Consider the following 144,179-nt stretch of genomic DNA (forward strand, 5'->3'; position numbering starts at 1 on the left):
GCCCCCAGAGCCAGGCTGTTGTCTGGAGGCGGTCCCTCCGTGGAGGTCCTGAAAGGTCTGTCTTGATTTTTCTGTGTTTGTCCTACTTCAGCCATTGCTTTTGTGATAAAGAGGCAGAGAACTTTCTAGTGATGTACTTAGTCACTGTTTATACTTATCCTTCTTGCATCTCTAACTTTGGTGTAATTTTAAGAAGCTAGCTACTGCCTCAGATTTATCATTAAAAAACCCTAAACTCCAAAACCGCTCCATGGCGGGGCAGTGTAGAGGTTGCAAGAGGGCCGCCTTCCTCTCCACTTCTCCCTCTCTCTGTAAGGGCTGAAGATAATCTATGCTCTATGTGCTGTGGCTCTCCACCTACAACAGCAAAACACGCTCACAGCTGAAAGCTGAACCCCAAAACAAAATTCTGCCCAAGCCTAGAATAAACTGAAAAAAAAATGCAGATAACAGAGAGCCCAAAGACGTTTTGTATCATGCTTTCTCACTATTAAGAAAGCACTTATTGTGAGAGACTCTCATAAAGGGAAAAACGCCAAATAATCTTTTTCAATGCTTTTTTTCATTGAAAAAGTATCTAAAAGAAAGAGAAAGCTCTTCCCTTCTTTCTTTTTTTTTTTTCTCCTTTTCTTTGTGGTGGTATACATTTTGGTCTGATCTGAAAGTAGTGAAGGGCAAGAACAGAAGGAAAAAAAACTTTTGATTTTAGGTCTCCAAAGTTCAGTGACTACGCTAGAAGACAACTCAGGAGCCTAAGAGAATATCACAGAAAGAGAAAATTGGCCACAACCAACATGTAAAACCCCACACAGACTTCTGTAACATCAAGAAATTCTGAAATAGAATTTGATTCCACTCTGCTTCCTCCTGCTGCTCTGCCTGTTGAACTGACTGTTACTGAGAAAACTGTCTATACCAAAATTATGATACCCCCTCACTTCCAAATTAAATGCCAGGCCTGAATGCTGTATGTTGATATTTCATATTTTAGGAGAGGAAAACATAAATTTTAGTGACAAAGCACATACAGACAAGAAAATCTTGGGGAATAGATTATAAACACATGAGAGATGGGCCAAGTTTTAGATACTATAGTGCCACCCAGAATTATACCAGTGTGTGAGAACAGGCCTTATGGTTTCTCTGCTGGAGGAATTAGGGATGATGTGTATGAGAGTTCAGTAAATAATTGCAGCAAGAGCAATAGCACACAACTCCTATTCACTTTCCTGTTTAGTGACCAAAGATTAGTAGAACAACTCTTGTTCATTCTTGTTTTTAGGGCTGATATTTTAACTAGACAACACTGCTCATTCTGCAAAACGATAAGAGACCCCAGGCATTTCTCTGTCTGATTTTTGGTTTTGAACATCCACTTAAGAGACTGCACAGAGCTCCTTCAAACAGCTTTGAAGCTGGACCATGGCCTTAGTCCTTTAAAACTACAATTACTTGTAATGTTTGACTTATTTTGTGTTTGGTTTGGTATATGATAGATGATATTCTTAAAAAAAAAAACAAAAAGAGAACTTTGATATCTTTGGTATCTAGCTAACTCGTGAACATACAGAGCAGCCACAGCTGTGGTGCAGCAGAAGGGCAAGACCTAAGGGTTCAGGTAGAAACATTCATGGCTCAGGTAGATTTATCACAGGTTTATCTAAAACATATTTCAGTTAATGAGTGCAGGCAATTAAAAACTAAAATCATTTAACTCCCTGAGGCAATGGTTGAATCACATGCCGGTCAAGCAATCTCACTGTTTTTGGGAAGTCTGGGAGAATAGCATAGATCAGAGGTTCTGGATCATTTGGATTTACAGTTCTCTGCAGTTACCTGTTCAGTGCTGAGCTTACAAAAACCTCAGTTGGGGAACAGAGGGCAGTCTTTCACAAGTCATTTGTTCCTCAAGTATATGAAATACATATATTTTAAGTGCCTCAGGATTTGTTGCTGGTCATTACACAGATAATTATCTGCAAGGATTTTCATTTGGGCTTCAGCCTCTTACAATAGTTGATAATTAAGTCAGTGACAAGCCTACAACACCATTTACTCCTTAAGGCCCTTTGTTATGACTACTTTACTTCAGTCATTATAACTAACTGGATTCTCTTTTGAATTAGAAAAATAGAGTGAATTTTATTCAGGCTTACTTACCTGAATAAGCTTCAGGTAAATTTTAGCTTACTTTAAACTCTGCTCATTCAGGTAGCTGGCCTGGTTATCTGTTGCTGAAAGGAGACCCCCTGCTTTCTTGGCTCTTTCTCTGGCTGAGTACTCTTGCTGCTTCCCTTGTGCTGACACCTTGCAAGTACTGCTGAAGCTACCCCATTGGGAAGAAAAAGGATAGTTTTTCTTCAGTTTCATCACTAGATGATCAGGCAGTGTCAGTAAAAGGGAAGCAAAGGAAACCTGCAAGAGCAGTTATCTCATAGCTTGGCTCTGTTGCACTATCTTCTAGGAGATGTTATTTTCTTATATCCTTATCGTGAAAGTGATGTAGGAGATTTTCCCAGATTCCCTCACTACACCTATCTGAGTATGCTAGAATCACATCATACCTGAGGTAGGGAGAGACCTCTGGAGATTGTAGGTTATCAGGTTAGTGAAATGTGATTTCCATTTCACAAATCCATGTTGGCTGCTCCCAACCAACATTTTGTCTTTAATGCATTTGGAAATGGTTTCCAGGCTTCATCACTCAGGCAGGGACCGAGGTGAAGCTAACCAGCCTGTTCCCCATATCCTCCTTGTTGTTCTGCCTGAAGGCAGAAGTGACATTGGCTTTTTTTCTAGTCTCCAGGAACCTCCCCTGGTCACTATGACCTTACAAAGACTGTTGAGGCAGTGAGATGTCCCTGGCTGTGAGGGTCTGTCCTGCTGCCCCTGGGACCAGTTTTGTGTTCAGTTTTGGGCGTCCCAATACAAGAGAGACATGCACCTACTGGAGTGAGTCCAGCGAAGGGCTACTAAGATAATGAAGGCGCTGCAGCATTTCTCATATGAGGAAAGGCTGAGAGAGCTGAGACTGTTCAGCTTGGAGAAGAGAAGACTTAGAAGGGATCTAATCAATCTATATAAGTATCTGAAGGGAGGGTATAAAGAGGACGGAGCCAGACTCTCTTCTGTGGTGCCTAGTGATAGGATGAGAAGCAATGGGCACAACCTGAAACACAGGAAGGTCTGTCTGAACATGAGGGAAAACTTATTTCCTGTGAGGCTGACCGATCACTGGAATAAATTGCCCAGAGAAGTGGTGGAGTCTCCAACCTGGAGCATGTGCTCTGGGTGACCCTGTTGAGCAGGGCAGTTGGACCAGATAGTCTGCAGAGGTGCCTTCCAGCCTCAACCATTCTGTGATTTTGTGATTCTGTGATTCGGTGCCTCTGCTGCTACCAGTCCCCAGGAGCCCCAGGGAGCCCCAGCTCTCAAGGCACTCTGAAACTAAAGAAAGCATTGAGTCCCTCAGCCCTTTCCATGTCCTTTCCCACTATCTGAAGAAGGCCTCATTTATTTCTTCCTAATCAGGCAGCCTATAGCAGACAGCCACCACAATGTCATCCATATAAGTTTATTAATCCTAACCCATAAGCTCTCAGGTGACTCATCATCCATCCTCAGGCAGAGCTCCATGCATCTTTGCTGCCTTCTCACATAAAGGGCAACTTGCCCACATTGCCATCCTGGCCTGCCCTTCCTAAAGCGCCTGTACCCATCCGCAGCAGCACTCCAGTTGTGTGAGCTATTCCAGCAAGTATCCATGATCCTAAAGACGTCTTAGCCCTGGAACTGCATGCAATCCTTCCTATTTGTTCCCCATGCTGCATGAATTAGCACACAGGCACTTTAGAAAGGCACATACCTGTGCTCATTTCCCAGAAAATGTATGAGAACTTTCCCCTCTATGCCATGTTCTTGGTAATCCCTTATTCATGTACATACACTTGAGGCGATCCCCCTTCAGCTCTGTTTTGCTGATTACAAGGTGTCTCTTGTCCACATCACCCTGCACCCTTTGCTTGCCAATCTGGTCCACCCCTTCACTGTGGGTCATCATCTTCCTCCCCTGTCCTCACCAGGTTGCCTAGCCTGTTGACAAAGGTGCTTTTACACCACTTGGTGAGGTGGCTCATGCCTCTTTCTAGCAGACCTCAGTCTTCAAAAAGGTTCTAAAACCCTGTTATTGACACCATCTGCATAACCAGTTATTGACCCGCAGGATCTGTCCACTCCTCCTCAAGCCCTTGCATCTCACCAGCAGGATCAAGGACACACCACCCAAGCCTCTACGCCCCCTGCCCTTAGCCTCCACCTCAGAGGTAGGTAGTCACTCTTGATACACCCCAGCTCTTCCCAGCCATACAGTTGCTCACTACACAGAAGTAGATACCAGCTAGATAGTAGATACCAGTCTGTCCAGGGGACAAGCCTTAGCACACCTCCACATGTTTCCAAGATCTGAGCCCTTAGCAAGCAGCAAACCTGTCCAGGCAGAAGGTCAGGTTGGCAGACTGGGGCCTCTGTCCCCATAGCAGAGATTCTCCCACTACTATCACTCACTGCTTCCTCCTGGTGCTGCTGAGTGGCTCAGTGTCAGCTGGCTCAGAGCTTCCAGTCCCTTCTGTAAGCAGGGCAGAAGTAGCTGTTAGATGTGAATGGCTTGAAGAAGGTCTGTAGGAACTCTTAAGAATTCCCACTTTGTAGCCTTGGAAGCCTTGCTGATGTCCCATGAGTCCTTGATATTTATCTCTTTTTCAAATTGAAAATGCTACTAAGGAGTTTGGATTTTGACTTATCTGATCAAAAATTATTTTTGTTAATTTCATTTTAAAATGTTTTAGGGACAGGACATGGTATCAGCTTGGGAAGTTTTATTCTTAAAGTGAAAAGACATGAGAAGCTGTAACCAGATCCTGTGTATATAAGACTAAATTTATTCTTGGTGTATGTGGGTATTCAATAGTGGGAATCCCTAGGGAGCACTAGGAATGGAGTTCTTACCCAGGAGGGTTGCTACAACTCTAGATAAGCATGAATTCCATTTCATAGTGAGGGTCTCCAGGTAGCCAGTATAATACAGCTGGGTAGGTAAAGTGTTTTTTGTCCTTCAAAAGAGATTTAATTCCCTTTCCTCCCCTTTTGATGAGGATAAAAGCAACAGTTTTCATCGAAGAAACAAAAAAGGAAAGCCAGCTAACAGTTTTGTTGATTCACATCCAGATCGGGAAACAGACACTGTCTGAGACAATGCATAGTACCCGAAAAACAGTTTATACAAGTAACGTGTAAAAACCTACAATAACATTAGATGCAGAATAATATCCACCCGCCACTCTGTTCCAGTATGATTCTGGCTTGCTTTAGGCCTTGAACCATCCCCACAGCAGCAGAAGAACCTGACTGTTAGGCATGCAGTTATTCTAAAGGAACAATGAATGCTCTTTTCCATGAGAAACTAAGGCCTGAGAAACGTTCCCTCGTGGGGTTTTTTTGCTTGTTGGTTTTGAAACAATTAATACAAACACTTGGAATCACAGAATAATTTAGTTTGGGAGGGAACGCTGGAAGCATCTGTTCCAAACCCTGCTTAAAGCAGACCCAGTTAGTTCCTGTTGCTCATGGGCCTTTTAAACATTGATTAGCCAGGAGTGGAGATTTCACAGCCTCTTTGGGCAGTCTATTCCAGTGTTTGACAACCCTCACTGTGAAAAAGTTTCTCCTAGTATCTAGTCAGATACTAGGAAAATGTTCCACCATATGCCTGTTGCTTTTTTGCCCTTCCCCATACGGTTTCTGGCTGTGTCTCCCTGTGCCCTCCCCACTGCTGTTAAAGATAGCAATAAGATCTTCCCTTGATTTTCTCTTCCTGAGGCTGAACAAACCCATTTCTTGGCCTCTCCTGGCATGTCCTGTGCTGCATCCAACTGCCCAGCTTGGTGGGCTCTGCTGGCTTCATTCCAGTATATCCACATCTTTATTCCTAAGGGGAGCCCAAAACTCGATACAGCCGTCCAAATATAGTCTCTCAAGGGCCAGCTAGATGCCTTCAAGAACTTACTTTTCTTGGCTTGTTGGCTACACTCTTGCTACTACTTGAAGCAATGTATGCAATTGCCCTGCAGATTTTTGGAGCTACTGTTTGTCAGCTTTTAAATGTGCATCTTTCTTAACATATATTCCTCATTTTCTTTTGCTAACTTTTTTGAAAGATCAAAGTTCAAAAATATTGGACATCGGCCAGCTAGAGATTGTCTCCTGCTAGTCAAAGTTCAATCCTGTTGGTGTTTATTGTTGACCGGAGGAACAAATAAAAATACAGAGTAGAAGCTTAATACATTGAGATCTTGATAATGATGACTCAAATGTACTCTGAGACACACTTTTTTTAATGCTCCAAGAATGAATACCTCTCTGCTCTCTTAGAGCATTGGAACAGGTTGCCCCAGAGAGGTAGTGGAGTCTCCTTCCCTGGAGATATTCCAAACCCGTCTAGATGTGATCCTGGGAAATATGCTCTAGAGGTCCCTGCTTGAGCAGGGAGTTTGGACTAGATGATCTCCAGAGGTCCCTTCCAACCTAAACGATTCTGTGATTCTGTGATTCTGTCAGCCAAGCACCTTTTTTTGTACTAGTAATAAATTTGAAACTAAACCTGTGATATGTAGCATGAATCGTTTTAATCAAAATGAAATGAAGCACAATTTTAAAATATTTTTTGACTGTTTTTTTAATCATGCTGCTCCTCAGTTAGATGTGGTATGTTGTGGTATGTTTGCGCACTATACAGAATCTGCATGCTGGCCCTTGACCTTGAACACACCACTGAAGTTCAGAGTAACTTCAATGAATACAGCGGTTTCACTTGACGTTTACTATCATGTGCTGTCATGGATGTGGGTTTTCAGCACTAAAAAGAAGGTATGCCAACGTGTATTATATTCTTTTTTGTATCTCTAATAATGTACTTTAATATTTTCTGCTTTCACAACAATGAGCAAACGTGTTATTTCCTCTTAAACAGTGAGACAGAACAACATGCACAGAACTATTTAATCTTCTTTGAGATGGTATGAATTACGACTGTCCAGTTTCACATGCATGATAATGTCTACTTGAAACTCTGTGCATTCAGTTTTACTTCCCCACTACTTAAGATTGAGTTTCCTATTCACTTGTTAAGTTGCTTAAGTTTCACACTGCTAAAAGCGACCTTGGATATGGATCCAGCACAATTTGATATACCTATCTGTCAACAACTGAGCCCCTCACAGGGCTTTTCCATCAAATTGAATAATTTAAATCTTGAGTAGCTTTTCTGTGAAAAGGCTACTTAGAGTCGGATTTTCCTCCCACTTCCCACAATAGTTCTAGCTATGTCATTTGGAAATACATCTGTATTTCCAAATACAGCAAACAGCCAACCAGTCAAAACAAAGCGTATTCACTGTGAAAGTACAGATCGCTTGTACAGAACACTTTTCCTGGTATTTAAAACAGAAGGGGAGAAAGATACTCCAAGTCTTCATTTTTCAGCTAAACATTTCTGGTTTAAATTATTAGAAGTATTATTGTGCCAGGCAGCAACCAAAGAAAATTAATGCTGGCACATGAAGCACTAGTGACACTAAGATGTTAGTGGAGTTACTGGTCAGTAACATTTTACCTCTTATCCCTTCTGTCAAAGAGTATGTGATCTTGGAGCATGAGATTTTCTGTGAAAAAAAAAATATATATATATATATAAAATTTTGAGTCTTAAATATCTGAATTTAAAATTCATTCTACAGAATCTTCTCTTTATAAAGTAAAGAGAAAGTAAATATCTGTCATGTAAACATACTTGTTTGGCATCCCACCTCAGATTAAATGAAGTTGCTTTTGCTGCAATACAGAGGGCAAAGGTTAGGCATCGTAAAGGAGATTTAAATATCTTGTGCTGCAGCAGTTGCAGCATAAGTATTGTTTTAAGCAGCTATCATGGCTGCTATTGACAATTTAGTTCTGAGAAAATGGGGCCTTGGCTGTCTGCAAAAAAGTGATTTTGACCTTGCTCATCCCTTCTGCTGAGAATTTGACAGAAGGAGTAGTCCTTATATTTCTCTGATATCTTACCCTGTGCTCAGGGATTCACTAGGAACCAGTGAGGTGAGTTCGAAATGAAAACTTTCACTATAACCACAGTCTTTAAGAGAGAATCCCCTTCCACATTATTCATTTGTATTTTTGAGCAGTGCTCCAGGTATAGTTGTCCTTTCATTTTTTCCCTATAGAGTTTCAGATTTCCTTTGTTTCCAATGTACCTGTTTTTGCTGCTTTCCAGTCACTGTCACGTTAAAGGCGTGGTTATGATTTTCTTGACAGCTCCGGCTTGAGATAACCCTTCATTTATTGTGCAGAAATAGAAAGCACACTCAAATCTGCAGTCATTGCAAGCAGGCTCTTCAAACATAGCTCTGCTGTTCATGTAACCAGTGTACAAGCATCAGGCTCCAGAGACTGATTTGTCAAGTTACCCAGTTCAGCAATACGTGTGATCTTGAAACCTCAGGAATTTTTTTTTTGCTTTCTTTTTCTTTTCCTTTTTTCTTCCTTCCTTCCTTCCTTCTTTTCTTTCTTTCTCTCTATCTTTCTCTCTCTCTCTCTTTCTTCCTTTCTTCCTTTCTTTCTTCTTCTTCTTCTTTTTTTTTTTTTCTGTGAGGTTTCTGGTGGTACAACTTCTCAGAGACAAACTTTTTCAAATAGCATTTTTCAAAGCTTATGGCCAAATCCTTAACGAGAGCCTCTTCTATTTCAGTAAGATGCTCAAATTGCAGACTAAAATGTTATTAGAAGCACTGTTTTGGGGAGGGTGGGTAGCAGCTGTCAGGCTGACAAGTTGATTCACCCAGGCTAGGTCCCTTTAGCAGCTGCTCTAGGAAATATGGTTGACATTGTCGGATTTTGGCCTTTATTTTGAGATCTGCTTCTATTTGCCTTTTTCTGAACCTCCAAATTCATACTCCTACACTCAAACCGAATTTACTTATTGCCATTTCATCAAGTGCACAAGGACTTCATCTCTGAGATCCACCAAGCAGAGTTCACACTCAGGCTATATCTGCAAAGCTGAGACAGTGAAAGAAAAATACTAGACATTTTGCCATTAATAGTTTCTAATTCTGCACTGGGAGGCATAGCATCCTCTTGACTTAGAAAATATTCTGGGGAATAATTTCATGTACTGAAAAGAAAGGCTTTCTATTTTTCAGGTTGAAACACAGAACTTAATACCACAAAACTATCAAGGCTTTAAAAATGCTAATGTTTCCTTTCCTCTTTTTGTCCCCTTTTCTATTCATAAAATGAATCCTCCTCTCTTTCACTTTTTCATTTTCATTAATGCAAAAAAATTCTTACTCCTCCGATATTTTTTGAATCTCCAAGAACACAATGGAAAAACACTATGAGGCAACAGACCACCTGCATGACCATGTAGCTTTCTAAAACTAAAAAAAAAAAAAAGCATCTTAATAAAATTGTCTGATTTTTTTTTTTGCCATTTTACTATTTTTACAAAGTTGAGAAAATAGTGCTTTTTGTCAAACTCTCCCAATTCTTCTACTTTAAAAGAGAAATTCAGGTATAGCTCTGCTAGGTAACTGGACAAGATATTATCAAAGCCTTTTAAAAATTAACTACTTGCAGACATTTTATTTATAAACAAGAGAAAAAGGTTATTATTTTCAATGTGTTTCAAAACTAGCCACTTGGTAGGTTATTTTCCTCTTTTCCTTTGTTGCACTTAATCTTTAGGAGATATCTTCTGTTATAGCTGAGTTGTAACGAATTAGCTTAAAAAAAAGATGATTCAGAAAGTGTTAAGGACACTGTAGATGAGAGGATAAAGCACACCCAGCCTGTTCATTTTGTCTAGGAAGGTTAGACTATAAATAGCTGTCGTCTGCCCTCCAGTACACACATTCAATTTCCATTGAAGTCAGCTGCACGGAAATCAATGGGAACTCTGTGTGTATATATCAGAGCAGATTTTTTTGTCCCACTAAATTCTTTGTACTTTAGTATAGCAAGATCCAGAGATTATAAGAAATCTAAAGTGTTAAGAATGACATAATCTATAAATCCATCTGATCCTGCTGTGTACATTTGATTGTACTAGCACGTTCATAACACATCGGGACACATTTAAAATAGACATACCTACAAATATGTACAGCATATTTCACCTTTATTATCTGTGTTATACTTCATAGCACAAAACAGAGGATGAAATGTCTTTTAGAGTTTCCGCTATTTCTTTCTGCTATGATTATTCTTTGTATTTCTGAAATCTTGCACGTATATTGGAGTGCATTACTTCTCTCGCTTGGCTTGTATTCTTAGTCCCTCAGACTTTGATGGGGAGTTTTATTTGCACAGTAACACAAGATTCAGCCTTGTTTAGATATGTTAGAATGCCTGGAAAATAACTCTGAAGAAGAGACAAGAGACAGAGCACTAGCAAACATATTAAAATATGCTTGCTATATTTTTGTCTGCCTTCTTCATGTCAGCCTTCAGAGCACAGAAAAGTTTCATTTGAGGCTCCTTTTGGCAGAAAATGAGCAGAATAAGCCAAGAGTGTGGATTTTGGGGGAGCACATAATTTAAATCGGAATGGATCACTACGCAATTTGGGAATCTCTGCATATTTTTGGTTTATGCACTCTGTTTGTGATTATGGATGCTATCTATGAATATACAGCTAAATCTGTTTACTGTTAAAGCCACAGGCTGTTCTTCACCTTCATTTGGCATTTTTACCCCTTTTTACCCCCGACTGAGAGGTCTGCTGGCTAGGCTACCAATAAACGGTCATTATATGGAGGTGATCTCTCTCCAGACACAAGCACCTATTTAGACTGGTAACTTCCTCATACTATGGAAAACTTGTTTATCTAGAGAGAGATCTACTACATCCTATGGCAGCTGATTAAGAGCATCTATCCTTCTAAAGGAGGAGTAGAAAGGCAGGCATTTCTTTGTATCCTAAGGTGCTGGGAAAGGTAATTCAGAAGTTTTTGGCAGGGAGAGGGGGAGATGAAAAGACCTCTGTAGTAGAAGGAGCACAATTTAGGAGCGCATCTGACCAAGGCTGGGGAAGAGAGACCTTCCTGTCCCTGCAGACACCCAAGGAAAATGAGGAGCATTGTGTTTAAGCAACAGTTCTGCTCTTTCATGTCTTGATAAAGGCAACGAAAATGCCCGTCAGTATATTTAAGTGCCTGTTTGCTTGTACCTTCCCCTTCACTCCTCACCATTTATGCTTTCAGTGATATTTTGAGGGAGAAAGTGTGTTTGCAGCTCAAGAAACATGTGGAGAGTCTGGACTGTATTCTGAATTGGATAGGCAGAGTGATTTCAGGAGTGAATCGTGAATCTTAGAAGAGATATTTGGCAGAAGATACACTGTCCAACATCAGGATGCAGGAAAAAAAAGACTTTGTTAAGGCTCCAGAAACTTCGAATATCACGAAATCTGGTGGCCAAGTCCTCTTACAAATATCTGGTGGCAGGCCAAACTCTGCCCCAGGAATAACATTCAGGTAAATGTTCTGCAAATGCATCTGAGCTCAGAAGAGAAAATGACTGCCTACCGCTAAAACAATGGTTCTAGGATTACTGCTGTCTCAGTGCTTCTCGAGTTACATGCATGTGAATGGAAGAGATAACGGAAGGAAAACACCGAACAAAAAATTCAGATGAAAAACATATGACATGGGATGGTGACTGTAGCTTCTGCAGCTGCTTGAAGAAGTCTAATAACGGAGAAAGAAGGAAAGCTGCTTATAAAGAAGGCTTCCTTTTCTGTGGGCTGCTTCCAATTTTGCGTACTTTTGGACAAGGAGAGAGGCACTCAGGAACTTTTCTAAAGCAGAGTTCTTTCTCTGTGTTAGTCTGGATGGAGCAGCATTACTCTCCACTGTTTTAAAGTTAGTCAGTAGGAGTGCAATGTATTCAAGGCGCACAAACTAAACATAAGCATGGCAGAGTTTGTAGGGACAAGGACTGTTTTTACTTAGGTCTAATTATTTAGTAAGAAATAACTGATCATAAGTTTTTGTGCCCAGAATCTTGCCTGTTTTTTCTTTTTTTTGCAACTTTATTGGTGGATATGAAAGATTTTACATTTCTTTGCAGGTCTCACTTCACTTTTATGAGAGCTGAAACACCGCTGCTAAAAGAGAAACTACAGAAGTTCACTGTAACCAACCTAATCTTGGACAGAAGCACCTCCTTTTTCAAGTAGCAGCCAAATCTTCAGGACAGTGCCAGCTCAGTATTTCTCCTAGCATGTAAGACCAGGACATTTGTGTGTATGACATGCTATACCTAAATGGTGAACAAATCTGTGAAGAATTCAGAAATATCATTTAGCTTGCTAGAAAATACAGCCCATATTTACTCTTTTCTTCACAGCCTTATTTACAGTACACTGGGACTTTTGAGTGAAGGAATGGCAAACAGTTAATAAAACATTTGATGGGTATTAATTACTTTCCACTTAATTACCTGCCATGTGGATCTTGTTGAGCTATTGATTACTGGCAAACATACATCCCACTGGGGATAGTGTGATTTAACTTCATCCAAGGAGTCAATTAGCCCAAGTAACACTGGGAGAGCTGGTGCTCTGCCTCAGTAACAGGGGTTTCTTGCCAGGAATGGTAGATAAGCTATTTATTTGTTCATTAAAACACAGTACTACTGTCAACAGGAGGCACTTACCAGGTGTTATTGAGATTGGTAAAATGTCACTCTGTTTCATCAAAGATTAGCTGTAGCTTGTAGCTGCAAAGTGGGCAGAAAGACCCTCTCTTGTTTGAGAGAAAAGGTGAACAGATGAGGTTGAGATGTTAACCCATCTATGAGAACTTCAGTTAAAAAATTTCCTTCTGTTCTCTCATGCGCAAAATTTCTTTCGGAGTATGGTTCATTTGGATAGTGCAGGACAACATTCATTCTTTGAATTATGGTGTGTTGTATTCAGTTAGCATCACCAGGAGTGAAACACATGGCATGAACTCCAGGTCACCAAAACTAAATAATTAACTGTTCTTCAGTGAGGATGATCTTCCTGGGTGACAAGAATTGCCTGCTGTCTTCGCATGAATTAATCTGAGATGGCTGACAAGGATGGCTTGCTGTCTTCCCATGAAATAATCTAAGAATGAAAATACCATTTTTGTTTTTTCCATTCCTTTCTTGAGATTTGTATTTTAGATACAACAAACTGTTATTCTTATTGATTGTTCTGCTAGTAAGTAACTGAAGAAATAGTAAACCCTCTTGGCTGGAAACCAAAGCCACAGGGTGGGGGAGAACACGGAAGATAATATGGGTAGACAGTCAAGCTTATTTAAGGTGTTTGTAGACCTTATATCGATTTGTCTAAATAAAAAAAACTTGGATATTGTAGCAAGAAGATGCCTTGAAAAATTCCTTTTATTTTTAATGTGAAAGGTTGATTAAAATACACTTAGAGATGGTGACATACAATATACTTGAAAGATGGGATGAATTGTATTAGCAATGGGTTAAAAAGTCATTCTAAATGTGAATCTTGTAGGAAAATTGAACAAATGGACTGACTGACCACAAGTAATGACTTGGTTAGATTAGTTTAGATCGACACAAAAAAGTAAACCAAGTAAACCAATTGAAAGATGGAGGTTTTTTGTACTGCATTAAATCGAGATGAGTCAATAGAATGACTTATGAGATGATTTATTTGACAGTGACCTACAGAAGAACTTGTCTTTTTCAGACCCATGGAAGAAATTACGGGAAGAAGAATTCAAGGTCTTTCATCTCCCATAAATGAATGATGTGATTTACCTAGGCTATATTTCATGCTATCTTAAAAATATTACGTTCATTTTGCTTTTACAGTTCCTTTTATAAGAGCAGAAACGAACTTTTAAATAGCACTTCAATAACTTTTAAATAGCACTTCAATAACTTTTAAATAACACTTCAATAACTTAAATAACACTTCAACTAAAACTGAAAAACTGTTAGAGGTGTGCCCTGAGTTCACCTTCACAAACTCAGTTTTTCATGTGTATTCTATAAGAGAGGATCACTATATTTTGAGACAACAACAATACTGTCATTGCAATGTAAAGAAACTGGGTAATGTCAACAGATATTTGACTTGGCATCTAAACTAAATTTTCTTTTAAGATTGGATCAAGTAAAAAATTGAAAAATAGAAAAAAAAAACTTAACCAGCTTTCCAAAGGTTTTGATTCCTTAAAAGTTAAATACATCTTATGAAGACAATATACATTATTAAGCAACTTGGTTCATTAAAATTTTACTTACTTACAATTGTAATCGGGGAAAATAGCTTTATGGTAATAGAAAGAGGGGGAAATTTACAAATGACATTGAAATCACTATTTCGACCTAGGTTTCCACTTTCTAACCTTATGAATCAAACCCAGAAAAAATTGGGTTTTTTAAGTTTGTTTCCCAAGTTATGCTTATAGACCTTTGCAATGTAGTATTAAGGTTCTATAAAACTACCTATGACTAATTAAGTTACATTAAAATGTGTATCGAATACTGTGACACAGATTTTTTAACAGCAGCCTTCTTGGTGTAAAAATGTGATTTATATGAGGGATTATTTTTTTCCTGCAGATTCTCTTTTTCCTTCAAAAATAATGTCATGGATATGTGGCCTATGTGTGAAATAGTATGCTTAGTATTTAAAGATTTCTTTAATGCCAAAATGAATCAGCAACTTAAATTAAGAATGAGAAAAGGAGTAAAAAATTCTCCTTCAGCATCTAATTAGCCAATTGGAAACATTACTAAAAATTTCAGATGCAGTGACTTTCAGGATCAAGACAGTGAACTCATCTGGCCAGGCCTAGATGTCTAAGTGGGCATCTTAATGTCGAAGGGCTCTGACTAGGTAAAATATTAATTTATGATTTGCAGGTATTCATTAAGAGCTTATATAAAAACAGGGATGAATTCTATTGCTGCTATATTTGCATGAGTAAATCTTTTAGAACTTTGCTTATAATATGTTATGACATTGAAGAATGTTCTTGCAAGTTAGGTTATTACAATGCACTGATGTGTAACTTTGTTTATGTCAGTAGTAAAATTTTGGATTGTTGTGAGAGGAAGAGGATCAGGCTCCAAATCACTGCTAATGAGAAACATGCTTTATAACACTATTCAACATGTACAATTGGCCTTTGGAGAGTTTGCGCACCTTTTATGTACGTACAGGTGTATATGTATTTTTATGCATGCACATCTCATTTTCTGTTTAAAGTAATTGGAGTACGTTAGGATGACTTAACTTTACACATGGCTGTAATGCAATTACTTGTGGATGGTATACTATAAAGATAATGTGACTGTTTGATCCAGGCTAAATGACAAAGGCTCATTTATTGCAAGAAATTCCAGCACAGAAAAAGCTTATTTTAGAATACCTGCTTGGGCTGTGCTTTCTGCTCCAGCGCATCTACATATATATATATATATATTTTTTTGTTATTTTCTCATTTTCCACTACATATATGAAATTCATTTATAGCATTCACTCCAGCAAACCACAAAAAGCACAGCTCAAAAGATATATATGGCCAATAAAACATCAGATTAATTGCTATAAATGTCTCTGGCATATTCAAGGCATGAGGACAAGGGAGGAAGTATTTAACATTCCCATTTTTATGTAATTTTTTGATGTAGAATACAAGTCACTGTGTTGAGCCATGAAGCGCTGGCAAAGTGCAAAGGAACACAGGTGAGCAGCAGGGGATGGGGCAGAAATTGCTGTAAGACATTCTTGTCTCTCCCTGTATCAGGTTTCTGTGGTGGGAAATTAGTAAGATAAAATGTAAGCAATTGACCCATTTTAGATGGCAGTGGAGTGTGTGTGTATATTGTGGAGGAATTATTTAGTGGAGTGTTGTGCTTTAATGTGGTTAATGGTAGTACAAAAGGGGAAAGGGACCTTGTTTTTCAGCTTATGCTGTAAACAAGGTTTCAGAGGAAATTCTTTGAAGTACAGAGATCTAAGCTGGGCCGGTTTTGAATCCCCCCTGAGGACTACAGAGGAACAGTAGGTATCTGATAATGTTTGCATTTTGAGTAAATCTTCCTGGGCATCAAACACAGTGTTGACAAACAAGATAAAAAGTGGATTATTTAAAAGTGGTGCTTAAGATAAATAGGATATTCGTACGATTTGTGCCATTGAAGTTTTTACTGTCTCTCTCCAGACTCGGAAAAAAGAATTTAAGAGAGCTGAGGATGAGCTTTTCAAAGGAGCTCTGCTCTGCTCTGCTCATATTCTGACACCAAACTCCACGGCTGTATTTTCAAAGAAACTAGGAGCCAGGCCACAGTGAAATCTGGAGGGATATTGCTGATATCACTGAGGCAACGATTTCATCCCAAGAATGCCACTCTTTTGGGGAAAACTGCCTATAAGAAGCATGGTGACACCCTCTGACTCTTCAGTATTTCCACATATATGGCCTAAATGCTGAACTTTCTACCAATAACCTTGATGCCCACCTTTGCTGGTTTGGGTCTGTCTGTGTTTAAATATGCAGAGAAATATGTGAGCTGCACTGCTGCTCTACAAAAAGTCAAGATGGCACGCCAAGGTGTAAGCAGTGATGACAGAACACAGTAGGGAGCACTATAGCTTAAATATAGTGTCTCACTGCTTCCGAAAGGGTAGTGCTATGAATAAGCTTAACTTGCGTTACGCTATGATAAGCCCATTGTCTTTCTGTGTTTAAGTACTGTTTTATTTTTTTTTCAGTACTAAAATGTTAGGTTTGATTACAGTTATTATATGGCTGGTGAAATATTATTAAGGATACATTTGGATTCACTCCAGATGTAAGTTTATATTGCTATTCATATCTAATGAAGGAGTAACATTTACTTTCTGTACTGTTAATACTTGATCTCCAAATCCGGCCTATTTTTGATACAACTAAGAAATTTTTATTATACCTTCCATAAACCCTTCTTGAGAGGAAATTTAGATACTGTACTATTTGGATACTATTTTTGACTTGTTATCTCAGTAGCATTACTGGAGACCTGAGAAGCTGAAAGTTAGTTAGCTGAAAGACGGCTGATGAAAACTTTGAAAACTCTCCAGAGGATAGCTTTACAACGTCACTCATATCAGTAAGCACTGACTTAAGTCGTAACTGCTGATAAAGAGATCACGGTCCTAATTTTGTGCATTGTTTCAGTAAAGCAGGTTTTATTGACATCTGTGGGCTGCTTATGTTCACAAAATGAGGCTGTGAATCATATGAGTGTATTCTTAACTTCTGCTGATTTCAATGAAACACAGGGTCCCATGTGAAAGAAAACAAGAGCTTGGGTTCTCTAGACAGAAATCCTCATCATACTGAAGCCAATACATAAGGGCTTGTTGCAGCGTGCAGGAACTGGAAGGGCTTTAGATCTAGCTTTAGGGCTTGCCCTTCCTCATGAGCAGTATGGCAGAAGAGCTCAGGAAATGAGGTGATCTGGGACAGCAAGGTGGAAGATAGCTCTGAGGACTGACTGGGACAGGGCCTATGCTTACCACTCATGGTTAATTACCTTGAGTTTCCTGAGAAGAAGGTGGGCTAACGTATAAAAAGTTGCCATAAAAACATGTTTTGGCACCTGATCGGAAAACATTGATGCTCATCGATTTTGACCTTGTGGTCTGGGCTGCCCATTTGAAAGTAATTATTGTTTTCTTATTATTATCGCTCCAAGTAGTAGTAGTAACTTTCTTATTATTATCACTCCAGATGCAGCTAAGAAGTCCAAGAGAAGTCTGTGCCACCCAAAATATGACTTCTAAAACCAGCATTAGGAAATGCAAGCTTCTGCACAAGGCTCCCAAAGCTTCCAGGTAGCTTTCCCCCAACACCTAAAACACATAAGCCTCAAACTCTCAACAGCATAACTGAATTTTCAGCTTTTGACTTGCAATGACAACTGGCCGTGGTCTTGGCAGTCCTTCTTCCTTCCTCAGGTGGTAACTTTGGAAAAACCTCGATCTGGACATTTGTTGAAGGAGCTGAGTAACATTTCAAGACTCTTGAAAGGTAAATGAAGGAAAGGAGAAAAGGAGGAAAAGGAAAGTGATGGGACAGGAAGGGACAGGAAGGGAAGGAAAGCAAATACCTTCCACTCATCCTTGGATGGTTTGAGACTTTTGGTTATATCAACATAAAAGGTAAATATCCTGAATCTCAGAGTGCCAGAAAAAATACATTTTTTCATTATGTATCAGGCTGACCTATTGCAGTATCTGTGAAATGGTTTCTACTTTTAAAGAAGGGTTTTCTTCAAGTGCATGACCGGGGTCTTGTGTGACCATACCTACAGAGGCAGAAAACTCCCTGTAACACTACTGACAAAGCTTCAGCTGCACATGCACTGGCAATCTGGAGAGTGGAGACAAAAGGACCGAGTCAAATGGGTAGAGTGCTATAGAGCTAGAAAAAGGCACACTGCCTTTCAGATTTCTCTCTCTTCAGATCTTTCAACAAGCACTGAGATAGTAAATGCAAATTTATCCTGTCATTTTGTTCTTTTTCGAACGCTATGCTCACCTATATTCGACCATGATTCGTAACTCCTAATGGGATTTATAGCCCCATGTGAACTATATCCAGCAGTCCTTTGAGGACACAGTCTTGCAACATATTGGCCTAAATATTGGATAAGGGTTACTACTTTTCCATCACTATTGGAAAAGACCAAGTACGCCCATCAGCCAACACGGTCCTGGCCCTAGCAATCTGTACTATCTCATCTGCAGAAAAGGCAGCAAAAACACCTCCTGGGCTAGTAATGCAAACTGTCTGTAATAGCTTAGCATGAGTTACTGCTCTAGATGCCCCCAAAGGCCTCAAAGAACGGTAGGCTTAGAATTTCAGCTCTGTGAACTCATTTTTAGGATGTTAAAAGGCTTCCTGCATCAGGAGCTATTTCTCCTTTATTCTGGACTTTTCAAAGATGTTTACTATATAATTTCATTATTTACATGTAGAGGCAACAGATCCTTTGCAAGAACTTGGTAGTGAAAGCATCAAAATCCCTGCTTAAGGAAAATCTCTTCCAATCTTTTACAGTTCTTTTAAGGAACGTACAGGCAGATAAAAGAATTCTGTGTGCTCTTAGGAGGTACTGAAGAATTCCTTTCTTGGTTGCAAACTGTACTTCTTCCACATGGCCAAGTCCTGCTAAAGTCATTCGTTTTCAAATGGTGTGTTGCTATCTGCATCCTGGGCAACTGCACCCTGTGGCTTTTATCAGCCTGGGAAGACACATCAGAAAGAAGTGATCATGTTCCTCTACTCTTTTTGGTCTGGTGTCTGGAAATACCAGATCTTAGGACTTGAACCAGGGTGTAGCTGAATCATGGTCCCAGAAGACGGTAGGGGCTTCTAGTGGCTTTGGGACTGCTTCACTATTTCTTCTTTGCTCTCTCTTTCCTTTTCTGTTTTTGAGAATTTTCTCCTTGGATCAGTTTACAGCTATTGCCTTGACCTTCATAATTAGAACCTGGTGAGTAAATACCCTTCTCATATATGGTATCTGGTGGAGAAATAAAGTCCTTGGAACAACCTTTAACAGTAACAGAAATATCTGAATATGTTTGGAAATTATTCAAAATATAACTGGGACATTTTGGAATGGATCAGAGAGGGTAAACTGTGCTCTGTTGCGAAAAACAGGGGACAAAAATCCCCTCAGTGTTTTCAGGTTGGCCATTTGAAAAAAACCTAACTAAAAAGTTAGAATTTTTATTAAGAAGAATATTGTTATTGGGTTTTCCTGAAATCATACTGAAAATATAGTGCACTTTCAACAAGTAGTGAAATTGCTCTCAACAAAATTCCTCAGAAGTGTTTTCGCATATTGAAAACAAGTTCTGCCAAAGACAACTGTGATAAAATCAAGTATTTAAGATTTATAGTTTGGGAATTTGAAACTGATTCAAAAATATATAATGAAATGAAACATATTTTTATCACTTTCAATTAAAATACTGTTTATATGGAATAGAAGAAATTTTAAAATTCTAGAGAGTAACTGTTAACAGCTTGCCAAGGCTTTTACCTTAAAAGTATATAAGGATCAGAATTAGGGTAAATGATGATGTGATGTTCTATTTTTTATTTTGTTAGCTTGACTTTGAAATGACTGGCATGTTTCATCAAGGCTTAGCCACTATACAGACTTTCCCTACACAAATGCCTTTTAACACATTATATATAGTACATTTGTTTATACTCAGTGCTTTATGATAAAATATTTCAGAAAAGTTTCAGAGTTTATGCTTTTAATTGGTTCCCATTTTTATGTCTTTCTGCCTGCCAAAAGCAGACTGCGTGACTACTATGAGCTGAGCTGTCTTCACTGCAGAGGGCAAGAAAATTATAACCAAGATGCTTCAAAATGTTCTGAGGAAATTTTCTCTGAGTCGCTATGCCTGCTAAATATATCAGATGTGTACAATTAAAAATATATATATATGAAAAGCCTCCTTTGGAAAGGAGGTGCTGCCAGACTGTTTCCACTGGAGCCGTTCTGGCTATGGCTTCCACACAAACTCTCCTTCAAATTACACACGAGAATGAAAACCTAAAGAAAGCATCAGTCTCTTGGCAGGAATTTGCCTGTCGCTTGCAGGAGGACGGTGGTCCCTGCTACCTGGGAAAATGCGCTGTAGCCACTCACCAAGGACCAGCCTGGTTGGTCACACTGCGTCATGGAGACTTCCAAAAGGCTGCTGTGGGTCTGGCACTTTGGACAATTGCTCTGCGATTGTCCAAAACTCTACACTTTTTGTAGGGCAGTGGTGTGCCATGCTGCAGGAGAGATGTGGGGAAAAGGCCAGCCTTTCTCCAGTAACCATTTTACACATCTGCTCCTGGCAAAGATATGCTGATTTATACCAGCCAAAGATCTGTCCCACAGTGTATAAATCATATCTGTCTAGACAGACACAGGCAGACACAGAAATGAAAAATACTGTGCCTTGGAAGATAGTAGAAATAAAATACAGTCTTTGATAAAAACAGCCTGTGGTTTAAAACAAAGACAAGTGCTATTAATAGGTAGATGTTCTTTGCTCTAAATAGTGGGTCAACAGGACACAGTGTATTTGCAAGAAATATACAATTCCCACTTGTGACTGTAAACACTGTGGGGTCCCCATCTCTATGGACAAAAACCAAAGTTTGTTAGCATACAGATGTGCGTTACCTTTTAAAATCCCTGCAGTATCTTCCTACCTGCTGTGCTTAATTTCAGATTCAAGTGCTATCATTAAGAAGACGAAGAAAAAAAAAAAAACTGTTTTCTCCTTTATCTGTGCCCTACATTGCATCGTTTTTTCCTCAGATATTTTCCTGGGGCCACAGCTCCTCAGTGTTTTTGGAATATCTGATCTTTAGGCCACCAGTCCCCCCACTTTTCTTCTGCAAATTTTCAACATATCTGTCTGACATGTAAAATAGCAATTTAAAAAATTTTTTTCTTACAAACAACTTTCTCACAAGCCTTTCTTGCCAACATTCTTTAAGAAAAAATCTCTACTGTAGAGTTTGTATTTAGAATAGTAAAAAAACTCTGCTACAATCGGGGAAGCCATCAGCTCCCTTCAAAGACTGGTTGCACTAAGCCTAATTCTCATTTTGATTTATTTGACTTTGGATATAACGATATTAAATTAGCAAAGACAAGCAATGAACAAAACCCTGGAGATGAATTAGCCATTGTATCCGGTCCATTAATCTCTTCTTCAATTCTTGAGAATTGTGGCTCACCCAGACCCAGAGATCAAATAAAATGCCTAATTGGGAAAATCCTAAACAAGAGTATCCTGGGGAGCTTGAATTTATTTGTCAACTGTTCAAACAACTATGTTGTTTATACGTCTTTAAAACCCTGATAGTTTTCCACTGCTATATCTTAATCCTGATACTTTAAACACAGGAGGGCGATTGAGAATTGTTTTCAATTAACTGGAATAGGGAGAGACACTTATTCTAAAAACAGTTAGTTGTGTTGTGAACATTCTGCCAAACATGCTGAGAATTTTAGATCTAAACATCAGGTTTGAGGGATGCTCTGAAAACTCTTCCAGGGTAGTTATAAACAGAGCTAAACAGAGCTATATTCTGTTCTTTCAGTAATGTTTGGATTAAGCACTCTAGTTCTATAAAAGAATGATCTTTTTTTTAAAAAATTATGACGAGAACATTGTTAAAGGGAATGTAATAAGGGATAAATATTGGAGTCTTTTCTGCTTACGTTTAATCCGGAAGTGATTTCTAGTTTTTCTGGATCAGTAAGACATGTACTTGCAGCAGAAATGCAGAAGGCAATTAAAAAACCCATACATGGTAGTGAGTCTGATAACATCTCATATTCCATTAGGTACTAAAACAGTGAATAATCATTAGTCACCTAACATAAAAAAAGATTTGCAGACGACAGTGTGACTCGTCAGTAGTCCACCTCTAATCTCCCTTTTGGGACAAAAGCTGTGGAAAAATCTATGATCAGGAAACACAGGATTAGGATTTTTTTTTCTTACTCTTAAGTTTTTTGGTCCTGACCATGAGTTTAGATTTGATGTGGTGCAGAGATCACAAGTAGTACATGAATTGCTGCCTCTTTCTTGCTACAGAAGATTTCCTGTTCTCAGTTACAGTAACAGCGATCATGAGATTACATTAATTTGCTTACAGGGTGTGTGGAATAGCTCCCGAGTGACTGCATTACACGTCCTGACAGTATCCAGAAGGCTGTCATTGGCAATTGTTTCCCTAACCTTAAGGTGCTTTTTCTTAGGTTGCCACTGGGAGAGGTCTGTGTATGTCACCCCTCTCGTTTAAGTCTATGAAGCTTCTAGAAAGGTTACTTTTGCAATAAGGCTGCAGGGAACTGAGTACAATAATGGCAATCTTTACTACAGGAAAGAGGAAAATCTCTCAGGGATGACATCAGTGTAGCCGGGGATCGATTAAATGACCTCTTGAGGCCTCTTCCTCCATCTATATTCTTTTACGATCTTTGTTTCCATCAAGTATCAGTGGAGCGATGAAATAAAAAATCTAATAGTAATTTTCCAGAAAGGAAAAGGGACAGTTGTTCCACATAAGAATGATAAAATACATTTTGTTTACAAAATTCACCTGTGTTTGTTTTACACGACTAAGAACTAACAGCTTCTTGATGAAGGAGAATCGAAGGGAGAAATTCAGGTGGGTTAGTGGTACAAAAATCTTGTCCTGAAAAGGTCATAGTATATCTATGTTCTTTTCTTCACCCTGATATGGAGGAGTTGATAGTCCTGAAAGCTTCCTTCAAAGTGTGAACAAGCAACTAAAATTTTACTTTTATATTTTTTCAGTTATTTATTTGTATTCGTGTGACACTGAGTTTATTTTTGTCTTCAGAAACAAAAGTGTGCTTTTGCTCAGCACATGCTACAGATAGGATTTCCTCATGTCTGATCTGAACTGTTCTAATGCCCCGTTGCATATGGTCAAAAAGAATAGCTTTTGACAATCAAGTAGACTGGAATCTTGAATGTCTGAATAACTTTTGATATTCTGACATTTTGGGGATAATTATAGGAAGTCAGATGTTGCTTGCTAACAGTAAAAGAGTGTCGTTCTCAGAAAACTTATTTCCTCTATGTGATCATTCAGTTGCTATGATCTGTGTGCTTGCTTCGTTATTATCGCTGCTAAATACAATGCTTGCATTTTAATTCCAAATTTTCGAGTTAAATATCAACACAGTTCATATTCTTGTGCATATACAAAGTAATGCTCTCTTTTTCTCTGCGACTGGCAGATTTTTTTGTTGGTTTGTAAGTTTCTTGCATTTGCCTGTGGTTTCATTTCCTCACTTGTAATAAAGGTATAGATCTGTTTCCTCCTACCTTATCTTCATAATTAGCTGGACAGGCACGCCTTTGATGAGTTTTAGATCTTCTACTGAATCATTCACAGAAAGACGTATTTGATGTAATTTTTAATGACTTGCCATTATTTATCTATTTGACCTTAAAAGATTTTTTTTTTCCATTTCCAAACACCCCGTCCTCAAATTACGCAGTGATGTTGCTTATCTTACTAGTGCAAATTGTCTCATTCCTTTCAATTTTGATTTTTCATTTTTCAACCCTTTTTATCTCTTAGTCTCTCACTTTCTCTCATGGCTTCAGAGACTGCTGTTAATCTCACACAAATAATTTTAGTCAAAGATTATTCTTCTGAGCTATGAGGTTGGCAAGGACAGATGGGATGCTGATCAATCGAAAACATCAGGCTCTACCAACTCCTCCTCCTTGCTAGACTGTTTTCTTTCTGTTGCTTGCACTGTTCCTGAGGAACTCTGTCTATGCTCAGTTTTATCTTTCTCCCACTTGTGAATACTCCATTTCCTTGTCAAAACATTTCCAGTTCATTATGCTCCATGAATGGATGACCTCAGTCTAGTATATAGTATTTTGTCCTTCATTTACCTTATGTATGAGTCACTGGAGCCCTCCTAGGGATGAGACCAGACTTCATTTCAAACAGTTCATTTCTGCTTCTCCCACTAGTCATAACCAGTTTTGTCAAGTATCTACGGCAAAGTTCGTTTCTGAAACGCATTTTGATCATAATGTGGGAAAGATTATTTGCAACAATTCAGTGCTTCTGCTTGGAAAGTTGCTAACTACTGGCTGTTCACCTCCTCTGTAAGAGGTTAGCATTTCCCTCATAGATAGTTACTTATGATTCTTCCTATGTTTTATCCACTTTCGGTAATCAAGGGCTGAATAAGCATCGAACTAAAGCACCGTCTTTCTCTATAGATAGTCCATCCTTGAATATTACGAGGCATCGTGGCAGGCAGCATGGAGAAAAAGCTTACACCTCTGCTATCCATGTGATACCTGTGCTGTGGATAATTAGTTGAATTCGGTCACTACCCGTGTCAATCTGGCACCCTTCAGGATCAGTGAAATTCTCATTAAAATATTCTTTTTGCTGACAAACCTGGCACCGGCAGACTTTGTTGAGTAATTAGCTCAGATTCTCAACACCGGTCCATAATGTTGGGCATAATCAACTGGTCAGGTTACCTGTCAGAAGCAGGTAATTTTCTCTTACCCTTGTGATGCAGTCACTGGAGAGGCTTACCAAACTTGCTCATCTCCAAATGTAACATGGCACAACATCTGTGATCTACAGAGAGGAGAGCCATTGTGCTGCTATGTGAGAGGAATACCTATTACGTGAAGCTGCAGTAGAAATCCACGACCTTTCTGCAAAGGGAATATGAAATATTAGTGCAATATAGGGCCAACTTTTTCTTCCTTGAAGATGAATCACAACATCAACCTTCCGCTACCGGAAGGTTATATCATACCACAGAGTAGCCAAGCAACTAACCAAAGTTAGATTTAAAAAGGACCGCTTAGCTGTTGGAATTCACAGAATATGCTGCCATAGGCAGATGTGGAAATAACAGCAGCAAATCAAAGATCTGTGATATATTGTGTATGTAGTGAGCCTGAATAGTTATTAACATGGTAGCTGTCCCAATGACTGTTTGGCAAAGGAAATAGATTTGGTTTTGACCACTGAATGATAAGCAGAATACGGTTGTTAGCAGTCGGATAGAAAATAAATGCTGTCCACCAATCCAACGATCTCTGTAGCACAAGGCATCTAACATTTTAGGCCTCCTCAGATTTCTTTCTCAGAAGACTAAATGAATTCCTTGATTATATTCCTGAGTGATGCTAACCAAATGCCATTTTTGAATTTGAATCTGATTAGGGAGTAAATCAGGCCTTTCTGCTCAGATTTGAATGAAAGCTGCTTCATAATCACTCTACTAAAGACAGTTCCAGAAAGAGCATTGATAGATCATTATGCTTTCTTTGTAGCCACTACAGTTGAGGAAAAACTGAACTGCAGTCCTGGGAAAACATGCTTCTCCTCCTTGCACAAAGCAAGGTAAAAAAGGGGAAAACTGGGAAAATGTGCCCTTAAAACAGGGAAACCATCTGAAGCAGATAGTTGACAAAAACTTTGTCTCCAAGTGATTTCTCAGTATCCTGTCAAAGTCCGTCCTGTACTGGTAGGAAATGGAAGCATTAAAAACAAAGAACCGAACCTAAAACTCCTCAAAAGAGGAATGGTGTAGCCAAGAGCTTCACCAGCGTCAAAACTGTGGAAATTGGAAGATGATTAGAAGATGTTGAAACGACATTTCATGCTCTACCTGTAAGCTAGTGGACCTTGTGAAAAGGATGACATTCAGAGTAATGTTTTTGCAGTGGCTAGTTTTGAAGCAGTTGCTGTGCTTAGTAGTTTTCAGTTAGTTCAGTCAGGCGTAGCTAACCATAATATCTTAAAAAAAAAGCTGAGTAACTTAGTCGGAAGTATTAAATAGATCATGACAGATCTGAAACTAAATTTTAATTCACTTTTATAGTTGCTATGAACTTTTTCAATTTTTAGAATTACAAGTTTGTGACTTGATTAAGGAACAAAACCTACAGTGCACACGAAGATCCTTAATTAACTAGAGGCAAAGCACCTACACTTTGCCAAGCCAGTTAGAAAAGAAGTTCACTGGAGATAGATGGTCTGCTGATACTGAAGAGCTGACGGAAAACCCGAAAATACACTAGGAACGGAGACATGTGGCAAACAGCACACAGAACACTTCCTACCCCAGTGAGAAAACAACTAGTATTTTAAGACCATAGTTAACAACCTTAACTGACCAAATCCAGTTTACTTTTTCCCTGCTCTGCCTCCCTAGCTCCACCCAGGTCTCATTCCCATCCTAATACAATTTCAGCTTTTAACTGACAATATTGAAGGGGAAGAGGAAGATTAAAATTTTAGGTCATTAGTTACTGCTATTGCTATCCTCCATTTTACAGTGCTAGTTCTGTTCTCCTATATTCCTTATATGTCTGCAGTGATATAGAGAAAAATTCCTTAATTTTCCTACCCTCCGAATCTATATTAATTAAAAAGAAAAAAAGATTTATCAGATTTTAGGACAAAATTCTTTAAAGTGGTTAACTATAACTGAGCATTATCATAGTAGTCACCATTTTGAAGGTATTAGAAACATTCTAATCTTGAATAGTCCTTGAGTGCACCTTGGAAAATTCAATTCTTTACCTTTATCTGACTCCCCTTCCCAATTTAGGCTTACTAGTCACAAATATAAAATATGTATTCAAACTAACTACATATTTCTACTGCTACCACCCCTGACAAAGCAGGAATTAATTGGGTCTGTTATAAATGACAGTGCAGATATATAATTTGTCTTTCTAGAAGGAAAAGTATCTTAGGGTTCATCACAGGTGAATAACATAGATCAGTGTCAATAATTATGATTACACCTAAGAGCACAAAGCTATCTCTTTCTTCTGCATCTCCGATTATTTGTGAGCATATCAAGAAATAGTATTTATCCAGACAGGTAAAGATGCCCAGCAAAATATGTCTTGTGAAGACCTTATTTTCAAAAAAATACACAACAAAGCGATAGAGGGAATGTATTTTTTCCTGGTATTCATGTAGGCATGTTCTTGTGGATTTGAAAATAGCATTTATAGAGAAGATCAAATAAATAGGGCATGGTACAGCAGTTATTGTTGAATTTTCTTTTCTTTTCTTTTCTTTTTTTTTTTCAACTTATGTTAAATCTCTGCTCTGAAAATTGAACAGAAAATTTGGTATGATTTTTTTTTTCCTTTCCTAATTTTTATTTAGGTGAATGGTGAGTATGCAGTACGTGGTATGACAGAAGAACAAGTGCAGCGTAACCCACAAAGATAAAGAATTTCTAAGATATCAGTATTTTTAGTCTCTATTTCCTGGAGTTGATAAGCATTTGATATTACTTTACAATAAAATGAATCATAAAATTGAGCATTGTGCTGATGGATTTACAAGTCTTCAGGTACCACTTTTGACTACTTTTTGGTATGAAAAGTATACAGCACTGACCATCTGTCTAAAAATTATGTTCTGCCATCCAGTGGAAATATTTTTTTGAGGGGGGGGGTGAACATGGAGATGGGATGGGATGTGGTTTAGGCTTAAGGATCTAATCTTGCTAGGTCTCATTTCAAAATTTGCTGTCCTGGTGCAAATGAAGAAGTGATCAAAATCTGGCTGCATCAGAATAACAAATCACTGCTGCAACTGGTACTTGCCATATGTATATAAATTTGCCTGCTGAGCAAGTCTAAACAAGTGCACATTTTAGAATAACAATTTGTGGGATGAATTTAGATACACGACAAATCTAGACTTACCTAGACATTTTCCTAGAGTTTCCAGACTAGTCTGTAACTAATACAAATTCATACAAAGATGTCAAGATAAAATATGATTGCATTAAGTAATCTAGCTTATGTGAACTTTTTGACATAGTGTTTCATTTTTGTCCTATTTTGCTTGTTACTCAGTTCTATAGGTTACATATTGTTTGAATTATGGTTACTGCATTATGGAAAAAGGAAAGAGTATGATATTTTATGTGATCTAGGGCATCCTTTGTACTACTAAAAAGCAATTCAAACTCTTGTGTTCACACTAGTAGGTGCCCAAGCAGGAAGTCACTCTTAAGTGGACCAAGCCTATGATTTTGCCATGCCTCAGAGAAAGGTGACAATGTCTTAGCTTTATATAAATAATAATTTACCTGCCACTGTAATGGGAACCATAGAGGGTCTATTACAAGCACTAGATTTGATTTCTGTCTGTTTTAAAGAAAATATGGACTCAATCTATCCAGATCTCAAGAAGATCAGTTCCAGTTTGAGATTCAAATCTGACTCTCAGTGTTTTATCTCATTTCTAGGCTGAAGTGGTTAACTCCTAGTGAGTCCTTCACCAATATGAAATATTTCTTTTACAGTCTATCTTAATTCTCATTTATATTCTACAAGGATGCAGGCGAGCAGAATGAACTTTGGATCACTGAATAATAGCAGATTGGTAACTACAAGTGCAAGTTATTAAATCTAATGGAAGAGCTATTCAGGCTGCTAGATGTGATAACTGAGATGTCAGGGGAGAATCACCTCAAGATAGTCAGGCTTTGGTGTAACTGCTGCAGAACTCAAAATCTGAAGTTTCATGATAATACTTGTGTTTTTCCTTGAATTCTTGGATAAAAAGCTCCTCTTCAGATTTACATTTACAACAATTTACTCCTCCACACACCCCTTTCAAACATGAAACATTAAACTATGTTAATACAGAAAGAGTTTATAGATCATTGTTTAATAATATTAAGAGAGATGAAGAAATTGACAATTTTCAATAAGAGGAGCAATACAAGGAGACCTTGCTCTTACTTAGTTCTCTGCTGTTACCGGGAATATTCCAATAGTGAGTGAAGTGCAAAAAGTTAAATGTTAATCTCTTTTTATATAATTGTACAGCTTTTACTTGAACTCTCAAGCTGCACATAAACCGACTTTCTGGTGCAGTACCCTGAAGACGTGGTACCTCAGTTTTCCATACCTATGACCTGCTGGCATACCCCATTGGTCCTATCCACCCCATATGCTTTCCTTTCCTCTCCTCTAAAACCAAGATGTGTGATGTTGCCCTGCTGTGGAGCCAGGACACGGTCAGAGCACAAAGTCCAGGAGTTTTGGCAATCTTTTTTTGGGGGCCATCCATTTAGATGTAGCCTCAATTTTCAAAGGCATTCCAAATTCTTTTTGTGGCACTCATTTCCTACATAAATTAAAGTTTTACAGTGAGATTTATAAATGTAATAAGATCTCACAATAGCTACAGTTTAATGAGTAGAATACAACAGCATTATCTTCAGAGAGTCTCTTGTTTTGGTGGAGACAAAGGAAAAAACATGTCAGAAAGTAATCTGATCTCTAAAATGTGCGTATGTATCTCTTTCTCTTTTAATTGGGTTCTTTCCACTTTTCCCATTGTCTAACTGTACTTGCTCTTATTAATTATGTCTTATATGTGCAGATCTCATGGAGATGGGCCATGGAATGATCCATCCATGAAGGGAGATCCAAGCGTTAAAGATCTCTCATATTTCCTCTTACTAAATTGTACGGGAAGTCAGGATTAAATATTAAATAATGATGCACATTTGGTTGTTGATCCTGTGTTCACAGCATAGGTAGCATGTGTGTTAGCCGCTGCTGCTACTGAAGGACAGGCACGAGAGATACAGTTTAGGAATATGTGAGCCTGGTTCAAGGTTATCCATTTGACACCAAGAAAGAAAAAAAGGAGTTCCATGGGTAAATATTAAATGACTTCATCTTGCAGTCCTGATCCTTTATTTTTAATACTTAGTGGAAATGCAACAGCAAAGTGGGAACTAGTTACTTTGTTGGGGAAAGCCACCACTCTCGGCTTTCTTTTTACATTTCTTGCCTACTGTTCTTATCTCAGTGTTTTATTTCTCCACATAAGACAGATATCAGCGCACAGGGAAAGCTGGATAAGATTAGCAACAAATTTTTCTCAGATCTTTAGCTATATTTTGCATTCTTCTGTCAATAAAATTTGCTAGTTCTGTTGCTGTATTGTCCTGTCAAAAACTGAAGCATATCCAAGACCTAACAGAGTCTCATGCTCTTTTTGTGCGAACAAACGCAAGTATTTCCTGAGGCAAAGAAAACGGCCATTCTGGAAGAGTTGGGACCGCTATCCTTCAGTTATGACAAACACATTTGGTACAGACCTGTGTAAGGACACCTAACCGAATCGCATCAGGACTGTATTACACTCTTGACAAATATTGCTCAGACATTACCTAGCAAACATTAAATAACACTCCTGATGCTTTGTTATTTTTCCTCGCATACGTTTCTCCTCTGTATCTCTGTTCATCCATGCGCTTCATAGATTGCAACAGGACAAATACAAAAGGCGATACGTTACCTTGCATAAAGACATGCCTAAGATATACATATATGCAGCCTAATGAAAAAAACCACACATTAAAAAAACCATACTGTTTGTCACAGTGTACATATTTTAATGAGAGAAGTTGCACAAAACAGGTTACATCTTAATGAAGGAAACTGAACTGCTAAATGTTCTGAGAGATCTCTGCATAGTCCCTTGGCAGGGCAGAATAGCCCACCGGTCTCACTAACAGCAGCTACTTCAACCCAGATCTATGATTGTGCCTGGGAAAGAAGTACTGCATAAACGTTGCAGACCTCTGCATCTCGTCTAAGTTATTTGAACTTCTGCAGTGCCGGTCTGACTGTCAGTCACAACTTGAGTTAGTTTTGAAATAAAAGTAAGCCAGTAATTACAACTATACTTGTGTTACATAAAGAGGGTGAGTTTTAATGTATAAGATTTGATTCTCCCTTCAAGACTAATGTTTCACTGGGAAAGCTGTCCAGGTAAGTTGTAAGACTGTGGAGAACTGTGACCGTGAGGGTGCTGTGGGGGCCAGGGGCTCTCAAGGTATGATGTGGATTGTACAGAACTCTTCACAAGGCACTTACAGACCAACCCTTACACAGATTTACCATAATAATACTGTATAGTCCACTTAACTTGTCCTCTGGTAAGAATCATATTGTCTTAATCGGAAATAGTGGCCAAAACATGTTTAGAGCAATTCTTTCAGTGCCTCCACGAATCAGTTAAATGGCTCAACTACTCTGTTTAAATGGTGCACCTGTATTGCCTTAAGAGCTCTTTACAATACTTTGCAAATGGTACATTCTAAAATATACTTCCCACAGGGTGTCCTTTGCTCACTTCAAGATGTGTGCTCTTTATGGTTGCTAAATGAGATCTTACCTTAATGTAGTTTAACCCAGCTCCTCCATTTGTCACCTGTTTCTTCCGTCTCCCCCAAATATAACAAAATTCAGTGATTTAGCGCTTACCACATTGTTTATTTTTAAATCAAGAATTACATAAGTCAGAAAACCTACTTAGTTGCTTCATGGACACAGTTGTTTTCAGTACATTCTGTCAATTGAGAGGATTTAAGAAGAGATAATATGGTGGTTGTAGACACAGATTCATCTTAAATCTGTGGCAAGTGAAAAGATTTCATTCTGATTACTTTCAGCTTATATACAAAGCAAGAAGATTCACTGAGAACGACTCCCCTGTGAAAATGATGCTGGAGTTCTGAACCTCTGTTTTATGAGGCAAGTTCTTCAATTTTTGCACTGCTTACTTGTGCTCTTCCATCTTCTCTGACAACTGTTTCTCAGTAAGAAAGGATCCACTTCCACTTGGCTATTGTCTTTCTAAGTCCAGAAAGAAAAGACAACAGAACATTATTCATCCCAAAACATTAAAAACAGCATTTCTTAAAACTAAATGTATTTCAGTTAAAATATTTGCACTTTCAAAACTTATTAATCAATGCAAGTGAATAAAACTAACTTTTTCCCGGGTGGTAGAAAATTTACACTTTTTTAGCTCTTAGAAGTCCAGCTTACACTTACTAATGTACTTTCTATAATCTTCAGACCTTGTTCATAATAATACTAAAAATAAATGATTGAAGGGCTATTTTATTTATTTTCCTTTAACACCTTTAAAGATAAACCGGTTTATGACACAAAGCTTCCCTTCCCTTCCTCTACAAAAAGTTAGCAAAAAAAAAAATCATAAAGGTGGTAATACTGCGTGGAAAGCCTTGGATATCTAAGTAATATTTTGGAAACTGGAATACAACAGAAAAACCCTGAGTACAATGATTTGATGGTACTTTCAAATCCTTTGAACATGTTATGAATACATGAGTAGGGCATAAAACAGGTCATATTCACTGTGATTCACGGTTCTTTTCCAAGGTTTTCCAAAGCATATATGTTTACTCTCAAATCTGCAGGGCACTCCCTTGAAGAAATGAACATTGTGCCCCAAAGCAGTAAGGCAGACAACAGCAGGGAAAAGTTCTTACTAGAGCTGGCAGCTCAAAGCGATGAGCACCCCGAGGGTCTAAAAAGTGCTCAGCTACCTTTGCGAGGTTAATAAGGACCTGCTGAACCATTCGCTCTCCAAAGTGAAGTGGAGAGCCGCTTTGCGGTGTGGTTGTGGAGATCAGATCAGGGTGTCAAGCCTGGATTTCTGTAAATGTTAATCTATGACTGTAAGAATGTGCTTGAAAAGTAGTTTTCCCAAATCAAAAACAGCAGTGTACCTCCAAACGTATTTGTAGTTCCAGGCTTTCATAAGGCAGATTTCCTTTTCTTCATAGCAATTTTTCTAAACTTGTGAGAATATGTAGCATTTCATACTCAGTTCATTAGTCAACAGTATAACTTCATCTAGATAATTCAAATGTGCAGAGATTCAGGCTGGTAAGTAGAAGTGAAGCTCCTTATCCAAACTCTTCCTAGACTATTTCATCTAGGATCAGATCAAGTTTTGCTGCAACAGTTCGCATATTTCTCAGTTTTGCTATAAACATAGATGCACATGTCGTTTGGAACATGCACTTGCAGCAGTGGTGTGACCAAGAAATGCCGTTTGTGAAAGCTGAGAAATTATTTGATTAAGGTTTTGTGCAGTGCTGAGTTTTTTTTTTTTCTTTTAATTCTACCTGAATGAGCTTTTTCTTTTCCATGTGTGGCATCATCATTCCTCTTTCTAGCAGTGTGACTTAGTAGCTTTTCTAGAAAAACTGCTAAATGCACTTATGCTCAAAATCATATTAGCAACTGGTCCAGCTGGAAAAAAGGTATGGAAATCTCTCATTTTCAAACTTACATGTATGACAGCTCTCACTGTAATTAAATGTATCCTACTCTCAACTAAATGCAAGACTAGACTTTAAAGTGAACAATAGAAACTCCAGTAGGACACGCAGTAAGTTAATTAGAAAGCAAATTCTCTTATTTCCACATACATTCTTCTTAATTCTTTTGTTTGAAGATTTTACTCTTCCAGTACTGTCAATTAATCAGTCTCCTCAACTACAGTGTTATTGAGAAAAGTAATGTGGGGGTTATGTGAAACTGAGGTGTTCTCATGAAAAGGAAACTTTTTCCTGAATGCTTCTTTCATGTCCTTAATATACAATCTCAGAGTCACTTTACCTACCTACCCAACCCAGAGGGTCAGGAAGTCCTTCTGTTGATTATGGTATGTTATTTTGGTAACTTGCCCCCCCTTTTTTGTCCTCCCAAATTTATGACTTCTCTCCAGGCAGTCCTTTTATTGACTCACCCCATCAAATAAACCTCATGGTTATGAGTTTTCAGCACATTTCTGCACTCACGTTTTCTTTCCTTGTTCTTCCCTCATTTATCTTATTTATCCTACCTTTTCCTTCTCAAAAGCTTGGTTTCATTTGGTTAGTCCTTCTGTCTTCTCTGTTTGAATAATATCTTCTTATGTCCATTCATTCTCTTAACCATTTAGATATCTTCTTCCATTCATTTCCTCTCTAAATTTCTTTTTTAAGATTTATGTCAGCTGTGTCAGCTATTTCTCCACATGCAAACAGAAACTGCTGTCTTCAGGAGAGGCTCCATGAGGTTATTCAGGAATTTCATGAGCTGCCATTGTCAGAAAACTTACTCTGATTATTCAATTTTATTTTCATTTTACCTACTAGAACTGTGAATTTGCCATTTGAATGAGCTGATTTTAAAGCATAGGTTAGATTCCTTGCTTTGCTGACCACTTTGGGCAAAACCATTTTAAGCCAGCCAAAAGTCCTACAGAGGCATTCTCATTCTGTGGGTGGATTTGGCACCAATCAAGAGCTGGTATAAATACCAGCTGCTCCCCTTTTGTAAGCTGCACCCATGAGAAAGGGTGACTAAAGGTAAATGTAGCAGAATCTTATTTCTCTAGAGCTGTGAAATCAATGATAGGAGATGTCTACTATGTTCATAAGCCCAGATGAAAACTGTATAATAGGAAATTGTTAATATGCTGCTTTTGTTTAAGTGCATTTTAAAGAGGTAAGGATAATGCATGTGAATATTGAACTTCTAGCCTCTGAGAAACTCTCAATAGACAGACACATGGTGGCTTCTTACTCTCACAGGACAGAAGTGGAAATCCCTATTTTCTTTAGGGGTGTCCGTGTTATGACAGGTTTAGGTTTTTCCATTCCATTAATTGTTCTAGAAAGGAATTATTCTGTGACCAGAAAAAAAAAAAAAAAGAAGCTATTCACTGAGTTGAAAGGGCAAAAGATAATCTCAGAGAATTGTAAGGAAAGGGCTGGGGGAAGAGAATGTATATTGACAAGAAAAATAAAGAAAGGTCAAGGTGAATATCCGCTCATGTTATTGCTTCATATGTGTTAATGTCAGCATAGTAGTAATGTTTATGTGTGTGCAGTCACAACAGACAGCTGAATGAAAGAGATGTCCTAATGTGAGTAAAGTGGCAATGCACAGATAGCTGTACACAGCAAACTAAGGACTCATTTAGTGAGTAGAAGAAAGGTGTTTATCTAATGCATTCAAGAGCCATTGGCTTCACAATTCCAGGGCTAGTGAAAAGCATAAGGGAGTAAAATTCTCACCCAAATTATGTGCAATTTAACAACATAAGGCTGTTTGTAGAGCCGCATTTTGCTAACTTTTTATGTGTTGTATATGGTTCAAGGTGGTCTGCTCCAGAGAATTGTTTTAGTGCTCGCCAGTCATTCTAGCTGATATCAGAGAGCCATTCATTCAGGGGAAGGAAAAGCTCTTTTTGATCATCTCCAAACACAAAACATCAAGCTACATTTTTTTGTGTTGCCTTTTCACTCTAGCCTCACACCAGTAATCTCTGAACATCTGGCATGTCTGCTTTACTTACAACAATGAACATGCGCAGCGACTTAGTTATCTTGCATTTCAGCTTTGGTTTTTTATTATATGCTAAAAAACTGTATTAAAACACAATTACGAGGCTGGATTAAACCAACATAAACCAAAGTAAAGGATTATGTTTCATCCTCAGCCCACCCCACCATGCTTGAATCTTTATATTGAATGTTTTTTTGCAGTCCAGTATTGGTAAAACAATTGTACTTAGACACAAAAATAAGCCAAACTGGAAATGACATGTTTTATGCTGGATTCAGGTTACAGTTGATATTATTTATTTTGTTTGGCATTTCATTTTTTAGAAAGGCCTAACACGACCATGCTCAAGCTTCAACTTTTTGTATTTGTGTTGTGTTATGGACTATCTTTATTACTCAGTGCATACTGTTGATAATACAGCTGGGAGGGAGCTCGGAAGGTGGGAGTTCTCAAATTCAGCTTGGGGATGTTACTTCTTTTTATGATGGCTTTCATCTTATTGGACTTATTTTGTCCATTTCTTTCGCTACACTCCTCTTTCTGCAAGGACTATATCCCCTCAGATAGGGAAAGGGAGAGACACCTGCAGAGGCAGAGCTGATCAAGCACCACTGGAACAGTGGGAGCACCACTCTTGTTTTTTGAATATCCCCCTTTACTTTGCTCCTTGCACCTCTCAGGTAGAGAGTGCAGAGGGCTTGAAAGACAAAAACAGGGTCATATTAAGATAAGATCTGATTACTTTACAAGAGCAAAGGTCAAAAACTTAAATCGGAGAGATGATACGACTGGAATACAGTTTGGCAAATAGAAGTAAATTTTTCCTATTAAATACTGAGATTCCATGTTGTAGCCATACAGTATTTACAATCAGAAGAGATGCGCAGAGTACAGAGGGAATGTTACTTTTTATCCAAAGGAAAGCTGCTAAATTCTTAATCAAATAAGGGAGGACGGCAGCACAGAAGACTGGAAACTCTCTGCCAGGGTTTGTCATGCAGTCTAGCAGACTATTAAAAGTTGCGTGTACCAAGACAGAAAAACAGCATTAAGTCAAAAAGACAAGTTTCTTTTTAAAAGAAACTAGTTAAAAGTTAAACTAATAAATCTAGGAAATAAGGTTAAAAAGTAAAGTAGTTTAAAAAGCTACCCGTCTGTACCAAGAGAGTGGTTCTGAGGTTCTTAGAACACCTGGGCTAAGCCTCTATAAAACATCAGCTAACACAGAGCTATAATACTGTGTTACTAAATATAGATTTATTAGTTTATATAGACTTACATAGATTTACTAGTTTGACTGTATATGACACTGTAAAAACAATTATCGAATATAGATCCATCAGGTCATATGATGGACAAAGGAGGTAGAAAGAGAAAAGGGCAGGCTTGCTGCAATTTTTACACAAGCCAGGGGAGAAGCCCATTTCTTTCAGCTCTTTAATGTTTTCACCTTTTTTGAACCTGGAGCCAGTACCCTGCCAACTCTTTTGCGTATCACACTTATATCAAAACAATTTTCCTTCCTCTTTCAATTCTTTCGCTCTTCTTTCTTTCCTTGTTCCTTTCTCTCGTTTTTCTGTCCTTTCACATGTTTTTCATTTCTCTCCAGGCATAACTTCACTTCTTTATTCTATCACTGACCTTTACATCTTATTTATGGTATTTCCCTGACCTCTTTCCTGTTCTTCTTACTTAGATGTCTTGATAGCTCCCTTGGGACAATCCTTCCTCCAGCCTTTTCTGTCAGACACAAGGGTTAGGCACTGTGGTGCTTCAGTGCTGCCTTCATCTCTCCCTGTGTATAAAGTAGGTAACAGTTTATGAACAAAAATGAAGAAGAATACGTTGTAAACAGATGACAATCAATCTACTTTCTGATTTCAGTTCATTAGAAATGTGTAATTACGTGGAGAAAAGGTTGTTTACTACTAATTATTCATTTCCTGTTGCTAATCCCACGCCTTCTTTCTGTTTTAAACTGAGGGAAAAGAAAAGTGACCAAAAGGAAACGAAACAAAACAGTTTGTGATATCCATAAACTGCATTTGTTTTGGGCAGGCTAAATGGGACCAACAATCTCCCTGGACTGGAGCAACCTTGTACTCCTAGTGTGAATGCGCAACCCTCTGTGGACTTTCAGATTGTAGAGCAATGGACAGACAATAAGTTCATAGTTGGCAATGGTATGAAATAATGAAAGAATTGTAAGTTAGAAATCACTAGACTTGTAGAAATCAAAATTAGTACTACAGAAAGGGATTTGCGATTTCACTTGGACCTTATCCAGTCACAGGAACGCTTATGAATTCTCTACTGCCATCAAGTACATCCAGTGAGGAACAGAGCTGCAAATTCTTCTGAAAGAACTATTGGATTCTTTTTCTCTCCTCCTCCAAATCCTTTCCCCTCCTTTTCCTTTCCTCTACAATTTTTGATTAAGAAAATGCCACAGCTCTTAAAGCCCAGCAGTACGATGCGTTTAGATGACCATAATTAATATTTAGGTCTGCACTAACTACCCACGCGTGCCATTGCAGTGACATGACTCAGTGACAGAAAGCTAACGAGTACATTTTTCATTTGTTTCCCCTCGGGACATTATGCCAGCCACTATTGATTCTGGCAGTTCTGAGTTTCCATCTCAATGTCGCAATCTTATAGCCAATAATGATATCAGCCCAAGAAAGATCTGATGTAAATTTTTGCAAGTCATTTGGAAGGCTTCAAATAAGGTAGTTTAAAATGCCCTGCTATGATGAGCCAAGTGCGTGCTGTCTTTTAATTCTCTCTAATTCCTCACCCAGCCACCATTTTAGCTACTGAAAGAAATCTGGAAACAAATATTAGTCTTTGACAAGACTGACTGTAGAGGTGTTTTTATGGGAATCTGATCTGGAAAGGCTTTTGCTGTACATGGTGATAAGATATAATGTAGAAACTTGATATGACAGAGCTTAATGCAAAGTGATGGCTTAGAACCCAAGTACTTATGTGGATGTGATGTGATGTGAAGAGAGGAAGAACAAAATAAAGGGAAAGAAGGAATAAGAAAAAGAAAAGTGTCAAAGGAATTGCTGAGGAGAGGTAAAACCAAGGCTTGCCTAGAAGGCTATTATTCTATTTTAAATTATTACATAAATTATATAATAAATGATGTAATTATACTATTGTATTATTTAAAATATCTTTGTTTTCTGTGCATTACTACTTTTAAAATAACCAGCAGTATATTAAATACTCACAATTGCTTACAATATATGCGAGAAGAATTTCCACGGAAGCTCGTGAGATTTCATCAGGGTCAGGATTTTCTTGCGGTTTTGATATATGAGAACTCACAACATATAGGGTTGAAGGTTTTGTGTATTTCTTGCCGAAGCCAGCTGGATGCCTTGGGAGTGGACATTCTCATTGGAAAAGATCAGATAGGTTAAACTTAGGTCCAGAATTTTCAGTGTTATATATATCAATATCTGCAACATTTAACTAGCTTCAATAAGGTTAATGATATATTTACACTCTGCAAAGCAGTGTGAGGCAGAGACAACGCCATTTGCACTGGGAACATATGATGAGAACTGAGGGGACTTAATGAAGATGGCATGGCTCTTTGTACAGACATAATGAATAGATAAATACTCAGAATTTCCTGTAAACTCTTGGAGAAAGTTGAAATGTCTTTACACGGTCACAAGCCTTCCTTTTACCTTTATTTTTATTGTTTCAGAGCTCCATCTACTGTGTCTTTCTATTTAGCTGCATCTCAGAGAATAAGAAAAATAGCTCCGCCATTCTGCTGCATGGCTAAAGCAGAAGGCATGGCTGCCTTGCTAAGAAAATAGTGACTGTGACACTGCCAACTTGATCAGCTTGCATTGCCTCTTCAGGTCTAACACCATACCTATAATGAAATTTGAGCTAGAATTTCCCCTTGCAACCACTCTCAGTTGATTATCGTTTCCCTGAATAGCATTGTTGAGCTGTTCTGTAAGATCTTTACAAGGCAATGCAAAGGAAGTTATAGTACACAGCGTGGTCTCACAAAAGAGTTTAAACATGCTTCATACCTAAGAATATTCATCCTGTCTACAATCACAGATAAAGTCCTGTTATTGATCAATCAGCAAAGAATAACTTTTACTGACTATAAACTGAACCTCTTTGCTAAAGAGCTCATCAGCTTTACATTCACATAAATCACAACCAAAGGATCTATGGGAATCTCTTACCAAGTTTCCAGTTCTACTTGGAATTACCTGAGCTCTTGTTTCTTATGATTATCCTGTTCTCCAGCTCAACATGAACAGCAGTGAACAACGTAGAGCCTGGATGACATATAACAAAGAAAGATTTGGCAGTCAAGGCTTCAGAACTCTAAATCGAATTCCTAACTTAGAAGCATTGGCCCATTAGCTTTCCTCTCTTTCCTCTGAAGAAAAAAATGAAAATAATAATTCTTCCTTCCCTTTTGGGTTTACTGGAACACATTTGTTTGCATGTATGCAATGTATACAGAAAGCAAAACATAGTATGTGTCATCATTGTTATTATTTATAATTTTATACAAATTATTAAAAATATCATTTAGGAAGAATGAAAATATGATCCTGAAGGTCTGACATGGTCTATGTCACGTCTTTGCCTGGTCGGTGCATAATTCACGGCAACAACTTTAAAACAGCTACAGCTGTAATAATCTTCCTTGGAGGAGACTCGTGTTTATACCACATTACTGCGGTAGAACTATAAAATTTAGCTGAGCCAGAATGATACCTAAAACTTTGCTTCCTTGCAGTCTTATCACCTTAATGCTAAATAATGCAAATGAAATGTACCTATATCTGCTTTGATGCAAAAACTGACAAGTAACTGCCAACGCTTAAGTTATAGTGGTAACTAACATAGCATTGGGTGTTCCCAGGAGCAGAACAGCTAGCTATTTCTGACCAGTCTTTCTTGTGCTACTTGCTTGTAGGATCTCTGTGCTACCTAATGATGGATATGTGATGTTCTCATTGCCTTGATCTAGTTGCTGAATAGCTATAGTCAACATTTACTTTGGTAGAAGTGTTATGAAAAAACAAATGTGGTGGTCAAGCATAAAGAAACGTCAATGCCTAATGCACTGTCTGTACCAGCAACAATCTGTTCAACGTACATGTAGGTCTGTAGTAAGCCAAAGAGTCTTCAGGCATTCAGTCAACATGACCTCCTTTACAAATCTTCCCAGAGGTCAGTTCCATAACTTCGTAATTTGATCAGCCAGACATCAGCGTAAAGGAACGCTGGATGCCACTTCAGGGTTGGTAAGCAAGAGACGCCCCACCATCGAGGGTCTGCTTATAAATATCTTCTCTTCGTCCCTTCACAATAGAGGCAAATCAACCTTTTGTTTTCCAATCCCTCTGTCAGAAGGAGAAGATAATGTGATTAATAGATGAGGTTACTTTAAGTTCTAACAACTGTAAGATTTCAAGTAACTTTATTTCTCACTTCTGCTTGAGGTGGACTCATGAGAATGAATTTAAGTATTTCTTTTAACAATCCAATAGAGCTTCCGGCCATCCCACAAGAGTTCCAGAAGTAAATGAGGGAAGATAGTTAATTTACTATCTGCTGAGGTGCGTGGATTTCATTATGGAATTGGAAATAGCACTTTGGAAGTCCATCCCTGTTATAACCTGGAGGTAAAGCAGCTGCATTTTTAATTTTAGGATCATCCCAAAAGTTTCAAACCTGCTGAATATGTGCTGCAGTAGAAGACATACAATAATTTATTGAGACATATTCCCCAGTAAAATAGATGGGATTGATGGGTGATTTTATGAAGTGGCTGTGTATATTGCAGTTTTTCATTAATTTCCGGCAGCCACAAAGCACTGTCTATATCCAGACTTTTTCTTACTCCTGCAGCACAAGCACTTTTTACTTTACACTAAAGATTTTTTACGTGACTTATAAATCACCTCCAGGGGGTGTGGTTATCATAAGATAATCATACCCTTGGGGGATTAAAAACACTTATCTCTGGATCATGACTTGTAATACCCCAGGGGTGTGATTATCTCAGGAAACTCACACTCTCCGTCATGCCTAATTGCTTAATTATTACAGTGGCGAGTTCACACCACCGTATAGGAGCGAAGGCTGTGTCAGCGTTTCTCTTAGAAATTTCTGTTTTCAGGAATCTGCCATGAAAATCTGCTGCAGGCCGAAACCTGGCAAAAAATATTCTGCCTGGGAGCAAATATCTCTACCAGATTTCTGAAAAATTAACTTGATTATATTTTAAAAATCTTAGTGAGAAATAAAAGTTAACTATATGTGCTTGTGTAACAGCTAACGTTCAGTCAAGGATCTGACATTCTGTCAAATGGGATAAATATAGTAATACTATTTAAAAATATTTGTAAATGCGTATGGTTTCAAACGTTTGCAATAACTCATAAAGTCTCTTGAGTAAAGCTATACAAGTGTTCAAAGATCTATTTGAAAGTTTTTTACTGCTTCAGAAAAAACTGAGGAAGAATCAAACTTACTGAGTTCCAGTAGTGATAAATCCAACCCAGTTTCTACTCAGTGACTACAGGAATTGAAGGAACTGAAGGTTTTAACCCAGTTCCTAAACATGCTGATAATGTGGCTTCACAAACACAAATTCTTATTTATGCAAATTTCAAAACTAAGATTATCTGCTGATTCCAGTTAAAATCTTGCCTTTTTGTTGGTGTACAACTTTTTCTATTTTTATTTTTTAATCCAAGTGTAAGTAAGTGATAGCTTAATACTCAATATACTGATGTTTTGTCCTGTAGCTTAAACATATCTAAAGTAATAACAATAATGGTGATGGTACAATATAATTAACAGTTTTACCTCAGTAAACAGAAAATACACTTCGTATTTTGCATGGAAAGTTAATTTTCAAATATTCACTAAATAGGCTTAGTTGAGTTTATTGTCAAATATCTATTTTTTGCCAGATAAAATTTTGCCCCCACAATATGCATTATTGCCTTATTTTAACTTTAAGAAAATGTATAATCCACAAAAACTTTAAGAAAATGTATAATCCACAAAAACATATATAATAAATATCATGTGTAGAAGTGGGTGTCTTGCAGACAATCTGGAAACTAATCAGTGTTATAGTCCTTAGTTCATACAAAACTGATCTGTGCGTTATGCATTTTATGCAACATTATAGGCAATATAAAAAAATGTACAGGCAAAAGACTGTCTTTCAGTGACATATCCATATATTACCTGATACAATAAGACCCAAACTGGTTGGAATGATAACATATTACCCATAACATAATACTTGAGGTAATATTTGTATATTTCTTCAATGCAGAAGGAGAGGGGTTGTTATTTATTTTTCTCTAAACTGGAGCTGGCTGGACTGACCATATCACCTACAACGGAACAAGCTGAAACCAAAGGATCATAATTCTTCCTGTCATATGTTACAGTACCCTGCTCATTCCATTAGCAACGTGCACGCAACTCTATCACATGTACTTTTGTTTCATATCATGCTACTCGTAGCTCCTGGCACATAAAAGGAAAAGGGAAAATCTGGGTGTGGGTTGTGGATAACCAGAATGCTTCATCAGGCAAGCCGGGTGGTGATGTCTCAGTTCTTGGGAGAGGTAGGTGAGGAATAAACATGTGAATTACACTGATGGACCACAGGTTGCCCAGGTGTGCTGTAAGCCATCAGTTCACAGCTGACGATTAGCAGATTAGGTTAGCTTTGAAGCCTACAAAACAAAACAATCTGAGCAGCATGAAGGAGCAGGTAGAATTAGAAAGAAGTTCCTACTGATTAAAACGTTGCCATATTCTCATATATTTTTTGTGTTTGGCGAGATTGGCAAGAATGTTCATTAAAATAAGGACAATTTAGTCAACTTTACAAAAGAAGGTTGTGTGTCAATAAAAACAGGCATATTTACTTCAGTAGGAGAACCTCTTACTGTAAGAAGATGTCCCATCTCAGTGAGGCCCTTGCACCATTGTATGCTGAATTTTCTACTTCTGCGCTGCATTCACTTTCAAATGTCGAGTTTGAGGTTCGGCGTGTGAAATACCGGCATACTTTGCTTCAAAGAAATAATGCACTGTGTATATATTCTACCACATGTTAAGACTTTAATCCTTCTTGCCTGCAGATATACAGTCCTAGAAAGAACACTGAATGCTGGGGGTGACTGACAGTGCATTACTTGTTTGATACTGTGAACAAAGACTATTTAATCTGATTGTTTTGTTGTTGTTTTATTCCTCTTTTTTCTGCTTTGTTATTCCCCACCTGGCATTTTTATTTTTACAATATCTTCCACCTGGTAGTATTAAAGTAATTATACAGATGTATTGACAAGCAATGGGTGATGAACAGTGGGGAAAAACAGCTGGTGTTTTTGATTATGGAGTTCAAGGTGGTTTATGAGGAAAAAAGCTTAATGAACATGAGCAGCTGCTAAGTGAAATGATGGAAAGTGTTAGATCCATAATATATTTTCAAAATCATGAATGCTTTTGATATCATATACCACATGTACAGAAAAAAAGAGAGAGATTGAGAGAGAGATTTGTTGGTTCATATAACGCAGAGGATGAAAAGATAAAATGGATCTTTCATATAAATTGAAATACGGGCTCATGTAAAGATTAGTGAGTGATATAAGTACAGAGAGGAGTAAGGGGCTTGGCATTTCTTACTGGGCACATCAGTTAATGGATAGGGAGATACCATATGGTGCTGCTGTAGAATGGAACATGGAGATCTCTTGCCCAGTCATGATTATGGTCAAAGCATGTTTGGATTATATCCTTTCAACAAGAAATCCCATTTAAAGTGACCTACCATGAGTGCTTTCTGTTTGGCTGTGAGAAGAGGTAAAATGACAACTTCTGACATAAATTCTGAAATGTTATTTGTGAGTGTTTGTGCCTGTGGCTGTGTGTGCATACAGAGGGAGAACAGACAGAAGCTGCTGGGCATAAGGGAGTGGGAGAATCACAGAGTTAGTGGGAGAAACGCAAAAAGTACAAGAAGCAGAGAAAGGAAATGAGAGGTGGAAAGCAAGAGAAAAAGAAGAAATACTTTCCTCTTGTGAGTAGAGGGAGTAAAGGGACAAAAAAAAATCAGTTAAACTCTGTAGGAATCAGCAGTGGTTCTGCACTTTGCTGTTTAATCCAGCTCTGCAAACACAGAGAGGGATGAGATGAGAGGCCATGTGGAAGGAAAGAGTGACAAACGAGGTATAAATGGTATGACGAGAGAAATAAAAGACCAGCCGACTAAGACATACCAGCCAGATTTCTGATTGAAATAATGCAATTCCTGATTGCATCCTAGTTTGGCTTGCTGGTGTGCTTTGCTGGAGCACTTTGCTGGAGCTTTTCGTAAATGCTCTTTCAAAGATTAAAAATTTCCTGATATTTCTAAGGAATCCCATTAACATTGTATTCAAATAGTGGACCACAGATTAAAATCAGATTAGTTTTCTTGAGTATTTTGTTTCCTAGCTTTTACGGCTGAGTCAGAAATCTAGTATTCAAGATGACTGGATCTATAGCCTGCATAAAAAAAAATTTAAAAAAGGCTAAATTGTGGTTAATAGGCCCAATTTAAGTACTTAAATAGCTGATTTTCACGTATTGTGAGCTTCAGATGCAAAGTTTACAACACGACTGACAATTTGGTACCCACTCGTGGCTGCAGGAAGCTAATGTTAAATAAACATTTTAATTACTTTTGAGCCTCAAGTCTTTCCAGTTCTTAAAATGGGAATAATAGTATTTTCAGTCTTCACAGAGGAATCATGGACATGGAATTCAATTAGCGAATATTGAAAACTGGTCTTGATAATTAAAAAAGTTTGAAAAAGTAAAGAAAGTATTTTTCAAATACTATGAGTGCTTTAGGAAGTAGCATTTGTCACATATACATGGTAGACTTTTTCCTGAGCATTAGACAGCCAGCTCTATGAAGGGAAATAGCCAAAACATATCCGAGGTTACCAGATGGATGTTGCTTGATATAGAAAGACAGGGAGCTGATCCTCATTGCTATATGTTCTAGTGGATAGACCCACTGTCCTGTTTCACTCCCTATTATCTATAGTGTGTTCCCTTTTAATACAGGAAAATAGGTCATTTGCATGTAAATAATACCTCTCTGCAGTGAAAATACTCACGCATGGACAAAGTCTTGTTGTAAGTGCTGCTCAGGTGGAGGTGGTATGATACCTTACCTTTTGAAAAGAACTTTGTCTCAATCATCAGAAAACCGTGGGAGGCTCCATTTTTTTAATGAATAAAGATGACAGTATGTGCACCCCACTACACCACTGGCATGTGAGTAAGGTAGAAAGAACTATAAACCTGACAGTTTAAAAATAGAACAGCTTACCCATTTCTGAATCTTTGCCAACTGAAATTGAAGTTTCCTAATCTGAAAAATTATTATCCAGAAGCAACTGCCCAGGAAATTCAAGAACATATGTCAGTAACTGATGGTTTCTTATCTTCCATCAACAGCACAGGCTTGAGAAAAAAGGAAAAAAAGAAATTTATGGATGGCAATTAGAATGATTCTGACCATTATTTCCAGAACAGCTTCCTTTCCTCTAAGTATTGGAAAGTTAATTGCTTACTTTATCAAAATTACTTGTCACTAGTACAGAGCTAATCTCACTTTGCCAACCCACTTGACAGACAGTTTGCAGGTTTGATGTGTTTTGAGAGTAGATTATGCAATCAAATAAACTAATTTACATTTTAAATGCACTTCTTGCTTATTATAATTTCTTCCATGTTAGTAGTACCATATTTACCCGTGGCTGGTATACCAGAGGCAGCTATGAGTATTTAACATATATATTACTTTTCCTTAGTAAGAAGGAATATATTTTCTTTTCTCTCTTTTTTTTCTTTTTCCTACGCACATATATACCAATTTCAGATTGATGTACATGCTCAGGTTAAACAAATTATTGACAGTCTTATTTAATTCTTCTGCTACTGAAAGAGCTCATGAGGACAAAGCATATTTTAAAGAATATTTGTGTACAATATCAATGTAAGTTTATGAAATGAGAGCTGTAGAATTCTTTTTTATTCTTTTTTTACTGAAAGCTGACAAACTGTTGTAAGTGTTGGTAAGTCAGCCCAACTCAGCAAGACCAGCCTTGTGTTTTGATATCTTGTAAACATCTTCTAATTCCTAATGAGTCTGGGAGAAAACGTTTCAGAGAGGATGACAAGGTATGAAGTGACCATATGTGACCAGAAGTTGTAATGACACCGCTTAAGTCAAGCAAGAAATTTCATTTCAGAATAACTCCTAAAAAATCTCACATATATCCCCTGTATGCCATTTCTGGTCCTTCCTGTGATGAGGAAGATAATATTTAACCAAGAAGATATAAGAGAGTGTTTAGAGCTCTGATGCAGATGGAGGTTTTCTGTAAAATAGAGTAGGACGAGGCTGATGGCAGGCCAGAAGGGGAAGACTGGGAGTAAGAGCACTAAAATGTTGGTGAATGTAGCCTATTAGTTGTATTCCACCCCAGTAGACAGTGTTAGTAACAAAATATGAAAAAATGTATTGATATTTAAAAAATGCTGCTGAATTCAAGGAGGTGTCATCTAGATGACACCATTCTATTCACTTTCATCAGTTACAAGAAATGAAGCAAAATCATAGTATTGACCCAAGGCTCTTTCTATGAGCTTTTTACTATGAAGAATAAGCCAAATCAAGCCGACAATATTTGCTTTTCAGGTTAACTGTAAAATGGCTTTTCTTTCTTGAGTTTTGATATTTCGCATAGTCCTGGGGACACTTTTACCACCAAGAAGCAAATAAGACAAAGACAATCACACTTGCAGAGAGCCCTAGTGAATTTCTATTATGTCAAATAACTCTATGCTCCTTGCACTCTCTTTTAGGGAATTTTATTTAAATAGCAGCTGCAGCAACAACTCCAAAAATTTGTAGATGATGTATCACACGTGACAGCATTTATATAATAATTTGTCCTTCACGGCAGGAAGAAATTCCGTAAGTGTCACCACTTATTACAGTTGTAACAGTTCTTAGAGCTTATAGTAGGAGGGAACTTCTGAGTCATTTAGTTCAAGTCTCTACCTAATGGAGTAGGATTTCCTCACGTAGCATCCATCTACTGTCTCTCTGACCGCCTCTGGTGGAGCTTCAGAGACTTGCTTATTGCTGACTGCACTAACTAGCTGATATCTAACTTGAATTTCTTCCGTCAATCTGTTTTTTTTTTTTTTTTTGCATGATTCCAGCTTTAAGCTTCCAGTTTCCTGAGTGATCCTCTTCTTAATTTTCAAGTGAGCATTTATGGTGATATAAATGAGCACTTGTCTATGCCTACTGAAGAAGAAATGCTAAGCCTAGCTAAACATAATCAGATAGTTTAATGGTAAACGGTATTGTAGAGCCATTCAAGACTGAAATTCAGTATGTTATTTATTACTTTTGTTGCCACTGTCTGTGAAGACAATGTAAATTGGCAACAAAGATGAGTTTCATCAAAATTCTTCTGCAACTGGCGTAAGATAAAAGAAGCCAAAGAATCTTACCTAGTAAATTGGAATTTACAAAGATGGTTTCTTCTGCATTGGAGTGCTGATGCTTAGAAAAGCTCTAAGAATTTTGGTTGGAAGGTCCCTTGTTTGACATTAGAGTAGAAATAGTCTGGATATCTGACAACCCCTCAGGCCCTTCTCGAATTAAAACCCATTGTGCCAAGATCTCCAAAAGCAAATAGCTGTTGAACTGACTAGCTCCTCATCATATTTCCTCTGTCCTTAATTTTCATATCTCCTCTTTCTACTTCTTTCTCAAGCTTTTTCTACAGTTACTATGTTCACCTGATTTTATTTTTACATCTTTTCTAACTTACTGATGTCCTTTTGTGGAACAGAATTTGATGCAAGTATTCTAGTGAGTTAAGCATATATCAGAAGTTACTGCCTCCCTTATGTCTTCCATCCAGGTTAAGGCTGTCTGAAGCTCTTTTACTGCAAGTTTCGAATCTCCTATGGGTCCAGGAAAGGACCCATATTTCTGGAATTTGCTACCTCTGATGTGTTACCAGATTTAGCTTCTATCAGATCAAGGTAGCATGAGTTATTTATTTAGTCAGGCTTTTGACTGGTATAAGAATTTCTGTATAGGGGTGTTTGAGGTTTTTTTTTTTTCCTGATGCTGTTACTTATTTATTTATCTATAACCAAATTTTCTATTTCCTCATATTTCAAGTGACCATCGACTGGTGTAAACCACACTTGTACCTTGACAAGAGACAATACATTTCTGCAAATTTCCTCACTTTTCATGGAACATATTTTCTACAGAGAAAATAAAATAACTTTTCACAGTAACTGGGGCTTCTGAAAAATATTGTTTGCCAGTATAAAATTCCATCTTGGAATGGCAAGTGCCACTCAACAGGGAATTGACAGAGATTTCTTTATTAGCCCATCATTGATGGACAAATCCCTGACCAGGCAGGTAATTCTCCTTTTTCCTAATTGTCTACACAAGGAGTTTCAGGTACAGTTGCTGGACTGGCTGCCAATTAGGAGATCAAATTGCAGGGAAGTCCTGTACCACATAGGTAATTTAGCTGCCATTTCTCTATTGATGAAAATAAATAGCACTTGTGTTTAAGTGATAAACTTCACCTTATCTGAGCACATTTAACAGAGACAAAGAGTGGCTCATGGCAAGTGCTATGCTGCTGTGACCCTGTGAGGTATACCCGACCCCTTTCCCAAAGCATGGCTCTACTGTTGTTTCTCAGCAAAGCAAACCTAATACTGTTTAGACTAGGAGGAAACCGTGCAGTTTCCTAACTTCGTTTTGAGAAATGATTGATCTGATTTTGCTGACATTAAAAAAGGTGAGCCTGAGGCAGACAGTTGACATGGAAAATTTCAACCCAAATAGCTGAAATCTGGAGAAGATATTATAATATATAAACCAAGGGTATTGTTATAGAAAGCACTGGGCAGCCTTAATTATATCAGTGCCACTTGCTCTGCCACTTCCTAGAGTAAGCATGATGGTTACCCCTATAGCTTTCAAAAAAAAAAAAAAAAAGAAAGAAAGAAAGAAAGAAAGAAATGTGGTGTAGCATATGGTTCTGCAGAAGGCTGCTTGATGGACATATAGATTAAGGGATCTTAAAAGGCATCAGATTATGCTCTCTTTGAACAGGAATTAGTTCATTGGTCAGTGCTGGATATGCTTTGACATCCATGCTGTAATATAAACATTTGGCCTGCCAGAATCTCCTTGAAGAGCCATCAATAACTCAATAACAGAATGTCCCAGTAAGTAAAATATTTTAAACATGATTTCAAAGTAGATGACATCCCTTTAGAAATGCTGTTGCAAGAAATTATATGGGAGAATGATATGTTAACATAAGGAAAAATAAATGGCTCTTGATTGATTCTTAACATTTCTGCCAGAAGATGAGCTGATTTAATTAATGCACTTTATTAAATTAACACAGCCGGGCTAGTATATTGAGACTGCACTAGGAAGATGTGCTCTGCGTAAGCACAAAGTTTTAAGGATCGAGGTTAGATTATCTTTCTGCCAAGATAACATATTAGTGATCAAAGCTGACATTGACAGCTATGGGAAAGAGATAAGATACTTAGACATCTTACAGCAAAAGATGTGAGTAAAAGGCTCCTCTGTTTCTCCTACCTGCCAGTTTCTGCTGAAGGGCATTTAAAGTCTTTTCCCCTGTTGTTACACTCGCTAGTGGGAACGAATTCCTAACACGGACTCTGTGGTCTTTCCCCCCGCTCCATTCAGCCTTCTTTTTCACTGTACGTTTATTTGAAAACCAGCCAAAATAGTAATCTACTATTTACACCCATGGGTGTAAATCCCATGGGATTCTTTGGTTAGTCTGGTTACATATTGAATTTGAAAGTGGGAAATTAGACTGGAGAAAATCAGTCATATAAATACAAGTAAGTCTCCTTGCAATACCTTTCTATGATATCAGAGTAGAAAGCAATAGTCGGATTTGACAAAAAGTTACAAGTGGGTTGTTCAGCTTCTACAAAGAGCAGTGAATGACAGATTATACATAAATACCTATTTCAGAGTTTTTAAAAGTGCTGTCATAGCTATGCATTCTTCTTAAAATAAAACAAAAATGGGAATACTGAGGTAATCCTTTCTTGTATTCACTTGTTGAAAGTTAAGGGAAAAGCTCATTTTGTTTCACAGTGAGAACAAATTAAATATCATGTTCAAAAGTTTGATCGGAGGACATTTTTACATATGAGTCTTATTTATGTTGTGGAAAAACGGATAGGTAAAATATCACACATGTGTCTGTGTGTCTTGATACGTGTAAACGAGTGTGTGTTGGTATTAAAATAAAAAATTAACATGTTTAGGGGTTTATTTAGAATGAGCACATATGGAACAGAAAGCGAAAAATGAAATTCTACAGGAAAAGATTAGTAAGGTACTAAATAGTGGTGAAGTTTTGTTTGCTGATGGAAATGAAGTTGAGGGAATGCTTCCTGAGAGAGTGGGACAAGATGTGGGAGGATTATAAAACGATAAGCATATGCAGAAGTAAAAATGAAGACTAGGGCTTAAGCCATACTCATAAAGGTTCATGGAAGCAGAGGTGAGGTGGGAGGTCAAAGCTCAATTTACTCTAATTCATTCTCGGCTTTCAGACCAAGTTTCTGCATACTCAGAAAAATTCCCTTTCCCCTAGCTTGCTAAGTACCCTCAAAGAGCAATCCCTTAACCTCTGCCGTCAAGTGGTCCATTATTTGAAGATCATGAGCAATAGAAAGAGCGATAGGATGTCAGGAAGGTTCTTCAGCTTAATTGCTGTCATAGTCGTTTTGGAGTTGAAATTCACCACCATATATTCAGTGACTCTGACCAAAGTTATAGTGCCGTGTGCACAAAAAAGTAAAACTCTGAGAACACATACTAAAAGTATCCATGCACAGCCTAGAGTGCGGTGGGTAGGGCATTCTTAGGAGAGAATATTCTAATATTCCATTAGTTAAAAATATCAAACGTCACCTGCATTTCATTGCTTTGTGAATTCAGAGAAGCATCTTGCTGCTGAAGCTGCAATCAGATTCAGATCACATTTATGGACAGGAAACCATAGAAGTGTTTTTCAGGAAATGAATGAGTGTCAAACAAGTATAAATAGTAAATAATGCCTTTCTTCTTCTAAGGTAAAAACAAAAAACCAAAAAAAAAAACACTCATTTTTGAGAGGCTGGTCAGGTAACTGAATGTCATTGCCTTCTAGTTATGAACTTAAGTCTGTGGGGAGAATCACAGCTGTTACGTGAGGCATTCACACCAGACCCTGACTGTTAAAGAAATAGTCAGATGATTTCATCTTGAGAGAATGAGATCCAAAAGAGGATTTCACAGATCAAGATGAGGAATAACATAGATAAAGTAAGAAATGGATGCAGCTAACATAAAGTTAAAAATGGATTCAATTAACCAAGTAGGTTTGTGTTTTAGTGTGGTTTTTTTCTATTTACTTGATGTTTCTCATGTTTTTTCCTAGAATCACTTTTCTTCCTTTTCTTTGTTGCTGTGTTTATTCTATATCACTTTTGCCACTTTGTTATTAACTTAATAAGTTTTCACTGAGATGTGAACACATTGCCTTCAGTCCTTCCCATTGGCCTTCATTTCTGGGCTGTCTGCTTAGACATCTGTCAATAGACAGCATGTATGGGATCAGATCAGAATCCAGGATTACTCAGCTGATATCGCTGTTCCCCAAAGGAAAAGGTCAGAGAAGCATTGGCAGGAGTCTCTTCCCTTTGCAAGTGTGGCTGCCTGAGAGATAACAAGTCACCGATAATGGGGTTGAAGTCAAAATCGACTTGGACCGACCTTGAGAAGGCTTTCTCATGAAGTAGTACTCCAGAGGACTCTAACCCAATGAAGTTCAGGATTGAGCCAAACCTGTCTTTGTCGATGTTAAGTGGAAAGATCTGCCCTGATCAAGCCTCTGAGGAAAACTTTCATGAAGAGAGTGCCAAAGACCTAGCTGATCACTCCTTGGAAACAGCCTGTGTTCAATGGGATGGTCAGGCGAAGATGGTCTAAACAATTATGAGGTTCATCCATCATGGGGAATGTTCAGTATCAAGGATAGCTCTGCTTAGTGTATTCAAAAATGCTTAAAATCCTGTTAAAAAGTGATATGGCTGCCTAGGCTGCCTTGCTCACTGATGGGAGAAGGGAGAATCCCCAAGGTGAAAAGTTTGCCATCCAAACCGAGGCTGGACGACAGAAGCTGGTACTGAATTTCTATGTCTGGCATTGTAGCTTGGGGGCTCTTATGGCATTCTGCACTGTCAGAACAGTGTGGATGAAAAGTATTTGGTTCAGAGGAATGAGAAGGGGGCAAACTCGTAGCAGTTTCTCCGGTGAGGTGCTGGTTATACCCGTCAAAGGCAATTTATAGAGAGATATGCAAGTGGAGAACCTAGAAAAGCAGCCAAATGCTACTTTCCTTCCTTACTTACGGAAATAGTGGCTGTGTCACAGTTTCAAAGTTTCCCATATCCCAGTGGAATTATTGCCTCCATTCGGCTTTCACTGTGTGGTCAAAGGTAAAGGCGTGGCAGGCACTCACAAATCAGGTGAGACAGGAATTTGGTCCCAGCAATTGTCTACAGGGAACAAAAAGAGTTTCTGCGTAACATGTTCACCTACCTGTGCTACTTCATTACAGAAAGAATTTAAGTTTTTTTTTTTTGAAAGTGTTAATAAGGGAACACAATATGCTCAGTCGCAATCTGTTAGAACCCCTCTGGTTTGCTCTATCTCTGTCCTGATTCATAGGTGACATACATACAAACCTGATGCAGAGACTACAGTGCTGAACATATACAGTCCTTTTTATTCAAGACTTCCCACTCCTTTGTGCTTCTCTACCCTCGAAGGCAGCATTCTTGGAGAACACTCATGAAAGTTTTCCTCTGGTCAGTGACAGAGGCCGTGAGTGAGCATTAAGATTCCCTTTTAAGATGTGGAGAGGTTAGTTTCAGTGCTCAGCTGTGCGCTGACGTCTCAGAACAAGTTCTAGGGCTCCCTCAGCATTTTGCTACTGCTGGCATGACATGGAAGAGATAAACCACTGAAAGAGAGTAATAAGTTCTCTTCCTACTGTAAACTTCTGCAAGTTCTTGTGTCATGGGAAGTCTGCATATTTTCATAGTGAGAAGATATGGCATACTGCCTCCAAAAACATATTTCAGTCCTGTGATTTCAAAATGCATGCCTTCACTTTTCTGTACTATCAGCTTTTCAGATTTCATTTAAGACAGCCACTGTGGGCTATGGCCTGGGAAATATTCTTGTACTATTGCTTGGTGCTATTGTGTGTATTAAAGCTATGCTTCTGCACACATTTCTTCCATACAGCCGCAAGAATCCAAGTCCCACATGTAAGTTTCCTTTCTACACTAAGCCTGGCAGTAGAAGGTTGCTTTAGATGAGAGGACTGCTTGATAATCCAAGGTTTTGGTGTTTTGTTATTGCAAGGTTAACACCTAATGTAGTATTTGGACTTGGGAAAATCACTGAAGATCTGGGAATTACACAGTTTCATCCAAGCCAACTTGCTACATTCATATAATTTATTCTGAAGAGCTCTGTCATGAACCAGTCAATGTCCCATTCCTGAACCCAAATTTCTCTGACTGAGGAATCAGTTAGTGCAAAATGAAGATGGAAGTATTGTCAAAATATAGCTCTTGTAGACTGCAAGGAAAAGGTACAAACAAAAGCTGCCTATCGCAGATAAATTTACAATACAGCCATACAGGCAAAATTTTCAGTTTCAGAGCTCTTTTTAGGCTTCGCTGAACAACCAAGCCACGGTCAGGTGCCTGCATCTTATTTTTTTGCAGAGGAGTCAAGACAACTGTGCTGGCAGTCAGCTCCTCCAGAGGCCAGGTGTGCTCCTGAGAGTCTGACAGGTGTTTTCGCCGTCTGTGAGGACATCCTACCAGTAGATCTTGACAAGAGCAAATCTTCAAAACCCTGCCTTGTTCAAGGTTTTGATTTTTTAATATTCTAATAATCATTCTACCGAGTCTACCAAGGTCAAAGAAGTCCTATATCTGGTGTGCTCAGTCTTGATTCCCACTTCATGTCCCCTTTTTTCATGCTACTCACCTCATGCTTCCTGGGAGCTAGTACAACATATGTTTTCTGACTTCACTTTGGCCTTAACTACTGGATATGCCTGCTCACAACTTGATTAAGATCCCCATTTGCTGCCAATACGATTAGCAACGAGATCAAAGAGTAGTTGGGAGTTTTTTAACTTATACGTTTGAGAGCGTCATGAAGACCTGAGAATATGAAAAGATGCACCTCTAGATCATTGTGTCAATGGGAACTCGAACTGGAACTTACTCTTAATTTACAAAGTTGACCAAGAAATCAGACCAATTTTAGTTTAAACCATTGTATTTACACTAAGTCATCACCACTTGCTTTAAAGAGCAGACAGATGCAATGAGATATATATTTAATATGAAAAACAAGAGGTAAAGGATGCAAGTGAATTGTGTTTTCAGAGCAGTCCAACGGCATCTGGGAAGTCTCTTCTTGTGTTTCATTACTCATGGATAACCTGCTTACTCTCCTGATGCCATACCTTTATGGAAGAAAGAAACAGGATGCTGTAAGAAGAGTTTCAGCACTATTGTACTTTTGAAACTATTGAGTCCTCTGCAGCATTTTATCATCTTACCAAGATTGAAGCTGGCAGTGTTAAGACCTTTTATAAATATTAGTTTAGTATTTGCTCTGTGGAGCTGAAGTTCTATGTCAATAGCTAGTGCTTAGCTAGCTGTAAATAACCTCTTTAAAATAAGTTCATACACTTGGCACATAAGTGGAAATTGGCTTTTATTTTAATCTTCAAAAGTATATGGAACATTGCATTTGCAATGCAATCTACCATATACATTTTTTACCTCAGGTATTTTTTTAAGTGAAAACTCTGAGAGAAAAGAAAAAAAGAGAGTAAAATTGAGTCCCTAAGGCAGAAATGTATGGGTGTGTGGAATGGACCAATGATGTAGAGATTTGTTTCATTTATTATGATAAGAAGGGAAAAACCATACAATGCCCCCTAAAATGCATCCTAATTACTTGTTCTTAATTTCATAGAGATTACTCTATTTCTCTCTGCTTTTACTCCTGTGTTTCATATTATCCTTGAGTAAAGATACTCACTGGCATAATTTCTAGTTCTAGTATTTTCTGTATCTTTTTCTAGAATGTTCATGTGAGCTATTATTTTATGAATTTTCAAAAGAGTAATTATTGTTTATTTGCTTAGCTTACCTGTGGTATGAAGAAAGAAGATTCTTAAATATTTTCACCTATGTTACAAAATTTCAGTTCCTTGATGATCACAGCTAATAGCAGCATTTTAAATTTAATATTATTATTTCATAGCTGATAATTTTAAGAAAAGAACTTTTAACTTTGGTGTATAAATGACAGATAAAACTTTTCTTCATTCTCAGAATTTAGTATTATAATCTCATAAACAGTTCATTATTAGTTGCTTATGTATTTATTCATTTACTTCCAAAACTAACAATCGTACATTTCAAAATTATGTTTCTTGCCTGGTTAATTGTGGAAGCTATTTGGAAACTGTACTGCATAGTACTTCATGCAAACAAAGTGTCACGCTGTTGAGTGATGTATTGTAGTTGCACTGGTGGTGTATGGTGCAGTTAGCATTTGTATGGATGGAAAGCAACCTGGTATGAACATACAGCTAGGAGAAATAGTCTTTAATGATGGATAGCACTGGCCACTAGGTGACAGTACTATATCACAGATGAGCACGCCAAGTTTTATTTATCCAGCAGCTAAAAAACAAGTGTATGGTTAAAGAAAGTAGCTTGAACAGTAGCCATTCTTCTAGTTGACAACATTTACTAGATCTGCTTATAAACATTACTGTTATTATTTTTATGTTATGGGGTAGAGATCATATAACTTTTGCGGGGAATATTAGGAAAAATAAAAAGTAATAAAACAACACTTTATCTGGCCTTACTTATTTGTTCAGTTCTTACCTCTGTTCACCACCATTAAGATAACAACCAGATGGGGATGGCAGTGTTCCAGCTTAGTGTTCCCAACTTAATTTTTTACTCTGAATTATTTTCTATGTCTACTTGAAGCATTACGTCAAGGGAGCTTTTATGAAGGCGCTACAGACAAACTAAAATTTTAAGCAAGATATTAGCATCTTCGGGATTATTTAAATCATTTATGTTTTTATTACCAGGTGTAAGTGAGCTGGTAAAAATTTCAAGGTAATAAATGAGTCTTTCTGATTCCTTAACCAGAATTATTTCAAGATTCTTTTCCTAATAGGTATAACATTAAGTATGCTTCTGTCCTCTCTATAAAATATGTTGAGGAATCTTCATCCCTGTATAAAAAAAATTAACATAACCAAACTAAAAGAACTGAAAAACAGTACACAGCAAGCTAATGAAAACCAAAGATGATTTCACCATTTTTCTTCTTTTGAGACTGCGCTTTGAAAATGAATGAGTTAAATACTGTCAGAAGAAGTGAGAACTGAGCTAGGGTTCATGTGAAAGGCTCCCCAGAACAGATACAATTATAAATGATAAAATAACCTTGACAGTGTTTCAGTCCAATTTGCACCACAGCAGTTATTATTGTTAGCAGGGTTTTTTTTTCTTGTTTTTTTTTTCTTTTTTTTTAACCCTTTTGATTTCCTTATTGGGCTTTTCCCAGAAGAATTTGAGGCTAACAATTTTTGATGGATGATAGCAACTTCCTTTTCCAACAGCCACATTCTTTATGTAGGAACAACATGCTTTGTTTAAGGAGGTTGGACTGAAAAAGAAGAAGTGCTATTCCCAGGCAATGCTAAGCCTGCAACTCTAAACTGTAATATTGAGCTGTCTTTAGTACAGTGTAGACAGAAATCCTATTTTGTTTTTAAACTGAAAGTTTTGCATCCATTAGCTGCAAGGTTCATAATTAGTGTTTGGGCCAAACAAAGAGTCAATATGATGTCATGTCTAGACAACATGTAAATTAATATGAAAGCAATTGAGTTACAAATTCTATACTAATACAAATTAATCTGAATTAAGTTTAATCCACAGTTATTAACTGATTAAATGTGGCTGTTGGTAGCTACAGGGTGCTGTCTTCCATCTGTGATTATTAGGGGCACAGCTTAATCAGTGATTCTGCACTGAAAAATATTTAAAACAAGTGTCACATACACCGACTCTTCATGCTAGTTCACCGAATGGAACATCTAAGACTGGAAATCATAAATCTACATTTTTTAAATATGTAGAAAGTCTATCTTGATTTTCATAATTAGCTTCTGGTTAGAGGCAGCTTAGTTCTTGTTCTGTTGACTCTGACTGGATTCCCATTTTCTCTTTTCAGAAGCACAGGTCTCTGTAGGAGAAATTCTACGTCATTGTAAATACTAACGAAATAGTAACATAGCTTTCTAATATTTCCATCATTATTATTAAAAATATGTGAAACCTGTTGCCAGAAATAAGCAGGTATGTGTCTAACATAATCCCATGCCACTGAAGCTGCTTATGTTTCAGAGCTGGATATTCACTAAGGTAAACAACACACTGACAGACGTGTCCACTAAAATTAGGAAAACGTTGATGGGAGCTGACAGAGCAAAGGCCAGAGTAAATTTTGTATACATTTATATAATAATATTACAGAAAAATATATTTTTCTCTTCCTGGCCATGCGTATTCCATTCAAATTGTTTCATATTCTTTGTACATTTTCAGTACTCGTAATAGGCAGCATTAATGTTTGAAAAAATCATAATAGCAATGGAAATTACCTAAGTACAGAAAACTGAAGTGCCTGTGATTTACCAACGCAGTAAAACTGCAAACAATTACTGGCTGATATTTTCTGTGAAGTTTTTTGTTTTGTTTTGTGGGTTCTGTTTTCTGCTTTTACTAAAAAGGAGCTAAAAAGGTTAGGAAAAGTATTTTATCTCATCTTTCTTTGTGTCTGAACAGCCAGCTCGTTCATCAGGAAATTGTCTCAAAGCTTTGGAATCTGTTATGAATATATCATATAGTGTATATATAGTTGATAATTACAAACTATGTGATATCAAAACCAGGGTCGTTGTCTTCTATAGACTCTTTTATAGACATCCTACTCATTGCCATAATAACTGAAGCTGTCATGACAGTGGTCTGTGCCTAGCATGAAGCCCTAAACAATTCTGACAAGCTGCAGCTCATTAAGGGACAGTCATTTTGTTGAAATGTCTATCAGCGCTCAGGGATGTACCAAGATGAATAGACCCAAAACAATAGCTCCATTTGTCAGAGCAGTAGCTTCTCTAATACATGATGAGACAATCAAGCCAAGCCGCCTTCAGCACAAAGACATAATTAATCAAATGGACAAATGGTTCAAAAATTGCTCTAGTATATTCTGTAGTGGACAGGGGTTTCCATGGAAACATTGGCGTTTGCATCACAGTTAATGACCATTCTGTACAATGAAGTTCCAAAAAAACAGCCATGAAAAATAAATAAATAAATAAATAACAAGCAAGTGGCAGCTTTAAGGAAGAGTTTGAGGGTATAAATCTTGCATTCCAGAGAAATTAATTTCTGTATTTTCATATATTTGCAGAACGCAAGGCTCAAAGATACCACCATGGTCATCTTGTTTGACCTCCTGCATAATACGGGCCAAGGAACTTCAGCTAGCAAACTCTGCATCAAGCCTATAACTTCTGTTGGAGTTAGAGCATATGATTTAGAAAGACATCTAGCCTTGAGCTAAGTGTTGAAGAGTCTATCATGTTCCTGATTAAGTTATTCCAGTGGTTAATTATGCTAACTGTGAAGGATTTTCACCTTGTTTTTGTAATTTTTTGTTTGTCTGGCTTTCTACCCCAAGGAGTGCCTCTCCTAAATTATTTTTGCGAGATTCTGCCTTGTAAAATATCTTTTCCATTTTCCTATTTGTACTATTTCTACATTGTGATCGATTCATTTCTTCAAATGGATAAACAAGTCAAACTTAACTCTCTCAGCACAAGACGTTTCCTAGGCCTTCAGAACACTTTGAAGGTTCCTTCTAAAAGCTTTGCTAATTTGCAGCACTTGTCTGAGGAGCGCTGGACACTATTGTAGTCTGACTAACACTTTTTATAGAGAGATAATATTACTTTTCATAAAATTAATTATACAAAAATTAAAGTTTGTTGAAGTGGTAGAGAAAAAGCCTTTTTCTGTCGTCTATAGGAATGGTCAGCGACCAAGTGTAGTGTCTTCCTTTCTCCTTCTCTCTGTTTTACGTTACAGCCCAACGTATAAATATTAATATAACATGTATAAATGTGACCCTCTTCAGAAAAACGTAGAACTATTTTAAGAAAGGTGATATAGGGAGATGGTTACAGTAAAACTAAGCAGCCTTATGAAAAGATCTTTCAAAAGAGATATAGGAAAGCAAAGTTCATGTTCTTGTTTTAAAATAGATCTAAATCAAGGGACGGAACTAACTGTTTTTTCATTGCTATGGTCACCAACTATCTTTTATACATGTTGGTATACTAGGCTTGTGAAAGGTATCCAAACTGCTTTGGGAATCTAGTCTAGAAATAACTATGTTTTGGTCTGGAAAAGCTGAAATGAATTTCTTGAACCCGGGAAAGAGATCTGAGGCTAATCATTTTGTATTAATAATATCAATTTTCCCACATTCACAATTTTTTGTAAATGAGCACTACAGATTATGTTTAACTGAGTACCTGGCATTATAAATGTCATTACTATTTCAACAGGACATTCTTTCAAACTTTGATATATTTTCCTGTTTTCTTGTGATATGACCACACATTTAGCTGGACGATATTTGAATGAGTTTACCGTAATCTATATAATCATAATTTCCTCATCTGAGGCACTGATCTTGTAAGCAATCTTACATATTTATTACAACTGACCTTCCTACACAGGGTACTTAACATAATTATTATCATAATCTAAGAATGTTTCGGACTTTTTCTTTTTTTTTTGACTAAGGATTTCGTATCTCCCATTCACGAAGCAAGCCTTTGCTGAAGGTGCTGACAAACTGATTACGCATATTTGTTTTCTGACCCAAAAAGATGCTTGGAAGTACATCCTGATCCATCGCTCTCTTGAACAGCACAGGTCTCTCCTCATTTGTTTATGAAACTGTAGAAGACATAAATCATCAGTATTGACATCTTCAAGCCAAAGGATGGATATAAAGGCAGTGCAGAGGGGCATCGAATAACTAGGTTTGGTGAAAAATCTCTAAGGATTAGGTGCTTGCCCCAACCTTCCAATGAGGAATCTGAACCTCTTTGAACACATATTTGGAAAGCTCTGTGATAATTTGAAAGGAGAGCTGTAAATGACAGATTTGTTGTGGCTATCTTCTTCAGAGCTTTTAAAGGAGCCAGTCAAATGCTGTGTATGTTGATATGTCCTTACAGGTTCAGCTGCAGCAATATCCTAGTGATTTCCCATCCAGAGTCCATTCTCTCCCCAGATTTGATCTGGGATTTGATCTCCTGTTTGCCCAGGAGAATATCTGGAGGATGTCCTTAGGACGTCATTCACGTGAGCAAGCCTCCACATCAGCCCACATCCTGGAGTAGCTGCAGGCCTACTCAGCCGTCTGCGTGGTGCTAACCCAACCACCACCAGTGTCTACCAGGCCGAGAGACAACTCCCACTGCTCCAGAAAAAGAAACGCAGGCAGCTTGTGATTGCCTTTTGCACTTAGAAGTGGTTTAGTGATATAGATATACTATATCACTATAGTGATATATATAGTATATAGGATATACTAGCAGTTTTAAAAGATGAAAAATGCAAAAGTGAATGACAGTAAATGAACACATTTCTAAAAACATAATATCAAGGCACAGCCTTGTAGAAAGAGAAGCCATAGGTAGAGTTTCTACTGACAGAAAGTTCATGACAGACTACCCCTGGTCCTAATGAAATACATCATGGTTCATCAGAGTAGATTTTGGATGAACCATCTGAACTTGGTGAATGAAGATAAAGCCTAGAAATTTTAAGTGCTTCTCATTGCAGCAACAAGCATATAAAGTCATAAGAAGGAAAACACCACTATGCTTTCAGGGATGCATCTTCAAGGCTTTTGCAAGTCAAGATTCTTGTTCCAGTTCTCAGTCTCTGTCTGGGAGCATAACTCAGTACTTCATTGAGACTTTTTTGTTCTAATCTGGTGCTTTCTGGAATTATATATGTTTGGCTTAGCAATTTACAAAAATTTTAAATATATTCTTTATAGTGCTCAGTATACTTCAGTGATTTCATCCTACTAATGGAATGGAATAAAGAAAATTATAAGAGTAAATTCCCCTGTACTGAAGAAAGCGTAGTCAGAATTTTCTGTCACATAAATATCAAAACTAAACACTTGCTTTCTCATCATCCATTATAAAAGATCCTATCAAGCTTGCTCTGCTTTCTTTTAATAATAATTGAAAAAAAAAAAAAAACCTGTCTGAGTTCTTGCAAGTAAGCAAGCTGTTCATAGCTCAATGGGTTGCTGCATTCTCACAATAATGATCTAAAAATTTGTTATTTAACTCTGATTATACAAAAACACTCTCCTGGAATGTTATTTTGTATGGTCAGAATTTTTGTTTTTCTTTTTATAGGACCATTTTGCCTTTTCTTTCACTTTGGGAAAATAGCATATTGCTCTAAATCCTTGGAATTCAGCAATCTCGGGTACGTATTCTGCTTAGAACTACCTTTCACATTGCCACTTTAGAAATCCTTATTTAGCATACTTTGTTGTGTCCCATATTAGCTATTATAATTTCATTTTCTATGATCTTCCTCCTCACTAAACTTCAGGGAGTTTAAAATTGTGCAACCAGACTACTGTTACGTTTTAGGAGATATGACTCTTTCACATTTGTCCATTACCCCCTTGACTGGATTTCTGTCCATTTCAGAAGCTAATTTAAAATTACCATCCTACTTCAAAACTCCAAAATTACCACATCCTACTATAATTCCCTGACCTATTTGTTCACCACCACTTTCCATTCATCTTTATTTTCTGTTTTGCGTTTTTCCTGTGACTCTCTACAGCTTTTTTGTCACCTTTTACATGTGCCACACCATCCAGAATAAATTTTTTTCAGACCTCATATTTTTTTTAAAAACTATCTGCTGGTAACACATCTCTAGTCACTTTTTCTGACCACTTGTTTCTTAGAATCACAAAAGTCAAAACTGTAAATGACTTCCTAGTTAGTTCTTGTTCTGAGGGAAAATGTTATATTACTCAGAAATATAGTCATGAATTTTCTGTCTTCCTGTTGGGCAGTAAACATTAATTCTTCTAATAAATCTGACCTCGGAAAATGATGCCTTGGTTATAGGACAGACAGGTAGCAGGGGTGAGGGGAAAAGAAAGAAGCAGTGGGGAACAGGGGAAGACAGACGGGGAGAGAGAAAAGACAACAAATCACTGAACGTATACTCTTTACTTTAACATGTAATTGAGATGAAGCATCTTTAGTATCACTGTTGGAATGATATTTCTATATGACTACCTCACAATGACATCTCCGTACATCCTAGCACATTGCTATTGTTACTTTCCTCTCACTATTCCATTGAAGCTCTTAGTTCAATAACTATTATTATGTTGTTCTGCGATGTATTTTTGATGCTTTTATTAAAGTATTTTCAGAAAGAAGTATCCTAAAATTTTATTTATCACACACTGCGACTAATTTTCTTAGACTGTAAGTAGCATACTGAGAGAAAAATAATTAAACTATGTAATTCACACAGTATTCTTCTACTTGGATACATGAAGAGACACACACCTGCAGCTCCCACAGATTAAAACTAGTTTCTGGGCTAGAAAATGCAATTTACTCTGCACTTCCACTAGTGGGCTTTTCTATTGTATCTCTGCCAGTATAGTTATACCTTCAAATTACACTTTCCAGTGCAGACGAGGCCTCAATATAAGACCAGTCAATTGACTGTAATGTGCATATCTGTGATGATAACATCAAAAATCTCTTAAACAAAAGCTTGTCCTATATTTGATCATATTGGCATAGTTACTAGGCAGTGCTTCTTAAAACAATGCACATGCTTACATAATTAGAGGTTTAGGACTAAAGAAAATGAGACAATTGTAATTGTTACCTGATTTTGAATAGATGTATTATAAGCTTTCTAAGGGACCAGCAATATGGTACACTTGAGAGTGTACATTCCTTTTTAACTCTGTTTCTCTTTTTCAGTAATTGAATATTTTTGACATTGGATACACTTTGAATTAATGTTTCTTAAATATTAGCTGTTAGGCTGTTGAAACATTTTACAGAATAATTTTGTAAAGTTTCTTCAGCAATGTGAATATCTGCTTGCTTTTTATGACTAGCACATAGACAATTTTTAAAAGGTTCTTATGAAAACTTTCTTAAAGTTACAATCTTTCTTAAAGATACTATAAATCATAGTATGTTTTTTCTGCATTTTTTCAAAAATGTTTAGTACCATCTTTAGAATGTGTTAGTGTGAAAACTGTGGATTTTACTCATGATGAACCCCTGCTGATTATTTCATAGGGGGTTGACTTTCTTCATTTGATTGCACTCCTATTTTTTCAGTACTTGTGTTTAAACTATGTTTGGTTTGTCTCCTGTAAAGGAAATGGCAGCATTTTATTTTTCTGCACATTCAGCAATAGCATTTCAAACTTATTTTGCTTTTGTTCAGCAAGGCAGCAGAGAAAGCTGCACAAGAGAAAATGGTGAATCCACATCTACACCCCATGGCCCCCAACCTATGATTTAAATATAACTCAGCTTGGATTAGTACCTTGAGTTTTAAGTAACATGTTTCATGGACTAAGACATCCAGGAAGAATAAAGGACAAATATTGCTCTGGAGTGCCTTGTGGATAGTAGTGTTGCACACACTAACCAAATTGCCATGTTCCACATTAGTGGGCAATAAAAGCCTCTTACCTCTTAATTCACTAACAAAGATGCTTTGACAGAGGATGGGGCCTGGCACAGAGAAGCTAGAAATTGGAAAGGCAAATGTAGGTGTCAGAGGACAACAGCAAAACATAAATAAATAAATACATAAAGAAAGTGACAAAGAGAGAAGAGAATGCCTACTTATCTAGACAGAGCTGCCTACGTGTGGAGTTAAGATAGCAGTCTCTTGGGATGACAAAATGTGGAAAAGGAAGGTGGAATACAGCACTGGGAAGTATACAAGTGGATAGAGACCTCTTTCTCTTTTCTACTTCCTTTTGTCTCCAGCCTTTTATTTAAAATGTTTTGAGGGAAGTGAAGACTCACAGCTAAACAGTGTGTGTGCTGTATATGCAATGGAAAGTACCAGTAGGTAGCAGAAACTCTAGGGCTGTGGAAGTTACTTTAGAATTGTTAAGAAATGTGGAAACATCTCACCTAGAAATAGAAAAATTAAATGAGTAGTTAATAAGCTTAAAGGATGCATGGGATTTGGCTGATATCCTGGTGAACCATTGTTTCCCCCTTTGAAAGCAAAAAGAAAAAGAAAAGAAAAAGAAGAATGTAAGAAAAAACATTAATAGCTCACCAAGTGGGATCGTATTCTGTCTGTTTTACACCTAGATAAAAGATCCTCACATCTGAAGCAAAGAAAGTCAGTTAAGAAGTAGCAATATAGGAAGAGATCAGAATTTTACCTACAGTAAAATGTAAATGTTTAGAATTTCTTCTTGTATATTACAACCAGATCTTGTAATATCTCTTCATATTCATTTGGGGAAAAATGAAGACAGGTAAAGTAAGTTAGAAAGAATAACACATGAAATCATAAAAACAGGAATACAGATGAAATAGTTAAGCCACTGATGTTCTTTGACTGTGTCTTTGACTGGATCATTCCACATTAACTAGCTGGAATAATGCATTATACACGTGTGTTCTATAATTTCTGGTGTTACTCAGAATTTCTCCAGTTGTCTATGCTTGAGTCTTACTCTCACAAAATTTTCTGACCTACCGTGAACTCCCTATGTTAGAGCCTGCGAGACCTTTTCCTAAGTTTTCCTTCAGGTCTCCTCATTCCCAGCCTTACCCAGTAGGCAGAGGTCTATGATATTTATAGTAATATCTGATCTTTTTCCAAGTTGGTATTTCTCACTGATATCTTCTATCTCTGTATTGAGCTTCCAGCACAAAGGCCATCACAAAACATTTCAGGAGCAGCAGCAGTTAAGTCTGGCAACTTTTGAAAGGCTACCTAAATGTCTTACGACAAATTTTAAAACAATGGCAAAGTTTCTGCTTTTCTATCCAGTAGATATATATAGCCTTCTCCAGAGTAAATGTGTGTAACAGCTAAAATCTTTGTCTTTCTCAATGTTTTTCAAATCAAGAAAGCGAATGCTGTAGCCAAACGTTATTAGTAAAATGCATTTTTTTTTCCTGAATGAGTGATTTCTGTTGCTTACTAATAGCGCTCTTCATGATCAGATGCTAAAGAATATATTTGGGGAAAGGAAGGGTGTGTGTTTCAGAACATTTTTTAGTATTTGGCTAAAATTTTACATTTTTAAAATTTTTTAAAGGAAATCCTTCATGAAATTGCATCATAACAGTAATATTGCAAAAAATAAATAAATTAATAAATGAATAAATAATAAATGAAATAAATTTACAGGTGGTTTCAGGTGCATAGGAACTGAGTAGAAAATGAGTAGTAGAAAAGGTGGAAAATACGGGCAGGAGAAATCTGAGCTATCATTTGGGAGATACAACATTTACAATATGGGCTTTCATGACATCCAAAGTAGAAATCAGGTGGTTAGGCTAGGCTGCCTCACTGAGATATCCAGACTTTAACACGTACCCTCAGCTTAGGAGTTTTGCGTGGGTAGTAACAACTAAGCATCAAGAAGCAAGCTAAGGGACGGAGTGGAGACCTCATTGCAACCTAGTATCTTTCAAATACTTAACTGACTTCTTTAGAAGTCGCATTTTGGTGGTTAGGCTGTCTAGTTAAGTTTGATAAGGACTCTCACTAAACTCCTCTTTGCAAGTATTTCTTTTGCTACAGTTAGGCTTCTGTGTAAGTATGCAAAACAGATGAAAATAACAAGCTGTAATATAACTTTGACAATACTGAATTTTGTAGACTTGTTCATACACCAAAGACTAGAGCAAAATCAAAATAATGATGCATTTTGACTAAAGGTAAATAAAAAATAGAGATTCATATCCTCTTTCCTGAAGCCCATTCAGGCTTACGTAAGAGACTGTGATGTTTGTTGCACTGTATGCTTTCAGTAAATAATAAATTGATAAACAAACAGGTAATGGTCTTCAGTAGAAGTTAAGCAGACAAATTATATAAATCATATAGGAACAGTATTTACTTTGCTAAGCCATCTTGTCTAAAACATGCTACAGGATTAAGATTAATTGTAAAGAGTTGCATTGCTTTTTGATTTGCACTCATTTTTGAACTTAAATATGCTATTTCCTTGTCACATTAAACATAATTATCTATAGCTCTTTCTGCATTGACTATGCCTTGAGAACTGTCACTAGGGTTTTTGGCTTCTGCAACATCATTCTCAAGGGGGAGAGGGAAAAAGTAATATTTCTGCTAGAAGTGATACAGCAATCAGGTACTTTTACAGAAAGCTGAGCTGCGTTAGCAGTGAACATTACAAAAGCTCAATTAGAAATGAGATGAAAAAGATACTGTTCTAAAATTATGCATTACAATAGGAAAGCTCCATATCTCACTCCTAATTCCAAGTAATGAAATTTTGAATATGTGTGTCTACTAGAACGTACCAAAAGAACAATAAACAATGGTTTCTTTGATATCAAATGGTCTTTAGTTCAGCAGACTTATATTCTTATTATATTTTGTTTCTCCAGACTTGCGTAAGTTGATTTCGCTTGTATAAAAGTCAGAGGAATGACTTAGCACAAACGTACCCCCAAAAATAGCGTATGACTTAACATCTAACCATGTAACCTAGACTCTCATATAGAAAGAGGTCACAGATACTTTAGACACTGAAAGGTGTGCAACCGTGTTTGCAAATTTATGAGAGGAGCAAGCATGTTAGAAAGAGGTTAAGGAATGCTTTGTGAATATGGGAGAAATGTGACTATTATTCACTCAGTAACTTCTTTGCTACATGTTTCACACATGTCTAATGTTTATACGTAAGCAAAAGTCAAGTACAAATTTTTGGAAGCCAGTGGAACAAATCAGATCTCTGTTTTATTGTGTAATTGAAACTACAGAAAAAAAGTACCAAATTTACCAGTGTCACCTGTTGTTGGAAAACAGAAATGAATATGCATTTCACTAAAACTGAATCAAAATGTGTTTATTCAAGCTGTTGGTGACACTAAAGATCTTCATGAGATTTCTCATATTTTGTGTGTTTCTACATAGGGTTGAGAGTGTTGCTGCTAGCTGAGATATAAAAGATAGAAAAGAGAATGGTGTTTTCAATCTGATTTCTTCTCTATTACTGTCAAAAAGGAATGAGCTGTAGGGCCAAGCTTATTCATGCTTTTTTATCCTAAGTTAGGGACAGATACATGAGCAAACTCATGCAAGCTTGCCTACTTGCAAGCTCACTACCAGATGAATGCATCTACAAAGCAAGTGTGTTGGTCCTGCTGCTCTACAAGTGTTAATGTTGCACAGGGTAGTGTTCGATCTCTGGAAAAATACCACTAAAGGAAACTTTACTTCAAGTGAGATAATACCAGAATTTGTTCTTTGGTCAAATTCTTCATCTTCCTGCTATATCCTCTTCAAAAATCCATTCTGCATTAAGTAACAAAAAATAGATATAACACACAGCATTTCTTCCAGGCACTGAATGTACACGTATTAAGTGAAAGAGCAATGAATATAATTTTTGACGGTGGTTTACCTGGCATTTCCGTTATACCCATACACTGCACTGAAAGAATTGGGCTACAAGAAAGTTAAGGCTAAAAAATCAGTCACTTAGTTTAGGAAAGTCCATGATTTAAACATCGCAATGAATTTTTCAGCTGAATTGCCCTTGTGGACCCTTACCGTTAGAACTAGATGTGAGAATAAAAATATATTGTTTTGAGATTTAGAAATGTGGCTGCATTTAGGTGTAAAATGAAAGTACTATACTTGAAAATCTCATGGAACATGTGTTTTTAAATGCAAACATAAAAATTCACCGCTAAAAATAGCCAGAAGGTCAAAATGGAATATTTAACCAGGGGGAGATTTTTTCCAGGCATTCCTATAAGCTGAAATGCTGGTAAAAATTCAACTAGTTTTGCAAAGACTCACAATTTTTACCAAATTGTATATGCTACACTACACAATTCTGTTGAATTTCCAATCAGTACAAGTAAACCTTTAGTTACCTAATCAGAAATTATTTCCATAAGGCTCTTACTAAGAGTTTTGGGTAAGATAGTAATGATTGGGGTAACACCCAGAAGAACTGAATTTGACTTTGTCTCTGCCAAGCAATCATTTGCAAAGTTGGACAGAGAACAATCACTTAAAATGTTCACGTTGAGCCATCCTGTATTCCTCACTTTCTTGAGGGTAGCTGAAAGATCTGCGATCTGACATTCAGGGGTGCTGTGGCACAGAATAGGAACATACTAAAACCTTTATTCTCACTACAGATTCCAGACAGTCAAGTTTCGAACTTCACAGCTTTACTAATATTTTCTGTCATTGTAGGTTCAGAAATTCAGCTAATTTTTGTACCTCATCTCACCTTCTTTAGTATGACATTCATTTTCTGTACAAAGTGTCTTCTTAATATATAATTTTTTTAATATGAAGAGTATTGATAGAACATAAAGCAGAAATATTTAGCATATCTGTAACAGTGAATACAAGGATAATTAAAGAAAATAACTAAAATGGCAAGTAACAAGGTTTTTATCTGATAAAGATCAACCAAGTGCTTCATACTATTCAAAATACAAAGGAAATCTCATTTTGACCAGCTGATATTTTAAGATAAACACAAAATGCAATCCTTACTTCATAGAACTGTATTTAGACAAAAGCATTTACTAACTTGACAGAATGAATGCTTGTCAATAGTTCCACTGGTATAGATTAACAGCACAGGCTTTGCAGGATAACTCTGATACTGACAACTCAAGTGTCAAATACAACAAAACTTTAATGATGTGGTTCACATTTGCATCTCCAGAACATGGTACTACTATCAGGAGGTCTTCAAGTCTACCCGTCTGTGAAGAAAAATGATGCTCTGCTTACTTTTGTTAATGTAAATATGCTTTATATTTAACTACTGAATTGTAACTGGATATAGCAGTAATTTTTAAGGACAGTAACTACATTTTATGAGTCAATTAGAACATTGACAGTTAAAAATTCCTCTTCGCAAAGTGCATTTTAGAATAGACTAGAACTAGTCTATCATTACTTGACCTGGTATCATTACCTGAATTTATAGTTTGTCACTTGTTTTCAGCTGTACCATGCAGAAAAAAAAAGGCTTTTCTCTCTTCAACTTTATTGAAATTAAGTGATGCTCAAATGCCCTGAAATAATGAATGTAAGTATTAACAAAAGGGCATAAAAATTTATCATCAGCAAAACCAGTTTTGCTCTTTATCAGTTCCAATGTGCTAAAAACAGGACATATAAACTTTTGGCTTTTACTGCTTTTATAGCTGTTACGATTGGCTATAACTTATCGGCTGTGTTGGTACTCCTCTCATCCCCGTTGTTATTGAGGAACTGTTATCGTAAGTAGCAATGAGAAGACAACCGCATCTGAGCTCTGTTTCCCACGCTTCCCCTCCATCACTGATGATGTTTAGCAGTTATGCAGGCATGATCCTCTGAATCCCCATGCTTATATTTTGCTTCTGTTTTCAGTTATGACAGCTACTTTCTTCCTTTGGTTGTACACTACGTTTCTGTCTTCCCTACGCTGCTTGTACTCAGCTTCCTGCTACTCTAGCATTTAAATCTCTAATTGCTTCATCTTCCTTCACTTTTCCTGCTGTCCCACGTGCTTTTGGACTAAAGCACTTCAAGTAATCAGCTTGGCCTGTTTTTGATACACCAGATTTCTATTAACCAGGCTATGTTCTTATGAATAAAATTACTTGTTCTTGACCAAATATTTGCTGGATGCTGCTTTGCTAAAACAATTTTGCTTTCCACTTTTGCACAATTTGAGGCTTATCTCTGCACTGTTAAAATTGTTCTGACTTGCTTTATCTCACAGCTGCAACAAAAATTCTGATATTTTCATATAAGGTCTACTGGACACCCAATAATAGATGGTTTAATCACAGATATAAGAAAGGAGAGAAAACACAAGCAAAGTAGCGATGCAGTTGCTGAGCAATGAGGGTGAACTGCTGCCAGCCAGGGGTTATAACATGGGAGGAACAGGAGTAGAAATAGGAATGAAAGCCCAGGAGGAATACGGCAAAGGACTGCAGAGTCATGAAACTTCAGTTTTGGGGGCAGCTAGAGCTGCATTTAGCCTTGGAGTAGTAACCCATAATAAATCCTGTCGTTTAGCTCACAGCACAGCAGCTGACTAGATGTGTGGCCTTACAGAGACGTGAAGAGTGTTGAATATAGCGCTACAGGGGAAAGCTGGGATAGATCACAAGTTTAGGATGTGGTAAAGTCAGGTGTCTGTCATACAAATGATGTAGCACAGAAAAATATTCCTCTTTAATCAGAACGTGACCTTTGCTTAATTTTCACTTGCAACGTAGCATACAGTTATACTATCTAGAGTGCCCTGGGTTTCAGGTCTGTATCTGTTTAAAGATCATGGAAATTAAGTATCAGTGATCAGATAATGTTTTATGCAGTTGGAAGAAATACAAAGAATAATCAGGAAAAAAGACAGCAAAGAGACTTGAAAGACTGTTTAACAACCAATCAGAATCACCAGAGGAAAGATGCTAATTTATATTCAAACCCATTACTCATATATGGTGTTTAGAAAAGATGTTGAAACTTGAGATTCCAATCACAATCAGACCAAGGTCTGAAAAGTTAAAAAAAAAAAGATGGGCAAGAAATGGATAACTCTACTATAGAGCTATATGCTCACATAAGTTTGGATATAAGGAAATAGTTTTTTTTTTTCGCCCTCCAAGGCCTATACTACGTTTTTGATTAAGAAAAGGTCTTAAGGATGTCCTTTAGAAGAGGAGGAGACAGACTTGTATAATATGTGGCTGCTGGCTGGAAGCTGTTGCTTATGCCCAGACATTTGTTAGCTTTGACATCATTTGTGGGCTAGGGAAACTCTTGTGCCATTCTTAATTTTGTCTGGATAAAGAAACCAGGAACTAAAAGAAAGACCTGGACGTGATTAATATGTTGCAGAGCTTTTTGTAGGCTGGTGAAGGAACTCACTAATCTAATTATATAAACTATTAAATTTTTCTAGGTAAAACACCTCTCACTTGTATACGTCTAATAAAACATAAAAGGCTTTTACCACTTTGTAATAATGTAATTAAATCTAGAAAATACAAAATACAAATCCCTAATAAACCTTGAGTTAAGTTCATTCTTTTATGAAGTTCAGTAAGCTGTAAAGTAAATGCAATGACAACCCATGGGTCTGTTCTGCTTTCTCCTCCGTCCTTCTCTTTCTCTGCATCCTGCAGTTTTTCTGCAGCAGTGGTACAGCTATGTAAGACCCTGACTTTAGTGAGCCTGCCAGGAAGGTTGCACCTAGTGGCAGTTGCACAATAGCAAAACAGGGTCTATGGGCTCATCAGGTCTCATACTCCTAGAATCAGGTTGTCACCTAGTAGAAACTGGATTTACATCAAGCGCAGATTCGATCTACAGAGTGGAATAGGAAGTTCTTTAGGGTAATTAGTCCAACAGGTACTAAAGGCAACTATAACTCAGAATTTAGGTCAGATTCACAATTAAAAAGTTACTAAATAAACATGGTTGTTAGTTTTGCTGTTAAAGTTTAAGGCTAGAACTGCTTACCCTTTATATCAACTTATCATTTTAACTAGCATCAACTAAACATTTAGCTAACTGAAGCAGGTGGTGAGGGGACAAGATGAGAAGTCTCAAAATTGGAAACCAACAGTTCTGAAAGTTTCATTATCATATTCATTTCTCCATTTTATCCCATTCAAAATGTTTTTCAGGCATACGTCCTTCTACTTCCCATACAGAAGGACAAATTGGATCTGAGCCTGCTCTGTAACTCAGAGTGGAAGGATACCTGTTCATGCTTGTCTCCCCAAGGTGGGGAAGTTTTCTTTGGGTTTATTTCCTTCCTTGAAAAATGGATGATGATGATGTGTATATGTAGATCAAAAAAGAATAGCTGACTGCTGTCCTACCTGAGGAAAGAAGAAAAGAGTTAGCAGTAGACAGAATCTATGAGTCCTGCAACCACTGGAAGAACACTCCTGGGGAAGCTGAAAATCTTAATGTGAAAATTTCAAGACCTGCTTCACATTTCCCAAAATTCTTTTTAGCTACCTTACTACCTCCTGTTACATAAAATAGAACTACTGTTTCTTCCTTTTCTTTCAATGTCAAGCTTCACAGACATTTAATAGAATTAAAATATATTTTTCTGTTTTGATTTAACTCATTAATCTAATTAAGTGCTCATTTTGTTTTATATATAAGTCGTTAGATTTAAATGCGGCCACAATTTGTTACTCCTATTATCCCATCTGACGGCTTAGAAGAGCTGTACCTGTTCTAGGCAGCACAAGAACCTCAGTGAAGAAATATATTCTTATGATGAGTAAAATGTATAAATTAAATCACATTGCTGAGAACACAGAAAGGGCGCTTTGGTGCACTCTCTTTCATTTGTCATAAAGATTAAGCCTCTGACTTTGTAGTGAACAAAATTAATCTCTTGCAGTCAATGAAGATTACATAGGAAATGCATAACTGTAAGCAGCCAGAGTGGCACTGGGAGGCAGCTTTTTAACCATTGAATACAGATGAGTGAATAATTGTGAAAAAAAAGTTTGCAAATGTTTGTCTAGATTCAAAAGCAAATTTCAGTTTGATTGCACCCACTTGTCTGTTGCTACTCCTTTTCCATGAACTTCGCCTGAAAATACACATATTTGCAAAAAACAAATATACCATTTTGAATGTATAATGCTTACGTCCATGAAGTCAACTGGAATGCATAAGGTATTACTCTGCCTGACTAAGCATAACAGAAACTGCACCTCAGTGGAAAAAATGAGGCAAAAGTTGCTTTTGTTTTGCAAGGTTTTTTCTATACTTTCAAAGATAATTCACAAATGAAAAAATGAGAAATTAACCAGGTATAGGTTACTCCTGCAAAATACTTTTGTATCTCCTGTAGCACTTCTTTCAAAGTTATTGTTCCCGTTTTCCCTGGGCTTCCAGCTGTGCTTAGGCTGAGACAATAGGTGTGTCAGTCCCAGATGTAAATTGATAGGGTGAAGGTGAGTTGTACATAAGCATGCCTGACAGTCTACAACCACAGTTTGCGGCAACCCACCTGAGATCGGAGCAGTGCAGAGGGATCATTTTTAAAGCACCTGAAGAACTTGAGTCCCATTGACTTTTTAATCTAGTAATTTAGACTTAAGTCTTTTTTTTTCTATCTTAAAACATTGTAGGAAGAGTAAATAACCTTCTCTCCTGTCAGATAGCACCGTTTTCAAATGCTTTGCGGTCACCTACTGCATGAAAGCTCCCTATGGGGTTTTCACTAAGGGACTCGCACCAGTGTGAGAAAGGTACCAGGAGGATCCTCGGCACAGGCAGATCAGGTGCTGAATGTTGCTTTACTCTTCCAGGTTAGAAAACGCTGGGCAGCCTCCTTCCCCCTACACACCTCAGATGGATGGAGAGTAGATCTCTACAAAGTGTCTAGATTTAATTGAATTGCTTGCTTTATTGGTGAAATGAAAGAAATACAGGCAGAAATGCACCTGTCTAAACCCAAGAAATATAACAGTCAAGTTGGGCTGCCAAAGCTCTGTAGCATCTAGTAAAAAATGACCTCCTCTGAAATACAAAGATCTCATTTGATTTTTAGAAGCAATACAATCCTTAGTAGGGAAGTACAGGAACACTTAAGAAGAGAGATCAAGAAATAAACTGTTTGGATTGCTCATGAGACAAGTGAACTTTTTTACTATACATTATGTTTTCTCTGTTCGTGACTGAAGCCCCTTATAGCTTCTAAAGGTTAAGATTATTAGCTCTGAGATTACTAGTTATTTACATTGCTATAAGCCAGGTATAGCCAGGCCAATAGAAAAATTTATAATGCTAAACCCAATGCCACAGAGAAATGACTATTTGACAGGCTACTAGAGAAACCTAGAAGACCAGCTGACAGTTGTTAGATAATTGATGCTGGGCAGATGAAGAACATATTTTAGAGGTAGGTGGTTCTTCAGCTTTGGCGCATGAGCATAGGAAAGAACAAAAATTTCCTCTTAGGCTTCTGCAGAATTATCTGGATTTTAGTTCCAGAGGCACAAACAAAGTCAGTCGGCCTCTCTGGACACCACACCCGTTTAGGAAAAGGGAAGATTGAGTGATAAAGTACTATTCCCTTAAGGTGTTTTCAGTTCTTTTTGTTTTATTTTTAATGTCCTCAGAAAAGCTCAAGGTTAAAGGAATGATCTCAGACCAGGTGACCCCTTTGTTCAATCCAGCAGAGATGCGAGTCACCTGAAAATCTGAATCTTAGATATACTTAAGCAGATGCCTTCTTGGCAGAATTTCTGAGTGAAGTGCGGGATAGGGACTGCCGGCCTTGGACCTGAGGAAGTGTGCATCAGAGTACTTTGGCAGTTCTAAGAAACACTGCGTTTTATACATTCTCTTCCCCTAGCCCTGTGGATATATTACCTCCGTACTGCGGCTGCAAGATGCTTTTTGGGAAAAGCAAAGTTCTACAGGAAATTCTTATCTCACAAACAAGGCAGGACTATGGAGCGAAATGCTGGTAGCAAAAATTTGATTACTTGATAGCTCCTCTGTAGATGTGTACTATCAGTTACTGTATTTTGACTCTGAATGTATTCTAGGCCTGGTTACTAGTGGAGATATTTGAAGAAGCTACTGTGTATTTGGAGGCAAGTTTCTGCACTGACGTTTCTCTAACATATTTTTGTTTGAAAAGCCTCATTGATATAGCCAACAAACAGCCTACTAATTGAAACATGAAGCATAGCATACTTTAATATACTGGATTTTCAGCCAGATCAGTGAAAATGATTTTTTAACATAATCATTATTTAAACTAATGTTCAAATCATCCTATCACACTGCCAAAAAAATGTAATACCTGCTGCTTGCTTGTCATTTTCAGTCGTGTTTCTTATTGTTTTATAAAAGTTCAACAGGGAGTCACTATTCACTATTCAATGAGAGCTGACTCTGGATTACTATCAAAAAATGCATGGATGTCCCAATTATCTTGTGGTATCTGTGTAGGAAACTGGGTTTTACAGTAATTTTAGAGGTGATGCAATGGAAGCAAATAAGCTAAGGTGCCAAAGCCAATTATTATTTATATCAAAAAGTGTTTTTTTTTTTAATCTCAGGCATAAGTAATTACAACTTCTCTAAGTGTAAGTCATAACATTACTGGTATATGCAAGTGAAGGAGCAGATAGCCAGTTAGGCATTTGTGTACAAAATTATTCAATATGAGTAAATATTCAATTCCTACTTTTTGCTGAGAGTCAGATAAATTGTTGTTTTATAGATTTTCAAATTATGTTTATGTCATTAACTTTTTTGTCAGGGCTCATAATAATCTGAATCATTTTAACTAAAAAGTTTTCTATTATATTGTCTATTTAAACAGTCTAAGAGACAATTATAACTTCTTTCAGGAACACTTTTCTTATAAGCAGAAATATCAGGCGAGAAGTTTGTACCCCTTGTTTCAGATACAAACACCCATTATATTAACTAACACTTCTACATTTTTATTTACTTGGAATAATTTTCATTCATGTAGACATTTATTACCAATTTCACAGGAGCTCTTATTTTATCGTCCAGGAGCTCTTATTTTATCGTCCTGCAACTCAAAATAACTTGCTGGCTGACAGGCAGATGGAACTCAAGTTCAGTTTCTGCTGTATACTGCAGCTGGTTCTGCAAAATGATGAAAAGTATATAGCAGTAAAAAATCCAACTCATTATGTTTGTTAAAAAAATCACAATTATAGTAAGTGAAATACTGGCTTAATAACGAATTCAATCTACTTTGCTTACTCATATCATTATCCTGATCTCACCTGGGACTTACTTAGTATGTTTAGAAATACTTATAAGCCATGATGCTGCTAGAGAAGTCATTTTCTACTTCCTATTTTTGTAGTTGATGCTTTATATTGGAGTAGGCTGCTATTGAGGTAATAGACACACAGTTCATAAACTAATTTGCAGAGGGTTGAGGTACTTTACTACAAGATCTGAAATATCTGCACTGCACTGCGAGTACCTGGTGCGTGGTAGTATGAGTGCACAGCAGTATATGTTAGAGCGTAGTAGCTCTGCTTTGCTTGAAATTCTGCCTCATAATAAGCAAACCAAACTTTCCTGCATGATAAATAATCTCTGAGAAGTTATAGCTCCACTTTCTTAGCTGCTTCCCAGCAAGAGAAACAAAACTGTTCCACAGCACTTTTTTTCTTCTCGATCTCAGTGTTGTGGGAGGCCAATGACTTAAATGTACCAATTTGTGACGGTTGTTAAAGGACAAAGACTACACTTTAGAATACTGTTAAAGGTTTGAAAAACTCAATACATAATAATTTCAGAGGTGAAGCTAGAGGGTCATGCCTTATACCTCTAGACTTTTCTTACATTTTCAAAGCGGGGCCCTAGGTCTCAAACCACATGCCTTAGCTACCCTGTTGTTACTTCCTGCTGCAAGGTCACATAGAGCAGTGTGCAATGTTACAGTTCACACAACATATGCTGAAATTTATAGGCTGTTAAAACTGTTCTAATATATAGTCTTTCTGAACTTTCCATTTTAAAGCAGTTTAATGTTGTAAACAACAGAAAACCTTCCTGGAAATAGCGGAATTTTAAAAATGCTGAGCTGTGGCTCTAACTTTTGTATAGTGGGAGGGAAGAATAACATGGAAGTTCCTCCTTATCTCTCTAATTTTTCTTACTTCCATTTTTCTGAGGAAGATTTTAGACACCACTATTCAGCTTGACTGCCTTAGACACAGTGCCCAGCAATACTAGTCTGAAAACAGTTGTGTCTATAGATCTCTTGATCATAGCATGCATGAATTTATAAAGGAGAAATAGCTGTTAGGAAAGGGAAGAAGATTTTCAAGCTTTTTTTTTTTTTTGTGGAAATTATTGCCCGTCTCAGCATAGCTTATGCTGCTATGAGTGTGTGAATCCTTTTCACTCCAAATACTTTACACAAAAATTTTGTGTCTTGTCATACCCAAAGGGAAAAGGTACAGAATGTACTTCACATCCTTTGGGACTGTAAAAACCCTGTTTATTTCCTAGGGGCCATGTGCATTTGTGCAAATTTACTAATGATTGACATCAAGATTTACAAGTAGATCTGAGTCTCTTTGCTGCTGATTAAAGAAATGGTCTGATTTTCTTGTGAGCTGAATTCAGAACTCTCTACTCAAAGTCCTGCCAAAGACACTTAAAAATCCCAAACGTCCTCCATGGTTTTCTGAAACATAATGAATGGAATGACTAGGACATTGTGCAGTTCTCAGTAGTCTATTTCCTCTGTGTTTGCTGATGTCACACTGAGGTGTCAATTAAAGATGATATGTGCAAATCATTTAGGGTCATAAAGAGATAAAAGAAAAGGTTACCAAACACAAGGTCATAGCTTGGCAATTAAGGAGGCAATAAATGAAGATGATTTATGGAAGGAAATTAGAGCAGATAGAAATGAAAGGTCTTGATTAATTCATTCATTTAAACACTTTCTGCTTAGATGTGACAGAGTAGCCCCTCTGCAGAGTCGAAGAGTACACCGTTACGTGCAGTACCTGAATTGTATGACAAATTGTTCGGCTGAAGACAATGGAGCGCATTCTGAACTTGCAAGGTACGTTTAACAACTGATAACAGCTAAAGATTCACTCCTGAATTAGCTGTGGTCCCCACACAGGGAAAAAGACAGATAACGCAGTAGCCACATTGCGAACCGTAACGTCAAAGAGATCACTTACCAAGGAGCCATTTGTCCTTCTTCTCTCATAAATGGGGAGGAAGGTGAGAAATACCATCTAGTGATCAGAAATAGAGGAGAAAGTAAGCTGAAGAGAAGAACAGAGATTCATTTCTTTCTTCCTCTGGAAGCAAAGAGAAAGCGGCAAATAATGCAGATTCTCATTGTGATCCCCACTTACCTCATTCAGGGAAACTGGAGGATACGATCGATTACTTACAGACAGTAATTCCTATTTCTACCCTAGACAAAGGTCTATTAACAAGGAAGAAATGTTACTGAAATTTAACTTTTAGGGACCTTTTCAGATGTCCTAACATCTTCAGAGTCCTCTACAAGCCCTGCAATAGGATTTCTTTGTCCTTCTCTCCAAAGGAAAAACAAAACCAGAGAGAACTAATTTCCCACACCTGTTGTCCCAGTCTCCTTTGTGCATCATCTGACGGATTTGGAGATAGTCCCTGAATGCTGTTTGCCATGGTCTGCACGTGCGTTTGGACCCTTGCCAGGTCCCTCTGAATTCCCACCATCTGCCTGTAGGCTCAGCCATGTTCCCACAGGCAGGCGCTCTGTCCACGTACGGAGGAAGGATCTGTCTTTAGCAAAGAATCCACTAAATGGATCAAGATTACACCTGATATAAGAACAAAAGGCAAGATTTGAAGGCAGAAGTAATGTCTTTGGTTAGTCCCACTGAGATAACTGGTGAAAACTGAGAAGCTTTTGGTCACACAAAGACGTCTTGATACTCCAAAGCTTCTCTGATTTTTGTAGCCTGTATCAGTTAAATCCAATGATTAACTTCACCTCGCTTATGCTGTCTGCAGTAATACTATTATTAGAAAGCAAGGAAAACACTTCTGGGTAGAAGAAACATTCTTTAACTAACTGAAAGTAACCTGTACTGTAAAAACAGCAATATCAACTATCAAGCTATATATTCAATTCCTGGACTGTCTCATAGATCATGGGCCATAAAAGCATGATTTCATGGACTCAGGTAGCTGTTAAATAATACTGATAACTTCCTCCCTTCCTGCCAAGCAAGTTTCTGCGATATAGCCTCAGTTTGATACTTCACTTGAATCAAGTGACTCTGAGACTCAAAAAAGTGTTTGACTGCCTGTATTAGGCCCCACTGGTGTTACCACCCTGCACATAAGCACATCATTCCCCTTTTAGTATTAAAGTGTATGTGCTCATGATTATACATTTATCCTAGAAATTTTTGGTCAGTATGCTAACTTTTTAATAAAGCTTGGTGCCATTATGGATATTTGCAAAAGGTGAGGTCCTCAAAGGGCATGCAAGGGACTCCATTCAGAGCCTTTAAGGGAAATGCACCATAGTTTGTCTTAACAAATAATAAAAAGACAAATATTCACTTACAATAAAACGCACACATAGTATAAATATGTGTGTATACACACACATAGACGCATACACGGTAACGTAGATTGGATATTTGTCCTTCATAAAATCCAGTTCTTCTATTCAACACAAAACAGAATTTGAGGAGAAAAAGGTTTCCGGATAAATTTTTAACCCCGAAGCTCTAACCTTTTCTCTTTCCTCACTGCAACTCTTCTCCCATAGATAACAAGCCATGAACATATCTTTAAGAACTCTCCAGGTAGCTGGCAGTGAGAGCTTTCAAGCTGCTCTGTTCATGTCCCTAAGCTGGCGTGTGACTTTTCCCATCTCTCTTCTCACCTGAAAACCCGTTTTGCTTTTTCATTCTGATGAATTTCAACCACTTGTGAACAGGACTTTGCCCTTCTGGGATCTTCTCAATTACCCCCCTCCCTCTGCCCCTCCCATTTTATAGCAAACCTCACTGCAGTATTTGAAGGCATTGACACACTGTTTCGGCACATATTCACTTCCCTGCACAGAGAATCCCTTTAGGTCAAGCGTGAAACCCACCACTTCCTTTTCATACAAAAGAGAATTCTTAAACTCTGCAGAAACTCTGCAATTTCTAAAGTCAGAGCAGGAAAAAATATTCACTGCTTTATGAGGAAAGTCAAAATACAAAAGAATACGTCTCTCTTGGATGTTCTGAATGTACTTTCTCTACATACTTAAAAACTGTATCGTGTCTAATAACCTAGAGTACGGGATATGTGTATTCAGTGTTATTCTGGAGGAACTTTTATTGTAAAGTGCAAGTGTGGGATGAAACATGTTAAAGGAACTACTTGGAGTCTGCAGTAGATGACCACAAGAAGTTATGTTACTGTTTCGGTTTGTATAATTTTTGTTTCACTTCTCATGTTATTGTGGAGTGACCGTAAACAAAACTTTCATTTCTGTTGTGTTCACAACTTGTGATTTATGTATATTTCAGAAAGGGACATAGGAAAGAAAAAAGTGCATGGACAATAATAATAAACTAGAATATCATGTATAGCAAACATATATATGTTATACGTATCATGAAGCTGAATAAAAAATGAAAAGGATAAGGCTTATTGGATTGTCCTTTCCTTGATATTCAGTCGATGTTAAACTGTGGATCAGACTGTCAACTCTTTATTATAATTACTTAAGCAAGTAGCACTGCTGAAGCCAGCTCAGCTGCTTACATCAGTAACAGCTCATCGCTGTGGCTAACTGAATTAATAAATAATTGTCCATCTATTATCTTGCAGCTTCACTCTATACATGGTAAAGGTAGCCATGCACGAGCCAAAATAAATGGTTATGGGGACGTTTTCAGCAACAATGATGAAATCCTTCCCAAACTGAGATGGCAACAATTGGCATGTGAAACAATATGTAATCCTGTGGAAGGCTAGATCTCTTGCATTTTGTCACATTTCAGCTTAGCATAATAAAAATAACATTTCTTCTTGATTGCAACTTTGTTTTCAAAGGCATTAGCTGAAATTTTCAATTGGATTTTTTCAGCTCACCTGAAATTCTAGTAAACCCTACTGATCAAGGATAAATGCATCAAACTACCATGCCAGTTAGCGTGACTTCTTCTATTACTAAAGAGGAAACCTTCAACATAACAAAACTTTCCAATAAGACAAAACTTTCCAAGATGTTAGTAGGATCTGCCAATTATGTATCCACGGGATTTGGCTTCTTGTTTTGTTCACACAACAGTGAACTGAAATCAAAGTAACCGGTGCAACAAATAGGAATTTTGACTTATTTTCCTGATCTTGCTAGTTAGATAATGTAATTGTAACAACACTGGATTGGGAGCTGGAAATTCTGGATATGTTCCTAGTTTGCTCTATGAACTCTGGCTCATCAGTGGCCCTTCCACCCTACCACGTAGGATTTATAAGTTAAGCATCTTACATCTTCACTTTGAGCTGTAGGCTTAGTCCCCTTAAATCCCGTTGAAAATCCTATCTCAGTGGCATAAATTCATTTCAAAAACTTTTTGCATCAAATGATAAGTTTATATTTAATTTCCCTGAGTTTCCTAACCTAAGCTGATTTTGCAGATAAACAAATAGTCTCTCATCACAACCTTTACATTTTTTGTATTAAAATTCCTCTCACTGAAACAAAATTTATCATGATTTGTGAAACATAAACATCTAAAGTATACAGTGTATATTGTGAATTAAATAGGTGGGAAATAAAAGGTTATCCTTCAAGGACCAAGCATTCTACTGAATTTCATATGAGTCATTCTGTCACTCAGCCAGAAGTGCTGAGTATTTACATTAAAGTACAGGGATGTTCATCTTGTTTTTACTAGAGGTGATCTTGATCTTTCCTTTAGTTTGTCCACATCTCTGATAAGACAGCCAGCAGGAGTTTCACTGTTTCTAGACTAACAGCAGAGGAAATAGAAATATTACAACTGCTGCTCTGCATGTGGTAGCCAATTTGAAATATTGCATTTCAGATTCTCACATTGAGCTTTCATTGCTCTCCCCACTATGCTGAGCAATAAGAATATCCACAGGGTTAAGTTAGCTTGGCCAAAAAAAAAAATATTGCAGACAATTAGGGGGCAGGAGGATATATAATTTTTTTTTCTTTTCAAAATCAGTGAAATTGATGGGGCTTATATTTATGGAGAAGAAAAGTTTCCTTGCTCTGTTGATTTTTTTTTAGTCTTAATGCATTTTCCAAAGTCGTTCATCTGGGAGTCTTTAGAAAGTCTTCTTCCTTCCACTTTTCTATAGGGAACCTGCAATGAAAATTTGCCCCTTAATAGAGTGATGCAGTTTCCATGTCCCTGACAAAAACCTCATCCTGAAGATGTGGTGATATTGGACTGCCTGTTTCCTTTTCTCACTCTTGTTTTTGCTTAAGTTCCATCCTTATAAGCCATCGCATATGTTTACAAAACATTACTATAAGTTCCTGCATTCTTAATGTTTTCACACTCTGGAATCTGCTGTGATATGCTACAGATGATTAATTTTTTTCTGGTATGTTGTCTTCTGAAGACAACCTGTTTATGGCTTGAAACCAGCTCTGTAGGAGAAGAGACGCTGCACAGTGGCTGAAAACATAGGGGTAACTGGTAGAGCATCATTAAAAGGGGTGTCACAGATGAAAACGAAGGTGGCCAGAACGGATGCTAAAAATTCCTCTGGTGCCCTTTCCCTCACGAAAATAAATACAAATTTATTTTACTTTATCATATATTTTTGCATGCTACCGCATAATTGGCTATCTCCTTAGCTCCTGTACTTCTTCGAAGAGCTTAGAATAGCATTCTTGCTATTCTTGCTATACATAGCACTTGCTGTGTAATACTGTATTTTAAAGGAACAATGGGATCATTTTGGATGCTATCTCTAAGCATGTGGAGGACCAGAAGGTGATCAGTAGTCAGCATGGATTCACCAAATGGAGATCATGCTTGACCAACCTAATAGTTTTCTATGATGGAATGACTGGCTGGGTAGATGAGGGGAGAGCAGTGGATGTTGTCTCCCTGGACTTCAGCAAGGCTTTGGACACTGTTTCCCATCACATCCTCCTAGGTAAACTCAGGAAGCGTGAGCTGGATGAGTGGACGGTGAGGTGGATTGAGACTGGCTGGATGGCAGAGCTCTAAGAGTTATGATCAGTGACACAGAGTCTAGTTGGAGGCCTGTAGCTAGTGGTGTCTGCCAGGGGTTGGGCCCAGTATTGTTTACCTTATTCATCAGTGACCTGGAATGAAGGGGCAGAGTGCACCCTCAGCAAGGTTGCTGATGATACTAAACTGGGAGGAGAGGCTGACACACCAGAAGGCTGTGCTGCCATTCAGAGGGACCTGGACAGGCTGGAGAGATGGGAGGAGAGGAACCTCATGAAGTTCAGCAAAGGCAAGTACAGGGTCCTCCACCTGGGGAGGAATAACCCCAGGCACCAGTACAGGCTGGGGGTTGACCTGCTGGAAAGCAGCTCTGCAGAGAAGGACCTGGGAGTGCTGGTGGACAACAAGTTAAGCATGAGCCAGCAGTGTGGCCTTGTGGCCAAGGAGGCCAGTGGTATCCTGGGGTGCATTAGGCAGAGTGTTGCTAGCAGGTGGAGGGAGGTGATCCTGCCCCTCTCCTCAGCCCTGGGGAGGCCTCACCTGGAGTACTGGGTGCAGTTGTGGGCTCCCCAGTACAAGAGAGACATGGCGCTACTGGAGGGAGTCCAGCGGAGGGCTATGCAGGTGATGAGGGGACTGGAGCATCTCTCCTCTGAAGAAAGGCTGAGAGAGCTGGGCCTGTTGAGCCTGGAGAAGAGAAGACCGAGAGGCGATCTCATCAACGTGTCCAAGTATCTGAAGGGAGGGTGTCGAGAGGATGGGGCCAGACTCTTCTCCGTGGTGCCCAGAGACAGGGCAAGAGCCAACGGGCACAAACTGAAACACAGGAAGTTCCGTCCGAACATGAGGAAAAACTTCTTTCCTGTGCAGGTGACTGAGCAGGTGACTGAGCAGGAACAGGTTGCCCAGAGAGGTTGTGGAGTCTCCTTCCCTGGAGATATTCCAAACTCACCTGGACGTGATCCTGTGCACTGTGCTCTAGAGGACCCAGCTTGAGCAGAGGGGTTGGACTAGATGATCTCCAGAGGTCCCTTCCAACCTCAACCATTCTGTGATTCTGTGATCACAGCTGCAGACTGCGAGTACTCCTTCTGGATGTTTAGTGCATATTTAGAAAATATTAGATGAGAATGACTGTTATGGCAGGGGATTGAACCCTTTAAGGAAGGGAAGTTGGAGGTGGGATGGCTGCAGAGTGTCAGGAAAGACTACTTACTAGCAGAGAGACTAGGGTTAATAGAAGAAGAGTATCAGGAAGGATCTGCCTGTGATACATTTGCTTTGCAGTTCAGTCTGAAATTTAAAATCCTATTGAAAGGAACAGATTTCTGTAGCAATTGCAGATACATTGCATGCCTCTATGCACATGACTTTCTATGTGAAAGCCAGTGAGAGGTGCTCCAGGGCTTGAGCTTCAAGAAACAGCCAGAGGTGTTAGTACAGTAAAATGTAGTGCCTGTGAAATGAAGGATTTGGGGACTCTTACAGTGAGAATAGCAAAGGAGGGATGTCTGAATATGAGCATTGACATAAAACATATTTGGTGATGTGCTAAGAGGGTACTAATGAGTATCTTGTAGCTGGCCATATATCCTTCATCATTACACAAAGTACTCTAAAAAGCCTCTTGGAGACAATGCTGCATCCTTGTACTTGGGAAGGGGGTACTTTATTTTTGTTATGCTTAATCTATGCATACACTTCTAATCACTTTCTGATGGAATTCATAAACGTTCTTGCTTGTTACATCAAAATATACCCCATTTAAAGTACTACTGTTCCAAGACCAAATTTTGATGCTTGTCTTTGTGAAAGGACAGATGAAATAATGCGTCCGGAAACTTCATATGCTCCTTCCTAACTATGTTAAAATGCACTCTCTGGTTTTATGGTCCTTTGTCCTCCTCAACAGTTTTGAACGCTTGAAATATGAAGATTTTTATTATGGTAGCGAAAAAGTCAGTTTTGCTGCCCTGGGACTTTTTCCAGATTTAGAATTTTAGGGAGAACTTTAGGGATCTTTATTCCTACCTTCAGTCTTCCCAAAAAGATTCTGGAAGCATGTAGGCCTATTTATCTATTCACACAACCCCTGTGTGTGTGGGAAGGATTAGGGTCTACCTCCTAGAAGAAAAGAAATACTTCTAATAGTATTTTAAGTGTGATATGCTTATACAAGCATGTAAGTGAGGAAAAGCTTACAGACAGGGGCATTATTGTCTGTTAAATAACTGAAATAGCTTTGGGGCTCTCTAATGCTTCATGATGTTGTGGGCTTTGCATGTGGAAAACGCAAGGGTTTGATGGATCTGCATGGGGGACTGAAGGCTGATGCCAGTGTCTGTGGAGGTTTTTCAGCTGCAGTGAAAAGATCTGGTTACATTCAATATTACTGTCTATGAGAAGTTTAGCAAGGCCTGAAAATTAAGGGAAGGCCTCTCAGGGGAGGAATTTGGGTAAAATATATTCCAAAATGAGGTGGTAATTGTTGGATTATTTTCTAAGCAGATTCCTACACAGGCTTAAGTGTTCAGAGTTAAGTGACATATTTATCTGAATCAGAGAGATAATGTGCTATCTTCACAAATGACTGTAAAGGCTTCCAACAAAATACCAGAAATGCCATACATGAACATGACACTGCTTGAAAGCAAACTGTATTGTTTTAACCATCAGCATAGCTTGACATTAAAGACTTGCTGGAGCTGGTTATTGTGAGTTATTTGCTATGAAACCATTTCTTTTCCTGTGTGTGTTTTGTTTTCTCAGTCTGGTGAATACATTTGAATAATATATTTCTAAGATAGTTTCATAGCATCTAAATTTGCTTTATAAAAGAAGAATAACTTCAGATGCTTATATAATCTAAGCATAAAAGTACAGTGAAGCCATAGGATTAAGATGAAAATGTAATTTTTGTAGATCTCAAGACATATAACAGGACCAGCTGTGACTCCAATCAAAGTTAATTGGCGGTTTACCTTTCCTTCAAATGAGATCAGAATTCAGCTGTGTTTTGTTTATAAATGTAAATGTTATACAAGAGAGAAGTCTTTGTTGCATCTGTTGAGACAGTTCTCCAATACCTTATTCTTTCAAGACGTCAATCTTATTTTAAAAAAAAAAAAAGAGCAACAACAAACAGCAAGTTGGCTTTTAAAGGCCAATAGAATAATTCAAACTATTTCTCCTGATAGCAGTGCATAAAGCAGCTCACAGGATATCGGGGTTGTTTTTTTCCACCTCGTCTTCACATAGTACCAAAAAATCCAGTGGAACATAGATGTTTATTTATTTTAAAAGTTCCAACTTCACTATAACTTTTTTAGAGATTTTAGAGATTAACTGCAAATAGACACTTTTTTAAGATGATGTTCTTATTTTCTTCCCAGAGTGGAAACTTTTTCTACTTATTTTTTTCTTCTCAAAACAAAGTCTAATGATTGAATAAAGTCTAATACTAAATTCAATTAGAGCTACTAAATGTTAGCCAAGAGTTTTAGGTTACCCACTGGTGACTCCTCTGTTGGTTTAATATACTGGCTTTGCAAGGATGACATGAACTGGGCAGATATTTAGACTCCCATGGAATATGTATTTGTTAAAGATCATTATTTCAAGAGAGATTTTGATTGTTACAGCACAGTCCTGTACCTAGCTTATATGGAAAAGAATTACGTGCTTGTTTACTGTAGCACGTAAAAATACTGACAGGTTTCTCTTTGTCATCTTGATTAAAATGACTGAGGCAAGATGATTCAACTATCCACATAATACACAGTTCAGGAAAACACATCTGCAAATATTTTCATCATTTCTAGATCAAGAATGAAGTGCAACTTTCAAACTAGAGATTCAGGTTTGGATTCTTTAAGCATGAGGCTTAGATTCAAAATTTAAATTCACAGCATTTCTGAATTCTATACTGTGTGACTTTTTAGGGAGTTGATGAAGTATAAGGTAGAAATATTCTTTAATAAATTGAAAACTTTATGGCATTATGTTTAAGAATTGACAGGGAAATGTTTTTCTGAGAACCCTAATAATGAAGTTCCTTTCAACATTAATGTTTACAGTCTCTGTTTTATTATTTATGGGATAACTCACAAGAAGAAACCCACAGGGAAAATACTGTTAAGTTGAATAATTATTCATCATGAAATCCCTGTTAATTCTTAACACTTAGTGCTGTGGGTACAATAAACATGGTGTATCTATCAGGCCGATTTTAAAATCATTCAGGCTAGGGTGATGAAGAGAACATTTAATAACAATAAGTAGGTTAACAATAGCATTCACTTATTACAAGGACTGTCTTTGTCCCAAGCAATTATATCCTCTACAAGGGAGAGATAGGACTGGATTCTGAATCTACAATTCTGGAGTAATTTCATTGACTTTAATGGTCTCTTGGGCAAAATAAATTATTAGTGAGGTAAGAACAATGGCAAAGACCCAGAGAACTATAAAAGTCACACCTGCTGAAAGTACACATTAGCTGCCTTTCACCTGGAAGTGGTTATGCTGTAGAGACAGGCAATGGGATTAGCACATTAGCAATTTCTTCCTTTCCTGAATATTTTAGGACAAGATACCTTTGTTTTCCTTCTGCTAATAACCCCCTCTGATTTTCTTTTGATGAGCACAAGCATTTTATTCAGCCTCATTAGTGCGAAGAAATCCCAGTTCAGTTCGTAAAAATGCTCAGCTTTAAGTGTATTTTTTATATATAAATAAATAAATATAAATTTATTATTTTTATATAATAATTTGCACACACACACACACGCAAGTGTAAATACCTCCAGCAAGAACCGTACGTGCAAAGATCTCTGTCCTGAAACATCTTGTTTGAAGTTGCCATTCTAACCTTCTCTAACTTAGAACTGGAGGCCTATGCAGAATCTTCTATAGGGCTGAAAGGCAGATTTTTTTTATAACCAACCTTTTTTTATCTCCTGGAGATAAAAATGCTGGAGCATTTACCTCCCCAGAGCACTGCACTTACAACTGCAGTGGTCCTGTCCAAAATTGTTATTTAGCCTTACTTCCTGCTTTGCCCTCACATGCCAGGTAGTTGAACATCACGGGATATCTGTGGAACCCAAACCGTGTTAAACAAATCAAAATATATCCTTATTCTCATTTGATCTCTGTGTAAGTAGGCAGGAATCACCACGTCTTCCTCCTCCTCCTATAAAGTATAATTTACCTCTAGCAGATATCTCCTCTAGCTTTTTTCCTCCAGTTATTCCTCCAATGAACACTGAGTCACCTGCACTTAGCACAACTGTAGTTTCACCTTTGTAGCTAAAGTTTCCTGCCTTATCCAGCTCCTAGAGATCACAGAGCCAAAAGTCAGACTTCATGGTCAAAGACCAAATCTTGTAGCCTCAAGGAGCTCAAGCTCTTGTTACTGGCAGAACCTGGGGATGACCTTCCAGGAATCTTCTTGGTCCTGGCTATCTCATAGCTGGCACTGTTTTAAGCCCTGCCAGTATCGTCAGGTGGGCAGATTTTCTCACCAGACACATCCTCTGAGAGTTTCTTACCAAGTGGTGTATGAAATATCAGCTGATTCCTCTGAACACCAATGTGCAAAAGTACACAAGCTGAACTGCACCATCATTTTTCATCAAGGCAACTATCTAGAGCAGGATGCTGTTGTAGCTCCATAGCTAACGAGCTTGGGTTGCTCCATCCATGGCACCATCCCAGATGAATGAGCTTTCTCCAAAGCTCTACCTAGCAAGCTGGTCACTCACTCTGGAGGTTGGTGCAGTGCCTGTTGGTCACTACTGGCCTCAAATGCCTCCTACAGTCCCAGTAAAAAATGACAAGTGAGGTTTATTTTGCCTTCCCTACCTACTGCCTTGCCCCACGTGCCAGGTAGTTAACAGCTCAGGTTGCAAGCAGAAAATAGCCCGATTTCCCTTGTCCCACTGCCTTCCCATCCGAGTGGCTGCTGCCGCCACCTGTTCAGAAATGCCTGCTGAAGTTTTCGTGATGGTGGTGAGTTTGCAAATGCTCAGCAAACTGCAGCAGTTCCATGAGGAAATGTGTCCCCTCTTGCACACCTTCCTTCCCCTGGCTCCATGCACCTCTCCTGCTGTGCTCCTTCACACCTGCTCTCAGCACACCTCCTCCATCCTGGTCCGTGAGGTGAAACTGGAGGCATTCTTGCAAAAAAGAGAACAGCAAAATAAAACGTTGTCTTCTTTATGCTCTGGCCTGTTGTTTTCTCGGAGCCATTTTTCCCTGCTAGAAATTGGACTCTGTCTATTCTGCATCCCTAGTATTAAACCTCTATGGTGTCAATGTTCTCTATGGCGCTAAATCTTCTGTGCGTAAACAAGTCTTCTCCTTGGCCCCTGACAGTTGCTATTGTCCTCAGGGTATAGCATGGTCCTTTAAGGAAAAGTATTGATTTATATTCTCATTTAGCAACAGAGTTCTTCAGTGTTTTTTTTTTTTTTGCATGCAAGTGTTTACTCTCTGGTGAAATGTCCTATCTTTGTAAATGAATTAATTGCCATCCATGGTGACTCATACTGTAGAAAATATGAACTGCAAAGCACCACCTTTTCCCAGGCCCACAGTTATTCTTCCAATTTTCTCACCTGAAATCTGGCAGTTCATATGCTCCTTTGATCTTACCTACACCTCGGTTCTGGCAAAAAATACCAAAAAAACCCCAATAATGTTCAGGTGATTGGGAATCCTTATTTGCATTTTAATGGTTTTTTTTCTAGTGGGTCTGCTTACGTTTCCCCGAAGTGGTACAAAACAGAGCAATCATTGCTCAGTTGTGGCTTTAAAGCTACAGTGATCTTTCAGAAAATATAATTTCAATGTAACAATAATTCCAGTTGGTTGCAAACACAGTTTTCAACCTACACAGTTTTTCTACAGGCAGCTTTCAGTCCCTCTCCCTGCCAAGTTTAGCCTTATTTTTTTTGCCTGCTTCTGAATTATCCATAACAAGCTTTTGATTTCTATTAATGCATCCTTTCCTCCTGAAATGTTTTGATCATTTTGTGCAAACATGTTTCAGTTTGTGAGTTGTTTGCAAACAAATTTGAACTGATTGTTTTTGGCTATTCACCATCTTTTTGTTTGCAGTGTGTTTATCAGTTGTTTAAATCAGATGAGATTGTTTCTGCTCCTTGACTAGATGACACAACATTTTATGAGCAGGAAATAAGCACTTCTGGTATCAATTAAAAAGCGGCTTTTTTTTTTTTCTTGGAGATGCCAATTTTTTTGCATGTGACCATGAGTATCTTCAGAAGAATCACCATATGGCATATTTATAACAGAAAAAGATATGAGTAGAGATGGATGGAAAAAAAGGAATGAGAAACTCTGAAAACTTGAATAGTTTTTCACACTAATTACTCAACCCTAGCCATTGATTTCTCTATATACACTGTATCAAGACTTATCTAGTCAGGGAAGTTATTCCATGGTAAGCTCGGGTGAAAATTTACACTACACTAGTTACTCTGCATTAACTCCCTGTGAGGAAACAGCATGAGGCAACTTATTCTACCTTAAAAGCATCTCATATAAAGGTGCTCTTAGTATGGAGAAGTTAGTAGACTGTAAATTCTAACCCTAGCTTATTAACATTAAGTTGTCTGAATAGATAAAGCCTTATTTGTCATTTATTTTCAAAGATCTGTGTTAAAGACTCCCATCATTGTTTGTCTGCTATAAACTCTACGTTTATACAATGACTGATGTACAAATTGGCTATTGGTTATGGTCCTTATCCTCCATTGTGATCCTCATATGCTATGCAGTAACAACAGTGGACTTTATATATAGCAGTAAATAACAGCAATAACTGGTACACATTCAGATGTGCTTCACTAAAATGAGTAACACCTGATTACCAAATATTTTGAGGTTCTTGGCGAGGGACTTTGTGCGCTTTCTCCGCTATAAGCTAACCTCAAATCATGCACCCAAACTCCTCCAAAGTTTCAGAAAGCTCACGCTGCAACTTGTGCCTGTCTCCAAATGCAGATCATGCAGAGCACCCGTGTGCTTCTGATGCAGGGGCATGATTGTGGTGGCAGTCAGTGATTGGCCTTGTCCTATTATTGCTGAAAGAAACTTGGAGTCTCTGTAGATGGGAAGTCCATTGAGAATGATTGGGAATCATTTACCGCTGATTACCATGACTATTTTTTGAATAGATAATGAGCAGTGTGAATGATAAGTATTTGTACAGTAGATATAGAGTTTCCAGCACTGATACTTTGAACATACATGATTCTTTTGCCTTTTTAGACTTCAGTAGATTATAAATCCTCCACAGCACCAGTCAGGACACATAATTAAAGAGTAAGAAGCTACAGATAGTCTGGAAATTATTTCTGTGTGAATGTTATTTGACAAAGAGCTGGGAAAGACCTTTCTCCCTTTTCCCTAAAAGGAATGGAGAAGTTTCTGCAAAGGAAAATTACTATTTTATTTTTGTCAGAAATCCCGTGTTCAATGAAAATTGTTTTGATGAGGGGAAAAAAGTAGAACTAGACGTTGGTTTGTGATGGGAACTTAATTTAAGAGATATTAATGTTTCACAGGAAGTAATGGAACAAAGCATTTCCTTGTTCAAAGCTTTTTTTTTCAGAGGTGTAAAGATAAATAAGTGTCAGCTGTCAAAATCTATTTAACTATTAATTGTTTAACCAGGATATTCTTTCTTTTCCTCTGATTAACTGTTCTATAAAGCTTCCTATATCAAATGAGAAGTGGATTTTTTAAAAAACACACCAAATTCTATTCTAGGGCATTGCATTGAAATCCAGGGATGACACATACTTTAAGCCAGCACGGATCCTGACTCATTGTTTGTAGCTGAAAAGAATCATATAGGCTTTGTGTCTTAGTGATATCCAGAGGAGATAACTAATAAGAAATAACATATATTGGTAACCTGCCTAGAATCACTTTACTTTTCAGAGAAAGTCCTGGGTTTGACAGCTCAGGGAAAGGGCAGGAGCAGACAAAGCATGTAATATAAGTCTGAATGCTGCTTTGCTGGTTCTTTTTTTCCTTCTCAGTATCTATTATAAGTAAAAATACATTACCATAGATCTCTTAAACTCAGACCAGACATTTGAACTGTCATTTTCACCTCTGATTTCCATCAAGGTTCACAAACCTTTTTTTAGGCACTCAGTAATGTATCCTGTATATCAAATCCCCTCCCCTCTCCCCCCCCACCCCCCCCCCAAAAAAAAAAAAAAGGCAGCACTCAGCCCTTCTGTTCTGTGGTGGTGAGAGGCAGCGCGCTGGACTCTTTGTAGTCCACAACTAGGGAGTTCAAAAGCACCAACAAAGGACTTTTATGCAGGCAAGGACCTTCTTCTATTACTTTCATTCTGAGTAAAATGTATTCAGTTAACAAAGAATGGGAAATAGTGGTCTTAAAACAATTTTCATGCCAGAAACTGGATTTTTGGTATAACGAACTGGTGTCCTGTGAAAGGTTGAAAATAATTAGATCAGGGTAAGCATGTGATAGTCAGGAGGAATGTAACTGATCTGTATTTATACATGCTTTTTCTTGCCTGGTTACTGTAATATAATCAATGGGAAAAGTCAGCCACATGATGAAAACAGGTTCCTGTTCTGTCCATTTGTACGCCATGAAAATGGAGAATTACAGTTTAGATGTGCCGTTGGAAAACTGCAATGAAGCCAGTGCATCCATTGCATGAGCAAGGGCAGGAAAAAGCTCAAGTTCCTAATCCAGTATTTGCACAAAAGCTTCCTGGGAGAGATTTGAAGCCTAACTTCAGAACTAGCAGATCTCCTAATGATTTATTCTCTCATTTAAGTCCAAGTCTAGGTGGCAAATGGAAGATAACAGCAGTAGAGAAGTGACAATAATAAATAGAAATCAGCTACAAGAGAAATACATACAGCGATTTCTCATTAGCCAATCTGCCAGCCTATTGTCCCCTAAATGCACAGTAAAGCCATGTTCTTCTAGTCAGAACAGTGATAGTCTGTTATGGAAATGTTCTGCAATCTATTCTTACATATGCCTTTTCTTGATGAAAGGTAGTGGTCATTTCCAAAGATTTTCATCTAAAAGCCTTAAAAGTCTGGCCCTTTACTCTTCTGTGCTTTCTCTTATATTGCAAAATGCCAGCTAGGGATAGTTAAAAAGCTTGAAAAATCTGAGTTGCCAGTTTCCGCACTATCATCCCAGAGAACTAATTGTATCTGTTACAACCTGGTTACAAATGTGCTGGAGTCCCTTAAAGGATTATCCTGATGGCTCATTTTAGCACATGCGGGCAGTCTGCCTGACATGAATGTTTTTATTGAGAGCTCTAGTCTGGGATTTCAAAGGGTTTATGGATCATGATTTCTGGAGGAGAGAAAGATTAGAAATGGGATCAAAGAAAAATGCTGAAGGGAGAAAAAGTAAATCAGGCTATAACACTATCTATGGTTTAACCTGGTTATTCTTGGTGGTTACCAATGGCTATTACCATCTGAGAAAGACGATGCATGTTGGTCACAGAGCCAGGTCGTGTGTCTATATTGAACGTAATGGATGCTTTTCCCCTTCACTGCTATAAAACTAATTCCTCACTCTTATGCTATACTATTTAAGACGTATCATATGTAAGGCGTAATAATGACTGAATAATGACTTAAGTCTTATTAAGCTGTTGTTAGGAATAAACATTTCATTTACAGAAATTGATTTAAGAGAGTTTCAGACGTTCTGGATTTAGCTCGTAGCTCTGGGATTTGAAGCAAAATGAAACAAAATAACCTACTTTACGATTTGCTGTACATCCACTATTGACGTGTCCACAGACAGCTTCTGTCCTTGGAGAACATCCTTCTCGAGCATTTGATTAAAAATCACAACCAGTAGAGGATAGTGCTTTCAGAGATATCACACGTACATCTGACCACAGTTTGCTGACTCTTATGACACCATTTTAGATGATGTTGCTTTCTGGTCAACATTTCTGAAAATGACAAAAGCTTCATGGCAGACTCCATATGGTCAGAGACAGCATAAACAAGCACTGCTGGCAAGATGTACTTGTCTGGAAAGTTTGCAAAGTTTTGCCTTGTTAAAATGCTTCTGCTTCTTACCTGTAAAAAAATATTTCAAAAAAGTGATGCAGTTGTAATGATTACTGATAAAAAATATTCTAGGAAATTTTAACTCTGTGCTATCAATCTCTTTTTGAATAGCACAGTCAACTCTTGCTGTTAGAATATCCTTTGGAACATCATAATATGAACTTTTCGTATTTTTCATCTGCTTTGCCTGCTTTCCATCATGGTTTTGCTAGTCAGGCTTTAAAGAAAAAATGTGTACATAGTTTTTAATCTAAACTATACGTTGTTCAACCTTTTGCTACATCTTAAATACACTTTTTTTCTATAGAAAAGAAAAAAGATGACTTCAAGGAATTTAGTCCTGTGTCCTCCCACTATTTATTTATCATAGTATAAAAAAGGATATTTGTGAACTGCCTGACCCTCATGAAATTTGATTTAGTTTGAATATTGCTGTTACTCATTTACTATACCAGTTGGAAAATCAAATTAGAAGGACAAGGGATGATCATTTTGTCTATCATCTAAACCATTTCTAGTAGATATTGTTCTTTATATTCTAAAATTTCTGTTCCTATAAAAATCAATCTAGTTAGAGACAAGAGAATAATTTGCTGAAAACACTTCAGTGTTTGAAAGGTAAAAACAGATTTCTGTCTGTGGAAACAAGACAACGGTTCCTACCTGCAGACTATTTTATTGCTCAAGTTAACACTGATAACTTATGAGTTATCTTGACAAAGAATGTTTAGAAATCATTTATGGAAAGTATTTGGTGAGTAGTGCATTGTCCTGAATTGAGGAATATTGTCTGTCTATTACAATGAAAATGAAGCTAGTAGAACTGCATTTTTAATGGTAGGAACTAGGTGCCAAAAGTTCTGCTAATTTCTTATATTCTCTGAGGGAGAAAGGAGTTCATTTTGACCATTTGTTGAAAGGCTCTGTTCAGTTTTCAAGCAATGGAGAGGTGCAGTCTTTATGGAAAAATAGCAGTGGTCCTCTGCCGATTTTGCAAGCAGTCCTGAAACTGAGACCACGAAGCTCATGCAATGTGACACTATTGTCATCTGAAGAGAAACGTGAAACTTTATTTCTTTTAGAACAGTGTGTAGTAAGGAAAAGACTGACCATGAAAGAATAAGACACTAATATCTTAGATTCTTATCAAGAATCTAAATTGATTTCATTTTTCATCCTAATTATGGTTCTAATGTACATCTAACACTCATTATTCACATACAAGAAACATACTTCTTGATAAATCTAGGATCCACACTTAATTTTAGAATAGAAATTTAATCTATAGAAATTAAATTAGAAATGAAAAGAAATTTAAAAGAAATTTAAACTACAACCTGAACTCTTGCTTGTGGTCTGAAAAAAGTTGATTTTCCCCATTTAATTTTTGTTGCTATTATCTTTTTTTCAGACTTTAGAAATGAGACTGAATTCTGTAGAAAACTACTGGATTCATCCCAGACACTTTGCAAGATGTTCTCTAATGGGTAACCGCTATATTTTTTCTAAATAATTTTTGAATTTCTTCCTTCTCAAATGTTCTTGAAATACATATTCTTGTTACCTGCTTCTAACTCTAGCCATTGAATTTTATGATAAAATCAAACAAGTACAGAAGGCTGAAAAGCTTTATATCCAAACTATATCATTTTATTCTGTCATAATTGGTAACATAAAATATTACAAATATATGTATCTCATAGGTAACACCTATCGTCGTACAGACAGCTGAGGAGCACTAGTGCTTAGCACTGCAGCCCTGATTTATGGCATCTGGCACTTTCACAAGTAAACCCACGAATTTAACTGGGATTACTCCTATGAGCAAATGTTGCCTAAACTGCAAGATGCCTATAGAAATTAGAAATAAGCCTTCCTAGTACACAGTTATTCCCTGAAAGCACTTTCTACATGACATTGTCAGCTTTAGCCTTAAATACTCCAATATACCTTTTTGCACTGCTAATGCTGAAGGACCTCCTCTATTTTACTCTCTTTCTGTTGTCCAGGTGAAAATGCTTCTGATATTCCCATTCCCATTTCATTGGTTGTGCATTATTCTATAATGTTAACCAAATTTAACTAAAACACTACACAGATTCAGTGCATCGTTCAATTATTTGATTTTTTTTCCTGATTGTAACTCTTTTCTGTTGCATGTTTCCAGGGCTGCTAACCACTTCAAAAATCATTATGGATGTAGTCATAGAAGAGGGAATTGCACAGTATTTCATAGTTCATCATTTCATGTTTTGGATAGTGTTATATAAAATTTGCGCTGGCATTTTGCACAGCAAGTTGACAATTATTAACAATATATTTTCTCTAGCCTGTTTTGTGCAACACTGTTATTCATGGAGGATTACAACTGAGTTAATTTTCAGAAAGAGTGCTTTGAAAGAGGTTTTGAGCTGGGCTGTTTATGAACACAGCCTTTTCTCTTATTTCTAATTAGTGTGAAATGGTTCCAAACAGGAGTCAGTGCTGCAGAAGTCTGTGCTGCACAAAGCCAGCCTTGTTAACGGACACAGGGAACAGTTTGTTTTGCTGAATAAACAACTTCGTCATACTGCTTTTCAAAAGGAATACAATCTAGTTTACCAGCTGCCCTCTAAATGCTGAGTGCTGTTGATGTGCGTCTGGATGTCTTTCTTGGGGATTAGAGACCTTTATTCCCGTTTAGAACCCTGGGTCAACTTAGTGAGAGACTCAAAACAGAATCAATCATAAAAACTTTTTTTTTTCCACTGATATATCCTTTTTTATCCATAGAATTTCACTGAAGCCCGAAGTTAGAGGTTATTTTTTTCACAGCTCTCCTGTTGTGCCTTGCCTAGTCAGGAACCATAAAGAGTGCTGGTGTATGCGGATTCTTAATAGGTGAGGAAAATACATTAGCAGAAATCTTACTGTAAGTTGTGAAGTGTTAAGTGTTGTTCTATTCTGTGTCAAGTTGGGTAGTGGAGATGTCCTTTTGGAACATCGACAGCAGAGCAGGATCTACAGTTTTAAAATGTCCAAGAATACTGGACCAGATAGGGTATGTTTATAAATAACATTAATATTAATGCTAAAGAGAGGAACGGACATTTTCAGTGGACATGAAAAAATCTAAAACAATGCATACAGCTGTCTTTGGAACTGCCGTCAGCAACACTGTGAAATGCTAACATGGACCACTCTTCTAGACAGTGCTATTTCTTGTTTATTTGTTTTTCTCAGAACTTTCTGAGGGCGGCAGTGTCAGAATACATTGCATGATTTTAGTCATCTAACCTTAATAGGTAGCTTAGGTAGGACAGGTAGGGTAGTAATCACCATACGGCATAAAATGAAGAACATCTCCGAGATAAAACTTACTGATGGCTAAAGGTTTGGAGAGTGTTTTGATAACCTTCTTTCATTAAAGAAGCTGTGACTGAGGAAGGGGGGCAGAAGAGCTAGGGGTATGTGAATGTAAACATTGCTGATAGTTAGGATTTTTGTGCGCTCATTAGACTTTCAATTATACTTCCATTGTAACTAATAAGAAGCTTCCTGTTCTGTAAATGGGAACAGAAGCTGACCTTTTAGAATTTAAAATTACTCCATACACAATTCGAAGGCTCAGAGGAGTAGCTGAGATGAAGAACAGGAAGAGGAAACTTGTATTATGAGGGATTTGTATCTCATGCGCGCACCAGCGCAAGAAATGCAGGCCACCACTGCAGGGCAAAAGGCCAGCAACGCTGCCCAGTCTGACATCTTCTCCCAAGATTAAAAAGACTGTTTCCCTATCAGTGCTGTCTTATGCCTACTGAAATCTTTTTTTGTGTACATTACCTAGTTATGCACAAGTTAATTATAATGGCGAAGAAAACTGCTGAGTCTGGGAGTGTTTTTGTGGCCTCTGCTGTTTGAGAGGACATTTTTAGAGATCAGGAGATGTTCAGGCTGTAAAACCTGTGGAACTGAGAGAAAGTGAAAAGACATAATTAATATCGCATGAAGGAAAAATCTATCTTCAGTGCTTCTGCACTGGGATTAAACTGAAGCAGAAGGGTCTTTGTTCCATCTGTAAACACTGCTTTCCTTCCTCATAGTTGCGTTCTGAGCATAAGCAGATTATAAATTCTGAGACTGCCAAGTATTATGATAATAAAGTCAGGAGATGAAGGGTATCTGACTAGTCAAAGGTAACTCTTTCTACGTGGTTTAGGTGCCAAAATATGGCATCATTTAATAGCTTTGAAGTTGTATCAGTTCTCTCCCCTTCCTCTTTTTTTTTTCTTAGTGTTTATATTAATGAATATTTATGGCTATTTCATTGTTTATTTTGTTTTTTTCAAAAAAAAAAAAGTCTTTTAGGGACTTGCTATCTGTGCACTTCCCCCATTCATATTCATACACCAAACTGAGCACCCGTATGTATCAACATATTACCAAAGTAGAAGGACAAAGTTTTGGAGTTCTCCGTTAGGAAGAATAAAAATTGAAGCGGTGTTTCAGCAGTGTAATATACATCTTGACAAAGACCTTTGAAAAGGAAAAGTAATTTATCTCAGCTCCATATCTCTCATAGCTTCGGTAACTTGAGCCCTAACCCCAATTTGGCATTGGAATGAGGTTCAGAACACAGAAATAGTAAGTTTTTTATTTCTATGCACTTTTAAAAATTGCTAATGGGCTTGTGGACAATGTAAGTACATAGGGAGGCTGCAATTAAGATTTATACATAACTTGACACTGTTGTTAATTTGAAAAACTGAATAAATCAGCTGTTTCCCTTCCTTTCCTCCCAGCATCGGGGAGAATGCCTAGGGCTTACAGTTTCGAAGTCTTTATAATGTAAACTGTGTGATTCGTTCACTTTTCAGCATTAAAGGGGTGAAAGTCAAGCACTAGGTATCTTTAACTTTGTCACAATGGAGGAGTCAGACATGAAAGAGATCCATGAGAGATTCTCTCTACCAAATGCCCCTCTCTCTACCGTATGGTTCCCTTACCTGTAGTTAGCCTAATTAAACTAAATAGGGGACTGTTCTTAATTGGCTCCCTGCTCTAGTAAGTAATGTAGATTACACAATTTAAGAAACCTGCATTTCTTGGAATCTAAGCCAACCTCTCAATTATGTTTTTTTTTATTGTTTTAGGTTTTTCTTTTTTTCGGTTTTAAATCTTTGTATGAGAGACCAAGACCCCTGAAAGTTGTCATACAGACTTCTTGAAAAACTCTTGTCCTTTTTTCCCTCTATTGAACGTGTGTTATCAGAGGTAGCAAGAATGCAGACATATCCGTTTTCCTCCACAACCAAGTTTACAGTTCAGATCTGAAGAAGCCAACACACAGAGATGAAAAGTCCTTGTTTTAACCATTCTGTTTCTGAGATAGAAAAAGCTTGAGCCGACTGGCAGATTAAATTTTGGAGAGGTCTACGCACTGGAGATTGCAGATTTGAGGAAGCTAACACACAGATGACTTTTGTAATCAGCAACGGTCGCAGGGTTTTAAAATGGAAATTACTCATCATTACACTTATGTTACTTATTCCAACAGCTACCAGTGTAGAAATGCTTCCTGGCTCACAGGACATTTCTGGGGTTTTAGTCGGACTGTATCTTCTTCCAGTTTCCCCCATTTCTCTGTATGATTAAGAACTTTCATTGTAATTTCCGCTGAACAATCTGGGCGGAGATCAGTTATCTTCTTTTTAAGGTTGGAATAACTTATTTGTCTAGTCATCCTTTGCATTTGAGTTTAGATTTAGTGTTTTCAGGAAGTCTTTATCAATATACATCCTCATTATCCAAAGCTATCCTCAGGAAAGCCTAGCTGGAGACGTTTTGTTGCCATATGCTTGCTTTCAAATATATTTCTTCTTCCTAGCACCACTATGATCCTCTTGCGTCCTCCTGCATTCTAAGGACTTTTTTTTTCCTTCCTCCATTCTGTTTACTCGACAACTGTACTTGAGTCTTTCAATGGCATTATTTATGTCATTTCCTCTTAGGGTTCAAGAATTACCCCACCATTACTATCCCCAAGGCCAAGGAGAAGTAGGGTAAAAGGTACTAACAACAAAAATACTTCCACAGAAGCCCCAGAAGTTCTCAGGACATGTATGAGGAATAGAAACCTACAGTAAGAGATTCAAGCAAGTGTTGCTAGGAGAGAGAAATGGTAATACTGGTCCTTCAGGAAAGAGAAGAGATGAACTTAAAAAAGAAATTGAGAGTCGTATGGCAGAGAATCAAAAAAGAAGTAACACTGAGAGGACAAGGAGACATCTTTAAATATTCCATTTAAAGATGGAAAGCTGTGGTTTTAAAAGCTGCAGTAAGTGGACTTGTATAATGATGTCCTGAGTAACATGATGGCTAACTAGGTATTAATACACAGCTATTACCCCTAACTCATATGTTTGTGTACTTGTGCAGGGAGCAAGCTTGCAAAAGTTCATGTTTACAGCTGTATTGTATCTATCTGTTACAATTGCACTTGCAAGCTGTCTCCAGTGCCTCAGAAATGAGACCCACAGAATGTCCATAAAACTGCTCCATTTCATATATGCAGTGCGTTTCTCTCACAATTGAGATATTTTTGGAATATTCTGCATATACAGATAGCACTTTAAGATGAAGCGACTTGTGAAAGACTGTGTTCTCTTTCTTTATTCTGGTTAGCGATTCGAGTTTTTGCCATTATTTAAATGAGGAAATGTCTCTGAAAAAAATCTAATGATTAGGATTAGTTCCCAAGTTTCTTCACTGAGTTAACAAACTTTGAAGAGATTTCTGAAAGAAAAGCTTCTCGATTTGATAACATCATTACTGTACAATGGTTTTTATTTCATCTACCATTACTGCATTTCTAATGATATAACTCTGAATAGGTACAGGATCTTGAATCTTATTTCAATGGAAAGCGAGTGGCAAAACATAGATCTTCATGCAATTTTAAGAAAAAAGGTAGTGTGATTGGCAAAAGGAAGACATTTGTTTTTGTTACAGTGAAAAAGACTCTCTTCTGCTAATAAAATTGCCTATTAAATCTACACTTGTATTGTATTATTATAAAAATTGTGTAGAGTCAATTCAGTAACATTGCTTGCACAAAAGAGTTTGACAGCATTGAAGCTGCTAAGAGCTCATCTGATTTGTCTCTTATCCCAGACATGTAATGCTCCCTCGTGTTAAAGAATGGCTTAATAATGCTTGCATTTAAATAGATTCTCAGGGACTATTAATAAGTTTTAAATACTCTGTATCTTCTCTAAAATACATATTTATATGGAACAAAAGGTGTCTCTGAGCAGCAAAAAGAATATTAACTCATATGAGAATCTGTCTTCAAATGTGTTCTGTGTATGTTTAATTAGTAATTGAAATTTGCAAATACTGTAAGTAGTTTGAAATGAAGTCATAATATTTTCTCCTAAATCTTATCTTCCGTTCTTCAGTCACCCTTGATATCACTGTCCTTCCCACTCCTCAAGTCAACTTTGGTGCGTCTTTATCTGTTCTGTCTTCCTTTCCTCAAATCCAATCAATCGTCTTCATAAAATAAACAACATAATCCCTTCCTCTCCATAATGAGTGGGAAGACATTCATTTGCACTTCTACAACCCCTGTCTTTTCACTTATGTAAACTTTCTTGTCTCTCTACCCTATTCTTATCAGTCCCTACTACTCCTCGGTAGTATAAACGGCTACTCTTTCCGATAACAACCTATCCCATTCCTTGCCCATTTCTCCCTGAGCTACTGTCACCCCAAATTATGCATCCATTTATTATAGTAAAAAGTTAGTTAACATGGAGAAAAGGTATTTTCAGTAGTTGAAATTCGTTTCAATTTAGTGAAATAGTCAGTAAAGTAGGGCTTGCAAAAATTATAAGCAAATGCTTTGAAAAAATACAGTTTAGAATTATCTGTATTCACCTTTTCTGTGGCTGCTCCTCCTCAAAGGGCTGTGGAGAAACTCAGGGTGGTGAACCTGAGGGAATCAAATACATATTGTTTCTCCGTAATGGAGACATTACGTTTTGTTTGGTGTTTAGCTACCATTATCATACTCTTAAATTAAAAGTAACCTAGACTGAAAATACTTCTTTTGTGTCTTATATATGGCAATGCTTTCCTACTGGTACGCTTTTACCCCAGTCCTTGTATGCTCATGCTATGCTGAGTTACATGCAGCCACTGAATGGAGCAGTAAAAGAATATATTGAAAAGATATGGAAATTATAATGGAGAGGTAAAAGGACTTAACAGCTAAACAGGTGCAAGACTAAAATAAATGCGGAGTGAAAAACCAGGCCCCCAGGGTACTATCAAAAAACCATTTGCTGAATAACTAATTTGGTAGCCCTTGTGCCATATGAATTATAGTCCTGATTTGCACATATGCCCTGTCTGATGAACTCAAACAGCTTATTACACAGATTATTCTGATCACAACATGGCGAAATGCTTTTGGGGTTTGTGCTGTTGTTAAATGACAGAAATTTCACTATTTTATCTGCTAAAGAATGAGTGAGATGCATATTTATTGAAAACTAATTTTTCCACAAGTAATTTGGCATATAGAGAAATCTGAAGTATACCTGACCACGTTGTGAAAGCCTTTCTGTTTGTTACCTTTTTAAGAAATAAAAGAGGATTTCTTATAGGTCTTCTTTGTTTGTTTATTTCTTTATTTTTCCAACCTTATTTCATTTTAGAATAGATTGTATTTCCTTGATCATGCAAAAGATGAAGCCTGTGAGTTTGTAGGAGCAATGTGAGGATGGAGTGGGAAAGAATCTGCGTGTCTCCTGTCTGCTGTGGTACAGGGATCTCTGAGCGGAAAGAACATCCCTCGCGCAAACCATGCTTGTTATTGGCTTTACAGGTCAAAGCTCTTCCTGGGATCACTACTGATTTCGGTGGGGTCAGTGCTGATTTACATTGCATGAGAAATGAGGAAAATGCCATTCTAAATCTTACCCGAGTTTGTGGTATTTTATCTGTTTCTCATGACAAAGGTGTGCAGTATGTGCCTCTGCCAAGCTTTCAGCATCTTCCTTTTTGCTACCCCCTACAATCCTCGTTATTTGGTGAATGTGTCAGTGGAAACAGGGAAGGATTAGAAACAGAGATTAGAGGATTTTTCTGTTTATCCAAAGGCCAAAAAGGATTAAGTGGGTGCTGTTTTGCCCTGTGGAGCTCTCTGGGTATAAAATGTGGTAAGGTGGCAAGAAATCCCTGCTTGATTATCCTGATTCATGTCTATCACAGACACTGTATCTCATTACAGCACTTCATGAGTCTGATCTGTCTCCCCGTTCTGACATCTTCCTGAAGAGATTCATTCCAACACTAGGAATTTGTTCTTTACTTTCATTATCTGACTACCAGACAAGATCCTTGTATGCATATGTCTCTTTCCTATGCTAAACATGACTGTCTTTTAGAAGTATTGTGCATAAATCTTTACGTAATCAAAAATCTCTTCTATTGTTCCTCACTTTCTTTTTCATTTGCCCTGCAATATCCCTGTTATTCCCTTTGCTTCTTCCTTTCTTGCTCTCTTGCCCTGATCATTTCATTTATCCTGCTGGGGTAACCAGGAAGGACTATTCACCCATTAACTTTTTTTCTAGGTCTTTCTTCTCATAATGACCATCCTCAGGCATTTTGCTGTATTTGCTTTTGTCGAGGTCTTTTGCCCCTCCTTAGATGAATCAGGATCTCTAGTCGCTCTTCATCCATGGCTATTTGATTGCTTTTGACAAATTTGATCGTATATTCCTTTGTGAAACCATGGCCTTCGGGGTTCTTGCTAGCGTACCCGTTCGTCTCTCCTTTTTCTCAGGTATTGCTTGTGGAGACCTCCCCTCCACTTTCTCCCTGGTGCCCTTGCATCTCTGCTCCGTTTCATTTATACCTACCTTACTGTGTGGTCTTGTCTACTTTAATACCTCAGACTACTGTCTCCGTGATGTTAACTCACAAATTCAGACTGCAAAGGCTGTGAAGTGAAAGGGAAGAAAATTTTCACCATGACATGCTAGTAGCTTATTACGTGCAGCTCTCATCCAAAACGTCAACCCCATGAGAACATAACGATTTGGAAAAGCAAGGTTTCAAATTTATTTCCGTGTTAATTTTTAAAAATTAATTTATAATATCACATATTTCTTGCTGTCATACTTTTTTAATTAAGGAATTTCTAGGGAAAAAGTAAAAAAAACAAAAAATATGGTAAAAAGATTATTAGTTGACATAATTTTATCACATTTCATGGCAAAAAGATGAGGAAGGAAAGAATATTAAAAAATCTAGCATTTTAAATTATTTGAAAGATTTTGGTTGCAGGAAAATATGGAAGAGCTGATTTTTTTTTCTGGAATCTTCCTACTTATAGAGGTAATATGATTGAGAAACTAAAAGCAAAAAAATATTATGAAATGAAAATATTCCAGTTAGCTGTGATTGTTTTATCCTTTGTCACTTGGCTTGCTGTGTGTGCTGATATGATTTTGATAACTAGTACATTTTGATTACTCTTGCAATATGCAAAATGTAAATCATCACTGGGTCAAAGTCTCAGGTGATATCAGAACAAAATATTTGAGGACAATGAGGCTTTTTAGTTCAGCACTTTTACAAATTTGGCAGATGCCCTAGGCTTCTAATTTTGAAATCTTATCCCTACAAAGAATACATTCAGTTTTCTAATTTGTATCTTGAAAAATCAAGAAACAGAGAGGCAGTAAAGGTGGCGTAATGTTATCTGTGACAAATCCTTTTCCAGCTAAATTCTTCTTTAGGATGAATAATTGTTTTTCTTTCATGTTTTTGTTATATATTATATCAAGATGTGCATTCCTGGAAAATGGTTAAGCAAATAAATAGGCAATTAACTGAAATAAAATACATTAATTTCAATAAATAAAATAGTCTAATAGTTAATTTAACTCACAGTACTGCAATATTGTGTGGTAGTAACTGGGATAGCTTTATACAATTGTTGAAATTTCATCATTTGAAGAAAATACTTCAATTAAAGTTAACAGTCTTTCGGCAGGTGTTTGAAGAAGTTAACTAATAACAAGGAGATACACAGACAATAAAACAGGTTTCCAAGTATTTTAAGAGTGGGCTTTTATAAAATACCCTTCTTGCTCTGTAAGTTTTATTTTGTTTTGCTTTGTTTTGTTTTGTTTTGTTTTGTTTTTATGGCCAGTGGCTGCAGGATTTCCTTCACATATTTTGGTCTGATTCTGTTACTTACATGTGTGATCACAAAAGGTCTACATTTCTGGATGAGATGTTACAGAGCTGCCCCCCACCCTGTTTCCCAATGGAATAGGGTTAAGCACATTTGAAAAAAACAGCCGCTGAACCTCCCTCACATTTTTGCATGCCTACTAAGTGCAAGTTAAATCTCAGTTTATTAATTTATGCTGCATGTAATATTGTTACTAAGTGCGAATTGTAAGCGTTGTCTCTTTTTATATTGCAGGATAGGAGGACAGAGAATGATAGCTTTTTGTTAACTCTTTTATTTCATAGCTGGCAAAAATGAAAAGCACTGTTTGATAACCTGGCTGACTGTTTGTCTGAGCTATCTGGAAAATGAATGGAGTAGTAATGAAGCATAATCTGACAGATAATGGCAGGAGGTGGGACTAGGGAAGCTGAATCTTAGAATTAAAAACCCGTACAATCCTGCCTCAATAGCAGAGTAATTAATCAACTGATCCTAACATTTAATCTGATTAAACCCTTCTTTTCTAAAATGGAATAAAGCATACTCCAAAACCAAATCTGATGAGTTACGCAAAGAAGTAGAAAGTCTAAGCATTCCAGGATCTCCCTCCTAAACCTTGTGTCTAGAGACTGCGTAATTTTCTCTTTTATACCCATGTAAATTAGAGCGTCCTCATACATCATAAGCTTCAGAAGATTTGCACCAAGTTTGGGCAAGAGCAGAAACCAGAGCTAGGATTCTGGGACCAGTATATGTTTCCAGTCGTCAAATAGGGGCATCTTAAATAAAAGCTGTCTAAGTTTTGAACTCTGACTGATCATTAGGTGTAGGAGCTATGTCATGCTCCTACATGATTCATAAAAGTGTATGTGTTGATATTGGCTTGAAATTTTTTCCTGAAACTGCATTGCATCCCATATTAGAGCACAGAGATATTTTGTTCTTGCATGTTAGTGCTATTATAAGTGCTGTGTCTAACTGCTGAGTACAGCAAAACGTGTGGGCCTGCATAATATGAACCCCATGACAAAATCAGTTGGGATTAGCAATTTCTATTACTGCTTAGTGTTGGAAAATCTCAGCTACCACTGCCCAAGGTATAATTCCACTTCATAATGTGGACAGATAATGCATAAATTAACCAATAACTCATAACAGGGCTTGTGCTACTGACTAATGTAAGATGAATATTAGTCTACTGCAATTTGTGTTCACACAGATGTTCAGGTGCTTAGCTAAAAAATCTGAACCTCTTTAGTCTGCAAAACCAGGCTTAGATTCTTTCTTTTTTTTTTCTTTTTTCTTTTTCTTCAATAGGTTTTCTTTTTATATGTCTGGCAAAGGAATGCAAAAATAAAAAGTGATGATGGAGGGGAAAAAAATAATTGAACATTTACTTTTACAAACTTCCAAACTTTGAGCTTTTCACAGGATCACAGAATCACAGAATCACAGAATGGTTGAGGTTGGAAGGGACCTCTGGAGATCATCTAGTCCAACCTCCCTGCTCAAGCAGGGTCCTCTAGAGCATATTTCCCAGGATCACATCCAGATGGGTTTGGAATATCTCCAGGGAAGGAGACTCTACTACCTCTCTGGGTAGTCTGTTCCAATGCTCTGTCACCCTCACTGTGAAGGGTGAATTTTGAATTTGGTTTGGAGTTTTCACGAAGACTTGGGGAGTTCTCATTATATCCACCTTGTTTCAGCTATTTCATGTAGCAGAAAGCTGCATGAGGTAAAACATGGGAGCCAAATTCTGGTCTTACATCCAGGAAATCTCATTAAAATCAATAGGGTTGGAATTTTCACAGCCTGTAGACCTTGATAACATGCTCACATCTAGCATGTACTAGCAATCCATGGATGTGATGTGCTTCTAGGTTTGGGATCTGCTTTGTCTTGAGAATCGGTATCTTAAACTCAGTTTTAGCAGCAAAATAATTTCAGTGCAATGAATTCCTCCCTGTGGTATAGTACAGGTTGAATCTCATTCCATTTAGATCTGAGCTCACAGGGCAGAAGAAAAGGTGCGACAGAGCGATATGAGGAAGAAACGTAGCATGGCAGAGACAAGTGACACTGCCCACTAATGCAAAGAAGCATCAGAAATAATGTACTAGGGAATAAGAAATATGGCTAGAACAATTAACTGACTTAATTTGATTTAGGCCCTCCCCCCCTCCTCTGGAGGCAAGCAGAGTATCACCATAATAAGCTTGTTGAGGTTGAAGTCTAAATTGTCATGGCAGTGTTGGAGACCATATTTTGGTTTTCAAAGTGGCAGTTAATTAATGGGTCAAAGTCAGTCCGTATAGTCTCTTTGTAACTTCCACTTATTCCAGTAGTCTGAGAGCAACTCTATGATTCTCTTTTTGTTCCATCTTTCTATTTCGTAGTAATATTTCTGCAAATCGTGATGGCTCCTTCCTTCAGCTATGAGCCTACCCTCTTCAAGTCTGGGAGCATCTTTGGAACAGCGTAGTGATTTTGAACCAGGTAACTCTATAAATAGCAAAGGTTTAGATTCCACTTTGCTTTCATATACTAGTGTTAGCTCTGGAAGGCCAACCAGCCACCTGGCAGGTACAAAATGCAGTCTTGACATGAAAATCACTGCAAAGACTATTTGTCACTTCCTGCGGTGTCCTCCGTCATATTTCTTTTTCTCTCTCTAAATCCCCTTTTCCTTGCTACACTGGAGCCATTGTCAGCCCCAGGCTATTGATATCTATATTGGGCTGATCTTCAGATCAGTAAAGTCCACTTTCGATATATATTATGCTGAACTGCTTTGCAAAGCAGCCACTTGCATGGAAGAATTTCACCTGTGGAGGGGACACTCGGACAAGTGCTGCTTCTTGCATAAATGCCATACATCAGTCAAACAAAGGTAATGCTTGAAAACTAATATTACAGGATTTATTTCTAGTGATCAGCAAGCAACATTGTTCAACAACAGCAATGGGCATGCTATTAATTTAGCATGACCAGGTGTGTAGCACTTTTAAAGTTAAAATAGATGTGATAGGAATTGTTTCCTATGATTTCAATTATATTATACTAATGTTCATAGCTATAGTTAAATTTTATGAATTATCTAATTTATAAGACAGACAGCCACCTGAAAAAAAGGTACGTTGGTTCCTCGTCTTGTCTTTTCGTTCCATACACTATTACAACTGATAAGAGATACATGAAAATACACAAATATTTAGAACATAGATGCCTGGAAGACAGTGTTCACGGGGCCTGGACTTCACACATTTACCCTTCTCTCCTACTTTCTCAACTGAGTGAGAAGAAAGATTAGTTTTCTCCGTAGGAAACCCTAATGCCAGTTACATTACTATGTGTTGCTCTTGATTGCCTTTCATCTTTTTCTTCCTGATTCCAAGTCCTGAGGTCTTTCAGTTAGTGTTTAGTATAGGAAAAACCTTAACAGAAGTGTTTGATATCAGCAGAACTAGCCACATAATTAAGTGGATACAGAAAAGATCGTTATGCATACTGTTTTTTTTTTAATGATCAGTTGTTACTGAGTACCCAGGCAAAATTTCCAGTGGTATCGGCAGGAATTTCAGGTAGGCAAGGACATAATCTAATCCTAATGGTTTCACTGTAGTTGACTCAATGCCCCTGCCTTGCCTACTACTGAAAAAGGCAGGAGGATTTTGAGACAATTATGTGCAAGAAGTTGTTATATAGTATACAAATGGAAAGAAAGTTCCTTTTGAAGGCCAGAGAGCTCTCTTGTCTCCTCTAGAGATGTGTCAACCCACCTGCCAGTGTGGAGTTATTATACATATAGGATTCATGGGACAAATGTCCTAGAGACATTCAAAAGAGTGTACCCACAACAGGATAGTATACCATAATATCATGACTGTGAATATGTTCTCATAGTTAAACTCAGCTCTCCTTTGACTTACTCAGAAAGACTGAAAAGTATTCAGGTATTCAAAGGAAGAAAGAAGAGACAAAAGAAAAAAATCTTCAGAAAGATGCGATCATATTAAAAATATCTCATTAAAAATCATATATGCATTAAAAGTCGTAATATGTTGAACAATATTTTTACTATACCATAATCATCTTATGTTTCCCTATATTATGCAGAAATTGAATTGTGCCGAAGAGTTTTGCTTGCATTTCAGTGTTCGTACAAATTCGTGTTTCTGTTCTAATTAGCGTGACGTGGAGGGTTACTAATCAGATATGACTTCAAAGTTTACAGGGTTTCAGAATATCATTTCCTACCCATCCTAGGTCATTTTCACCATATATGTGCACATATAGCTGATGTCAGTATGACATGCCACAGTGGAGCAGGGGTAATATTTGTTCTCTGAAAGTAAGTAAACATTTTTTGTCATTGCATATTTATTTCTCCCTGCTTAAATAAAAAGCTATAGTTGGGCTCAGATCTAATGCTGCTCTTGTCAGGTTGAGAAACTAGCTTATGAGACGTTCTCTCCGCCTATGTTTTCCTGTTGTCTATTAGAAATTATGATAATATCTCAGAAACTAATATCTGGAGCTTTACAAGGTGGATTTTTTGTTGTCATCTTGTTAGGTAGCCACTGATGTGACACTTTCTCCCAAAATAAAGATTTACCATTAAAAAAAGTTGCTGGTCATCAGTGGGTGGTAAAAACTCAAACACTGACAGATTAATGGTCTGATAACCTTTGCCCCAGAGTACTAAAGTCAGGATCCATACTGAAATGTAGAAATTCCAAGAACGCTGACCGAAATTCAGCACGCAGTTTAGAAATAGTGGACAAAACCATGATGTTTTCAGTAGAGAATAGCTGTCTTGTGTTATTTTTGAGCTGAAGGTTTTCTTTTTACTTCTATTTATTCAGTTTAGTCTTATTTAGTTCAGCCTTGTTTAGTGTTGCTACTCATTTCATTCAGTTGAACTAAAAAGTTCAGTTTGATCATTTCAGTCTTGTTGTCTACAAAAAATGATGAGCATATACTCAAATAAATTCTTCAATTTGTTTTTGTTTTTTTTTTAATGATTTTCCAATTTTTGGCATAGCCACAGAGGGATATAAGATAGCATGTTACACAGCTTGGACAGTTGAACAATAGAATTGTATATGACTCCTGCACACAAACACGTAGCGTGAAAGAGAGATTCTATGCTCTTTCAACGCAAAAAGTAAGGTGTTAAAAAAAAGAATTTCTTATTACCTTCATAATTCAGACTCTATACTCACCATACTATATCATAGGTTATCTCTAATGCACTCTTTGAATATTGTACTAAATAATACTATTTTTCTGTATAGTCACTGGGTCTCTGTGAGAAGGAAGTGTTTGCACATATTTCTCTTCACGTGCATTGTCACTCACACACACGCACACACACATATACACGTGAGAGCACGAGAGATTATATATACAGATATATGTATACATCTTTCTCCCAATGACTGCAAGGAAAGTTTTAATTCCCACTACATAATGGTCCATTTGCCTCGAGTGTTTCAGAATGGTTCAGTAATCACTAGCCATGTGTGCAGTTTGTTGAATTATTTAAGCTTATTTCCAGGGGGAAAAAGACAGGGAGGAAGGCAACTGATTCAATGCAAATGAAAAGCTTTTGAAGCTCCCTATGGTGAAGATGTGATTACAGTCAGACAGTTAATAACCTAGACTTAGAAAAATCTGAAGGTTTTAAAACTGTCTGGCCAGTCAGTAAATGAGGTTTTTCCACACTATCGACCAACTGCCATGCGTTGTAATGGTTTCAGATTTGTTTGGTGTGTGAGTGGACCCACAAATGAAGAAAGGACCCCCCCCTTGCTTCATGATTAAGAAGAACATTTGGTAAATCTCAAAGGTTTTCTTCTGGATTTGTGCTCTAGCTTTCAGCCTGCAATAACAGACCTTCTTCTAAAGTCTTCGGAGATTGCGACAGACCATCCAGTTCTCGGCTTTTGTGGGAAGAAGTTGTTTTATGTCACACTTTCTCTTCTGGGCTGACAGGCTCCTTTCCCCTCCTCTCACTGCCCCAAATACTCCCTCTCTCCTGTACCTCGGCATAGGCAGGCCCAGTCCCCTAATACCTTATACTTACAGTACCTGTGAATAACTGACAGGAGAGAGGGAAAAACAACTAGAGGCCACACACAATCATGACTGTAAACAATTGCAAACAGCTGTGAAGTGCTCACAGCCCCCTCAGTAACGATAAAAGGTGTGTCTATAATCCACGCACGCTTTATGGAGGCTGCCTCAAAGCCGTTCCAAAGTGATGCTGTGACCAGCCACAAAAAGAAGCCACTATTTACGGCCATCCCTGTGAAATTAAGCCACTGTAGACGAATCTCATCTCCAGTGAGCTCCATTGTAAATCATCTGTCCTGATCATCTTGTCCAGTGTGCAGCAGCGTGGAAAGGCATAAACACGTGCCATCTGTGCAAAATGGCAGCAAGTCACACAAAATGCTATCCATCCGTATGCTTCCTCCCATGCAGGCAGCACTGGTGTGTGCTGCAGAGGACACTGAGGATGGATGCTACCATGGAAAGGAGGGGGCATGAAGGTGATGTGACCTCATGAGCTGCACCAGCGCACTCGTACTATACATCTACGCCCTGCATGTAGCCCAAAGCAGCCATGAACATGTCTAAGTTATGTATCAGACAGTTGGCCTCCAACAAAACATGAGGAATATCAACTAATGGATGCTCACTGAATCCATGGGGAACGCTTTCTAGGTCCTACCCTCCAGAACAGGCCCGTGGGTACACCAACTTTCATAGTACTTCCTCAGTGGCAAATTGGATCCTGATGTCCTTGTACTTCTTGCTTTCTTTTTCCCCCAAGAGCCAACAAAGATGCACTGGGTCCCATTTGAGGGGACTGCAGGCGAGGCCATGTGGTTTTATCTCTTAGACAATTGGGCATGCCGCTTCTTCCTGGTATGGCTGAGAGGTAAGGTGCAATTTTCTTCTAATCATTTTTTCTTCCTCTGTTCAGTTTTAGCCGGATTTTCCACCTGTGTTAGCCATCTTAAAATCTGATTAGTTGTCCAACATTCATTGCTACTGTGCACATTGATTGAGGCGTGATAAAGTGCGTGATGTTCCTGATTTAATGTTCGTGATTAGCATTAACATTTTTTGAGCGAAAGGAAATAAGCACCTCTTTACTTTCTTTTAGTCTCCATCTGAACAAAGGTATTGTCTTAAAGCAAAAATATAGCATTAAAATCAAGAACCTGAAAGTATACATGAATTACACTTCCTTCTCTCCAAATGCTTTATTACTTTTTTTTTAAACTTTCAAATAATATAGGTAAAGTTCATCTTTGCCTCTTTTGACTTCTCTAATTTCCTCATTGTTTTATTGTTAGGCAGATTATCCTCATATTTTTCTCATGGCATAAGTAAAAAGTCACCCAAAGTCTGAGCTTTTATATCCTGTGGTTCAGTTGGATCAGTTCACAGAAGACCTAGTTTTCAAATGTACGTCGAGTAACTCTCTCTGGCCAGGTTTTCCAATACACACTGCCCATCTTTTGCTGTCTCTGTTTGGAATGAGTTGGTCAGGACAGCACTTACCTATTTGACCAATGGTAATTTGTGGGGACATAGCTATGGGTGTTGATAAAATTAGAGTCATGTTGAATCTTTTTGGGGAAAATGTTTAGGTGCAAAACAATTTGGGAAATCATCCCATGCTAGCCAGTCACATTTGCCATCAGTTAACAGTATGTGTATGTATCACTCTCTATGTCATATTTCAGAATCAGATGAATTTGCACACACCAAGCTGCTAGGCCATCCCGTATCCTGAGGTCTAAAGAGAGAATGAAGAGGCAGAAGGGAGCTTTCTCTTTCTAATCATTTCAAGAACAAAGCAGAAACATGCATCTCTAAAGGAGTGAGCCATGTGGAGTGGACATTATACAGCAAGGTATTCATACGGTTAGTTCATGCAGTTGTTTCTGCAAATGGGATCTGAAAAGGTAAAATACTCAGGCAGGTCTATTACATCATCTGTTACGTGACAGCATTACACAATGCATGATAAAATAACACAGTAGGAAAAATTGTCCCTTTGTAACTCCAGGAAGAGACTCACAACATTTCATGTTCATTAAGAGCCTTAAAGGTCTTTTACATGGCAGACACTCAGTAGTGAATTTCTTTCTGTTAGCTTTGGTATGGGTGGGTTAATGGCATTATTAAAGCTTCAGCATATAGTGTACTGATGTTGGGGATGGCAAGTATGGACACTGAGAAAATTGCAGATATAACACCAGGCACTTCTGTCTTGAAAGTCACATGAGGAATCTTTGCAGAATCAAATACTAATGCGCTACAGGGCTATCAAAACGGAAGTGATGCTATTAATGGTGATAAAATACTGCAGACAGTATGGAACTGATGGGACTTTCTGCTTTACATGGTACGGAGGCAATATGGCCTGGAGAACTGGGACCGACCCTAGGAGAAGTCAAATCTGAATTCCCAACCTCCCACTCTCTAACTGGGCAAATCATCTTTCTGACTTTCCCTTCTCTTTAGGTTGGGTTATCAAAACATCCATCTTTGCTGAATTGTCTCAGCATTTTTTAAACCATGTAAAATGCTATAATACAAAATGCAGCTTCTATTGAAAATAATGCAGTACTAAGTCCATAAATCTGTGATGTGTGCTGTGTTCTCTATGAAGTGCTGTGTTTGAAAAGTTGTGCAAATGCAGTAATAATTATCTGTGGTTCAAAGTTGCTCATTTCACAGTAGCCAGAGATTTTACTAGGAGTGTGAATATAATTACTTGTACTGAGGCATCTAATAAGTTCCAACATGCAAATTTCACTGTGCAGCAGCTTGTGAAAAAGGGACCATTTAGGTAGGAAGGTTCTTCTTTTTTTTCCATTCCTTATGTTCAAGAACTATTTTAATTGCATAAAAGCTTTATTTCCTTATTTATTATTTATTTTTCTTATGGTGAGACTTTCAAAATCTTATGTATAGGATAAATCTTAGGATTATATTATTTTAGTAGTATCTTAACATTCATACTCCAGTCCTAGTAGCAGGAGAAAACCTACAGTTTTAGGCAAGTATACTACCGTATGCTAAAGACAATATGAAAAGCATTGTTAAAAAGGGTTAAAGCTAGCAACATGCTGAAACGTGTATCTCTGACTGAAACCACTTGGGGCTAATGAGTATCTAAACTGTTGGCTATAAGCCAGATTTATTTTTGGCAGTACCTAGGGTTTTCTTTTTGATTGTTTGTTTGTTTTTGAAAAAAAGATCAGGACTATCTCTCAGTTATGAAATTTTAATTGTACTTCCAGGGTGTAATTCTGAGTGTCAGTTTTTGGCCTCACTGTCTTTTACTATCTATGATTATGTGAAGTTCATAACAAGGATAAAGCAAAAGGTCATGTGCCTTTTTTTTTTTTTGCCACAGCAACAGTAACAAACAAAAGATTTTGTTTCCAGATGAGAATACGCAGTGAATTTTGGTTTCACAGAGAAATGGGCCAGGTGTGTTTTGAACTGAATCAAGGCCTTATTACTTGAATAGAGAGAAGGTGGAGGGATTCAGTCAGAGAAGTAATCAAGCCCTGCTGATGAATAAAGCAAACAACCTCCAGATCTTGGACAAAGTTGGTGCCGAATGTGGAATTTTTATTTCAGGCTGTGTATTAATAAAAATAATCTTTTAAGCAGGATAAAACATGAATGATTTCTAGATTTCAAGATATGATGGTAAACCTATGTAGACTTCTGTGCTTCATAAAAGAAAGGAATGTGCATATTATGTCTTTTAGGAACTATTTTCCTAACGGGCATAGCTGTCTGCACTGCAGTAAAAGCCCTGATTGCTGCCTCACAGAGAAATGAAGAAGCGGCAAGTCTGTAAACCGACAAGGGATTCCAGGGGATTTTTATATTAGCCAGTAATTAAATAATAGTTCATGTTGCCTTCTTCCACTGGGAGTTACATCCTTTTCACCTCTCCTTTGCTAAAGCAGAGACATCCATTACGATGAGTAGCTACAACACTTGTCAGATCCAATCAGCTCCACACGACTGAAGGCCAACTGACGTGTGCTCTCTTAAAGCATGGTTTCTTCTCCCCCGAAAGCCCACTGTCCTTTCACGTGCATGTAACAGTCAGAAGAGATCACATCACACAATGAAGAAAAACAGAAGCATATGGTACTAAGGGGCCTCTGCAGGAGATGGCTAAAATGCCAAAGCTCGCACATAAACAAAATATATGCAAAAATATGTACTCTTATAGAATGCCAGAAACGAGCAGATGACAAAAACAGCACAGAAAGGCAGAATTTTATGACCATTACAGTTACCTCAGAGTTTATTTTTTACCGTTTAATTTTTCATTGTTGTCTAAAGTGGTGCAGAAAAGCTAGTAATCCCGGGCACTTAATTATGCATAAGCTGTTGCAAAGTTCACTTTTCCAGTATAATATCAAGCCACATATTCATCACACTACATTTTGCTCATGCCTATGGTAAGTTTCAACATGACAACCGAATTGCAAACTCTAAGTGTAACTACACCAGCAGATTTTTTTTTTCTTCATCCCATTGCTATTAAATAGTGTATGTAAAAGCAGAGGCCATAAATTCGCTGCATATTCTTAACTGGCACGTAATTCGCTCTCTCTCTCCCTCTCTCTCTCTCTCGGGACATATAGCTTACTACTTCTTCTAATCCAGAGAACAGCATTTTCCAAATTAAGCAAACTATTAGGTGTTTTTCAAAGAAAATAAATATGCCGAGGATTCTCCCCTCACTCCCTTCATTCTATAAGGTATTTTTGCTGCAATAATTCTGCATTAAAGAACAATATGTACCAAAGGATACTTCTTTTGTCATGTTACTATAAACCGAGTCAGTAGCTCTTTCAAGAACACTGTGTAAGCTAATAGTTACAGAGCTTGTTCAGTAAGTCATAAATTGACTAGAAGCTTAAAAACATTATTTGCTGTGGACAAGAATATCTATTTTGGTTTGTAATACAGTCACAAAGCATGTTTAAAGGAACTAGGGAATCTGTGAAGGCAAGATTCACCTGCAGAGATGCTCTTGGGTCCATAAAATGTAACTGAAAGCAATGTTAGTGTTAACATTAGATGATGCCATTGTTTAATTCCTACATGAAACTGTAGAAATGACCAAATGGATTAAGTGGGAGAGGTTTTAATTTCATCAGGATCTATGATTTTCTTAGTCTTAGTTTATGAGTCTTCACACTTGCTCTCCCTTAAATCAATACACCTATGAAAGCAAGACAAAAATCCCAACTAAGCAAACAGTGGGAAGGACCCACTTACTGCACTTACTGCCCTGTAATACAAGATTTTATTTTCTCATCATCAAAAACATGCACTTGGTCTTTGTAACAATGATTGCTTCTCTAGTTCAGGATGTTAAAAAATGACTGTATTTTTAACTACCATCTGTGTTGATTTGCACAGATTACATTTCTTCCATTTAAGAAATGGAGTAGATCTGACTATTTTTAAAAGAAATTAAGACATCAGTTAATGTTAATTTCAGTAAGATTCCTTTTCTTGTAAAGATGTATTGGATTGTATAAGATTGTGCTGAAATCTGGACTTTCATCAAAACCTTTTGATAGAAGCAGACTATTAAAAAAGCAACTGTCTCAGTGTTACAAGTTATGCTGTGAAAAAAATTATTTACAAAAAGAGTGAGTAACTTTAATATTCTGCTCTTATCAGTTTGATAAATTCATTTTTTTACAATATCCATTATAATTACATTGCTTGTAAGATAGGCAATCTTATAAGACAAAAATAAAGCTATAGAAATATAATAAAAATATGAGATTTGAATGATTCCTCAAATCAAATTGTCATTCAGCTCTGAAGCTCTGTGGCATTAATGTAAGAGACTGATTTCAGATAGAACAGGTGCTTTCTTTTTTGCTTCATCTGACAGGTGGTGATGTATGCTGGTTCTCAACACAGAGGTTTTATTTCTTATTTGTTGTATATATGCCACTGTGACAGAAAAAGTAATTATTTTCCCATCATTTCCCTGATTTTATTCCCTTCTTTTCTTTAACAACAAGGAAGTGGGATGCTCCTGAATACCAGCAAGTCTGGAAAAGTCATCCATACTATGGATGTGATATTGTGAAATATAATGTCATATCTATTTGAAATCAGAACTGTTTGACAGTAAAACATTCTAAGGAATCTTTCCATTCAAAGACCATAGCTATGGGTGAGAGGAAACCTGAAAAAGTTCACTACCAATAGGAAACTTCAGTACTAATAGGAATATCTGCAAAGATTTGACGAGTTAGCTCTATCTCTCTTGTAAAAGTGAGAATTAAAATTACCTTTTTGGTGTAAATGCTTTCCTATTTAGTCAAAATTAAAAAAAAAAAAAGAAGATGAAGAAAAAGACTCTCTTTTAATAACACTTACAAAAATTATAAACAGTAGAGGAAAAATAGGGATGGAAAGTAGAGAAAACATGCTTATTACATATTTAATAAAGAAAAAATAAGCTTCCAGAATCACTGAAGATTCAACAAGCTTCAAAAATTAATCCATATCTGGGTCAGTTTGTCTACTTTGCTTGTCTGATGGGTAGGTCAGTCAGCAGCACAAGAAGCACCTCCCACCAGTGACACAGTTTGATCTTATTGCTGTCTTCTGCTATCTTCTATCTTCTACTCTAGGTTATCCTATGTATTGCTTTCCCAAGTTTGGACCTCCACCTCCCACAGGACCTAATCTACTTTAGAAGCGGTTACGTAAAACTATGTAGCAAAATTAGAAGTTGCATACGTAAAATAGAAACTGGCACTTTGCATGATACAAGTATTTATACCACACTGTTGATGTCAAGCATTGATGAAATAAAAGATGACTGAGTTACAGCCAAACTTTTCTTGGGTGAAGCAAATCAGCTTTTAGATTGACTTTTTTTTAAGGTTACTATGACAGTTTTTTTTTTTCACAGAAGATGCTGGCATGCTTTTTAAGAATGGATGCTCTCACTGCAAAAACATCTTTTTTGCCTATCATCTGCAAATGAAATAATTTATTCTGTTTTCCTGAATACATTTGGTTCTATTAACCTGAGAACTGGAAAGCAGTGTAACTATTTTTCAAATATCATCACCTAGATTCCATGGAAGTGACCAAGAATTCTAAGATTGGGTTAAGTACAAGTGACAAGAAGTCATTGCACACACTTCCTGAGACCTCATGATACTACGCCTTTACCATCAGCTAAACTATAGATGTAGCTTTAAGCATTATTACATTATTTTCTGGTTATGTCGCTTTACTGAGAATAAAATTGAAAATGCCTTCTCATTGTGGATAAAATCTTACTTAGTAAAATACAACATGCAAAGCAGAAGCACTGAAAAATGTTAGTTACAGACATTGCCTGAAACTTCTTTAACTTTTGTAATTCCCACTCCCCCCACAGTAAACTTTTAGGTCTTGAATTGTTGAGATTAAGGAAAAACAAAGAATGAGAAGCGTTGTTTATGCATTAGGGTTCATGAAAATTAAGCAGAGAGGGATACAACAAGGCATGTGTTATTGTCAGATAGTAGAGAAAGTGCTGTAAGGACTTTATGGGTCAGAAGGGAAAGTTAAACAGGATAGCGTGTGAGTGTTTGGCTACCACATGACCGCAATCTATTGGCTCTCCCAGAATAAAAGAATCTGATAATAGTATGAATCTCTTCATTTATAATACTTAATGATTTTTCTTCTCTTTCCAAAATATGCAAATATTCTAAATATATTATTTCTAATATTTGGATATGGAGACAAGCCCCAGTTGCAAGACATCGATGAAATACTTCGGTAATATAGCTGAAACAACTGGAGATGGTTTACCCGACTTTTTATGAAGTTCTGAAGTTTTGATAAGTTTTTAGACTAAAGGATTTTTTGCAAATTTAAATGATGTATAATGTATAATTCAATCTGAAACAGAGGGATATGTGAGGGATATGTGTAACTATGAGCTGGAGCTATTGAGGAGGGTTGCTACATTCCTTTTAAAAGATGCTACATAATTTCAAATGATTCCAGATTTGAATATTGTATTTCTGCTCAGATATGATCCCTAATTTTTCAACTCAAATTTATGTGTTTACTGAGCTTTATCTGGCTTCTTCCACTTCCAACACTTCATGAGTCTGGAGGAATCTAGGCCCTGGGTTGGGAGTCAGTTATTTCGATGTGTGTCTCACTCAGACAGGTTGACTGGAATAATGGACTCTGATCTCTGTAGAAATCTTAAGATGGTATGCAATACAGCTAGAGTATATAGTAATAAAAAAAAATCATCAACAAAATGCTGGAGGGTTATGAATCCAGTGTAATGTGACGAGCAGTACTTTCTCGTGACTACGAAACTGGTATGCACATTTGCTGACAACAAAGTACTTTTTTATAGCATTCAGACCAAAGAGATACTAAACAACCTTAAATTTAAAATAATGGAAGAGAATATATATTGACATTTTGTTTCATTTATTTGCATAGCATGTATATAATTTAGCTGTTTTTTACTTCAAATTTAGCTAAAGCCATCTACTATTCAGATCGAATGAGCTGTCAAAATATTGATATTTTGAGGTGCTGAAACTCCAGGACTTAATTTCATGTCTCACCACTGAGAGATATGGATCAAGAGCTAGTAGCTGCTAAACTGGCTGCAAACAGGATGCAAACTGACATTTTAGCTTGACAGTAACAAAATAATTGCAGTGAAAATTCTTTGTTTCACTATTAGCTAGCGACAAAACTCCATCAAATTACCATATGGCATTATAGTCTATTGTGTAAATTATGTGTGATCTATATCTGAGAGTTGCCCAGCATGAAGATGATTGCATTTAAATAGATATAGAATAGTCTAAACTAACATAATCTATTTATATATTTAAAGGGTCCTGTGTATAAGGGAAAGAGGCTAGAAAAGGAATACAGAATAGCTGTTTCTCAGTAGCCACTCAATCCAGCTGTTCATACAGGCACTGCAAGTGCCTTTTCTAGTCCACTTGATAATAGATTAAGGTAAGTATGCAAAGACATTTTCAGTGTGGACTATATGTGGAGTTCATGCAGAATAACTACAGTGTGTTATAGTCACACCCTACCTACCATTCCTGACATTAGTTTCTCCCTAAAGACATGTGCTATCGTTAGGATCCCGACCTGGAAGCCTGCACCTCCTTAGCTGTCTCCTTTGCCCGTGTCAGCTGGGTTGCTCTGTGATGGCAGCTACACAATGGTACTCATCTGAAAAGTGCTGACATACTGATGCAACAAAATAATTTTAAATATGCAAACAGAGTCACATGCTGAAAGGTAAACATATGCTGCTTCACTTTGCCAGATTTGGACTGCGGTTCTCAGGATCTCACAGGACTGCCTTCCAGAAGACACCCTTATGATCTCTACACCTCAGTTTCACTGCAGGTAAAGCAGGGCAGTGGTATTTCATGTTTTAAAACCTTGCAGATTCACAACATAAAGGCTGATCCACTGATAAATATGTAGCTAATGGGTTAAAAAATGCTTGTAAACTTTTTTTTAAAGTATGTTAAAAATAAAGAATGATCTATTCTAATTAATTATGTGCAGTTATTGTAGTTTCACACCCTGACTCTTTTCACTTGACAGGTAAATGTTTGAAGACGGAAGACTTACTATAGATTTTACATCCAGCCCATGAGGATTTGGACAGATTCCACGGAGCAGGTTCAGGTCAGCTAAGTCCTTTCCTTCAAAGCATCATGGGTGTCTCTGAGCATCATTGCAAGCTTGTTCTGGCAGTAAGCCAGGCTTCAAAAGCCTTTCACTGTGCAGTCACTGACTCACTAATGGGCAACTGCAGGCTTTCTGATTTTCCTTTCATTTCATGTGTTCATTTGACATAAATTTAATTAAACCAAATCTGGTGTTAAAGCAAGAAGAGATAAAAGTGATATGTCGCAAATTGAAGAGCTGTGAAAGATACAGGAAACATGACTTTTTTTCCTGTTTCTGTAAAATATTGTCAATTTTAGTAAGCTCACTACTTATAGTCTGCAAAAACTGTACAGGTATGCATTATTAAGAATAATGTGCATCCAGGGTTAGATGAAGGTCTCAGCCCTATATTCTCTGTAGTAAAACCTTTCAGAGAATTCTTATACTTTCTTTCAAATCCACACTTCAGGTAGTCACCTCTTCACAGGATATGAGACAAGTTTGCCCTTCTGCCGGCTACACATCCATAGTTGTTAGACAGCTCAAAAGCATACAACAGCAGAAACATGAAAAGATCACATATTAAATATAAAAAATCATCATTTTTCAAAGGTCTCTTTTAGTTTTTACTTAAGGCTAAGGAGGTGATACTGAAAATGGAAAAGATCATGCTGTTAAAAAGGTTTCATTTAATTGCTTTGAATGTTGCTTTAGGAAACATCTAACTTTCTTCTTGTTCTTTTTAAAAATCTTTTTTTTTTTAAATTAAAAGAATATTCAGACTGGAAATATACTAATGTGAAATGAAAGGGTATTTGCAAGCTGCCCAGAGATATTCTGAACCAATCACATTGGAGGGGGTTCCAATACTGTCATTTCATAAGAACTATATATAAGTTCCTGTCACTGAAAGTATTAGCTCTGTAGAATATAATACAATCATTGGAAGGAGTTTCTAATGACCACAGAGCAATTTTTGCAAACGCCTTTTATTTGCTTATGTAATATGTAAAACATGGATGGGTAATTTGTGCACGGGACAAATTCCAGTAGTCAAGCTGATACAAATAGGGTTTATTTACCAGCTTTCTTGCCTCCTTTGCTTTATAGTTTGTCATATGTGGCGTTTTATGCGTTTATTTTCAATAGTAATTCCTCAGCCTGCTGATCCCTTCGAGCAGTGACAGAGGGCTGCCAATATAAGGGAAGCCAACTCTGAGCTGGCTGAAGGGAAGGTCTCCCTGGCTGTGCCTGTCCTGAGGGTGGAGGTGGCTTCGTGGTGCTTTCTGCAGCCTTCATGCCTAGCTGCATCCCTACTCTTGCTCCAGGAGAGATGAGGGTGTGCATCACCCCTCAGCCGTCCTTGGCACCTCGGGGAGGCAGGCACAGCACAGCCCACAGCCTGGGCAATCAGAGGTGAAGAGAAAAAAACTCTACACAGTATATACACAGATACTCTCAGGGCAGATTGCTTTAACACCCTGTAATCCCCTTTATCTCTATTCCAAAGGTCACATGAAGCTTTTGCATGAGGAAAAAGGGAGGCAGCTTGGAAGAAAGCAGTCAGAAATGCTTGCTTTAGAGGAAATGTTCCCTTCTAGCAATGGTAAAAATGATGCAAATAAAATATACGCAAAAGAAGGTTGCCTGAATAATACTAAGTTTCTACTCTGCCCGTGTTGGAGGAATTCCTTATCCTCCTCCTAAGAAGACAGAATAACATTGCAGATATTAAAATCAAAGGTTTCATTCTGAACCCTGAGTTTCATTCATTCCTAAAATTTTATTTAGAAACTAACTCTTCTAAAGCTTTGAGTAGCTGAACTCAAAGACAGATATTTTAGGAAATGAAAAGTTAATTCAACAAAATTTTGTGAACAACAAACTGTATACAAGAAAATTAGGACATGTTTGTGCTTGGCTACTTGAAAAAAAAAACATTTTTTTCTTAAACAGACATCTTCCCATCAACCTAGTTCTCAATGGGCGTAAATTTACCACTTGACATAAGTAAAGACTCTTAGGATATACTTCTTTTAAAAGTAACTACTGCTGTTTACATGCCCACATCCTTTTGACTTGTAGTGCTTAGCTCTCTTAGGCACTTCAGAAAATCTTGATCTGTTTTTCACAAGTAAAATATTACAAAGTGATTAAAAATAGAGACTATGAAAGAAGTACATTATAGCACAGTGATGCCTTTGATACAGATTTTAAATACAGCAATCATATAGTGGGGCACTGTTGATGATCTGCTTTAGGAATGTGCTCTTTCTAAGACAATTCTAGCTGAACTCAACATTGGAGGCCTAGACAAAAGCATGCTGGGAAAGCAATGGGCTATACGTATTCCTCTTAGCTCAAGAGCACACCTACACACTGCGCGTATATGAGTAAACCTGATATTGCATACAATTTTTTTTTCTGGGAAGTTGGATCTGTTATCTTTATTTGACCTTGGACATTTATCCAGGAGAAGCAGTTTGCACCACAGAGTCTTTGGTTATTATCATTTATTGACAATCAGCTCAAGGGAAATAGAGACCGAGAGAGGAAATCATAATCTACATATTGCTTCATCTTCTTTCTCAATCTATTTTTGCATAGGCTTAGTAGAGTTAGACAGAGGCATTCCGACCTCTAAAAGGCTTATGTTAATCCAGAAATGCCACATCTCCTCATAAATATTAGAAAGTGCATAAACGAATACACGAAAGGCGCCATTATCCACCATTACCCGACTGCTTTGCTTGCTGCATTAGCCCCCCACAAAATATCAGTGTTAACCGTTAAAGTCTTCATGAACCTGCCAGAAGAGTCTTTGGATACTCCTTCTCCAAGGTATATAGTCCCTCACAGTAACTAAGTTCCTTAGAAACTAAAATTTTGATCAACATGTGAAGTGTGAAACTTAGGAAACAAGGAATTCGATTTAGTTTCCTGGAATTCATCACAGAAAGGTAATATCACCTTATTGTCTTCAGAAATAGGGGTAGAAGTAATATCTCTGACTGCTAAAGATGAGAGGAAGACAAGGCTGGTGTAAAGGAGAGAGAAGAGGAAAATAAAGTCACAAAAGAGGAGGAATACTAGGAGGCAGATGAGGTGAGAGTAAATTCACATAACTAACACACACTAGATTTGTGGAAGTATTAGCTGCTAACAATAAAAATTACAGAAAGTACTCATTTTTCTAAACTCTGTCACCCAAACCATAGTGTTCAATTCAGAGGCGACAATTGTGTTTAAAATTCATAACTACACATTCTGCTTCATCTTCCAAAACTGCAAGTCATTCTCTCATTCAGTATGCATCCTCCAGGACTTTCTCTGCTCTTTGAGAACACTGAAGATCTTATGGTACTTACTGGGAAAGAGAAAGAACACATATACTGCTGTTATTTGTTGGTTATCAAAATGTCATCTAGATGGAGCATATATACAATTTTGTACATAAACTCATTGTATGTTTAGATAGCCCACCTTTACTCTACTTGCCCTCCTGATAGCTAAGTAGCACACCCAACTGAAAAAAACGCAAAAGTGAACAAAGTGAACAAAGCTATGGTAGTGTATGCCAAGTGTATGGTAGTGTATGCCAAGTAAATGCCTTAAAATCTAATTTAGAGGCGTAATAAGATTTGTACCCAAAGGTTAACAAAGTTCCATACAACATTTCTCAGAAAGAAATGTCTTCTGTAGACACCAAGTTTGGTTTAAAGACATCTCCCACAAAATTTTCGCAAAAGTGAACAAAGTGAACAAAGCTATGGTAGTGTATGCCAAGTGTTTGGGGATTTTTCTGATGAAAGATACCGTGTACTGCACAACAAGTGTAAAATATTATTATTGCTAGACAAAAGGCTTTTTTTTTTTGCCAATGTTTCCATTAGCACTACTTTCAAAAGTGAATACACATTTCATGTTTTTCTATTTTCTCCTCCAGCTGAACTGCCCAGCTGTTTTGTCTCTTCTGCATATGAAATTCAAAGTGGAAGTCAGTAATAAGCATGAGTGAAGCTGTTTGGTTAAAGGGTAAGGCAGGGGAAATCTTCTGTGAACGCTGCATATCAGCTGTCCTTTCAAACAAAACACAGAGATTTTTTAGATTAAACTCTCTGTCCCTGATCTCCAATATGTTCACGACATTCTCACCTCCCCTTCAGCAGTGACGCTGCAGCAGGTCTTCACCCATTGTGCTTTAAACACAGCCTTTCAGTAAAACTCTTCTTCCTGCCCCTTGCCAGAAGGCAAGATCTATTTTAATGTTAGGTGGAGGTAGGCACTAAGGAGCTGTTATAGAACTATGACATCAGGAGTGGGAAGCTAATGATTTATGAAAGAAATCAGGGAGGAGCTGCAGAAGAGCTTCAGAAAGTCTTGACAATTCGTCCAAAGACACACACTCTACCAGTTGCCTTAAAATCTAATTTAGAGGCGTAATAAGATTTGTACCCAAAGGTTAACAAAGTTCCATACAACATTTCTCAGAAAGAAATGTCTTCTGTAGACACCAAGTTTGGTTTAAAGACATCTCCCACAAAATTTTCGCAAAATGAAAGGCTATATTCTGGTACAAAGCAAGTAAAATTCAATGGATTTTGCATCAAGTCTTTGTCATTTCCTAATCTAAAGTAGGTGAGTTGCTTCCCAAAGATACATTATGTGTCCACATAGAAGCATCTGACATGAGGAGACTCAAGGAAGAGGCCTAAATAATATAGCAAGTTTACATATGTATGCAATTTGAATATCAGAATCTCCCATTGTAAACATATACTGTGCTACGTTTAAGAAGTTGGCCCACCTTTAGGAGAGACAGTATTGTTTACAAAAACGTGATACAAAAGAAAACTCACATTTAAAACACCTATAATTCAGAATAAGTAGGGCATACATGCAGCAGTCCTGCGAAGTTTCACAAATTACACTGTTATCGTCTTCCTTTCTCTCCTACTGTGTGGTTTAGTCACTTGTCTTTAATTGGACTATAAAGATATCGTGTCAAGGGCTATGTTTTCCTGTATATGTTTGTACAGGACCTAGCACAATAGGCCTGTGATCCTGTTTGGGACACTAAGGTAATACTTCAGGATAATCTGTACATTACTCTTGGAATATTATATAGCCACCTGCAAAACTAGTCAGATAATGAATAGATTTGAATAATTTATTTCAAGTAAAGGTCCTAATTAATCAGATAAATTACCAGCAATTAATAATTTAGCAAATCTAACTGTAGGGAGCAATCTTTCACTTGCAGGGGAATGAACCAGATGACCCAAGATCTTTCCAATTTCTAATTCTCATCTCATAGGAAATAAAAATTTAAAAAAGTCAAGGACAACTGAGAATTTCTGCATGACCAAAGCCTCATCTAAACCCACAATTTTCCTGAAGGCAGAACTAGACATAGGAGAGAGAGAGTCATGATGATTCCCAAGAGACTCTGTAACTGTCAGCACTTCCGGGGAGAAGGCTTTTTCTTGGTACATTTGAGAGAAGCAAAAAAGTTAGTCTGCATTCTTGCCGTGCCACCTCACACTGAAGCTCCATGTGTAAGAAGTTCTTTCCTCCAAATCTCCTCATACAAGAATTAAATCTGAACTGGTTACATACATGCGTGCACAGGTGCCCTTTCCCGTACACATTAACTTTCTTGCACCTTGGTGACCGCAGTGTCACCACCAGGCTTCTCTGACTAACTTGACAAAAACCCCATTTTGAATTCTGTGTGCATGCTTCATCCACAAAGCAACTTATTTCAAAAGGCAGCCTTTGAACACATTTCTCTGATGTTCATAAGCAAAATCATGATCAAGTCATGGATATTCTGTGAGCACAAGGCTAAATTTTCTTCAGTGTAGTGTTTGCTGCAAGTCATTCACTTAGCTCTACTTGGTCTCAAAACACTGAGCCTCTCTGTATCTGGACTGGACTGAACCCATCTGACAGATAAAGCAGTTGAACTGTGCTGATGAGCTCCAAAGAGAGCCAAACATCTGTCCCCATTTTGATATGGCTTGTTCCCGACAGACATTTATGCATTAAGTCTATTTATCAGACAACACTTTGTCTAAGCCAAGATACAGTCAGCCATCATAATAGGATATATCACTAATATGGGAATATGAATGATTGCTACTTTGATAAGATATTCACATCAGAACACAGGCTTTGCCATTTGGATTATCTTCAATACTGCCAGACATTTTTCATCATTTATAAACAAGGTCTCTCACAAGAGTGATATATCCTCAGTTATGCAGAATGTCCTCACCTTTTAGGGTTACAAAAATGAAATGGTGCATTCCTATGCTCTAGTCCCAGACCACTGGTATCCTGAGAGACATGTGAGCTCTTTTTCAGTGAGCACAGAGCATTGTTTGCTCTCTACAACTATGTATTCAGTGAGTAGCTCGCATAAAACAATTAAAAACATGCAAGTAATGTATTTTTACTATGCACAGAAAAAGATTGCAGCAAAGCGTCCCCTACCCCCACACCCACAGCTTCCCTAGTATGTATTTATACTTTTATTTAAACTGTTAGGTAAAAGTGTTGGGGGGTGGCGAATGGGGAGAAGGGGAGAAGGGGTCACATCGGAGAAGATATCCCATGGTCTGTTCTTCACTCTTTTTGATGAAAGCATGACAAGATCCATTGGCTATATGGCAAAGTTCGACTTCTTCAGCCTTGAAATAAGGTTCTGTTTCCATGTCATGAAGGTAATTTGATATTAGAACAGTGTAAAAATGGCAGCCACTCCATCTTTTAGCATGTTAAAGTACAATTACAAGCTAACTGATTGTGCCTGAGGGATCAGACTAACTACAATAGTCCCTTCCAAGACTGGAACTTTTGTCTCCAGAGGGTTCAGGGTGAAAAGGGCTGTCTGTGAAAACCTTTAGGTCATACTGGCAAAGTTTCTAAGCAATAGGTTTATATCAGCCTAGGAGTTTCCTACTCTTGATTTAAACTCCGTGTCTTCTATTCGCTGCCTAAGGCAACAGGTTTAGTTTCCTGAGGACTGAGATGCTTTAGTCTAACTAAAGTCTTTGGGCCTTAAATGGGGTAAAACTTAATGGTGCATGCTGAACAGGGGCTTCTGGTAATTCTCTCATGCATGAAATCTTATGAAACATTGACTTCTTATAGTATATTATACTATACTTGGTATTTATTTTAATGATTTTTTTCCCATGTTAAGCCCTCAAATTAACAATTGGTAGGTATATGTAAATGTCAAGGAAGACATATTGATAGAGTGGAAACCAGCAAACCACAAGCTGAAAAAAATTTCCACCAAGAAGTCACAAGAATTAGTTTTATGAAAAATAGTCATAGTGAAATGAACGGGAAAGAAATTGAAAGAAAATACTAGTAACGAAAATCACAAATCCGTAGAATAATAGTCGGAAATTAAGATGTGGGAAGTCAGTAGTTTAGCTAGGAAAGCAGTCCATTTTCAAGTGCTTTGTAAGGAAGGAAAAGAATATTTTGTTCTTGAGTGTTAAGTCCTATTCAATCTACTAGTTAGAACCGAATACAGAAGAAATAAGTGAAATGTCTGGGCAAACAACTCAGAAAATATATAAAGAGCATATGTTCTCAGCAAGAGCAGAGGAGAGAAGAGAATAATAGCATGACAGAGAAACAAATCAAAGCAAAGCAAGAAAAAATAGATTCCTTGTCTGTCTGTGCTTTATACGGACTATCCATGACATAAAAAATCATGTATGTTAAAAGCAGGAAAAACATTGTCTTGGTAAATATCATTGTAAAGACACTCCTTGAAATATGCTGCGGCACTTCTAGATTCTGTGTGTCAATGTCACATTTTGTGTAAATCATACATTTCATAAGCACCACTGGAAAAACTTTAAGCAGCCTGTGATAGAAATTCTTAGATCCAAATGGAGATTCACAGTAGAGTACCTTGAGGTTACCTCAAAATAATACCAAAAATAATTTTAGCATATTTTAAAGTTACTAGAGACATTAATTTTATGTTCTCATGCATTTTAAAATAGTTACATATTTGAGTTCTACCAACAAAGACCTGTAAGACAGTCTTATAATAAATAATGCAAAAGTGCATGTATTTTAAAATTTCCTTTGCTTGGCTACTCCTCTGTATTACTAACTCACTGTTAAAAATCTTGGAAAACGTGTATAGTAAGATAAAGAATTGGTGCATATTGCACTTAAAAATTGTCGATAGAGAACTACAATGCATAGAAACAACTTTTTTTTTCTTACATACTAAAAAGGAGTTCAAATGAAAGATTCAGTCTGAGGGTCTGTCCAATCGCTTGCTCAAATCAGTTCCATAGAACTGCTACTAATGCAGTCCCCACATCTAAAAGGAAGGGGGAAATTCCAGTAGAAAAAAAGCACCATGAATACAGTATTCCTGCAGATATTATAGCTGAACATCAGGCATTGCACCTTCAGGGCAATCTATGCATCTTTTTAACACAAACTCTCTCAGATGGGCTTGTCTGGAAACACTAAAAGCACTTGGGCCAAGAATGTCAGCATTAAAAATACAGAAGTGGCTGGAAATGCTGTTGTGTGTCAACCTTTATTTGTCCTTTAAACCAAGAAAAAAGAACAAATGTATGCCTGTAGGCCAAATGAAGAAGGATTTTTTCTCTCTCTCTCCAACTTATGTGAGATTTGTACAATGAATTGTAATAGAAGGTTCAGATGACAAAAATTACAGTGGTGTAGCCAAGAAAAATACCCATGGGGCTTTTTGCTTCCCTTGTGCCCAGCCTGAACTATCAGATCAGCCTTCTGGACTCAAACGCAACACTGTCAATAGGAATACATCATCTTTTTTTGTGGTGTAGAAGAGCTGTCGGTTGCAATTCCCATTATTCCAAGGCCAGGATTTTCCATTAGTGTAGCCACCTGCTGGGTTTCTCTACTCAGGTTTAATGGAGTCTGAATTTGAATTTATCACCATCTGTGGGAAGACAGGAAATGAGAGGAGCATCACTAATTCCTTTCTTCATTTACTAAGCATAAGCATAATCTTTATAAGGAGATAGGCAGAAGCAGCAGTGATCAGGGAGACAGAGAAGAATATTTTAACTCATATTGACATCACGGTTCCAGACCAAGAAAAATGCTGTCTGTTCCTCAGCCAAATCCAGCAACGAAAAGAATGTTTTAATTTCCTATGCAGTGTTGTACCAAAACATACGGATATGGGATACTATTTCACTTTTGCTTCCAAAGAAATCTCTACAGATTTAATAATTAAGATTGTAAAAATAAATAAATAAATAAAAGTTTGGAATGTGAATAAGTTCTCAGCAAGAGTTAAGAACATAGTGTTTGTTTATTAAAAGAGAAACTTAAAATCATCAGCTTCTCCATTTTGTTCTTGTTCTTTCCTCCCCAAAAAGAAGCATTTGAAGCATTTGAAGTCACTTTCTGCTTCAGCATACCTGAGAAGACTCTATATAATGTTTTCATGTAGCGCTGCAGCTCAATTTGGAGTCCCTCGTGACTCAAGAACTGCAATTCCAATGCAGCTAAATGTATAGTGTGTAATTCTTGCCTCTTAGAGGTTGAAGTCTGTACGCTTCTCCTGTTGGGCCATGCTAACTGGTGATTCTACCCCACTGCAGTGGGTAGAAGAGAAGGATGGAACTTAAAAATATGAATTTCCAGAAATGTTATGTGATAGCCATCTGCATTTGTGGAAGGGGTGCCATGAGTTCAAGCCTTTCTCATGAATTTTGCTCCATGTTTATAATCTTTGGATTTATGATCCTGAACTTGTGAGGCTGCTCTCTTGTCATGTGGGTCAACAAAAGGAGTTTGAGGAACTTAGATAATTTGAAGGAATGTTATTTATTGCACTGAAGAAACAATTCCCAGTAAAAAAAAGCAAATAACTGTGAGAGGGTTTTCCCCTCCCCCCTTTTTACTTTTTTGAACTATTCAGAGAACTAATTCTTCTATGAGAAGAGTTTTGAATACTGAGCTGTGACAAAGCAAGAAGCCTTCAGGGTGTCTGTTTCTAGTGGAAATCATTTGACGTTGCATCCATAATGAGGCAGAGGATAAAATAGCCTTGCTGATTATGTATTATATGGATGCGTGAGTTTACTTTATTTCATTGCAGTGCTGATAGTGTCCAATTTGTGATTCGTTGCAGACCGCTTGGTCTTCTCATATCAGTAAATGCTATGCCATTCTTATAGTACAAATAACAGTGATAGTCCGAATGCATTCTGCCTTGCAGACTAGGGTTATCCAGAGGAATGTGTTTTGGTCATTCTGACATGCTTTGGTTTCATTGTTTGTCTCAATTTTTGTTTTATCGCTTTATTGTACTGTGGGGTTGTCTTTGCTTAAAAAGCAATAGTGAAACACTAGAATGTGTATGTTTATTGCATGATAGAATTCTCATGTAATGTTATAAATTGCTCTTGACTACATGCATCCTGAGATTTGGTGATTATTTTTCATTTACATTAGGGCTCTTGCTACACTACTGTGGGATTGTAACGAACCTTTGAAATGGGATTAAAAGTTTCCTTAGATCCTTATATTCCCTAGGTACTGGACTCCCACTGGCCTCCATGATCTTTGAAGAGCTGGACTTGGATGGGTCACCTCTCTGTTTTCCACCATAGGCTTCTTATTAGTGAAGTATTTTTTATTCCCTTCTTGAATAAAAAGGATGATGAGGATAGAAGCATTAGATGTCAATTGGCTGAAGTAAATGAACCATGTAGGGCTGCAGCTCTTTCTAAGAGCAAGATGACTGGATTTACAAATCATGCTGGGTACCTTAATTTTAACTAATAATGTATGAGTGTGTTGAGTGTGTATATGTATATATACATATACATATATATATATATACGCATGTGTGTGTGTGTGTGTGTGTGTGTGTGTGTGTGTAAAAGGGAGGTTCACAATCCCGGCCTATACCTGAATGCCCAGACCTTAATATCAGAGAATAAAAACAACTAAGGAAAAGACAGTAAACTAAAAAGAGTAGTTAACTGTAGCTTGTTTGCTATGTGTGATGTCACACATATGGTTATGGTTATTCATACTGAGGGTGGCAACTTTAGTGATTCAAGAGTAACACAAGAAAATCTGTCAGCTCTAGTTAAAGGAACGTTGTTATTACCTCAGGTCAAGCAGATGGAGGGCAAACTTCTCTGCTGGATTCTGCTGCTCTTTAATTAATGTCCACATTTATTATGTCAACATGATGCATCACGTTTGGTTTAAAGGTTTGTTTTACTCCTAATACAAATGCCTATATAATTGAAGGCTTTACATTATAATAGTTGAGCTCAAAACTGGGAAGCTAAAAAGGGATGAGTTACATTTTGCAAGAAAATTATCAGAAGAAAAATTTTTGATGCCCCTGTAATATTTTTTAAATATTCTGCTCTTCAGCATAGGTACTTAGTACATTACTAAGAGCAGTTTGCTCCTAAACAAATCTTTTCATTAGGGAAAGAAAACGCTTGTTTTTAGCCCTACATCCATACTCATGTATGTGTGATGATGCAATAAATGAGACTAGTATAATTTTTGCACTCATAAATATATTTTTTGTTTTATTTTGTTCTGGATGAGAAGGAAGAGGAGCAGAAAGAGGTAAACAAGCAGTACCTTGTTGCATGCTTCCTTGGAACATTCTTTCTCCATACAGGAATCAGAAAAATACCAAAGAGAAAGAAATAAATGTAATTGTACCATTTTGTCAGTTTAGCCTTTTTCATGGTGCATGAAAGGAAACTGTTGGTAGCTACTAAAATAGTAAATTAAGAAGCTTGTTACTTAAGAGCAGCAGAAAATAAATATAAAAAATCTGCACTGTTAGTCAATGCTCCTTCTTAAACAGTTGGCAGGATCATGTTGTTTTTCACAGAAAACAGTTTTTTACAATATTTGCAACTGCATAATTTTACAAGTTGGTTGCAATTGTAAATGCAGAGATTTTTCTGATAACTGTTCAGCAGTGTTTAAGAACTGTGCTTCTTGTTTTTTCCATTGACTTTGGTGAAGTTTAATCCTTGCCGGACGGTTCTAAAACCCACTTTCAGATGGGTTGCCCATGTTGCTTACCCAGGAAAAGTGACTACAGACTGACTGTGCAGGACAACAGTTAAGTCCAAAATGTAGTCTTGAATAGACTTGTCCAGACGAAGAGAGTACTGGGAAGTGAATCAACGGAAATCTGCAGTGGCCTATTAACCACTTGTTCCCGCAGTCCCCTGTGAATGAAAAAAAGGATTTTATCTTCTGAGAAGGTGTTCACCTTTTCAGTAGAACACTCTATAATCCTATTCTTTCCATCCTTCATGTTTCCCATGAAAAGAGAACAAAAAAATTCGGATGCTCATGTATAGCTGTCATTCAGGAAAAAATTCCTTTTGATCCTTGTTTTGGAAGCTGGCTATAAACATCGAACATTATATTGATGAATCTGCTCATCTCTGTAGCAAGAATTAATTTATACATATATGCATATATATTATGATAAAGTGCAAATACACATTTTCAAAGCATTAGTAAATAATACAATTGTTCTTTATGGTTATACATTAATATAATGCTTTAACTTGTTTATACATAGTTTTTCGTTATTACATCCTGTTTCCCTTCACTTATTATCTGAAATATTCTGCTTCGGAAATGAAACAGAATTCCCTGGTTAGAGCACAGAACAGATTGTTTTTGTTGGAAAGAGAGAAGAAAATAATTTCAAGAGTTTGGAGTGGAGTTACAGAACAGTGAACAGAAATATAAACTTACCAGTTAAAAGAAATATGGCTTGATCCATCACATCCTCTGCTAGATGAACCTGAACTAAAGTAGGACAGCCTAGTTAGATAAATAAGATTCAAAAATTCCATCTGAGATTTGCTTTTAATGGCACTTCAGGTTGACTGGCTCAAGAATTTTGAATACAGACCTCAAATCATCAGTAATCTTGGCTATGTAGAGAAGCTTGATCCTAGTCGCTCAACTTTGTAAAAAATAATTTGTATTTCCCTCCTGCAATCTTTCTGTCAAAGATATCACTGCAAGAAAAAACTTATCTGTCATTCATTGCCTGTCTTCTCCCTAAGCTGAACAGTACTGAAGTGTAGAAGAAATAACCTTTGTACTAATAGTCGAATTAATATCCTCTATGATATAAGATGAGTTTGGAAGCATGGCCTACCACAGTCTTCTTTCTCAACAGACAAGGTTGTAGCAAATGAAATTCTTATGCAGAGCATTTGTTTTGTATTTGTCTTCCCTAATACAGATACAAGCATTTTTGATGAGGAGGAAATTCCCTAGCTGATAATCTTTGTGCTCTCCCTGTGGCTCTCCACTTTGCCATTGTAGTCTCCCTGACTCCAGCCATACACCCTGATCCGGATCATCCAGCCCAACCCTGCCCTGCAGTTCCTGGCCCCACTGTCTTCTACCTCTGCTGTCAATTGCTCTTGCCAGTGCAGGGTAGTGCTGCTTACCTGCTGTCTTCTGTAGCAGAGAAGGGCAATGGAGGGAGACAGTCTGCACTTTGCCTCCCCTTCCTTCCCTCAAGCCAGCCAGTGCCTTTTGGGGATCTGAGTGTCCTGGGACTAGGTTACAGCACGATGATAAATCCTGGATTTAAGGAAGAAGGGATGATTCCCAGGACTATATTTTTATATTTACTTCTACCATGAAGTCCCAGTTTCTGAGAAACCAGGTCAAATAAGTGTCAAAAATTTAGTGAAGAAAGAAAATGAGATTATTGTTTCCATACATAGTGCCCTAAAACATTATTGACCTTTGACCTAGGGGTTTAATAATAGCATAATATTTGCTGATACTGTGATACTTTCTGGTTGCAGAAGTCATGAAAGGTTTAAGCGTCTTTAGTCTCATTACTCTGTACTGTCTGGTGATCACAAGCTGTAATATCTTATCACATTTGATGAAGTATATAAGACTGTGCAAATTTGAGACCATTAATATTTTGGCTACTTCACATGTGCAGAAAAAAAGTTATCTATCACACTTATACGATAGTTGTTTCAAAATAACTATAATATAAATAAAAAAAAATCAGTGAGCATAAGCAAATTCTATGTGAGAAAACGTCCCCTTAAGTTACAGAAGTGGAATAAGACTGGCTTTGCAGTGTTACCAAAACTTTTAAAATCTGGATCCGATAAATCAAGAGATGAGCAGTTTCCAAAGCTGAAGCATCATAGGAAATGATGCTGACATTCCCACTGAATTTCTGTTTTCAGCTTTCCTCCCCCATCAAACACTACATCCATCCAGGTTTTACTTTCCCTTGCTGTCTGCTCACTGAAGAACTTGGTTACTTCTTCTGCTGTTGCAGCTGGCTCAAAACTTGAAGGAATACTTGTCCATCCATTTTCCCCACGTTTTTTTAAAATGTGCATGCCTTATTTCCTCTGCTTAGCTTATGTTTTTTCCAGTCGCACGGATAAGGATAGCTGGGAGAAGTTGTGAGAGTGCTTGTATGTAGAGGTGATGTGAGAAAACTGTTAACCTTGAATATTTATTTAAAAACAAATTTTGGAAAACAGATGAAGATTAAACGACATCAAAACACTGCATACCAAAACCTAGGAGGCTGAGGGCCTGGTGTAGAGAGAGTTTGGGTGTATTGCAAAAGATGTGGGAAATGGAAGGGGAAGCGGACGACTGTAATGTTATAAAAAAGAAAATCAGGCTGCAGGAGCAAGTAAAGAAGGAAACTGAAAAGTGCAAATCTAAATTATCTTTAAGTGGCTAACTCATCAAAACAAGATATCTGAGGCTAAGCGAGGTGGATCCATCTGGCTGCAGAGAACTCAACCCTCTCTCAGCCGGTCTGTCCATCCCACCACAAGAAAGGAATTTAAGTCTTTAGCCTCTTCCTGCAGTTAATTGCTGGCAAAGTGCATGACAGAACCACTCACACATTTATTACTACTACAGTTTGGCAACTGGCTGCCCCCAGCAATATTTATTCACATCATAATCAAAGCTCTTTCTGAAAACTCTTTTGCAGAGCTTAATGTTACACATGCTCCACTTGACCAGTCATTTTCTAAATACAGTCTAAGAAATGTTCTTTCTTCTTCTCATAATGTGGATTAATTAAAATTGTTGGTTCACTTGAACAAAAAAAAAGTGAAATAATGGTACCCTGATACCCTGAACTTAATGGTTGGAACAAACCACAGACAATGGAAGCAAGCTCAGAAGGCAAATAGCTTGGTATTTGAGGTTAGCAGTACAGATCTTAATACGCAGATTGTCAGAAATTGTTCTGCCCTTTGAATTACTTTCTCAGCACGCACTTACTCAAAGCGGTCTCTGCTGAAAATCTGAAATTGTTTACAATGCTCATTCTGTGAAGCAGAATGAATGTAGTAAGAAATGATTTGAGCTGCTATAACCTAAGCAGGGGCTTCCAAGCAGCGTATGCTGTCGAGTTGCAGTATGAGAGTGTATATGAATAAACAAAGCTGAGATAAACCTTGCCATAGAGACAATTTGCATCCACACCCAGAAATATGTATCGCTTAAAACTGCTGTCTCAACCATAATAGTTTGCAGCACCAAATTTCTGTGCAAACAAACCTCCCCAGGTCAAAATCTATTTTTGTTCAAGTCGGAGGGGGGGTTTGTGCCTTGGGTCTGCCACATCCTAGCAGGGGAACAGGACCTTTATGATCTTTTAAGATAAATTGCATTCTAAGACACATCAGTGCTTTTGAAAAATATATCTGCCTGCCTATTTCCAGATCAAAATTGTTTTTCTTTTTTTAATTTTCATGTATATTTAGTAGGAATTACTTTCCCTTAAAGGACAGCTTTCCCTCCTTGAACTCCAAGAGTAATCACAATCCCATGTAAGATCACATTAGATGCGCTCGCAGCTAAAAAGAAACTTACTAGATATCTTGTTGTATTTTAGTGGACCATGGGTTGGGAGTGATAGAGTTTGTCTATCTATATACATTGCTCATCAGAACTAAAATGTCCTAGTTTTCTGACCGAAAGTTGTTATTTCTTTACTTACGGTATGTGAAGAGCACTTTCAAACTAAAAAAAATAGTTGTCACTTTGATTGGAATAACCCAAAATTGTGCGCTTGTGTTGCAGGCCTTAAAATATCAGGTAGTAAAGGCTAACAAAGTAGAAAAATAATATTTACAAGTGGTAACATATCAATACTTTCTGAAGTCCTTACCACAATGTGATGTGCAAAAGTAAATACATGTATTTAGGAAAATAGAGGGCTATAATTAGCCTATTTGTTTATTTTCTTTTCAAATTACAGAAGCCTCTATACATTAGTGCTTTGAATGCCCTAAACTCAATTAAAAGATAGCAATCACACAAAACCAAAATAACGATTATAATAGAGAGAGTCTATTCTGTCAGGTAAGACAAAACATCAAATCAGAGCAACAGGGGAAACAAATTCCCCAACCTATTTTAGAGCAAACTTCTACTTCTGCTGTTATCCTCCCTGGAGAGCTGGGAAAACATGGTATGTTCACAGATATCACCCTAATTTTTCGAATAAAGTACATTATCTACCGAACAGGTTTTTTTTTTTTTTCCTTTTAGGAATTAATGATTAGGACCGTGAATTTTTTTTTTTAATGTTACTGACTTTGAACCGTGCTGACTATTGACAAAATTGTCTTTGAGTGCAGGTAAATGTTCTATTAAATAATATTCATCCTATTTCCTACTCAGCTGCTTCTTGAGAGCTCCTTTGGGCCAGAACCTCCCCCTTAAAACAGTTTCTCTGTTGTAACTTGCACAATCCCTCTTTATCTGTCTGCCTCTGCAGCTCTTCTGTGTTCCTGTAAAGCATTTATCATCAAATCCAATGTATGTCTCCTAAACAACAGTCGAAACAATAACAGGTCAATGGTTCAGTTCTCTCTGCTTACTGCAAGCAGTCTTTGTGCTTTGCCTCTACTGAAAGAGTTCTCCCATTTCAGCTACAACCACCTAGTTTACTACTGTAGCGACGGAAATATTATCAGTAGTATTTTAGTGTATGCTTTGTCACTATTTTTTTCTGTTTTAAATTCTGTTGCTGTAAAGTTTTTAGTTTAAGCATGTAGGAAGACACTGTCCTAGTTTTAAAAAAATTTCAATCTAAGGCCCTGTTTAAGCAAGGTACTTAAATTATCTCCTTAATTTCTGACAAACGAGCAAACTTAATAAGTTTGTGCAGAACTGAAGAAGAAACATGAAAAGGAAAGCAGTATGATAATAACATACACTCCAGCCATGTCCCATTACAATGCAAAACTATGAGCAAAAAATCTGTGATCTGCTTAATCCGGAGCGTGGATGGCTAGAATTAAAAAAATGTCATTTAAAGTTTGTACAATTGCTCCAAGCTTAGAGAATATATGCTTAGTGTTTTCTAACACCCTCCATTTGATTAGGAGATCATGAAATACTCAGCCTTATGATAATCTAGTCTCTAGGTTATCAACTCTATAAATTGATAAACTTACATCATCTGTGTAGATACAAAAATATTATGTAATTTGTCCTGAATCATCTAAGAAAGTCAAACATTTCTTTCTTCGTCAACATTTCTTTCTTCTGCTCTCTTCTTTGGTTTTCTATTGAATATTGTAATACAGTCAAGGACGTCAGTCCTTTTTTTTAACGTGCTTTCTATTTCCAGGCCAAAAATAGTATTTAAAACTCTGTACTAAAAAACATAGTCAATAGTTTTGCTCCTTGTGCATCACAGTATAGAAATATGTGCAGGAAATAAAAATTTTCCCAGGAAGAAAATTAATAATAACATTTTCATAAGAAAATAAGCACGAAAAGATCTTTGATTCACATTTGAAAATGTTTTCATTTATCAATTGTAGCAGAGAAATGCAGAGTATACTATAATATAATATAATATAACATAATAATATTGCATGTGCAGTAATACTTGTACGATATATTGTACTATGCAGTCATGCTGTATATAAAGTGATATAATGTAATACCTATAAACATGTTATCAACACCCCTTCTCCCCAGAAAGCAAAAACTCTACTCTAAACAGCTCGATAATCACACACATACAACCCTTTTCTGCAGGATAGAGAAGGGCTCTATTAGCTTAGCAATCAGCCCATGATCTGACGTTTGTTTTTTGAGGATGGTTAAAGAACCTTTAACAGCACTGGATAAGTGTAAATGTTTGTCAGGGTTCCAGCCTAAGTAAATGACTAAATTCAACAATTAAATGAATCCAAACCATAGCATTGAAACAACCGCAGAGAGAAGATCCTTTACGATAGGGGATATTCACAACACCCAACACGTCATTAGAGAAGAAGCTGCTCTCTATAGTTGGTACAGACAGAGAAGCACCTGCAAAGGCCAGAGAGAGCACCTGAACTATCTCCTGCTGTAGCTGGCTTTCTGGGGAAAAAACTCTCTCTAGTTCTAGAGGCAGCCTTGGGGATCTAGCCAGCTAACTTAACCAGCTCAGATGATTGTTATCTGAAGTTGAAAGATGCAAATATTCCCTTAAATCCTGTATTAACAATTAAATTAAACTGTGTTATCAGAGCCTGCCATGAACGCAATGTACTGTAACTGTTTGTTCTACTTTTCCCATAAGCATTACTGAAAAAGGATTTAAAAATGTTTTAAAGAATGCTGTCCCTTTCAGGTGACTTCTTAACTTTGAATTTATTTATTTTTCATGAAACAGAATAATGGATTTTTTACTGCCAGTTTAGCCCAAATTAAAACAGGGTCCTTAAAAATCATTTTTATCCCTATAATTTAGCATTTCCTGTTTTAATGTTTTCTTTGAAGTATTTTTGTATTTTCTTCTCCATCTCTCTTGGAATACTCCATATAATTTCTTTTACTTTCCAGCACACGTTTCAATTCCGTTACAAAGCGTTTTCCATCCCTTTGTTTTCTTCAGCCCAGTATTTCATTGAAGGAACAGTCTTTGCAGACTGAACATGAGAGACTCCCTGTCCAGCTTTTTTTGGTCACAAAGTGGTATTATCTGTTCTCACAAAAAGTCAGAATCGATTTAGTGGTTTGTATATGTTCAGTTTATTTATGTCCACCCTTCTTCTTCTGCTAATATTTTCCACCAAGAGTATCCACCATCTTTCAGATGTGTGACATGATCAGTTTTATTACTCGCAGCAATCTCCTTTTTAATTATGTTGTCGTTACTGAGGTTAATGAACTGTGTCCTTTGAAGATTTTCTTTTATTTTTTTCCTCCAAAGAGATTTCTTTCAGTCTGTTTCTTTCTTTTTTTCCCCTGCATTTGTTCTGCGCGCTGGAAGAAAGACCTCTGAATTCACTGCCTAAAAATGGTCATATTGTCCAATGGAAGGCAATGTTATTTATTGTGGCACCCATGCAAGTTAGTGCATACTTTCATCCCTTGGCAAGCCCAAATGCCAGCTCAGGCCCTTAACTATGTGAGCGTTTCATTCCTCATGGTGTAACTGCAAGGCAAATAGCTCCAACCACAGGTTTAGCCCCATGCTAGAATTGCAACATTAGCCCAATCTTAACATTCTTTTCTGAGAGAAACGCAAAGTCATGGCACTTTTTTACTGAATAACTGCTCCTCCCCATGGCTCCTACCAACTCCATTCCAGTTTATTCTGGACAGAGATTTTTTTTACCCACTCTAGAGTGTGCTTAGAAAACCTGAGCAACCAGAGTATTAGAAAAGTTGCAATGCAACATGAATTTATTCTGGAAAACATTTATAGATTGTGTTATTTTCGACTCCTGAAGCATGAACATTTTACTCTACAAGCATACATACTACTTGTGTTTCATTATAACTGAGTGTATGTGTGAGGGACAGATGTATTTTCCCCACATCCTTGAAGTGATTTTAAATGAGTGAGTTTATCATTAGCCATACCCAGTCTGTTCTGAGACACATCTCTCTTACTAGCTAAAGCTAAAAGATAAATCTTGAAGACTGCGATACAATTTGGTTTTTCAATTTAAAATAGAAAACATTCAGTAATGGAGCCAGATTGTTCTTTTATAGAGGAAAGGTAATGCAAGTAAAATAAAAAAAAAATGCTATCAGTAAAATATTATTAAATTCCAAATATTTCCCGGTCAAATCTCTTCTACTTGCCAAGGTTGTATACCAATGAAAACTATGTACACTGATGAAAAGAATGCATAGAGAAGAAATAGAATATTTAAGCTCATATCTCTTTCATATGTATTTTACTGTTCTAGCTATTCATCTATATTCGCACTCACTATAAGCAGATAGGTAAAGGGAAAGAAAGGAAGACGCTTACCAGAATGGACAGAGCAAGTGGCAGCATGGATAGGATGAAGTCTCCCTGGAATAGTGCCAATGTGATGCTGCGCTTTTCCCCTCTCTGCAAGAGCAGTTGTTTTTGTTAGCTGAGTACAGAAATAGCAGTTGTGTATGCAGCTTCTTTTGCTGGCTAATGAAATACTTTAACTTACATTTTTTGGAGAGAATTCACATTATTTACCAAGTAGTTCACCTACCTTTAAAGATAATATTATAGTAGTTCCATTACAGTAGAATAATTGGATTTCTTTGTGTGTTCAAGCTTGATTAAACCAGGTTCAAGAGTGAAGGATCAGATCAGATTGTAAATGAAAATTCCAGAAAATTGTTAATTTTATAGCCATCCTTACATGGGTCACGTCCTGAGGCTTTATTCTTTACGGAGTACAGTAGGCACTTTAAAATGAAAGAGAAAATTAGGAGAATTAAATGGATTATTTAGTTAGGTATGTATGTCTGGATTTTTTGCTGTACAAAAAAGAATTAATACAAAAAATAATTAATTGGTTGCCCCTCTTTCACAGAGGTGATCTAACACCTCAAGCACAACAGGAATGTTCATTTGGCATCAGAAAAAAAAAAATCGGATTGCATTCTCCTCTCATACAGCCTCAAAATTCTAAAATTTTCACTTAACCATATCCTGTATAAAAGTTATCATGTGTGCTCTTTCCATGGACTGACATTCATTTTTTTTCCTTCTTCTTTTCCAGCTTTAGTTACAAGACTTGCTCATCTTCAGGCTGCAGTGGGTACCTTTGGCATGTTACTGTTCACCCCATAATTTGGAGCCTTCTAAAATTTCACTGTGTTAAAAAACATATGCAACAAGAAGGAAAACATACATAAGATGCGAAAAAATTTCCATTTCTTATTCCTCAAAATTAACGATGTTGTTCATGTAATCCTGCTAACTGGTTTTGCTTTATATTTACAAATTGAAATCAACCTCAGTATTAGAAGAATAGAATTCTCCAACCTCTTCTCAAGAAGAATAAAGTTCTGTAGTTAGGATATTACATGCCACCCAAAACAAAAACTTCTATTTACTGGCAACAGGCTATGTGCTTCGGTAACATCCCATAAGTAGTATCAGAAAGGCAGATTTCTGTACCTTTGAAAAATGTGCCTAGACAGGAGCATCCGATTAATAAGAACGTTTTTTTGTCTATCTTATCAAAACTTTTGCATTCCTTGTCTTGAGATTATGCTTCCCTACACTTAAGATATATAGCCAAAAAGGGTAGCCAATTTAAGTAATTTTATCTTTTTCTCTCAACGTACAAGGTCATTAATTGCTATTGGGACCTTCATAAAC

Source organism: Struthio camelus, chromosome Z, assembly GCF_040807025.1.
Source record: "Struthio camelus isolate bStrCam1 chromosome Z, bStrCam1.hap1, whole genome shotgun sequence".
Lineage (NCBI taxonomy): Eukaryota > Metazoa > Chordata > Aves > Struthioniformes > Struthionidae > Struthio > Struthio camelus.